The following is a 144,179-nucleotide window of genomic DNA, read 5'->3' on the forward strand; positions in this document are numbered from 1 at the left end:
CGTCTTCTGATTTCCTGGCCACAGTCTGCATCTGCAGTAATCTTTGCGCCTAGAAATACAAAGTCTGTCACGGCCTCCACATTTTCTCCCTTTATTTTCCAGTTGTCAATCATTCTTGTTGCCATAATCTTGGTTTTTTTGACGTTTAGCTGCAACCCAGCTTTTGCGCTTTCTTCTTTCGCCTTGATTAGAAGGCTCCTCAGCTCCTCCTTGCTTTCGGCCATCAGAGTGGTGTCATCTGCATATCTGAGGTTGTTAATGTTTCTTCCAGAAAATATATATATGGACTCCAGCAAACGATCACCGCCTTGTCGTGGTGTGACAGACCAGTTAGATATGATCTCACTAACATTCCTAGCGAATATACAGTGGAAGCGAAGAACAAATTTGAAGGACAAGATTTAGTAAACAGTCCCAGAAGAACTATGGATGGAGGCGGCAACAAAGTACGTCCCAAAAAAAAAGAAAACCAAGAAGGCAAAATGGTTGTCTGCTGAGACACTGGAAGTAGCCCAAGAAAGGAGGAAAGCAAAAGGAAACAGTGATAATAAGGGGAGATATGCCCAGTTAAATGCGCAATTCCAGAGGTTAGCCAGAAGAGATAAGGAACTATTTTTAAATAAGCAATGCATGGAAGTGGAAGAAGACAACAGAATAGGAAGGACAAGAGTCCTCTTCCAGAAAATTAGAAACATTGGAGGTAAATTTCAGGCAAAAATTGGTATGATAAGAAACAAAGATGGCAGGGACCTAACAGAAGCTGAAGAGATCAAGAGAAGGTGGCGAGACTATACAGAAGATCTGTATAGGAAGGATAACAATATCGAGGATAGCTTTGACGGTGTGGTGAATGAATTAGAATCAGACATCCTGAGGAGTGAGGTGGAATGGGCCTTAAGAAGCATTGCTAACAACAAGGCAGCAGGAGACGACGGGATCCCAGCCGAACTGTTTAAAATCTTAAAAGATGATGCTGTCAAGGTGATGCATGCCATATGGCAGCAAATATGGAAAACACAAGAATGGCCAACAGACTGGAAAAAATCAACTTATATCCCCATACCAAAAAAGGGAAATGCGAAAGACTACTCAAACTTCCGTACAGTGGCCCTTATTTCTCATGCCAGTAAGGTAATGCTCAAGATCCTTCAAGGAAGAATCCAGCAATACATGGAGCGAGAGTTGCCAGATGTTCAAGCTGGGTTTAGAAAAGGCAGAGGAACGAGAGACCAGATTGCCAATATCCTCAGGATAATGGAGAAAGGCAGGGAGTTTCAGAAACGCAGCTATTTATGTTTTATTGACTATCCTAAAGCATTTGACTGTGTGGATCATAATAAATTGTGGCAAGTTCTTCGTGGTATGGGCATACCAAATCACCTTGTCTCTCTCCTGAGGAATCTGTATAAGGACCAAGTAGCAACAGTCAGAACTGACCATGGAACAACAGACTGGTTCAAGATTGGGAAAGGTGTACGGCAGGGTTGTATACTCTCCCCCAACTATTCAACTTGTATGCAGAACACATCTTGCGGTGCGTGGGGCTTGAGGAATGCAAGGTTGGGGTGAAAATTGCTGGAAGAAACAACCTTAGATATGCAGATGATACCGCTTTGATGGCTGAAAGTGAGCAGGAGCTGAGGAGCCTTCTAATCAAGGTGAAAGAAGAAAGTGCAAAAGCTGGGTTGCAGTTAAACAAAAAAAACAAATCCAAGATTATGGCAACAAGAATGATTGACAACTGGGAAATAGAGGGAGGCAGTGACAGACTTTGTATTTCTAGGCATAAAGATTACTGCAGACACAGACTGCAGCCAGGCGATCAGGAGACGCTTAGTTCTTGGGAGGAGAGCAATGTCCAATCTCGATAAAATAGTGAAGCAGAGTTATCATTAGTATATGGCTAGATAAATAGTTACCAGACTGGCAATAGCTAAATGGATTGTAAGTATACTGTTTAATTTTTATTTTAATGTTCATGGTTTTAATTGTTATTTTTGCTGTTGTAGTTTATGACGGCATTGAATTGTTGCCAATTGTAAGCCACCCTGATTCCCCCAAGGGGAGAAGGGCGGGGTAAAAATGTTTGAAATAAGACATCACACTGGCAACGAAGATCCGCATAGTTAAAGCAATGGTATTCCCCATAGTCACCTACGGATGTGAGAGCTGGATCATAAGGAAGACTGAGCAAAGGAAGATAGCTGCTTTTGAATTGTGGTGTTGGAGGAAAATTCTGAGAGTGCCTTGGACCACAAGAAGATCCAACCAGTCCATCCTCCAGGAAATAAAGCCCGGCTGCTCATTGGAGGGATACTAGAGACAAAATTGAAGTACTTTGGCCACATCATGAGGAGACAAAAAAGCCTAGAGAAGACAATTATGCTGGGGAAAGTGGAAGGAAAAAGGAAGAGGGGCCGACCAAGGGCAAGATGGATGGATGGCATCCTTGAAGTGACTGGCTTGAATCTGAAGGAGCTAGGGGAGGTGATGGCCGACAGGGAGCTCTGGCGTGGGTTGGTCCATGAGGTCACGAAGAGTCGGAAAGAACTGAATGAACAACAACATATGTGTGTGTGTGTGTGTCAGAAGTAAAATGAGAATACAGTTGTGCATCAAAGCCAGTCTATACGTCAGGAAATAAAGCCTGTCTGCTCACTGGAGGGAAGGATATTAGAGGCAAATATGAAGTACTTCTTCACAGATGCGTTTGGTGGGACTGAGAGACAGGGCCTTCTCAGTGGTGGCCCCTTGGTTGTGGAACGCCTTTCCCAGGGATATTACATCAGCCTTCTCCCTCTTAACATTTCACAAATGGTTAAAACATGGCTTTTTGAGCAAGCATTTCCAAATGCAATGTAACAGGCAGAGATAGATTCATGGAACAACTGGACAATGTGATTGAATAATGATTTCAGTAAGGAGATGCCAAGGATATATGTTTTTATTGACTATATGAATTTATATTTTATATGCTAATGTTTTAAAGTGTTTTCATGTTGTTGGGGGCATCGGATTGTGCCAGATGTAAACCACCTTGAGTCGCCTTTGGGCTGAGAAAGGCGGTATATAAATATGGTAAATAAATAAATAAATACTTTGGCCACATCATGAGAAAACAGGAAAGCTTAGAAAAGACAATGCTGCTTGGCAAAATGGAAGGAAAAAGGAAGGGGGACCGACCAAGGGCAAGATGGATGGATGGTATGCTTGAAGTATCCAGTGAGGCTTGACTCTGAAGGAGCTGGGGGTGGTGACGGCTGACAGGGAGCTCTGGCATGGGCTAGTCCATGAGGTCACAAAGAGTCGGAAGCTACTGAATGAATAAACAACGTGTCAAAAGACCACAAACAAAGTTGAAAACTTGGCATTATGGAAAATTTCCTTTGACAAGAAGCTGGCCACTTGGAGTGCCTCTGGTGTTGCTGTGAGAAGGTCCTCCATTGTGCATGTGGCAGGCCTCAGGCTGCATTGTAGTAAGTGGTTTGTGGTTTGCCCTTCTCCACGCTCGCATGTTGTGGACTCCAACTTTGTGACTCCAATTCTTAAGGTTGGCTCTGCATCTTGTGGGCCAGAGCGCAGTCTCTTCAGCATCTTCCAAGTTGCCCAGTCTTCTGTGTGCCCAGAAGTATCAGCCACCAATTGAGGTTCTAGGTTTTAGCCTGCCACTTTTGGACTCTTGCTTGCTGAGGTGTTCCTGCGAGTACCTCTACAGCCCTAAGGAAGCTATTTCTTGATTTAAGTCATTGGCATGCTGGCTGATATCAGAACAGAGGATGGGCCGGAGATGTCAATGCTTTGGTCCTTTTTGTTTGGAATTTCAATGCCCATAATTCCTGCTGGCAGTAAGGAATTATGGGAGTTGAAGTCCAAAACACCTGGAGGGCCAACGTTTGCCCAGGTCTGCGCTAGAGACAGAGGCATGAAACTTATGGCCCTCAAGGTGATTGAGTCTCTGTTTCTCAGAAGCCCCGGTCAGCTTGTCAAATGGCCAGGAATTCTGGGAGCTGTAGTCCAAAATACCATTGAGCTAGAACAAGCAGCAGGAGATCTGTGGCAAGTTTGCAGGAAGTTAACTCATGTTCAGTCTCACTTTCTAGGTTGAGGATAACATTATGTAATCTTCGTTATATTGTAAAGCTTTCTCCCATGCGATGGCAGGAGCTCAGCTTCTGCCACCTGAGTAATAATTCTGAAGTCTGAGCAACACACTGATCAGAGCTTCGGTTCGTAATTCTCCAGATCCATCTCTATGACATGACTTCAACCTGCAGGCTCTTTACTTCAAACAGATTGAAAGTTACATAAGCATTGCTTTCCCTTCCCTTCCAGTGAAATGTTGCTTTCAGTTTGCCTCAAAATTTCATGAAGCCAGAAATGCAACCAAAAAGCTCTATGATGTGTTAGCCATATAAAATGCTCAGGGAACAATTTGTTACAAAGAGCTTGATCCATTCTGGACGCCGTCCAGGTTAGAGTACATAGGACTGTAAGAAGACATGGAGTTTTACGTTTCAGATTAGTTGGCACAGGCTGAACAATTTACTCTGATTGCCATCATGAAGGAACAAGTAGCATCTCTTGTTGCATTTAAATTATTGGGGTGCTTTACGTGGAAGAAGCAAAATATAAAGAAAGATTGTCGAAGGCTTTCATGGCTGGAATCACTAGGTTCTTGTGGGTTTTTTCGGGCTATAGGGCCATGTTCTAGAGGCATTTGCAGGCTAAACGTCAGGAGAAATGCCTCTAGAACATGGCCCTATAGCCCGAAAAAACCCACAAGAACCTTATAAAGAAAGATTTAGAGATGTTAGTTTTCAAGAATGGCATATATAGCCTTTTGGAAAACACAATTTGGAGATCATAACCTTTTAGAAAAGCACGACCTTTCAGAGAAGAGCCTTTAGAGTAGAATCCTATCTTGTGATATACAACCAGATATAATGGTTTAGGTTGTTAGACTGAATAACCTGTTATCTCTGATCTGTTAGGAAAACAGAAATTTGCTAGTGTGGTGCATACTTACCTACTTACTTACTTAGGCGATCCCTCGAAGTCCGAGGATGATGGTCCTCCAAGTTCAGTGTCCTGGGGGTGGGTTCGTAGGTGGCTGTGGAGCCCTATTCTTGACCTGCATCTTCTCCCACAGGGAGGGCATTGGTTTCCAGGTGGGAGACGGTCTCAGTCGGGGTTGCCTTGACACGCCTTCCTCCTGGCACGTTTCTCTCTTTCACCCTCCATTCATGCCTCTTCAAATTCTGCAGCACTGCTGGTCATAGTTGACCTCCAGCTGGAGAGCGCAAGGGCCAGGGCTTCCCAGTTCTCAGTGTCTATGCCAGAGTTTTTAAGGTTGGCTTTGAACTCATCTTTAAATCTCTTTTCCTGTCCACCAACATTCCATTTTCCGTTCTTGAGTTTGGAGTAGAGCAACTGCTTTGGGAGATGGTGGTTGGGCATCTGGACAACGTGACCGGTCCAGCCAAGTTGATGGCGGAGGACCATTGCTTCGATGCTGGTGGTCTTTGCTTCTTCCAGCACGCTGACGTTTGTCTGCCTGTCTTTCCAAGAGATTTGCAGGATTTTCCGGAGGCAGCGCTGATGGAATCGTTCCAGGAGTTGCATGTGACGTCTGTAGACAGTCCACGTTTCGCAGGCATATAGCAGGGTTGGGAGGACAATAGCTTTATAGACAAGGACCTTGTTATCCCTACGGATGTCCCGGTCCTCAAACACTCTCTGCTTCATTCGGAAAAATGCTGCACTCGCAGAGCTCAGGCGGTGTTGTATTTCGGTGTCAATGTTGACTTTGGTGGAGAGGTGGCTGCCAAGGTGGAGAGGTGGCTGCCAACAATGTGAACCCTGAGTCCCCTTCGGGGTTGAGAAGGGTGGTATACAAATATTGCAAATAAATAAATAAATATTTAGAAGAGCTTTAGAAGTGATATATATATATATATATATATATATATATATATATATATACACACACACACACACACACACACACATACATACACTCTCCCATAAAACAACTTGTTTTACATCATGCACTCAAGAGACAACAATGAAGTAGATTTTGATAAAAAAATAACGTATTTAGTTTACTCACAACCTTCATGTGTTCAGCATACACAGGTACAAAACTTAGTAGTCACGTTTCAGATATGTTTGAGATGGTTCCCTGTGCCAGCGGGCCAGGGCATATCTTTTATAACCAAACTGCTATCAACAGGTCACATAGTTAAAAGGAGAGAGAGAAAGAGCATGTGGTTTGCAGCTCCTTTTATATCTTCTCAGAAGCCATAGAGTAAAGGAAGCTGCACATCAGAACAGCATACAAGAAACAGTAAGCAACAGGATCATAGATTAACATTAGTAGAAAAGGATTGAAGAAGGGGGTCATTTCCAACAATTAGTGTTTGAGCATCCCTTATCTGAAATGCTTGGGATCAGAAATGCTTGGGATCAGAAGTGTTACAAACATCTGACTTACAAATGACTCCTAGTTAAGAACGGGGATGAAACAAGTGAGATGAATCTATCCCTCAGAAGGGAAACTCATTCCTGAAAGAGTTATCTTGGGAGAAAGGTGTCTCCATTGAAGCTTTTGCTCCAATCTTTGTTTTTTTTTAAAAAAGCCAAATTTTCAAAATTCAGTTTTCACGGGGATACAAAGTGAGGTGAAATCTTCTGAACCGGGGCACAGACAGCAAAACAAATACAACAGGGATGTTAAGCCTTCCCTATGCTATTATTTCCAAATCAAAGCCCCATGGAAATGACAGTCACAATGGTAACCCCTCCATTATTATTATTATTATTATTATTATTATTATTATTATTATTATTATTAACTTTATTTGTACCCCGCTAGCATCTCCCGAAGGACTCGATGCGGCTTACACGGGCCGAAGCCTCAAAACACAATACAATAGAAAACATAACATAGCAATAAACAAAGCAAATCAAAACAATTAAGCAAAATAACCACAATGACAATACATCAATACACTATTAAAACTGGTTCGGCCGGCGCATGGGGTACAGGGTTAAAAGTGCTGAGATGGTAGGAGAAACGTAGGATTAAAAGTGCGGTGTGCAGCAACATTGGGAAAATAGCTTAGAAAGAAGAAGAAATGGTTGGAATTATACTTAAAATTGTATCTCTTCTGACGAACATACAAATTCAAAGTAAGAACAAACGTACAGAACCTATGTTGTTCATAACTTGGGGACTGCCTGTACTTACAAAGTACTTACAAACTTGGAAATGGGACCTAAGTCTAAACAAAAATGCATTTGTTTCATATACACCTTATATACATCATCTGAAGGTAATTCTGCACACAGTATTTTGCATCTAATAATGTTTATGTACATGGAATCATAACAAGGGTGTCATGATCTTAACTGCCTTTGTGGACAATTTTGGATTTTAGAGAATTTCATATTTTGGAATCCAGGTAAGGGGTGCTCAGTTTATGTCACAGAAGCAACATGTTGCTTGTAAAATTAGAAGTACACCCCACTAAGTTTAATGGAACTTATTTTCAACTGGGGATGTCTGAGGAATCTGATCTTGGTGAAAATACATTTTGATTTTGCACGTTACTGAATGTTACAATGAATTTTTGGCTCTAAAAAAAATCACAGAATCTTAAGAATTGGAACAGAGCACATGGGCCATCTAGTCCAACCCCCTGCTGTGCAGGAAAAGTACAATCAAAGTACCCCTGAGAAATCTCAGTACCTGCCATGCTGTGTTTCATGGAGGAGATCTTGTCATTTGGCATGTGCTTTGATCTTTAACTATTAAAGACCGCTTCATTGTGCATTGTGTTCCTGGACCAGATCATGAGGAAAGTGCATTGTAGTTATTTGTCATGCTGCATTCTCCACACAAGCAGAATTAGTATTGAATCAGCACATTTTATAGAAGCTGAGTCACACTGCTGGAAAAAAACAATATGAAATACAATCCACAGTTTCAACCATCCATGGCTTGAACATATTTTTTAAAATCCCAAAAGCAAACCTTGATTTTGCTATTTTATATAAGGGACACCATTTTGCCATGGCACTGTATATCATGGTACTTGGGTATTCACAGATTTTGGTATGCAAACCTGAACAGATAACAAGAACCTGCTGTACCAGACTGCAGCCCAAACTGTTTTGATCAAAACTGTAATGTGTCCTCCCACTGCAATTTCTGTTTCAGTGAATGGAAGAAATTCAGCATACCCATTTTCATGCTGGCTAACAGTGCCAGGAGTCATGCAGGGAAAAACAAGCAATCAGGCTGATGAAACAAACACATCTAAAGGCTACAAGCTGAAAGAGCTTAAATTAACTCCTGTTGACAGAGATGCATCTTATCTCAAAACAAAGAAGTGTAAGTATAGCTTATGTACTTTTAGGGTTTCAAAGTGCTTCAATTGCAATAATAATACTAATAAAAACAAGTGCGTGATTGTTTGGTGTCCCTAATTCCTACATCTCTTCTTTCATGCTAGGTTTACAAGAATGTATATTTGAACCTTTTAGTCTCCAGAATGAGATTCCCAACTGAAATCTGGTTGCCTGGAGAAATGAAATATAAAAAATATAAACATATAAATATAAAAATGGTGGATCAAACCAAAGTCCTGTCTAGATTGAGTTGCTGGTTCTGGATTATCATAGACCCTGAAGTTTCCAAACCAAATCCTGTGCTTCCAGACAGGTTACATTAAGTGCACTACATTAAATACTAATCACATCTGCTCAAAGCTTGTCATTTAAATGCATGCACATGGCCCTTCATCAAAATCCGAAAGGAGCATGTCCCAGAACAGTCCTGCCTGTCATACAAAAGGAGGAGAGTATTCCCTCTGACTTATTTAGGGAGATGGGAGAAGGAACACTTTATTTATTCTACTTACTTTGACCCAGAGCACAATGGAGGGTGAGCTCTGGCACCACAGTGACTTGGATGAATGGAGGAATCAAATTAAGTAAGTACATAGATGCCTTGGAGAGTATTTGGAAGTGGCAACAACTACTCAATTTTCTTCTTAAGTACTATCATGTCTTCTTTGACTTATGGTGGCCATAAGTAAGATCATACCTGGAATACTGTGTCCAATTCTGGGTGCCGCAATTGAAGGGAGATGTTGACATGCTGGAAAGTGTCCAGGGGAGGGTGACTAAAATGATCAAGTATCTGGAGAACAAGCCCTCTGAGGAGTGGCTTAAAGAGCCTGTTTAGCCTGCTGAAGAGAAGGCTGAGAGGGCCATATATAAATATGTGAGGGGAAGTCATAGAGAGGAGGGAGCAAGCTTGTTTTCTACTGCCTTGGAGACTAGGACACGGAACAGTGACATCAAACAACAAGGAAGGAGATTCCACCTGAACATTAGGAAGAACTTCTTGACTGTGAGAGCTGTCCAGCAGTAGAACTTTGCCCCGGAGTGTGGTGGAGGCTCCTTCTTTAGAGGCTTTTAAACAGAGGCTGGATGGCCATCTTTCAGGGTGCTTTGAATGTGATGTTTCCTGCTTCTTGGCAGGGGATTGGACTGGATGGCCCACGAGGTCTCTTCCAACTCAAGTATTCTATGATTCTATATGGATAAGTAACATCCAAGACACCATGCTATCGGCAATTAATGAATTAAGGTTTGCGAATTGTAGCCGAGCTGGATATTTGTGTAGACTTTTCTTCTTGCCTGGAACTGTAGAACATGGACTCTCATCCCCGACCTGGAGATGACCCATGAAATCTGGAGGCCCAGGGCTGGGCTTATCTAGACTAATACGCAGTTTACACAGTTTGTCAAATCAGTTAGTGATAGAAAAGTAACTTGTAGGATGTGAATATAGTTGTACTATCCCTTTTGTGCTCCCAAATGATACACAGAGTCACATTGCATATTGGAGGTGAAATAGATAGTGATCCTTGAGGTGAGATAGTGATCCTGAATAATATCCATTGATGCTTCCATCTAGCATGAATTTCTCCAATTACCTGTTGGAGACATTGGAAGTCACATTTTGTGGTAGTGAATTTCGCAGTATAACTGTGAGATGGGTGAAAATAAACTTTCTTTGTCCTGACTCTCTCACCGGTTTGTTCAGTGGAAGGCCTCAAGTTCTAGTATTATTAGAAAAGTGGAAAAGCTTTTCTTACCTGCTTTCTTCACACCTTGCAATTCCTTTATTATTTCCCTGCTGAGATTTTAAATTAAACTAAGGAGGGTAGTAGAGATGGCTTCCTCTTCCCTACAACTCCATTTGTCCCTGGTTTTGCAGCTCAACCACAAATACAAGCTCCTTTTACATTTCTGGACCTTGACCTACTTTGCTATTTAAAATTTAAGTACACACAATAAATGTCTAACATTTCCTATCCTCAAAAAGACACAGAGGAGAGGACTTTTCAAGCCAAGAAAAAATAAGTTTGCCTTCTTCAACCTTCATTCTCCATCCCCATTTGTTTTTCCTTCCAAAGACAAATTCTTTGTGTGGAAAGGAGTCCCTCTGCACACATGATTTTGCTTATTCTAGAACTTCACACTCAAAACAAGCTGTGATGAACAGAAGGGGGAGACTGAGTGCAAATGCCACCTGCCCAAACGGCATCATTTTATATTGTATTATTTATACCTAGCCGTTAAAACAAGCTTGGACTCAGCCTAGTTTACAATATGAAAATAATAATGAAAAGAACATACAAAAGGAGCCAATATGTGGTTGGAGCAGTAGAATATGACTCTGGAGACAGGATTTGACTCTGAGTTGTTGTGAGTTTTCCAGGCTGTATGGCCATGTTCCATAAGCATTCTCTCCTGACGTTTCACCTACCTCTGTGGAAGGCATCCTCAGAGGTTGTGGTCTGTTGGAAACTAGGCAAGTGAGGTTTATATATCTGTGGAATGTCCAAGGTAGGAGGAAGAACTCTTGTCTGTTTGAGGCAGGTGTGAAGGTTACAATTAGCCACCTTGATTAGCATTGAATGGCCTTGTAGCTTCAAAGCCTGGTTGTTTTGAATCCCCACTCAGCCATGAAACCCACTAGGCCTTGAGCAAGTCACATTCTTCCAGCCTCAGAGGAAGGCAATGACAAACCTCTTCTGAACTAATTTGCAAAGAGTATCACTTGACAGGGCAACTCAGTCACCATAGGCTGAAAATGATTTGAAGAAGCACAACAATAAAAACATACATAAGCACACAAAAAAATTATGTTTAGATGTCAATACATTAAATGAATGAGTGAATAAATGAATGAAGCTCTTAAATCCTGGAAATTAAGGAGATTTTTGCATGCCTGAGAAATGTGGTAAAATGTGTTTTATTCTTTTCTCCCACAAAGAAAGGCCAAAGGCTGTGCATTCATAATGTGCTCCCAAAGGATGTTTACAGCAGAGACCAGAATACTGGAACAAATATTCTGCTTCCTGGGATCAGCTGTGACTGTGGATTTCATCATATGTGTCTTTGGCAGCGTTGTAGGATGCTTTCACCCCAGTTGATCCACAGAGCCCCCCCCCCCCCAATGGGAGTGCATTGTGTGATGGGCGGCCTGGAGCTCCATGGATCAACTAGGGCGAAAGCATCCTACAACACTGCATCCTACAACATCCTACAACAATATGTATGATGAAGTCCACAGCCACAGCTGCTTTTCAGGAAGCTGAATATTTGTTCCAGTCTTCTGGTCTGTGCTGTCTGTTGGAAACAACAGGGCCAACACAGGGTGAAGTCACCCGGCAACACTTCCCTATGTGTGATGGGGAAGTGTTGCTGCAGGTAAGGCAGGGCAGTGGGATTGCCTTGCTGCTTTGCCACGAAGGCTGGTGAATTGCCCAGTGCGACCTCATCAATATGATGAGATCCAGTGATTTTAAAAAGGAAGATTTGGGTCTATGGGTCCTTAGAAAAGTTGGTGTGGTATAGTGGTTCAGTGTTCAAATAGGATTGTGGGAGGCCAGGATTCAGATCCCCATTTAGCTATGGAAACTCACTGGTTGCATAATCTCAGCCTCAGAGACAGACAAAGACAACCCGTCCCCCCTGCAGAAACCTTACAAAGAAAACCTCATAAATGAGGAATGATTTGAAGGCATACAACAACAACAACAACAACAACAACAACATGCCATTAGGCACTCTCAGGGAATATTCTCTTAGTGTTTAAAGAATAGGTAGGAGGACATACTGGTACATCAAAGAATTAATAATCTGTGGTCTTCTAGATCTTGCCTTGCCTTGCATCTACCTTACCTTGTATTAGGGATTATAAGAGCTGCAATCCAACATAACTGGGAGAAGTTACCCAATTTGGGGTTAAATGACACTTTCCTTGCCAAATGGCAGCATGTTATTTTATTAATCAGGACATTTTAGTAGTCTGGTGCCCTATCAAGCCTTCTACATGCTTGACAATAATCCTGCACAGGGGAGAACTGACATTTAACATTCCAGATGCTTTGCGTCTGTAAATAACTGCCTATTCCTATTTTCCCTTATCTTATTTACATTTCTCTTTCCAGACAAAACATATTTGAGCTGGCAGGATATTACAAGCAGCATCTGAGATAACAAAGTTACATGTAAACCTGGCTTCATATTCTAAAATATCTATGTAGCTCAGAAATAAGAAAGATGAAAGGAAAAACAAGAAGATATGGGGGAAAAACAAGAAGATATGGGGGGAAAAAACGGGTCGCGTGACTCCACTCTCAATACAAAACACACAAAAACAGTGCAGCAACTCATGACTCCCATTATACTGGATATGAGATGTTTTATTTTAGTCAAGGCTCACTATTTTGCTATTCTCCTGAACAGCTGAACATGCTGGATCACATTCCTTACAAACAAAAATGTATTTCCGTATTTTTATTTTAAACAAATATTGCAAATATACAGTAGCTTACAAAACAGCATTTTCAAAACAGAAAACAGTATTTTCCATACAGACAACCTAATCTCAGGTCATACTTTCTCCTCTTAAATTCTACTAAAGGTTACCATTTAGTCCAAAATGTCTCAAAAGAATGTTATCTGCCCAGGAAACATTTTAGTTAAACAAATTTAGTAAATTTAACACATTCCTGTCACTTTTGATGCTTTATTTGAATTACCCTTTTAAGAAAAGAGTGATAGGATCAAGTTATATTGCAAGTTGTTTATGTCTTGCAATCAGCATTTTGCTGCTCTTATTTGGGATAAAATTATGTTCTTTGCAGAGGATAGAAAATTAGCTTTTTGACTACAGCTTTTAGGCTGGCTTGAGATTCTAGGAGTTCTAGTCCAAATGCAAGTTATGTGCCCTTGCATTACGGACATTCACAATTGGACAGGAATACAGAATAGTCAATTTTGCAGTGAGATTAAAGCTACAATCCCAGTAAGTGTGCTTAATACAGATTAAGTTCCATATTTAACTCGGTGGCATTTAGTTTAAATAAGCATGGTTAAAACCGATTTGCATAAAGTGATTTTCTTGGAGAAAGTGCCTTACAGTCAAGCTTTTATTACCACCCATCTCAGTGCAGCATTTGATATCTGGCAGGAATTTCTTCAGTCTCCTGTGCTAATACCTTTTCTAGTAAACAAGAAGCAGAATTGGTATTTTTTATCGTATCAGCAGCCAGCTGTCTTCCTTTCTGATAAGATTTTTAGGCCCCGAGAGGAAATTAGTTCTTTTCCCCTTCTTTTCATCAGATGGCATCCAGCAGTCTCATTTTAAGCTAGTGGCCATAGATAACTGGATGAGGGTTAAAGAGCTTGCAAGCTAATCAGTACCATGTTATAGGAGATATTTGTGTAATTCTTTTTCATTCAAATCAGTAGTGCTTCCTCCAGTTACAGTGTACATGAATCTAGATAGCATGCGCTCAGGGACAGGGGAATCATTGAAACCAGAACAGCAAAAATATAAGATATAGTGATGGCACTACATCTCCTACAGTCAGGTAGTTTCAGAAGTTAGGTATTTTGTATGGTTCAGACTCACACTTCTGTCAGGTAACAGATGGCAATTCAAAATGTCTTGTATCAACAGCAAACCTTTAATAACTAGCATTCTCTTGTAACTAAAGTAGCTACCATCAGCTTTACAAGGGGGTGTTTGAAATGATGACTAGTGCTGAATTTGGAAACCTGCCTCCTGACCAGCAAGGGCTGCCAAAATCACACAAGACCTATTTTTAAACAACTGCATCATGCATCTTCTAGTTCCAATTCAAAGTGTTGCTTTTGACCTTTAATGCTCAGAGACATATATACTGTAAGGGTTGATGAATTTTCCTAGCCTAGAGCAATCTAGGATATGCCAGGCAAGTACTGCATCAGATCTTCAATTATAGTTTATAGTTTCCTAAACAAACTTAACAGCATCTTGGTATTTTGTCAGTAGTAGTTAAACACTTCAAGATGTGAAATTCACTCGTCACCTTCAGAATTAAAGTATGACCCCCGTATGCACAGAACCAATATATGTGGTTTAACTTATCCATGATATTGCTTATGGCATTCTGTACCAACTACACCCTCTTCTCTGTATCTCCATGGTTCATCCTAATGAAAATAATAAGAGTTCACTATTATCCTCCATTTCACATGTCCATCTTGAGTCCGGAAGTGTGTACCACATGGATGTGGGGTAATTCTGTATTTTATTGCAAACAGCTTTACTTGGTTGCATTTTTTAATTTTCCAGTTATAAACCAGTTATAAACCAAAGGACAAGAAAAAGGGATGAGAGAACAAACTGAACACATATAATACATTAAGAACTGTTTACACATAGCCTTCCTCATTAATGTGATAATAGTATTTGTCTGACAAGTGCTATTGTTCCAAAAGCTAAGCCCAGAACTCATGGAGTTCTGTATTTCATTATCTTGATGACTCATACAGTGGCAGCTCAAGAACTCTGTCAGGGGAGAATGCATTTCCTCCATTAGTCATACATAAAATATGTTTGAAGCCCAGCCTAGTGAATATATCAGGGATGTGACCATTTTATACTGAACATGGAGAAAAAGAAGCATCTGTTGTATTTTTTAAAAAACCCAACCAGTTTTCCTGCTGCTGGAAATATAATATACTGGTGGCTATTTGTAGAAAGTACTTCTTCCTGGGGAGAAAAATCACAGTACTGCTGAAATAGCCTAAAGGCAAAAGATTTAGGAGCCCATCTCTGCAGTTGCTGGAAGGCACAAATCAACCTGAAACAATTTTATTTTAAATCCCATATTCTGGTTATATCTTTATTTAAGCAAATTCTAAAATCAAAAGACGGTGTTCAAGCTCTGAGTTCTCCAAGGCTATCTATTATGTGAAGTGCACAGGAAAGAGAATAGAGAGGAAAAAATTGCCCGATGATGAGGGGTTCCTGGGTAGTACGTGAAACTATCACAGCATCAAGCAGAGCTTAAATTGCATATCTGCAGCCTCCCTGCACGTATCATCTTATGCCACAAGAAAACACAGTATGATTTCAACATCATTTTTTTTCTATGCTCCCTTTTTGCTTTGTTTACCACCTAGCCTAATGATGAGTTTTGAAGAATTTGAAAGCCTGCACAGTTTTTATTATGAACACAGGTTCTCTAAGAAAAGTCTTACTATAATGTAGACTTCAGATTTTTCTGGTCGCAAACATTACTGCTTTGCTTTTTGTATAGTTTTGTTTTGTTTCAAGCTTGTAGGAAGTCCACCTAGTTCCCCCGTTTCCTAGTCCAACATTCAAACTACTATACTACTTTGGTTGTTATGCTTGTTCCCAGAATCTAATATCTGGGTGTAAGTTGGCTCACAAAGTTGGTACACAAAGTCATGATTCAGGGCAGAGTCTGCATCACTGGACATTTGCCAGGGCTGGCATCTCAAGAGAATGACTTCTGGGCAGTGGTTCTCAACCTGTGGGTCTCTGGGTGTTTTGGCATACAACTCCCAGAAATCCCAGCCAGTTTACTAGCTGTTAGGATTTCTGAGAGTTGAAGGGCAAAACATCTGGGGACCCACAGATTGAGAACCACTGCTCCGGAGCCTTCTGACCTTCTTGCTTTGCTTTTTTGATTCTGCTGCCTTTCACTTGCTTTCTTTGAGAATGTAAGTACCAACAAGTGAAGGCTCCTGGTTGCCTTCTGGGCCCAATTTAAGGTGCTGGTCTTAACCCAGGCAGGAGCAAACCTGGGTCCTCCAAGACTTCAGCTCCCACCATTCCTAACAGCCTCAGGCCCTTTCCTTTTCCCCCTTAGCCCAAGTTTGCTCATGCCTGTCTTAACCTGTAAAGCCCTACACTGTTTCGGTCCAGGATATTTGAGACAATGTGTCCTACCATACAAGCCGGGTAGATTATTAAGATCCAGTAATGAAACACTCCTCTCCACTCAGCTCAGGGACAGCCTTCACTTATAATTGGTTAGAGATGGCACATTCTTGGGTGTGGCACCAAAACTTTGGAACGCTTTGCTAGAAGCAATAAGAGCAGCTCCCACCCTTTTGGCCTTTAGGAAAAACTTGAAATCTTTTCTAATTGGAATAGCTTTTAACTACAGTGAGAGAAGCCTAGGACCTTCACTCTATAATTATATTTTACTTTTGTGGGCATTTTAGAGTGCTTTTGATCATTTTTGATAATTTTATGTTTGACAAGGACTGACTTGGCATTATTTTAATGGGTTATTTATGCTGTTATGTTTTATCTATTGCTGTAAACTGCCTTGAGTCCTCGGAGAAAGATGATATAAGAATGCCCAAATAAATAAATAAAAGAAGTAAGGAAAGGAAGCAGCATCCTCTGCTTGACTTGCACTTCCCCTCTGGGTTGGTATATGAAGAAGACAAGCAAGTAAGTAGTGTTGGTCAATAGTCCATTTGTGATGAATTCACCATATGAATGTAGTACAAGGATGGGCCCACTAACATTTTCAGCAATTAGGCTCGTTTGTACAGCTAGTGCTTGTTACTGACCCTTGACTTATGTGATGGAGGCTTGTTTATCTCTCAGGCCATATCTGCTTTGTTTAATTAGATCAGCACATTTTTACAGCTGTCGGCATTTTTACTCCTCTGGAAGGCTAACCCCACTTTACTATTTTACCTAACAAATCAGCAGAATTGTCAGCTAGAGTGCCCAAATTCCAGAATCCTTTTGTTGATTAAACATGAAGCCAAGCAGGAAAACAAATGACCTGGTTGTTTATTGTGTATAAGCAACTGCAGGTAGGCTGCCATGTATATCCAAGCTATATTTCCCCCCACTTCAAAGCCATTTTTAAAGTCGTTTGGTTCAATCCATCTGGTACAAGGCCATTTAGCTCCTACAATCAGATGTGTTGATAGGGGCTACACCATACATATTAGATTTTTAAGAGAGTTGCCAAAACCCGAAGTATTATGGAAAGGGTGAGCCAAGGGCAAAGCTTTCACAACCCTATGAAATTACATCTATCTGCAAAACTCTCTACATCTTCAATTATCCTTACTGTCAATCTAGAAAACTCATTAGATGTAACAACTTGCTATCTGCACCCTAACTTTCCCCTAATACCCCCCCCAGCCCTCTATATATGCATCCCCCACATTGTTCCAGATCTACAATCCCTCACATTTTAAAACGAAATGCAAAAATGCTGAGCATAAAAAACACACACAACAGCAGATGCAAATAAATATGCATATAGTATTTCCCAGTAACACCTTGCTGCGTCTTTGTATCCCTCTAAGGCATGTGATTAATCAGACATTACACATACAAAAGTATAAATCCAAATATCCAAAATATTTTTTTTGTAAAATACAATATGAAAGAAAAATACTGTACACTGATATTTACAAAGTACTGCAAATGAATTTGTCTTTTGTGAAAACTTTTCATGACACAATTGGTTCCCAGCAAGAATTTTTCTTCATATTTGTCTATATAAGAAATCGTTCATCTACCAAAGTTTTGGATGCCAAATTCTTCTGTCCAACTGAATTACGAATGAACCTAAAAATCTAAACACAGAAAAAGAAAATGTTATGCCGTCAACTGTCTGTGCAGCAGGTAAATAACAGGCTGTTATGCTAAAGTGAGACATTCTTCAAACTGATTTTTCTTAGTCTTGGCAACCTAAATCAACCAGTGAATATGGAGGGTTGTTTGCAATCCTAACACTAACTCCGAAAGTAAGCTTATTTCAAGAGAGAAGTCTGTTCATATCCACAACAGAATAACATTTCTTATGAAAAAGGCAGCATTTCCCACTAATATCAGTATAGTTTCTGCTGTCTTCTCTAAACATACCTATTACTGGAAGATGACAGTAATGACAGTCCAGTTAATATTCCAACAGAAATGTGTAGGAATCAGGGGATAAAAGTGCGTGCAAGCTTATATTGTTAAATTACTCTGGAAATATGGAACACAGATTTCAAAAGCAAGAAGCCATTGGAAAGACCGCAACGTCCCAATGTTGAAAAGAACAAGTGGAATTGTGACCTGAGTACAGTGTCATCATAAGAATAGAAACAGAAGCCACCAGCAGCCCCTGATGTGCCTTGGCAGAAAACACACTGGTTCCCTTGAGGCTGCATGTTGGGGCTATGCATGGGCTTTCCAAAGTTGAGTTGGGTACAATGCCAATGTCAATAGTATTATTGTCCTATGACTGGGCTGTGTAATCTTATGAACTGTTGTCTCCAATAGCTTAGGGTCTGCCCTATTTATATGGTCATGATCCTCCATTCAGTTAGTTAGTGGAAACTCATATTGCCTTTATGTTTGCAAGCCCATGGGACTATATTTTTGAGTGGAGATAAAGTCTGCTAACTTGTCTGTCAAAACCTTTTAACAATCTAGCATATACACTAACAGTAATAAGTATGCAAAGACATAGCTGTGTTAGTCTAGACTATCAGTATGCAAAACGATCTTGCAGCTCCTTAGAGACTAACTACGTATCATTTCAGAAAAATCAAAGAAGTTTGTTACCAAAGACAGATGGCCAGACATTTCAAATTTCTATTTCAAGAAGGATGAAGCAGCATTATGACAGGATTCAGGAAAATTTAAGAAGACTCTGTGTATTGGTAAACTACTTGCTATTCTATATATCTAATTTATTGTTTTTATTTGCTGGCCTTTTTTGCGCATCCCGGGACTCAAGGAGAATTACCAGCACTTTTTAGAAGTTATTTGTTTAAAGATCTAGCTGACTGAGATTTTCTTTTTGCAGATATTTTTCTTGTTGGTGTCTTAGATAGACATTCAATACATTGCAACAGTTAGGGTATCAGTAAGTTCTGTAGTGCCTTAATTCCATGTAACATATAAGGCTCTGGAAGAACAGAGATTGTATGGAGTATCATTTTATGTTCAGTTCTTTCAAGTATCGGCTTTACAGAAATCCAATATCCAAAAACTTAATAAAGTTATAAGATGTAGAATGTGGTGTGTGTGTGTATGTGTCGAGGGGGGGGGTATCACGACCCCCAATACTTTTTTCTTTCTTTCCACCATATCTTTCTAAAGTAATACCTATTAATTTATTTTTGGGATCTAACAATTTTAAGAAATTACAATGATGAGGTAGTTTTCTACTGATACTAATAAATCTTGTGGATAAATGACAATACATATGGAGTCCTAATATACAGGGAGAAAAAAAGTATTTTCCAGTGCCATTCCACTAGGACATTTACCTCTTGTTGTAAATATGTAAGAACAGCTGCCAAAACAAAACTTTGAGTAGCCATATCCACAACGGTGAAAAACAGCAAATCAAAGATGAGAAGCACAGATTCATTGCCATAATAAAGAACATCACTGAAAGAATGTCCTTCATCTGCAAGAAATAAAGGCACCTGTATAAAAATGAGAAACTACCAGAAAATGAATAAAAATGTTTTAAAAAGTGTATTGTGTCACAAATATAGTCATCATAGAAAATAAATGAAATTGTTTAAAAATGCTTCAGTACAGCATAAACTTTTAGTTGCCTGGTGTTCAGAGAAGGAGAAATTAACCAATGAGACAAACCACCAGAATCATCCTCCTTTCTCCACTGATGCATCACAAGCTGGGAAAGGGTACCACAAATGGAGGAGGAAATCAACAATCAAAAGCACTAGCAGATTTCCTGCTATTTAGCCCACATTGTATTAAACAACTTGGAGAGCCAACAAGGTGTAGTGGTTCAAGTTCTGTGCTCTAGAGGCCAGGGTTCAAATCTTCTCTCAGCCATGGTAACCCACTGGGCGACCTTGGACAAGTCACACACTCTCTGGTATACAGAAAGGTAAAGGCAACCTCCTCTGAACAAATCATGTTAAGGAAACCCTGTGACAGGCTCATCTTAGGATCACCATAAGCTGGAAATGATCTGAAGACACACAACCACATAACTGATCAACTGTGTCAACTAAAAAATTCCCTGCAAGTGAATGGGCATCTTTCCTCTCCCTCTCTACATTTATAGTGACTGTGGAGAAGCTAGCAACCAACACAGAATTGAAGCAAACTGGTGAACAAGGCATCGATTATTTAATTCAATCACTGCCTATCCACTGGCATGGGTAAACTTTGGCCTTCTAGGTGTTTTGGACTTCAACTTCCACAATTCCTAACAGCCAGTAGACTGCTAGGAATTGTGGAAGTCCAAAATGTATTTATTTATGTATTTCCCACATTTGGGCCCTGCCCTTCTCACCTCAAAAGGGACTCTGGCGGCCTTACAACAGACAGTGATTCGATGGCAACACATATAAGTCCAAAAATAAACAAATACAATTAAAAACCAAACAATGAAAACATCAGTTATTGAAGCAACAGTTAAAATCATGCAAATTCAAATCATACTCCAAGGCTTGTCCATTTGTCAATCACATTAAATCGTTATCATTATTGCACTGTTTCAATTACTGGTTGAATGCTTGGTCCCATGGCCACGTCTTAACTTGTTTCCTGATGATCAGGAGAGAGGGGGCTGACCTAATTTCCTTGGGGAGGGAGTTCCTCAGATGAGGGGGCATCACTGAGAAGGCCCTGTCTCTCAGCCCCATCAGTTGCGCCTGTGAGGGGAATGGGACCGAGAACAAGGCCTCTCCGGATGAACCTCCAGATCACAGAGGATCAAAACACCTGGAGGGCCAAAGTTGTCCATGCCTGGGAAAGAAGCTAATTTGGTATTATTTTCCAAAGAGGCCAACAGCCTGTATTTCCAGGTTGGCTATGAAGATAGGGTTTCCCTCTTTTAGCAGGCTGTTGACATCTTCTTTTAGCTTAGTGAAGTTTTAATAAAAAGCTGCATCAAGACTAATGACTTCATGACATGATGCTAAAGTGTGATGATATGCTTAGTAAGCTTATTTGATTAATTCTTCCAAAAGGAGTTCATCTAGTTACACAAACTTTAAGATGAAATAGAGCAAACGCTGTGAGAAAACATAACTTCTTTCTTTTGACCTGAAGAAGCATTTGCCACTGTTGAGAGAAGACTAAGAAGGAATAGCAGTTGCTCAAAATAATGAAATCACAATAAGTTACATTTAATGGAGCCATTAATCAGGTATATATATATACAAGTTGTTTTGCTTATGCAGGTCGATACTGAATCTGTCCTATTTGAGGCACACCTTAACTTTCTCTTACTGTGTGATTTATTAGCCACAGAGATATTTCATTCCTTCCCGGTATGTGCATTTTGTATTCTTGAAGCTCAGTCTCTCAAGGAAGAGAATGAAGCTCAAATAGGGAGAAGCTATTAGAAAATCACTTGTCTGTAACAATAAAAATAAAAATGATGGTTGATAGTACCATTGTAAAAGATGCTTTTATCCATTGGTTCCATAAACTCCATTCCAAGGAGTCGCTCTAGCAACAATTTGTCCTTTACAATGTAATCCATTTCTTTATGAACCTATACAACGGAAAAACACAACAATAACCCATAAGAAAACTAGAAAAAAATTATAACAAAAAAATACAACAACCCATTGATTCCGGCCATGAAAGCCTTCGACAATACATTGAACAAAAAAATACTCGAAAACCAAAAAGGACAAACACTATTTATTTTGGAACCTGTTATCTTTTCTTTTCACTTCAGAATGGAAGCCCAAATAACAGAGATCAAAGTCTTGCTGAAACAAAAACTTTTTCAAAAGGCAATCTAAAACTAACAATAGGGAGATGGATTTAACAGGGCAGGTAGTTCCAGATCGTGGGCACCAGAATGGAGAACACTATGCACAAATTACATAAAGAAAGCATTTTGGAAAGGGAATTGCTTTGGTGTTGACCGCAATGCAGTGAATCCAATCCTGCAAAGAAATACAATGCAGACGAGTAAGAGGTCTACAGTCTTACGTAAAAGAAATCACAGCTTTTCATAACAACACCCTCCCCGCACCCCGGTTATTCAATTTTTGTATTAAATGTCAGTTGTTATACATACGTGATCAATAAATGAGCCCAGGAATTTATTCATTGTATGGTAAGCCTTAGTGCTTTGCTCAAATGTAGTTGCAGAAGAATTCAATAACCTAACAGGACCATGTTTCTGAGAAGGAAGAAGGGACAAAAAATAATTTAAACCAGAATATTTGGATTTACTTTTGGCATAAAAGTAATACAAAAATGGTTTGGAAATATCTGGTATACCCACTCACAGATATGTATGACTTACAATGGAATATGTTATTTGCTTTATTATTTATTTACAATACCATCAGGCCTTCCTTCATCTTCCATTTCTGATTGGGAAAATGAAGCTAGCTCCAGGCTGAACTGTGTGGCTCATGATCTGAGTCTCAATCTATACAGCTCCATTAGGCCAGGCAACCAGAGATTGAGAACAACAACCTCCATGAACCCTTTACATCTATTGAATTGGACATGGCTCTCAATAAATGTAAAAATGGCAAAGCAGCTGGCCTGGATGATCTACAGATGGAACAAATCAAGAACTTTGGTCCCAAAGCAAGGCGCTGGCTGCTGGAGCTGATGAACAACTGCACGGCATCCTGTCAGATCCCCAAAATCTGGAGGAAAGCAAGAGTCATCTCCATCTTGAAGCCAGGCAAAGACCGTAATGACCCAAAAAGCTACAGACCAATCTCCCTGTTGTGCCACCTCTACAAAGTTCTGGAGAGACTTATTTTGCATAGAATTATGGAAAAAATAGACCCATGTCTGATTCCACAGCAAGCTGGCTTCAGGAAAGGCAAAAGCTGTACATCGCAAGTGCTGAACCTGACTCAGCACATAGAAGATGGCTTTGAAAGGCAGCAGATCACAGGAGCTGTCTTCATAGACCTGTCAGCAGCCTATGATACTGTGAACCACTGCCTCCTCCTGAGAAAAATGTATAATACCACAAAGGACTACCACCTCACCCGCCTCATAGGAAACCTGCTACAAAACAGGAGCTTTTTTGTTGAGTTCCAGGGCCAGAGAAGCAGATGGCGGAAACAGAAGAATGGCCTGCCTCAGGGGAGCGTGCTTGCTCCATCCATGTTCAGCATCTACACAAATGACCAGCCACTGCCAGAAGGGACAGAGAGCTTCATCTATGCTGATGATCGTGCCATTACTGCTCAAGCAGGGAGCTTTGAGACTGTAGAACAGAAGCTCTCCGAAGCTCTAGGTGCTCTTACTGCCTACTATAGGGAAAACCAGCTGATCCCTAACCCATCTAAAACACAGACATGTGCCTTTCATCTCAAGAACAGAGAAGCATCCCGAGCTCTGAAGATCACCTGGGAAGGAATCCCACTGGAGCATTGCAGCGCACCCAAATACCTGGGAGTCACTCTGGACCGTGCTCTTACCTACAAGAAACACTGCCTGAACATCAAGCAAAAAGTGGGTGCTAGAAACAGTATCATACGAAAGCTGACTGGCACAACCTGGGGATCACAATCAGATACAGTGAAGACATCTGCCCTTGCGCTGTGCTACTCTGCTGCTGAGTATGCATGCCCAGTGTGGAACACATCTCACCATACTAAAACAGTGGATGTGGCTCTTAATGAGACATGCCGCATTATCACGGGGTGTCTGCGCCCTACACCACTGGAGAAATTACACTGCTTAGCCGGTATTGCACCACCTGACATCCGCCGGGAAGTAGCAGCCAATAGTGAAAGGACCAAGGCAGAGACATCTCCAGCTCATCCCCTGTTTGGGTATCAGCCAGCACGCCAACGACTTAAATCTAGACATAGTTTTCTAAGATCTACAGAGATACTCGCTGGAACACCTCAGCAAGCGAGAGACCAAAAGTGGCAGGCTCAAACCCAGCACCTCAACCAATGGCTGATACCAAATGAGAGACTCCCTCCTGGGCACACAGAAGACTGGGCGACTTGGAAGGCATTGAACAGACTGCGCTCTGGCACCACGAGATGCAGAGCCAACCTTCAGAAATGGGGCTACAAAGTAGAATCCTCGACATGTGAGTGTGGAGAAGAGCAAACCACTGACCACCTGCTGCAATGCAACCTGAGCCCTGCCACATGCACAATGGAGGACCTTCTTGCAGCAACACCGGAAGCACTCCAAGTGGCCAGATACTGGTCAAAGGACATTTAACCAGCTACCAAACTCACAAGTTGTGTATTTTTCTGTTTGTTTGCTTTGTTCTGTTAGAAATGTAATATAATGGACTGGTTGCTCTGACACGACAAATAAATAAATAGGACATGGGTGAAGCTGCCTCCCAACTGAGCTATGTAGGACCAAATGACATTTTCTAGATGTCATAACTAAATTTTAGTTTTTAGATATTATGCATCAGTGAAACATGTACTTAAAATATCCAAATGACACTCCATACATGTCTCTGTTGTTCAAGAGGCTCAAGGTTAACACAGAATTAAGACACCATACTGCTGTGGTGTACTGTAATTATATTCTTGGGGGGGGGGGGGGGGGAATGGGACATATGAAGGATCCAGGCACACAACGAACAAGAATAATGTCTGCAAAAACCGTATCTCTTGTCAACTAGTTCTTTAAACAAATAGTAACTCATAAAATTGTTTGTAATCCCCCTTGCGTCCCATGACATGTTAGAAAACAGGATATAAACATAGTATTTTAGATATATACGACAGCAAATAGTTTCGCAATATACATACCCTTGTCAATGTTTCATGAATCCTGTCATAATGTTGCCTCATCCTGTTTGAAATGGAAATCTGGAATGTTTGGCCATCTGTATTGGGTAGCAAACCTCTTTGACTACATAGATTTTCCTGAAAAAGTGATACGAAGTAGAAATGCTAGGTCAAAACAAACAAAAAGATAAACCCAATAATGTATATTCTATGTCACTTTAAATACAGCTATAATTATGCAAGCACTCTTTTTTTCTTATTATTACTGTGGGAAATAAAAAAACCTGAAACAAAATATTATGTACTGTTATGCAAATAATAATGTATTACTTTTATATAAATTAGAATTGTTATGGAAGGTAATGTTTGGATTATAATAGATAGATAGCAAAGGTGAAAAACATCTAGTTGAAGCAAATTTTATATGTGAAATTAGGCTTCCAGAGCTGTTTATATTTACTTTAGAGAAGAAGAAAAAATGTGAGGTGGCATGTTATCAATTTTAAATGCTTGAAAACCTGGCATGTACGACACTGAGCAAGCTTGTTTTCTGTAGCTCCAGGGACTACAGTCTCTATGCTGTTGGAGATGATTGAAAATAATTATGCTACTGGACAACAGGAAACAGCAAGAGGGACATTCAACAGCCTCAAAAAAATAACCTGGAATCACTGAAGGTGGACTCTGTAAAACAAGGAGAAGTGAGGTTCAGAGTAGTTCATTAATGTGAGGTTTCTTAAATTGTGAGTCACAAAACTCATTTTCACTGAAAGCCACAACCGTCTTACAGTTGCTTTCAAAGGGCCAGTTGTAAGACTGTAAAATGTAACTATGAGGCTCTGGCATTGAATACCTCCCAGGTCACAAAAACTGACATGGTAGGCCACCTTCAATACATGTACTCTAACTGAATGTGGGGGTTGTGAAAAATTTGTGTAGCTTGCCAACTAGTGGCTGTTTTAGACATTAGTATACATCAGTCCAAGAGAAAAAGGAGAGCCAACAGAGAATATTCCACCACTTGAGGCCGCAAACCAAGCATGCCAGCATGGCATGAAAAATGTTGATTATGCTCTATATCCTACAATATCAAATATCCAATCAAGGTTTAATTTGTTATGTAAAATAAACATCTATCTTATTAGTATGCAAATTTGCCTTCATCTCTACCAAAAATTGTTTCAAAATACCATATTTACTCGAATATAATGCTCACCTTTTTTGGCTAAATGGCCTTGCCAAAATTGGGGTGCGCATTAGATTTGTGTCATACAATAATCTAAATGCTGAGCCTAAGCAAAAGGGGAAAGTGCTTCAGGAGCCCCTATTTTGAGAGACTTAATCTCTAATTAAATGACCGGGACTCAGTGCTAAGCAATCCTGGGATTTGTAGTTTGGTGAGGCACCAGCATTCTTTGGCAGAGATGGCTCAAGACCTTGTAAAACTACAGCCCCCATGACTCCATAGCAGTGAACCAAGGAAATTAAAGTGGATGCATTCTACAGCATAGATGCACCCCAAGGTTTTCTTTCCCATCACTGGAAGCTTTGGTGTTCCAACACAATTGTTTATAACAAATGCATTCTAAGCAAGCAGCAGCAGCAATACACACCTTTTTTGGCCCAATTACAAAGAGCCCACATTTTGCTGCTGTGCATTGCATTTGGCAGCAATTTCGTTTTGTTTCAGGGTTTTGAAAATTGAGGTGCGCATTAGATATCATGGTGCATTAGACTCAAGTAAATGCAGGCAATGTTTGATTTGTATACCTATTTTTAATACCTGTATACCTGGGGTTATATAAAAAATTCTCAGACAAAGAAGAAAGTAGAAAATGTTTAAGAAGTCCTGTTGTAATGGATGTACTAGGCCTTAAGGAACAATGAGACTACAGATAGTGGCAACCAAGCGACTTCTAGTAAAAAAAACATATTGGGTTGTTGTAGGTTTTTCAGGTTGTGTGGCAATGTTCTAAAACATGGCCATACAGAATGAAAAACCTACAACAACCCATGAAAGCCTTAGTCAAAAATCATATTTTTCCTCATGCTCACAGCATTAAATTTAAAGTTGGATTTCAGAATTCAATACAGAATGTTTGATGATGTAAAAGGATTATAGTATTAACTTTTTCAGTAGAAAATATAAACAATTTTACCCTGTATATTTTTAGCACTCTTTCTATTTTTTTAGTAGCAACCTAAGTAACAATTAAGTACATAACAAGCATTGTTGCTCTCATAAACGAACTCCTAATGCGGTTTAAATAAAACGAGTCTGTGGGTCCTCCTTTTGTAATTCTTCTACATACTGCTTCTCTCTTCAGGTTCAGATTCATCTCTTCCATGTTGGTATCTGAATGGCCATGCACTGAACGCCCATGAATATAATACCCAAAGCATCTGTGTGACAACAGAAAGACTGAAATCTGTAATGGGAGGAGAGAGAATGAAGTAGCTTAGCAAATCCAGATCCAAATAATGCTTTACAATTTTTCAATTCAAGAAAAAATTGAGGCACCTTTGCACAAGAAAGCACCATTCTGGGCTACTAATATATTTTCCAAACCTACTATTTAGTAATCAATCATTCCCACCATGCTGCAGCTAGAAAGCAATGATATACATCACAACTGGCAAAAATCTTAATTCTTGAGGAATCTGTGAAATAGGTGTATGGGATCAAGAGGGCATCTTTGTGAGTTTGAACCACACTAGAGCTGATAGAATGAAGGAAGGGGGCTGGACAGGGAGAAGCGGGGGTGTTCTGTCCCCGCACTAACTAATAATCTGGAAGTTTCTGTGGTACAGGGAACAGATTGGAAACTATACTGGTAATTCAAAAAACGTTTTATTAACAGACAAAACTTATTTTTCTTTTCCTTCTGGGTATTACTATAAAGTTTCTGTGGGGTATGTACACAGTTCTGGCTCTTAGCTCTTTTCTCTTTCTTAATGACTGTTGCTTGTAGTTGTCTGTTAAACTCTTAGATGTCACTGATGTTTTAACTTGGCTTGACATCACTTTATGATATAGCTCTGTTGTGACTTACTGCTTTACTATACTATATAGCTCTGATGTGATGTGTTATTTAGCTCTGAAGTGACTTATGGTTTTACTATATAGCTCCAACGTGACATGTTATATAGCTCCTATGTGACATACTATTTTGTGCTTCTTCCATTCCTTCTCTCTTTACCTTCTGGTACTACACTAATGGAACTGTCACCTCATGACTTTGACTTTGGATTTGTGTAATTTTAAATGGATGTTTTTAGAATAGATGTTTTAACTAATTCTTTAATTTGTAATCATGTGTTTGGCATCTAATGGTTGCCAGTTGTGAACTGCTCTGAGTCCTCCCTGCCCCTGGGGGTGAGAAGAACAGGATATAAATGTCTGACATAAATAAATAAATGACACCAGAAGGGACAGGGCTGAGGCTCCACCCCTCAGAAGATCCTTAAAGGGGCAGGGCAAGGGAGGATCTAAATGCAAAGAGGAAGAAACTATCTAAACAGACCCTCTTCAGAACTGTACATACAATGCTATACCCACCTAATTAAAAGGGCATGAACAGGGGTAATTAGTGAGGGTTTCTCTGGGGGCACGACAGGAAGAAAACTTTTTAAACAGAAGTATAATATGAAATACTTACGTTGCTCATACAGCACAAGTCAACATACTGCCTTATTTTATCTTCTACGAATCTTTCATAAAATACAGAAAAGTAAATTATCTGTAACAAATCAGATTTATCAATGAGTGGATGAAAGTTGTTTCTACTTTCCCCATCCTGTTCCAAAGGTAGGGAAAGTGCAGTGAAGATTAGCAAAGTTTAGAGATATTAGAGCAAATTTTAAATATGGCTAGAAGAATATTGCCTAGATGTATCTGTCTGTTTAAATACTCAGATTTCTGGGTTTTGATATGAATTGGATGAGATCAAAATCATGGCTAATAATTGGATAGCTATTTATTTCCTATTTTCTTTTATAAGAAAGTAAAAGGCCAAATTTGTTTGCATCATTTCCAAGAAATGATGCAAACAAATAATAATTTTTTTATTAATATTCCACCCTATCTCCCCAAACCACAACTGAATAGCTTGTGTTTTTAATAAGGCATCTATCTGATGATCACTAATCAATAAAATAATTGGTTAATAAGTATAATTTAAGGGGACAAGTAACTATGCAGTGCTGATGAAAAATTGTACCTGTATTATGGCAATGACTAGCCAAAGTGAGGCAGACACACCATATCTAAGAATACGGCTGGAGGGAGCGATGTAACTCTCAGGGCTTCTAGTGAGATCAGAAGAAGAATCCATTATGGCCAGATTTGAAAATCCAACCACCTGAAAGAATAATTTTAGAAAACTTCTAGATTGTTGCACTTTTTATCTGCCCCAATTCTCTAAATTGAAAGGGTTATCCCCTCTGTTTGTTTAATGCATACATCAGAGTTCAAAATACCAGGTACTATTTTGTACATCTTAAATTTTATTCAAATGATTTCATTAACATTACAATTGCTTTATTCACCTCTTCAATGCCAGATGAATCAGTTTTATGTAAGACTTAGCAAAAATTAACATCAACATAGCAGAATTTTAGTCCTGAAATTTAACTATGTATCAACTGTGATGAGCAATCACTGACTGAGTTCTGTTTAATGGAGTAAGTTATTAAACAGAATGGTATGATTAACTTTGAACTTCATAAACATTACTTGGCACCAAGACATAAAGCTACAAAGTACTTTTGTCACAATCTAACCCAAAATTAATGTAGCAATATCTTTGAAATTTACAAAGAAGTAGGTTTACTACTTAACTGTGTTGCTTATTCACAACAAATATGTGAAGTAATTAATCTTCACTTGCTTGCACTGTTTGATTATGGTACAGCATCAAATAATCATTTTATTCACTTTTATTCTGCTGAAACATATACAGACTAATCTTTAGTTGATATCACACCTTTAAAAAAAAGAATGAAGCCTAAAAAAGGTAAAGGTTGCCCCCTGACATTAAGTCCAGTCATGTCTGACTCTGGGGTGTGGTGTTCATCTCCATTTCTAAGCCGAAGAGCCAGCGTTGTCCATAGACACCTCCAAGGTCATGTGGCCGGCATGACTGCATGGAGCACCGTTACCTTCCCGCCGGAGAGGTACCTATTGATCTACTCACATGTGCATATTTTCAAACTGCTAGGTTGGCAGAAGCTAGGGCCGACAGCAGAAGCTCACACTGCTCCCCAGAATTGAAACTGCGACCTTTCGGTCAACAAGCTCAGCAGCTCAGCGCTTTAACCCACTGCGCCACTGGGGGGTCCAAATGAAGCCTACTTGTCTTATATTATATAATTTCTTCTTAACATGCAACATCTTGGGTGTGTGCAAACATACAATATGAACAAAGATAACTGAATTTAATTACAATAATACAACTATTAATTAAAATAATACATTCACAAAAGCATGCATCACCCAGTGTTGACACCATTACTGTATCATCAGTCAAATAAGATAGGATGTTATGTATATGTTTAGAAACTGCCAGTACCAAATAAGTGATCATAAAATCCAAAAATCACCTCTAAAAAGAAGAGAACTGCAAGTACTTGGAACAGGGGATTTATTTTCCTGATGGTTTGAATTTCATTCCACTCATTTGCTATGAAATATGTCCTCCATATACTGACTGGTGCAGAAATACTTCTTACGCCACCTTCTCCTATAGAGAAGGAAACATTGTTTTTTAAAGGTCTCAAACCTGAGCATCAGCGAAACAAAAACATTATTCATTTTTAGGGAAATGTGATCAAATAAAAGACTTCTTAATTGAATGCAGTTTTCAGGCAATGAAACTGAAGAAAAAAAGTGTTGTGGTCTGGATGTTGGTTTTAGGCAATTATTAACGCAGTGCCTCGGTATCAATAGAATTTAAGAAAGGCTCATGACTGCAAAAGAAGTCACTCTGTTTTATGAGGGAGTTCTCATGGAAAGTCATCATCAATAATAATTATTAGGTGGCTACATCCACTGTATAAATGTCATGAATAAACTCATGTATAAGTCTAGAAATTTTGATCAACCCCTCAAAACTGGGTCAATGTTCTGTTCCTTAACTCCTTTAGCACAGCAGGTTACCCACCAGCCGCAATAAATCTTGCCAATCGAAAGGTTGGGGGTGAGTGCCCAACATTCAGCCTAGCTCACTGCCCACCTAGCAGATCAAAAACAGCTATGAGTAAATAAATAGGCACTGCTTAAATGAGGAAGTATTTAAATGGCACCATAAGGAAATACTAGAAAATGCTGTCAATTCGATCAAAAGAAGAAAGTCTGTGAACAGGACTCTTTGGCATGGAGGATGGAGCGACAGCACCTGTGGCTGAAATCAAGCAAAACCTCCAAGATGCCGAGGATGGGAAAAGCCTATATACCTCTATCTTTACTGTTGTCTGTCCTGCCAGTGTATAATGGCATTTAATGTTTGCCATATATGTGTTCTGTGATCTGCTCTGAGTCCCCTTTGGAGTGAGAAGGGTGGAATAGAAATACTGTAAATAAATAAATAAAAAGACACCATTCCCTTCTCTGAGTAAAGAGGCATAAGGCAAGACTCAAGGCCATCCTGAGAGAACCTTAAAAAAGCACTGACTCCCCGCTACTCTAGCGTTTTGAACTGTGTGGGTGTAAAAATGGACACAATCAGAGGTAACAAACCTCCGGAGGCACCACTGAACCTTTTCCTCTCCTTGAACAATACTTGATTTGTCTACATGTTATATTAAAATCTATAACTCTTGCCCCCAAACCTGCCTTTGACTTACACATGAGGTCAATTTATACATGAGAATATATGGTAATTACTCTACTAATGCATGAAAAGTTTGTTTTAAATACCTTCAACAGCTTTAAGTACTTTTCCTCTAGGACGCTCCCAGTCAATGAAAAATATATCAATTGAAAGTTGGGAAGCAAGCAGATGCAAAAATTGCAGCGTCTGAGGAAATTGTTTTGTAGAAAAAGACAAACTTAAATTAGAACTTGGGAAAGGATGACCATCATTTGAAAACAGGCAATCATAATTCAGAATTAAATATGCATAATCATTTTAACTTCATGTAATCCAGGAGAGTTTGGTGTAAAATGGGGGGGGGGGGAGGACAGAAACAAAACCTTGGCCATTATTTCTAGCTCCTATAACTATTAGCAGAAGCTATGTACATGAAAAACATGAAAAAGGTGACAGTTTATTTATTAAGATAGAACATAATGGCTCTTTTTTCTTTCTTCTCAATATTTATATATCCATGCCATAAATAATAATCATAAATAATCATCACAGGATTTGAGAACACACAGATAAATAATAATAATAATAATAAAAATAATAATAATAATACTTTACTTATAGACCACCTTCTCTTCCTGAGGGACCTCGGGGAAGTTTATATACAAAAAGGTAAACATTCAATGCCTTAATAAAATACAAAACACATCAAAATAATACAAAATGATACAAAATAATCAATAAACCATTTAAAAACAACTCTAAAGAAAAAAGTGGGTATGTCTGAACATTGCATTGCTGGATACTAGAAAGGACACTTATCATTGAGGCTTTCTTTCTTTGGAAAACAGAAAAAGGACAATTTGCATAACTAGTACTAATCTTTTAAAATCCATGCACAGATAAATTGTTCCTATTTTACATTAAAAGCAAGCATAGCTGTGATTCTAAAAGGTAACTTACTTACCTTCAGAGTAAATGCACATCCAAGATAAGAAACAAAATGGTCTTCTTGACTTGGCAGAGGTAGAAGTACAGAGACAAACTGTTGTGCCTGTGGAATGAAAGGCCTCTCTTAAAACAGACTGTCGATAAATACTTTTCATTGTGTCACATCAACTTTTCTGTCTGACTATGGAAATAGCAAAAATTACCAAAGTTTGGAGAAAATTCAGATTTGAAGCATTTTAACTAGCTTTTTTTAAACTAATGTGAGTACATTTAGAATCAGAGGAGGAAGTGAATAGGGGAAAATGGAAAAAACACACAGACTATTTTACTAAATGTAACTTGCCTCTATAGTCTGATGGGAATGGCCAAAAGGAAAAAATAAAACATGAAAACATTTAGATGTCATATAATCATTCATAACTCTCTATCTTGCAAAAAAGAGAGAGAAAAACAGAGAAACTTACTTTGAAGAATACAAGCCAATAAATTCCTGTTCCCACTGTGATAGTGAAGAAAACATTTGCAAGGTCTCCAGCGTAGAACAGCAAGAACTTCAGAACTGTCTACAACACCAGATTATAAATTTATTATACACAACAGGGGACAAACTGTTCCAACAGAGATAGATAGAAATGTCGCTTTCACTCAAGGCTACTCTGACACAAAAAGCTTGGATATTTAATAGCTTCACATTTCAAAAAAGGTGTGTGTGTTTTCTTTAGTGGGGAATTTTAGGTATGGGTAATATCAGAGTATAGGGTATTTAGTATCAAGGAATCTGTATTATATCACAATTAAAATTTGAAGTAATTCATACCTGCAAGTCAATCATGGGGCTCCCTATACGCCTCTTCCAGCCCGCAGTCCTGAGAAGAGACCACAGAACTGCCAAGCCACCCAGAACACCTAATGCTATCTAAAGTAAAAAAAGATTTCAAAAATTAACATCCTATACCTGTCTAATTGGAAGTAAGTCCTATCGAGTTCAATAGTAACTTCTAACTAATAGAGACTCAGCAGAAAAATTCTACAACATCTACAATCTAATGTGGAAAGAGAACTTACATCAGTTTGTATGCGAGCCTCTGACTGGTTCATTTCATAGTTGACTGAGAAAGAAACCTGGACAGAAAAAATATATTTTATTTTAACGAATAAAATTAATCTTACCCGACTGCTACACTTCATGCTAGACTTAATTATGGTACACAGAACACAATTATGTGAAATTAAATGTAAATTACAGGATGTTTTAAAAGTTTCAGTGCAAGAATCAGATGGGATAAGAACACGAAGAGCAGGATGAAAATAGTAACAAAAATCTTTGCCAATGTCACCCTTCAAAGCTGCCATGAACTTACTAAGGGGAAGATTTCTCAGAAAGACCACAATCCCACAGACTGCAAGAGTAAAATTGTCAAATTAAATATTATGTCAATTTTTTTAGTAATAGTTGTTAACTTGTGCACGATACTGTTTGAAAGCCTTAACTAACAACTAAAAGAAGGAAGGGATTGACACTGAGTAAACTCTATTCCGGAAGGTATGCTCTGGTTTTTAAAATTCTGCATCACTTCTCTTTTATCCTTTCAAAAAGTGCTTAACTGAGAACTGCCAGAGCTCAAGGCATCTGGAAGCCATATGCTTTGACAAATAGGTTGTGACAAGTTTCTGGCAATCTGGAAATCATAGGCTTTGATAAGTTCCTGCATTAAAATAATTGCTAAAAAACAAGAAAATGCATCAATACACAGCACCAGAAACCCATTTCTACTCCCATTTAGCAACCCAGGCACCAGGAGTAGATTTTAATACATGTATGACAACTGGGCAGCTGATTTTTGCACCATTTATTACATGACACTTCTCAGAAAGATAACTTGAGTCTCATCTCAATAAAGTGATGCTACTTCAGCCAGTTTTGTTAAGTCAGATTTCATATCCTTAAGAAACACTCTCTCTTTATTTCAAATATTATTTTTGGAATTCATACTTCTTAACTATAGAACCAGTTACTACTTCTCTATAACAGGCAAAGAAAGATACATTTCAGAAAGCTCTATTAAAGTTATGGAACATTTTAACACACAACCCCTTCCAATTTCTAAAACAAATTTGCAGGCTATATAGTTATATAAGCAGGATAGCCAAAGGCTTGTACACATTATGCAAAAATATGACAAATGTTCTTTTCCATTACAGTAGAGTCTCGCTTAATCAATATAAATGGGCTGGCAGAATGTTGGATAAGCAAAAATGTTAAATAATAAGGAGGGATTAAGGAAAAGCCTATTAAACGCCAAATTATGTTATGATTTTACAAATTAAGAACCAAAACATCATATTTTACAACAAATCAACAGCAAAAGCAGTTCAATACATGGTAACGATATATAGTAATTACTGTATTTACAAATTTAGTGCCAAAACATCGCAATGTATTGAAACAGCTGTGGATCCGGGCGGGAGGCAGACTGTGTTGGATATCACAGAACGTTGGATGAGCAAAGGTTGGATACGTGAGACTCTACTGTAATTTAAATCTGTATAAATATTGGCTACATTATTTTTGTCATTTCAATCTTTGGCATTTTGTATTGTTTATGCCATTTCTGAATGACTTTTCAATAAAACTCAGGAAACTCAAATGAATGCAGTGATTACATAAGAACTCACCATCACATTCTCTGTATTGGGATTTTGGACCAAAACATCATTGTAGACAATTGTTATCAGAGGGGGATAGATGGCTCCTCTTTGAGTGTTAGGCACAAGACGAATACTACAGAAAGATATAGGGCAAAATGTCACCTTAAAAGGAGATTCTAAAAAAATCCAAATCCTGGTTCAATAAAAATAGTTTTTAAAAATGGATATAATGTACTGTTATACACTGAAGGAGAAACAGAAACGCACTTTTAGTCTTCTTTTTAATAAAAGTAAGTTTGACTTCCTACAAAGTATCACATAGATACAGGGGGAACTTCATCTGAATCCGTCTTTCAGTCTCAGAAAGGCAAAGTGAACATTTAATTTTAAAAGTAGCCAACCAAAACTGCTAGAAATTACATTCTGAAAAAAATTACAGGTACTAATGGTGTTTTTAGTTACATATACATTTTTCTTTAAATCAATGACCATATAAATCAGAGGTGAAGTAGTCCCTTCTCTAACTTTCATGTCAGCTCACCTTATAGTTATTTCACTAGCAATTCGGATTATTCTTGGTTGGTTTCCCAGTTCATTCTCTCGACCACTTAAAGTATCCACCAAAAATATCCGACGTGTCAAAAGCCAGCTGTTCATATTACTGCCTTTGAAAAATAAGTTATAAAATTACACTGTTTAAAGAGAAGATTGAGTATGGAAAGGGAATGGAAAAATGAAGAAGCATACATTATATTATCATGAATAATATAATGAGTCTTATTAAATAAAACAGAATATATTTTCAGAAAAAAAACCATTTTTCTTTTGTTGGATACATTCTAAATACAATTAAACAATTAAAATTGATATAATAATTAGGGTTGTGCTTGCAGTTCAAAGAGAGCCTGAATTCAGTACCAGATGGTCTGATTTGATCCAATATATAATTCATCCAAACAGGATTGTGTTGGGCCAAATGAGTTTAGGAGTGTGTTGTGCTGGCCTGAAGTCCTCCGTCACCTTCTAGTTTACTAAGCAATAAGAGTAATTGCACATGGCAGTTAAAAAATTAAGGAAGTGTTTTATTCCACCTTCCAGTGTAGGATGCCTTATGGTGTGCTCTGATGATGTGTACTTCAAGAAGCTGTCGTTCTTAAATACGCATATAATGCACAGATATGTTTAACACTGATGGCTCAATGATGGGGAGGCCCATGAGCTGGGCATTTCCATCAGTGTCTGGGAATCACACTGTTGTAGGTAAAACAAGAAGAGATGGACAAACTGGTAGAGGATAAGTTGACAAGCTGGACTTTATGACATTCATCTGAAGAATGGACATTATGAAGAACTTCAAGAGAATGTGGTGAGCTCCTCTAGTACAGGAAGCAAAGGATGGTGAACATATGGCGATGGTAATGAGGACCACAGAAAATCATAAACAACACGCTTACTTTTCCATACCAACATCAGCAGCTGTCCCCACTTCAGGAGTATTTCAGGAAGAATTCCTTTCAGTATTTGGACTAAAGCTAACAGGAAAACAATTGGGGCTCCTTCTACACTGCCATATAAAATCCAGATAATCTGATTTAAACTGGATTACATGGCAGGGTAGACTCATATAATCCAGTTCAGATCCATATAATCCTGGATGTGGATTATCTGATTTGATAATCTAGTTTATATGGCAGTGTAGAAGGGGCCTGGGATAAGAGGCACCAACTCCCTGTAGGATACTTCTGCAAAAGTTATCCACTGCCTTCTCCCACTTTGGGATTATGGAACACGAGACACCCAACCTCCCTTGGAAAAGATTTAGGCCCCTTCCACACTGCCCTATATCCCCGGAACTCATCCCAGAATATCTGCTTAAAACTGGATCATATGAGTCTCCACTGCCAGATAATCTGGGATTAGATCCTGGGATAGAGGGGCAGTGTGAAAGGGCCTAAGAAATAATTAGAATTATCATCAGTCTTGCAGTTTTCACATATTCTAAAGGTAAAAAGGACTGTTTAAAACACTTGGATCTATTATAAGAAATGGAAGAGCTCTGTACAAGTTCAGACATAGAACAAAACTATGCTTAATTAAAAACTTACATCCAGTCTCCTTGGAGGGAAGAGCACACGTGAGGAATCTGAGGCCCCTTTTACACTGCCATATAATCCAGATTATCAAAACTGATAATATACATTATCTGTTTTGAACTGGATTACATATCTACATTGCCATATAATCCAGTTCAAAACAGATAATCTGGGTTTTATATGACAGTGTAGAAGGGGATTGAATTATCACTCTTCTCATTCTCTTCTGTTGGGAAATCTATTTTTTCTACTTCCTCGTACATGCAGATGAAATTTGGATGAGGGGTAGATGAAGATTAATGATAATAGATCATGAATATAGTTGCAGAGTGAAGTAATAGAATATTGAAAAGCCATTGGCTAATATCTATTACAATTAACAGAGTATGTAAATGATGATAAATTAGAATAGTTGATCAATTCAATATTCTTACCTTTGTTTATGAACGCTTCATTATATTGAAGATTTAAGTTTAATACTGGCACTGCCCACAGGTATTGTTGTTTATCTTCTTCATTATGATATTCAAGGAACACATCATAAAACACTGGGTTAGAATAATCCTTTAAAATCTTGGAAACTGAAATTTTACACTGAGCAAAAAAAAAAGTGATGACATTAAAATGGAAGAGTGAAATATATTCTAACACAATGCCTGGAAAACCAAAACATTCCTTCTCTTACATGATTAATAATTTATCACTAGTGACAGAAGACAACAAATACATATCTCTAGCAATAAAAGGTTCAATGTCAGAAAAAATACTTATAACTTAAACGGTGCTGCTGAGTAGAACATCAGGCTTGGAAAATATTTTTTCTCTTGAGAAACCATAAGTCTTTCTGATTCAGACTGATCACAGATCTATTCTAGCATTCTGCTTTTCTACAGAGGCCAACCACATTTTTCTTGGATAGCCACAAGCAAGATATGAGAGCAATAGCTCCATTCTGATTTTTGTTTCGTTTTGCTTTGTTTCAGCAACAGTTCATTCAGTTTCATGCAACCTCTGGACAAGAATTTATAAAAGTTAATTTTATGAACTACAAGTGTCAATCTCACATTGTCTGGCCATGGTGAATAAGCAGTAGATGCTGATAGCCAATGGATCGAATTCCTCTCAAAAGTCAACAGTGCATACACACTGCACAACTGAAACACTTTTATTTTACTCTAAACTGCCATGACTCCACCCCAAAGAATCCCAGGAATTGTTTAGAATTCTGTAGTGCTTTCTCAATGCTGTGAACACTTTTCATAAGCCTCAATTATGTTCTCCCTTACTTATATTTTTTCATATTAGAAAAAATTTAAATATTGTAGTTTTCAGAAAACAGATTCCCTTCATCCTGCAATCACCCCAACCGTCTCTTTTCTATATCTCTTCTGTGCTATATTTTTATTTGAGATGTGACAAGCACAATTGTGCAATGTGACTACTTCACATATTTTTGTAGATGGATTTTCATCTTTTCCCTAACACTCCTCAGTGTGGAACTGAACTTTTTCATACCTGCTGCATACTTTAAAATTTTTATTGAGTTATACACTGTTATCTCTTTCTCTTTCAAAGAGGCAGAAGATTCTTATATTTACAGTTAATATTTTTATTTTATCATGGTTTAATACATTTGTTTTACATTGTTTGTTTTACAGCAGATACATATTATTCACTACAATCTACCAAACTTTTGGCATCTAGTGTTATTTTTCTGCTTATACATATTATCTATCCCTTACCGCTGTGCTCCCCTCCCTCCTCCCAAGCCACAGCTTTTACATATCATCTGTCCAAAATTTCAATTCTTCTTGTGGAGGTAACTTTCCTTCTTTATTTTTTTACTCCTTTTTCAATAAATTTTCTCCATACATCATCAAAATCACTTTGTTTCCATATACCTCTTTTGACTTTTAATATACATGTCAGCTTATCATTTATTGCCAATTTCCATACTTCCTTGTACCACTCCTCTATTTGTATATTTATTTCTTTTTTCCCAATACCTTGCTATAAGCAGTCTGCTATTGTTAATAAATTTGTTATCGCATCTTTATCCTCTTTTTTCAATTGTTTATTATTATATAATGATAATAAAGCTATACTAGGACTTCTTTTTATTTTAATATTCATTATACCTTCTATTTCTCTAAATACTTTCCCCCCAAAAATTATTTACATATTTACATTGCCACCACATATGTATATGTTCCTGATTCTTGACATCCTCTCCAGCAATTTTTTTAATAGTTTTTATTTATATTTGCTATTCTTACTGGTGTTAGGTACTATTTCCATATTAACTTATAATAATTTTCTTTAACCTGTATTGATAAATTTTTTAGATGTCTTTATCTCCATAATTGTTGCTACTCTGTTTCATTTATTTTTATCCCTAAATCTTCTTCCCAGATCTCATTGAGGATGTTATTTTTTGTTTTTCCTTTCTTTATTTCAATTATTATCTTATATATTTTACTAGTTATTCCCTTCAAATTTTCATGCTCCTCTACAACCCTTCCATTTTGTATTATTTGTTCAAATTGGTTAGGCTTACTTCCATTTTTATTATTTTCCCCCCAATTTTTAAACCATTGTTCTAATTGTATACAATGGAACCATGTCAATTTTATTTCTCTAAATTCTTCCATGATCGTTTCCTTCTTCATTCCAACCTTTATCCAATCCCCTATTTTGTCTAATTTTTTTCCCTTAACTTTTTATCCATTACTTTTTAAAGATTTTTTGGAAATTTCTTTTCCATTACAATTGGGGTTATTACTGAACCATCCGTTATTAACATTCTCCTATATTTGTTCCATAGTTCTAATATATTGCTCAACATTGGGTTTCTATAATTTTCCTAGTTTCTTTTCTCGTAAACTATTTGAAAAATATATTCCAAATTTCTTCCTCCACTTTTGTCGGCTATTTAATGCTGCTGCTCAGATGCATTTTATAACTAACTGTAACTTGCTGTGATACATAAATCAATAATGATTTTCTGTGTGCACATGTAGCACTTCATTCTTGCCCAAACTTGAAAAGTAATCTTACACAGATGTATAAAAATGATAGTTTAGTAGAATTTAAAAAGCTATCAATGCAAGTTTTAAAAACAATTTCAAAGCGCGCTTACCTTTTGCTGGTAAGTAGTTCCAAAGGTGTAAGCAGCTCTTAGTCTGGTTAATGTATCTGGACAAAGCTGTATTCAAAAACAAAACATAAACTTCAAAATAATAAAAAAAGAATGCTGCAACTTATTTTCCCCCTAAATTAACAAGCAAAAATGCAATAAATGAGACTCAATGCATTTTTCTGGAGTTGTTTCTATCAACTAAACCAGAGAGGTTTGTATTCTGCCTTCCTCTTGCAGCCTGTTTGTGAGGTAGAGATAGAGCAGGAAAAGCTGTGCTGCACCATTATGGTTTCATCTGATTGATGTGGAGTTCTGTTCAATCTTTTGAGACCAGCTAATCTGTCCTATACCATAATTACTTGCATTAAATGAAACAATTTTTCAAACATTTCAGAAAGATGCCTCCAGAGCAGACAGTTCTGAATATAACAAGTGACAGGACAATATATAATCTCAGTCACCTGAATCCCTTCTCCTAATCTCGTGTGCAAATTATGAGGAAACTTGTGGAGAATAAATTGTCCATCATCTAGTGGCTCCCAAAAATGCATTTTCTGGTTGGGATTTCCAGATGAAATTGTGGCAGTGTGACATAATCCATTTGTCCACAGGAAAAACCTGGGTTGCTGTGAGTTTTCCGGGCTGTATGACCATGTTCCAGAAGCATTCTCTCCTGGCGTCTCGTCCACATCTATGGCTGACATCCACAGAGGTTGGCCAATTGCAATATTCACACCTACTTCAAACAGACAAGAGTTCTTTCTCCCACCCTGGACATTTCATAGATATATAAACCCCGCTTACCTAGTTTCCAACAGTCCCCTCAACCTCTGAGGCTGCCATAGATGTGGGCAAAACGTCAATGCTTCTGGAACATGGCCATACAGCCTGGAAAATTCACAGCAACCCAGTGATTCTGGCCATGAAAGCCTTTCGCAACACAACTTGTCCCCTGTTACAATACAGCGGCCAGTCACTGACTGTATAACTGAAGATTGCTGTTGTTTAGAAATGATATTAAAGAGACACTGAAAGCAGTATTTCTAAAATGAGAACTGATGGTGTTCTGACTCTGTAGACTGCTGACATAACTCCACAAATTTACTTCAGTCTTTATATTCATACAGTGCAGAAATTAAACATAAGCTTATCTTACCTGGAAAATGCCATCTTCTAAATGTTGCCACTGAAGAAAATTTCCTTCTGCATCATATGAAGCTGCAATAAAATCCAATTTTATGTTCTGGGAACAGAAGAATAAAATAATTTTTAAAATTGGGATTTTTTACTGCATAAATGCAACATTAGGAACAAGAGTGTTATTAATATGATACCTCTTTCTCTTGAGTTTTATAAATAATCACACAAAAAAATAGTTCAGATGATGAAATGTTAATTTGATTTACCATTAAGTTCTTATTTCAAAGTGTGGTGGGACATGAGACATATAATTTTAAGAGAACATTTAAATAAAATAAATTAAAAGAAAATGCTACATAATAAACCAGGACTCAACTAGGGCTGAATTTACGTGACCATATAATGCACTTAGGACAGTGCCCGAGTCACACTGAGGTCCTAAGTCACACTGAGGCCCTAAGTGCATTATAGGACAGTGTAAATCCAGCCACAATCAGGAAAATGTAAGATAGAATTGCTTCAACAAAACAGAGGAAAAGACATACAAATTTCTAGGTTCTGAAAAAAACAAGTCCTCTCACAGATTACATTATACCAGTGAAAAACATCTGCAAATACTATACAGAGCTTCCTGTGTATTTGTAGAAATGTAATAATGGAGTGCTGAAAGACAATTGTAATTTCTGTGACCAGACTGAAAAGTAAGATGGCTGAGAAGACTGATAAAGAGATGCAAATTAGGGTCCAAACTATACTGTGCTGGTATAACATCAAACCAGTTTGTCCATGCCTTTCACACCATTAAAGTGGATATTTTGGTCACTTCTCAATTACCTGGAGAACACCTGACATGTAAATGTACCATAAACTTGCATATGTTACTACTTTTATGATACACATTCAAATGTAAGGTTACATTGTAATAACGGATATCCCTATAAGAAAAGCAATGTATTAAAATGTTACAGTGAATTCCCGTGCGAGTCTACCGAAATAAAACTTGCACTAAAAGCAACCCTGAAAACGTACATTGTTTGTTCCTTTAAAAGTGAAACTAGTTGGAAATGGAGTGGTTTCAAGGACCTGTGATGCCGATCCTGGCTGGTCACCATAGTATAGCCATGGAAGATTCTGCCTCCTGCAAAAAGTTATACAACAGTTATGGCAACTTAAGTCTTGTGATATTCTGTCTATTTTTTTACATGAGTAAAAAAAGTTAATAGGAGAGGCCACATACCAAAATGATACTGAATGAACAGTACCGAGTCCAATGGTATTCATATAGACATACTGAAACAGGCCACATGCATCAGTGCTACCAGAGTTCAAAATATTCATGTTCATCACACACATATTTCCAAGTGCTTGGCAAGAAGTCAGGTTGGAGTACAACTGCAAAGAGATATAACAAATACAATTAATGACAGATTGTGGTGATGTTTCAACATGAGGTAACTGTGCAATGTTCTTGAAATGTTTAGTTTCGATTTAGGACCTCAGTGTAACTCAGGCCCTGTATAAAATCCAGATTATCTCATATCCAAGGAGGTTAAATTCCATTACATATAAGAACAAATAGGAATTTCTTCCAATGGAGTATATGTAGGATTGTGGTTTATACTATATAATTTCCCAAAACCTGTTATATGATTGCAGCTGAGGGAAAGGTGAAAAGCACTCCCCCAAGAGACACTTAGCAGTGCCACTCCATTAACCTTCAGCAAAGAAAGTGAAGAGAGGCTATTTTTTTCTCCTTGAGCTCATGTATGGCATTCTGGAAGCTTTTTTAACTTGCAAGCAAAGTAAAATTATTTTAGAAATTGATTTCTTAAAAGTTAATGCATAATGATTGAATTTTAACATCCTCCATTAACTCTTAATCCAAAACATACCAAGCAAGCAGCTGCTGCTGCTTGCAGATTTTTCGAAAACCAGGCAGATACCAAGGTAATGCCCTACAAATTAAAAAAAATAATCAAGGTGTTGCAGCTGACTTAATGCAACGAACATACATCAACACAAAAATAAGCACTGCTTTGTTCAGTGGGACTCAGTCCCAAGTGTGTGTGGCGGGCTTTCTCAACCATTTTTCCCCTGCAGGAACCCTTGAAATAAGTTTCAAGTCTCTGAAAACTCCTGTATAAAAATGATTATAACTCAAAAATATTAATCTTTTATAACAACAATAATAAAACTTTATTTGTACCTCACCAGCATCTCCCTAAAGGGACTTGGGGTGGCTCACAAAAGCACACTATAGTGCTGTGACAAAGCAGCATACATTTACATAAACAACATACGTTTGTATAAAAATAACACACATTTACAAAAAAACAGCATATTAATAAGACCCTACCAATTTAAAATCCAACAATCATAATCTCTCATGGAACATCTTGAGACCACTCAAGGGTCCCCATCATTTCAGGGAATTATAGTTGAGAAATCCTGGTGCATGGGATTGCATCCTGAGTATTGCTTTTTTATGGAGTGTGTTTGCAATGCAATTTATATTAAAGAGAAAACTGTTTTGCTATAAATCCGATACAATTCCATTCTGTGAAGTCACTCCCTAACACCTTTTCTTCTTCAAGTCAGAAATAAGATACAGAGGCTGGATCTACACTACTCTATGTCCCAGGATCTGATCCTAGATTATCTGAATATCCCAGACTATCTGGCAGTGCAGATATAGGCCCCTCCTACACTGCCAAATAATACAGATTATCAAAACAGATAATCCACATCTGCTTTGAACTGGATTATATGAGTGTACACTGCCATATAATCCAGTTCAAAGCAGATAATCTGAATGTATATTGTCATGCAAAAGTAGCTTTATATAATCCAGTTCAAGGCAGATAATCTGGGATATAAAGCAGTGTAAATCCAGCCGAAGAACTTACATAAACAGTGGAACCTTGACTTAAGAGCATCTCAATTTAAAAGTGTTTCATGAGCCCATGTTTTGTTTCGACCTATGAGCAGTATTTAAAGTTAAGAGATAGCACCAGAGGGTGTGGGAGAGTATGAGGCTTTAGGGTCTCCGTGCCTCGTGCTCTTGTCCCCTTTGGGAGACTGCTGTCTGCTTTCATCTTGTCCACTTTGGGCTCTTATGCACAGCCATATAACCCAGAATATCAAAGCAGATAATTCACAATATCTGCTTTGAACTGGATTATCTGAGTCCAGGCACGATTGGGGGGGGGGGGATGAGAGACAGGGCCTTCTCGGTGATTGCTCCCCAGCTATGGAACTCCCTTCCTGGTGAGATCAGGTCAGCCCCCTCTCTCCTGTCCTTTAGAAGGATGGTAAAAACTTGGCTGTAGGACCAAACTTGCAGGACAGGGCAATAAAGCAGCAATAGGAGAGATTACCAGGATAATTAAATTTGATGTGGATGACTAGGACAGTTTAAAACGGTATATTTTAATATTTTGATAAATGTTTTTAATGTTTATGTATGTATATAAGAATTTGTGTCCTGGCACTGAATGTTTGCCGTATATATGCTGTGCTCCGCCCTGAGTCCCCTTCGGTGTGAAAAGGGCAGAATACAAATGTTTTAAATAACTAAATAAAGAAAGAAAATCCAGTTCAATGTGGATTTTATACAGCTGTGTGGAAGGGGCCTTTGAGGAATTTTGGGTTTGTTGATTTTGTGTATTTATTATTCCTGGTATGCTTGGCTTCATGAAGAGAGAGAAGGAGAGAGAACAAGGGAGGGAGGGAAGCTGGAAGATATACAGTATGCCTCTGTGCTTTGAACATCCCTGCCACAACTCTGTCCTTTTACCATTTAAAAGTTGATCTTTATTTTTTTATTGTTCCATGCGAATGTGAATTTATACATTTTTTGTTATCTATAAAACATATTTTCTTATTTTAAAAAATGTAACAAAAATGGGAGTGGGGTGGTTGGGTTTAGGGGCCGAAGTGGATTAATACCATTTCAATGGGCTAATTAGCTTTATTTATTTATTTGCCATATTTATACCCCACCTTTCTCTACCCCAGCAGGGGGACTCAAGGCAGCTTACAAGTGGCACATACAGTGCCTCAAAACAACCAAATTCACCTTAAAATAGTTTAAAATTACAACATATTTTAAATGGTTAAAATACATTCAAAGTTAAAAACACGCCATCTAGAGTTCAAGGTCTAAGGCCATTCCAAGGTCAAATTTGAGATAAGACTGTTTTGACTTAAGAGCTTGGTTACAGAACAAATTAAACTCTTAAGTCAAGGTATCACTATAAATCGTTTTACAGTGTTTAAGGAGGAAGACCAGGATCCCATACCAGTAAACTATGAAATCCATTGTTCCATGAAAGCTACATTCAGGATGCAATCCCATGCATTAGTTTACATTTGTAACTTTTGTGTGCTGTCAATACTTAGCTATGTTTGTTTTAACTACTATAAGCCACTATGCAGAGCCAATGTGGCATAGCAGCTTGAGTGTTGAACTTGGAGACCACGGTTTGAATGCATGCTTGCCTGCCTGCCTGCCTACTCAAGGAAGCTCATAGGGTGAGTTCAGGCAAGTCACACACTCTCAGTCCACAAGGAAGGCCTTGGAAAAAGGCTTGTCAAGAAATCTCCTTGATAGGTTCATCTTAGGATTGCCCTAACCTGGAAACAACTTGAATGCACACAACAACAAGCCATCTTGAGTGCCAAACGAAAAATATGTGGGATATAAATGCACATAATAATGGTAATAATTCTCTCCATATTAGTCTTGCTTCTAGTACCAACATTTCTGATAAAATCAAGAATACATTTACTTTGTTAACTGAGGTAGTTATATGTTCTATTACATATTCTTAATGATAGATTGTTAATGATATAGCTATACAGTTGCTGTACTTTTCATGTACATGTTTGGACTCATTTTACTTTTTTTGTGAACTACCTTGAGCATTTGAGCAGAAAAACAGTATACAAATAAAAAGACTATAACTTACTAGCTTTCCAAACCATACAGTTGGAGTTTCTTTTGAAGGGAAATTTCCAGGGCTCCTGAAACATAAACCTCCTGTCTGAAAAAAAAAAATCAAATTTCAAATTAGGAACATGTTTTCTTAAGGACAAAAGTTGAATCAAGAGTATTCTCACTAGTTGAAATTACGCAGTTCTCCAGATGCTGTTGGACTGTAACTCCCAATAGCTCTAGCTATCCTAGCCAATTGTCCTACATAATGGTGACAAATTATTTATTTATTTATTTATTTATTTATTTACGGCATTTATATGTCACCCTTCTCACCCCGAAGGGGACTCAGAGCGGCTTACAAGTCATAAGTACATACAACATACTACATAACTAGCATAGTACTATAACATCATTCATAACACTAGTACTACATAATATTACATTATTGCTAGGGGAGGGGCGCTGATGCCACAGGGGACACGATGGCAATGTCCTCCCGGCTCCCCTTCTTTCTTCTGGCCCCAGAGTGGCCATTGGTGTTGGGGGAGGGGCGCTGATGCCACAGGGGACAAGATGGCAATGTCCTCCCGGCTCCCCTTCTTTCTTCTGGCCCCAGAGTGGCCGTTGGTGTTGGGGGAGGGGCGCTGATGCCACAGGGGACAAGATGGCAATGTCCTCCCGGCTCCCCTTCTTTCTTCTGGCCCCAGAGTGGCCGTTGGGAAAATTAAGTCCAACAAAACCTTGAGGCTGTATGATTCCCATCCCTACAGTAAAGCCTGCAGCTCATTAAGATTTTTCTCTTAATTCTTTCTTGTGCTGGAGATGTATTGCACTACTTCTTTTCTGGAAATTGTTTGAAGTATATGGGTAGGGAGGGAGAGAAAATCATTTCTGTTTCTTATTTCTGTGTGGACTACACAGGTATGTCCCATTAACTGAATGATATATTCAGATCAAACCCACAACATTGAATTCATAATTATGCAAAGAAATGTCAATTTGAATACTTCATCATAGTGTGAAAAAGTCTCAGGTAATATCAGAGATATTCTAGAAGGACTCATGGTATTCAAAGTGAGAACATATCAGATGAAGATTGAAAAACTGAACCTTCTAGTATGTTAAACACATTGTAATATATCTCCTATACATGTTTTTGTTGCACTTACTAAAATATTTGGATTCTGACAGGTACATGACTTGCTTACACTGACAAATGTTGGTTCACATCTTATACACCTAGAAAACATAAAAGGAAATGCAAGACATGTCAAGAAACTACTGCAGAAAGGTATCAGGGAGAGTTTCATTTAATACTGACACCATGTTTTCTGTATTGTAACATAACCAACTATAATAGTTGCTGTAAGAACATAGAAGCCGAATATTTTAAAAACTACTATTATCTCTTCGTGCTGTGTTGTGGTTAACTAACAATGCAAGGTCAGCAATAGCAACCAGATCTAAAACTAGAGCTACTGACCATAAATGCTGTTGTATAACATACAACTGACTATAAGAAACCTCACAACTACTAAACATGTTAAGAATCAACTACTAAACATGTTAAGACAACTGAGCCATACTAGAGAGGGCAACAGGAGCAATGGGTTAAACCTTTGTGCCGGCAGGATTGAAGACAGGTTAGAGGTTCGAATCCAGGGAGAGTGCGGATGAACTCCCTCTGTCAGCTCCAGCTCCCTATGCGGGGACATGAGAGAAGCCTCCCACCGAGATAGTAAAACATCCTGGCAACATCCTTGTAGATGCCCAATTCTCTCACACCAGAAGTGACTTGCAGTTTCTCAAGTCACTCCTGACATGAAAAAAAAAGGGGGGGGGACAACAATTTTTGGCCTAGACCTCCGGATTATAGAATGAGGGGGAAGCAAGACACTTGATTATTCTAAGGCCCCTCCTACACTGCCATAGAAAATCTAGATTATCTGCTTTGAACTGGATTATATGGCAGTGTATTGATAATTGATCATCTGGATTATAGCACAATGTATAAGGGGCCTAAGTGTCTAGGGTCCCTTCCACACAGATGTATAAAATCCACATTGAACTGGATATGTTAGTGTGGACTCAGATAATCTAGTTCAAAGCAGACATTGTCGATTACCTGCCTTGACATTCTGGATAGCATAGGGAAGGGTTGTTGTTGTTGTTATTATTATTATTATTATGCTTTATTTATATTCCACTTTTTCTCTCCATATGGAGACTCAAAGCACCTCACAATTAAAAGCAACCCTGTGGGGTTTGTTTTGCAGTCTGTGCCACTGTTAAGAATATTTCACTTTCTGTCCCTGTTATAATTGCATTTTGGAAAATTTGGCTAGTTGTGGAAACAATGATTGATTACAAAAGTTTCAGTTAAGACCCCAACCCCCTTTCCCATAATAACTCTTTCAAGAGTGATTTTCCCTTCTTCCATCTCTATTGAACTTTTGATTTTTTTAAAAAAAATTTTTTATTTACATACAATAACAACTTACAGAATAGACAAAACACAAAACAGTGAACATTTTACAAACACATAACCCCACCACCAAGGCCTGAACATGTATAATTTCCTTCACCATGTATTCATAAAGCAACCCTTAATCAAATGTCATCTCCAAAATTCCTGACCAACCAAATTCTGTTGTTTTCCATTTTCACTCTCTAAGACATATTTAATAAAGACTGACCAGTATGCCTCAAAATCTGACCTGTTAATTTCCCCCCTGAATACCCTCATTTCCATTGTTAGTTTGTCATTTAAAGCTACATTCCAAACTTCCCTGTACCATGCGTCCAGTGTTAGATTAGTTATTATTTTCCAGTTCTTTGCTATTATAATTCTTCCCACTGTGAGCAAAATAGTCACCAATTCTTTCTTTCTTGTTTCTACATTCAGCACGAAGCTATTGAACTTTTGATGATACCTGAGGTGTTACTGGTATTGTAGAATTAATGCAGTTGATAAAATTTTAACTGTCATGGCATTTCCCCCAAAATTACCCCAGAAAGTGAAATTAAGATCAAACCCTGATCTTGCTTCCCTGAAGATGTAGCAAAACAGCTATAAAAACCCAGAAACCCTCAAATGCCTTTAAAATTATGTCAAATATTCAGAAGTGGCATCCAGAAGTGATTTCTAATGCCACCTTCTGTGGGGGTTTTTTTGTCTTAAAAGCATTGGGTGTGGCCTGTTGTAGGATGGAGGACACAAATTACCTTGCACTTTGACTCTCAGTTGCCCATTCCTGGACTATTGGGTCAGGAATGGCATTGTATGATCTTCATTATCTCCACTGCCAGCACAATAAATTATGATATACTAAGTAAGAATGTTTCTTTAACATGCCCTGCAACCTTTTCAACACAGGGGTACCCTGAAAAATATAAAACTGTTGCCGTAGTCCTACATGGTTTGGGTCCAGTTTACTTATAGAATTGCCTTCTCCTGTACAATCGGCCCTGAACACTTAGGTCTTCTGGGGGGCAGCTACTCCAACCAGACAGAACCCGACTGGTGACCGTCACCTAGAAGACCTTTTCATTGGCTGCCCCAAGACTGTGGAACGATTTGCTGGAAGAGGTCCGACAGCTAAATGAGCTGTTGGAATTTTAGATGCAACTGAATACCCATCTCTTCCAAGAGGACTACCTGGTCAACTGAATTTTAATCTGCATTTTATCAGTGGATTTTAACTTGGATTTTAACTGTGTATCTTTTTGTATCTTTTAATAGTGTTTTATCCCTTGTTTTAATGATGTTGTATTCCGCCCTGAGCTGCAGGGAGAGGCGGGTAATAGATTCATTATTATTATTATTAGTAGTAGTAGTAGTTGTAGTATTATTATAACATTTGCAAAACTTTATTATTCTTATATTGTTTCATATATTTGAGTGAGAATGAATATGAAATACTAAATATTTTTCCATTTCCAGTGTTCCCCAGTAATCCTCCAAATGCCTTTACCTGTTGTTTAATGCATTTGGAGCAGCAAATGACTGTTCTGTTCCATCACACTGAACGCACAATGCTGTTTTCAACAAGGTACCATTTGTGTCTCGTTCCACTGTTAAAAATGTGAGGGGGAAAGCAGCAACAGGATCACATCATATTAGTATCACATCATATTTGTGCAGTAATTGATATAAATAAACACAGACATTTAGAAAAACAGATCTAAAGAATCCAATTTTGGTGCCCCCCCCCCCCCAGCTATCTTTCATACCAGTTACCAGTAGATACTGAAAACACATTCTACTCTATGCCTTCTGGTGGACACCAGATTTCCTTGATGTGGCTAAATGATTTCAGAGGTCAGAGAAAGACTATAACCCAAAACTTTGAAAAGTAATTCCAGGCAGATTATATCATACTAAATTGGACAATCTTAGTGATTAGACAACATAAACCAATGTAATGGTTATGTTTGAATACAACAATAAGAGACAGCACTGGAGATGTAGCAATGTGCATGCCGAACATTTGATTAATTACTGTAGCAGCAAGTAAAGATCTGTCCATTGTTTGTTTATAACAACCTAGCACTCTGGCTTTTTTCTCCTTTGAAAAGCCAGAATACCAGGCTTCGACAAAAATAAAAATAAACGAACAATGAATGAACAAGCTTGTTATGACCAAATGTGCCCATTCTGCTTAGGCATTCATTTTGGTCTCTGTTAGTTTTCTGTTACTGACAACAACTTTTCATTCTACCTGATGAAAGTCAGGTAACTATGGATATTACGCTCCCCAAAATCTGCATGGTACATATTTGCTATTTTTTGTACACAGATCAAAGGTATAAGATTGCATTGAATTTTTCATCCCATGTGTGGAGAGACTTCTGTATATAAAAGCCTCTTGCTAATAAGAGGCCCTTTTGCTCACAAAATTGACAACTGAAAACAAATCTCGGAACTAAGAACTTCTCTGTTGAAAAAAAAACAGACTTTATCAAAACGAATTACTTCACCAAACTCTTACCTAAAATCTCATTGATGGGGCATTTACATTTCCCTTCTGCAGTCAATTCATAAGGGCAAGCAATGCAGTCCCATCCATCTTGAGTAACTCCACTCTGGAAAAAAGATCAAAACATTTTAAAATTCACTATAATAACTAGGAAAAGCAACATTTTTCTATTTGTAACTGAAGCTGTCTGCATTATTAGATGTCAAACACTCACTGTGTCTTCTGGACATTTTTCACAGGTAATAGAGCCACCATTATTCGAAATAATCTTGAATCCTGGTTGACAAGCACAAGATGTATCTGAAAAACATTGAATAGCTAATTGTACCAACAGCTACAAATTAAAAGCATGTTTAACAATAAATCTAACATTTCTTCTTTTTATTAGATTTTACAGTTGCTTTAAAAAAAAACCTCAAAATTTCCCATAATTCCTGTCATTTAAATAGTTAGTGATGAATTCTGACTGGAAAAGCTTGAGTTCAACTTCAGTCTCGTCTGTGAAGTTACTGGGTGACAATCTCTTTGTCTTAGTCTAAAACATCTCAAAGGATAACTGTCAAGGTGAAATATGCATGTATGAATGACTAACCATGTCCAAAGAAGAGGACAAAAATGGAGACTGTGCAACCCTGCAACTTCAATGATTATCGTGAACAATGAGGAAGATGCAGTCCAGAAATGTCTGGAATGGCACATGATTCCCATCTATGCCTTAGGAAAATAAACAGTTATCTATGATCCTGCAGGGAATAATACTTAAGTCTCTATCAACACTGACCATTTAATGCAGTTTTAAATCAGTATTGAGGAAAGTGGTTTAGCTGTATAGGTGATTACACAGGAAGTCCTATACCCAATTTGATGCATGGATGGTGTCGACTTTTCAATTCTGGCTTTGATGGCATTGGTTCAAATGGCTTGTTCTTTGGGCTGCCAGAATCAGGCCCTCCATCTCCTTTTTCAGAGTTCCATTTGTGAGCCACAGCCATGTTTTTTCTTTGTCAATTTGGCTCTCAATTTCTTCTTGAGTCTTCTTTTGCCACTTTTCTCTTCTGCTCTGGATTGTGTTTTTATGGTATTCCTCTCTTTGTCTTTTGCACTTTAAGCAGTTTACTACTATTGACTTCCCTCAATCAGACATGTAGCGGGGGGGGGGGGGGCTTCAGCCCCCCCCCCCCCCCCCGGAATTCTCATGGTGGTTCGCGAAAAGGACTTTCTGGTGCATTACTTAAACTGTTATGTTTATTCATATTATGATCTGATCACCATACTCAATATATCCCATATGCATGGGGCTATTGGGGTAACAATACAAAAGGTTTGCTAGGGTAGACCCTCTTTCACTCAGACTTAGCCCCCCCCCCGAAACAAACTCACCCCCCCCCCCCCGGAATCGAAATCCTGGCTACGGCCCTGCCCTCAATGTTGTTTCTTGACTGCCTTTCACATAATCTGCCAGTGCGTGTTTCTCTTCTTCTACCGTTTGTTTCACTTGCAGAAGCCCTCATTATTTCTTCTCGTTATTATTATAATATTATTATTATGTGGAGCCCCTGGTGGCGCAGTGCAGACGACCAATTCTCTCACACCAGAAGAGACTAGCAGTTTCTCAAGTCGCTCCTGACACGACAAAATAATAATAACAATAAATTATTATTATTATTATTATGGGACGTGAGCATTTAAGGATTTTGGTATCCGAGGCTAGATCAACACTGCTATAACATCCAGTTCAATGCAGATAATCTGGATCCAGAAACTGGATTATATAGCAGTGTGGATGGGGCCTGAGGGACGTCCCTGGACCCAAAGCCCAGCAGAAATCAAGGCCCTTCTTTATACACTTATTTAAATTTGTTTCCGATGAAGGCAACGTCTTAGGGGCGAATATGAAAGAGAAATGTAACGTTTTACAAAATGCAAAAAATAGCATAAAAGAATGAATGCAGTCAGCTTGGAAAAGGAACTTGTCAAATGACAATTCACCTCGCATTCCTTGAGTAGCAGCCCTCAAAAGTAACTTTTCCAGATTTGGTTATATTGCGATTGAACAGTATAGTCCAGGCATGGGTAAACTTGGGCCCTCCGGGTGTTTTGGACTTCAACTCCCACAATTCCTAACAGCCTACCGGCTGTTAGGAATTGTGGGAGTTGAAGTCCAAAACACCCGGAGGGCCCAAGTTTGCCCATGCCTGGTATAGTGAAGCTATACTGAGAAGTTAATACAGTTTGACACCGCTTTAATTGCGGTTACGCAATGCTATGGGCTCATGAAAGTTATAGTTTTGCCTCACCAAACTACAGCTCCCAAGATTCCACAGCCCTGAGCCATGGGAGTTAAAAGTGATGTCAAACCGCATTCCTTCCACAGTGCAGATGCCCCGCACCGCCCTTGTGGCCTCACCGCGGTGGCCTTTGGTCTGGGAAGGCCCGCACTGCCCGCAGGAGAGGCTGGCGATGTCGAAGTACTGCGTGGCCGCGCAGCTTTGAGGCTGCTGCCAAGGGAGAAAGAAGGCCTGCCCGCCCGCGAGGCCCGTGTTTAGCGCGAGCAGGAGCAGCGCCATTCCCAGCCAGCGCCTCGGCGTCGCCATGGTGACTGAAGCCTCCCTCAGCCACGCCCACACGCTCAGAGCCGCCCCGCTAAGGGCTGAGCCCTAACTTGGGACTTCAACTCCCAGAAGGCTTAGCCGGCTTGGCCAATGACCGGCGACTCTGGGAGTTGAAGTCCGAAAAAAGAAAATTCCTAGAGGCGGCCTCTGAGACTTATGCCTACGGGAAGCCACGAGGATTAAAAAGAACGTAATTTCTCCCCTGCCAAATGGACACAGGGAGAAATGTTCTATAAATCACTAGCTGTTCCCTGCCACGCGTTGCTGTGGCCCTGTCTGGTGATCTGGAAAATAAAGTAATGAGAAAGTGTTGGTTTCTAATATATGTAATTTATTTATGCTTGTAGGTAAACAGTATTTCTTCTTGTTTCTTTGTCATTGTTGATGTGGTTTGCCTATTCTGGAACATGCAACATATCATTGTCCTTCTTTAGGAGTCCCTTTCAAACCTATGATACTGTATCTCTCTCTGTGTGTGATTAATATATATCTATATAAGATCGTCCGGGGAGGCCCTGCTCTCGGTCCGCCTGCGTCACAAGCACGGTTGGCGGGGGCGAGGGACAGGGCCTTCTCGGTGGTGGCCCCTCGGCTATGGAATGCCCTACCTGTAGACATCAGACAGGCCCCTTCGCTGCTGGCGTTTCGGAAGAAGGTTAAGACTTGGCTCTACGAGCAAGCCTTTGCCTAAACAGTGCAACTGAACACAGGAAGACGGTAAAATTGAACATAGGAATGGCACAAGGATTATGAAAATGGATTTTGCTTTGTTATCGAGGCGTCATGAATTGACAATAATTGTTGATTTTGTTGTTGAGTATGATGTGTTTTTAACTGTTTATTGTTGTGATAACCTGCATTGTGTAAACCGCATTGAGTTGCCTAATTAGGCTGAAAAATGCGGTATAGAAATAAAGCAAATAAATAAATATATATATATATCTATGGCTGGATGGCTCTTTGTCAGGAGGGCTCTGATTACGTTTTCTTGCCCTGGTGAAGGGAGTTGGACTGGATCGCCTTAAGACAGCATTTCTGTTGGTCATGGGTGTTCTCTGTGGGAAGTTTGGCCCAATTCTCTCGTTGGTGTGCTTCAGAATGCTCTTTGATTGTAGGTGAACTATAAATCCCAGTAACTACAACCTCCAAATGTCAGGGTCTATTTCACCCAAACTCCATCTGTATTCATATTCGTGCCAAGTTTGGTTCAGATCCATCATTGTTTGAGTCCACAGTGCTCTCTGGATGTAGGTGAACTACAACTCCCAAACTCAAGGTCAATGCCCATCAAAGCCTTCCAGTATTTTCTGTTGGTCATGGGAGTTCTGTGTGCCATGTTTGGTTCAATTTCATTTTTGGTGGAGTTTAGAATGCTCTTTGATTGTAGGTGAACTATAAATCCCAGCAACTACAACTCCGAAATGACAAAATCATAATTTTTGAGTGATGGTCACTCCTTGTGTTGTGAGACGTTTTGTTGCCAAATTTGGTGGGATTTCACTCATTGGTTCTTTTGTTTTTAAGGTACTCATTATGCACAGAGCATTTATATATATATAGATTGGCATAGGGTGGGCAAATATAAAATATGAGGGACGTGGTAGTCTGCAGCAGTGGAATAGTAGCATGTAAATAAATTACTCTGTGTTCCTGGGTTGTAAACGTCATTTTCTATCATTTTAAAAAAGTTAATTAAACTGCAAACACTTTCCCCCCAGGCAGGAAGCAGCTAGGCCTTGAAGCTGCAAGGTCATTCAATGCTATTCCGCCTGTGGAATGCGCTTCCAATTGAAATAAGATCGGCTACTTCTCTCCTCGCTTTCAGGAAGAAATTGAAGTTGTGGTTTTGTGACCAGGCCATTCTATCATTTAAAAAAAGTTAATTAAACTGCAAACACTTTTCCCCCAGGCAGGAAGCAGCTAGGCCTTGAAGCTGCAAGGTCATTCAATGCTATTCTGCCTGGCTTTCAGGAAGAAATTGAAGTCGTGATTTTGGGACCAGGCCTTTGGACAACAGACACAATTCATCACTTTGATTGGAAAATGACTGGAAAGATAATACAGCTGATGATAAAGGTGCACAGGAGAAAAGGAAGAGGGAAGGAACAAAGAAAATGTATAGTTCTCTATATAAAAACAGCTCAAAAGGAAACGCCTGGCTGAGCCGTGACCGGAGACGACCAAAGAGGTAGAAATTAATGTGGACAGCAATAAGGATTTAAAAAAAGAGATGCCTTGCCAACATCCACCAGCCTGCTTCTAAAACATAAATGCCTACCTATCCGAACGCATCTCTTCCTATGAACCCTCCAGGAAGTTAAGATCATCTGAGGAGGCCTTGCACTCGATCCCGTCTGCTTCGCAAGCACGTTTGGCGGGGACAAGAGACAGGGCCTTCTCTGTGGTGGCCCCTTGGCTGTGGAACTCCCTGCCTAGGGATATTAGATCAGCCCCCTCCCTCCTGACCTTTCGTAAGAGAGTGAAAACCTGGCTCTTCGAGCAGGCATTCGGAACCCCGGAATAGTCAAGCTTGAGATGGAGAATGACCCAGGAATGGCCAAGACGATGAAACAGATGAGGATTGGAATGACAGGATATAGCTCTTTTTACATTGTTATTGCACTGTCTTTTTTGTCTAAATGCACTTAATTGTTTTTGCTTTTGTATTGTATTGATGGCATTGAATTGTGCCGATATGTAGACCGCCCTGAGTCGCCTGCGGGCTGATATGGGTGGGATATAAGTGATGTAAATAAATAAATAAATAAATAAATAAACTTGTATTGTCGAAGGCTTTCATGGCCAGAATCACTGGGTGGTTGTAGGTTTTTTCGGGCTATATGACCATGTTCTAGAGGCATTTCTCCTGACGTTTTGCCTGCATCTATGGCAACCATCCTCAGAGGTAGTGAGGTCTGTTGGAACTAGGAAAAAAGGATTTATATATCTGATGGAGTGGAGCTCCCGGTGGCGCAGTGGGTTAAAGCACTGAGCTTGTTGATCGAAAGGTCGCAGGTTCAATTCCGGGGAGCGGTGTGAGCTTCTGCTGTCAGCCCTAGTTTCTGCTAACCTAGCAGTTTGAAAACATGTAAATGTGAGTAGATCAATAGGTACCGCTCCGGCGGGAAGGTAATGGCGCTCCATGCAGTCATGCCGGCCACATGACCTTGGAGGTGTCTACGGACAACGCTGGCTCTTCAGCTTAGACATGGAGATGAGCACCACACCCCAGAGTCAGACATGACTGGACTTGATGTCAGGGGACTACCTTTACCTTTACCTATATCTGTTGGAACTAGGAAACTAGGAAAAATCAAGGTGGTCAGTTGAAACATTCACACCTAGCTCCAGCAGACAAGAGTCCTTTGTCTCACCCTGGTCATTCCACAGATATATAAACCCATTTTTCCTACTTCCAACAGACCTCACTACCTCTGAGGATGCTTGCCATAGATGCAGGCGAAACGCCTCTAGAACATGGCCATATAGCCCGAAAAAACCTACAACAACGCATAAATGGAACTACGGCCATCTTCCCGCCATGCGAGACCATTTCCTTTCTTCACGCACGCGCCCTTGCCACCCTACCGGAAGAAGGAGAAAAACGAAAGAGGTTGATTGGTGGCAGCTTCGACTTCCGGTCGAGTTCGCCTCTCGGCGCTTCCTGGAGGAGCCGCAGCTGCCTCACTGCGCATGCGCGGTCTCGGGGAAGCAACGGCCATTTTTTTTCTCTTGCTGAGGAGACGGCCGGCGCGGCTTTCTTTGAAAAGAAAAGGCGTCGCCGGAGCTCCGTTGGTGGTGGTGTTGGTGGCGGAGGAGGAGGTTATGTAAGAGGCACGTTGTGGTTTCCTTCGCCTTATCCCTCAGGGGAAAGAAACGGAGCCGAGGCGCCCGTTGCGAGGGGCTCGCTCGCTCCCTCGACCCGTCGCGGCCTGGTTAGTAAAAAGGCGGTTCCGCGCGCGGAGGGTGGGCGGCTCCGGTGAAAAGGGACCGCAAAGGATTTAGGGCTCTTCGTGGAACGTGACTCCAGGGTATGACGCCGCAGCTAAAAAGGCCAGCGCGGCTGTAGGCCTCGTCAATAGGAGCCTTGACGAAGGCAAGCCTCAGGCCTGTTCCGTTCTGCGTTGGCCAGGCCTCACCAGTTCTTGGCGCCACAAGTCAAGAAGGATATTGACCACAGGGAGCCCCCGGTGGCGCAGTGGGTTAAAGCACTGAGCTGCTGAGCTTGTTGATCGAAAGGTCGCAGGTTCGATTCCGGGGAGCGGCGTGAGCTTCCGCTGTCAGCCCTAGCTTCTGCCAACCTAGCAGTTCGAAAACATGCAAATGTGAGTAGATCAATAGGTACCGCTCCGGCGGGAAGGTAATGGCGCTCCATGCAGTCATGCCGGCCACATGACCTTGGAGGTGTCTACGGACAACGCTGGCTCTTCGGCTTAGAAATGGAGATGAGCACCACACCCCAGAGTCAGACATGACTGGACTTAATGTCAGGGGACTACCTTTACCATTTATTGACCTCCTTGGAATATGGTGTCTAGATCCAGGGAAGTCATGCTACCTCTCTATTCTACCTTGGTCAGACCACACCTGGAATCACACTTGTGTCCAGGTCAGGGGAGATGTTGGCATGCTGGAATATGTTCAGAGGAGGGCGACTTAAATGATCAAGGGTCTGGAGAACAAGCCCTATGAGGAGTGGCTTAAAGAGCTGGGCATGTTTAGCCCGAAGAAGAGAAGGCTGAGAGGAGACATGATGGCCATGTAGAAATATATGAGGGGTAGTCATAGAGAGGAGGGAGTAAGCTGATTTTCTGCTGCCCTGGAGACTAGGACACGAAACAGTGGCTTCAAACTACAGGAAAGGAGATTCCACCTGAACATGAGGAAGAACTTCCTGACTGAACGCTATTCAGCACTGGAACTCTGCCCCTAGGCTCCCTCTTTGGAGGCTTTTAAGCAGAGGCTGGATCTGTCTGGGGTACTTTGAATGTGATTTTCCTGCTTCTTGGCAGGGGGTTGAGACTGGATGGCCCACGAGGTCTCTTCCAACTCAATGATTCTATTATTCTACGTCCAGCTGGGAGCTGTCCCGAGAAAGGTGAGCAAAGGGATCCAAGGTCCTGTGAGGAATGGCTTAAAGAGCTGGGCCTGGAGAAAAGAAGTCTTGAGAAGGAGACATTAGAGCCACCTTTAAACATTTCGAAGGAATATCTGCTCTGGAGACTAGGGTGTGGTACAGTGGTTTCCCCTCGTGGTCAGCTGTGATTTGCACCTATGGTATATTCCTGCGCTCGCGCAGGCAGCAACAGAAAAGTCTCAAAACCAAATTTACAGTTATCTGGAGACTAGAGCATGGTACAGTGGATTCAAATGGTAGAAATGGGTATCCTCCTAAACATTAGGCAGAACTTCCTGATGGTAAGAGCACCTCAAGAGTGGAATACGGTGCCTCAGAGCATGGAGGAGTATTCTTCCCTGGTGGTTTTTATGTGGAGGATGGACAGAGATGCTTTGCTGGCATGTTCCTGCAGGGCAGAAGGGGGTTGGACTGGATGGTATTTGGGGTCTCTTCCAACATGATGTTTCTGTGGCCTCAGAAGTCCCTCCCAAGTTGTGGGTCCATCCTCCCTTGCCACGTTTCATTGGGTACGATGGTGACATCTGAGCTACTTTGAGGGCCCTTTGGGCCGGTTTTGTCTTCAGGTTGGAGGGGAAGGTTAGCTGATAGTCGTTTATTTTTGCACCAAGGCATTCCTGTCGAGCTATGGAATCTCCTCGCAGAAGTCGGTATATTCTTCAACAGTTGGGCATAAAATTAATTTCCCTCAGGCCTCCAAATAACAGAACATTATATGTTCTCCTGTGTGTGCTCGGTTCGCCATATGGGAATCTCTCGGAGTGTGCTGGATCAATCTGAAATGGTTTTCTTAGGAGCATGCTGCTGGATTTGACTGGAATATACAGAAACTGCAATGGTAAAACAACACAGGATTCTCCTTTTATTTAACCAAATGATTCTTGTATCTTGGAGGCTGCCTTGCCACTTTCCTAACCAATGTTTCCTTGGAAAAGAAATGGGCAGGCATGGTTGCTCAAGAAACCATGTTTTTTCCAATCTGAGCATAATCTGTAACTGTTGTTTTCTTGACTGGGTTGTGGAAGCCACTATGCCTGAATATCCCAGAATTCCGCCGTGCTCTTTGTTCCAGGTGAAAAATAGGATTCTCTTTGCAACAAACCACAGTTTGAAAAGATTAGAGGAGGTCTTGCTTTAGTAATGAACAAAGTTCAACGATAGGACTGCATTCACCCGTAATAACAGGAATCTTAACATTTGCATATAGGCAGGCATAAAAGGCTGGAAGTTTTCATTAGCCAGGAATATCTGTTCTGTGAATGTTTTACTTCGGACTTTCAAATAACACACATCATTTGGATCAAGCACACAAATAACTATTTGTTTCAGCTCCCTTCCCAACCCCTTGTCAGAGGCCCCATCTATACTGACCATTTAATATAGGTTCAAACTGGTATTGAAAAAAGTGATTGTGCTGTGCAGATGATTCCATAGGAAATGCTGGGACCAGTTTGAGGCCTGAATGCTTTGCACACTTTTATAGATCTTTGTTGTTTGGCTGCAGTTTGAAGCTAGCTCTGAACCACATTAAATGGTCAGTGTAGATGGGGCCAGAGTTTCAAGAGCTGTTACAGATGGTAACCCTGTTTGTTTACTCACAAGCAAGCACTGCTGAGTTCAATGATACAAGTATGTAGGTATAGGATCCCGGCCTTAACATATTTGATTTTTTTAATACTTTAGACTTCCTTACTTGCTTTTAAATAGGCAATCTGTTTTTGGTCTTCAGGGGTATTGAAAACTAACCTTGCATGCATGTTGTAACTAATTTTGTTGCACTTGTTGTCATAAGCTTGTATAGTGTCACAGTTGAGAAACTATAACAATGCTGTATTGAGTTTTTGAACCGTGGATTGTTAAGATCAATGGAAATGTTGCCATTGATTTCTCCATGATATAGCTTGGGCTTCTGGAAAGCAAATGGATTAAAACACTTCAAACTTGGGAAGATTAAAAAAAAAACCCAGTCCAGACTGATTTTATACAATGGCTTCAAGTGGGTATAATAGGTTTGTTCAAAGTATTATCCAAAAACGGAATATTTGAAGTCATAAGGCTAATAGTCTTCAGCTTTCTTGATCTTGTTTATCACTCACCACATGACTTGGGTTCTTGTATTAATTGTCTTTTAATAGGGCATTGATACTGAAATATTTTCTTGTAAACAGAGGACAGATGATTTAGATAATATTTAGTGAACTCAGTGGGACTTCCTTCCAGATAAACTTGCGTATGATTTGATCGCCATTTTCCATTACAGTCTTATGTATTTCTCGAAGCTTGTGAAAATACTGACACCATGAGGGGCACACATATATTTTATCAACGTTGTTAATACATTGTGGCATGCCCATGTTTTAAACTATGAAAATGTTTTAAGATTCTGCTGGATTCATGGTGTGATGACAATTTGAGAGGAAATTTGAGCGCATGTTATCAGTATAATTTTATAGGACTTCTGGTTTAGGGATTTTTCTTGCAACATAACCATCTTGGCAAGGCACATAACAATCTTTGCAAGGTGTTGATGAAAAATAAGCCACTGTCTTCAGAAGGACACAAATGAAAGAGGACTGGAAAAAATTTGTATTTTTTTAATGAGGCTTCATCTTTCAAGTGGTTCTTCGGTGCTTCAACAATGCTTGGATCTCTTGAAGAATAACCTAGAATTCTCATTACTTTTTGAAGTCATTCCAACACGAGAGTATAATGTCTTCCAAATCAAGATACAACTGGGATTCATTACCACTCATTTTTTGCATATATCTCTGGATTGAGAATGGATTTGCGCATAAAACAACTCATTTTTATTTCTCACTGGTTTCGTGCGACCGACTGGTTGAGGATATTCCACAATAATGACAATAAGATGTAAAGCTACTTTGTAGCAATTAATTATGTTTCATTTTCTTTCCACAGTTAAGTTGATTTCACAGAATTTATCAGACCTTTCAAGAAGAAACAGGTAAGCTTCTAGAAGCTTAACGCTTCTGTTGTCTCAGGTCAAGGTTTTTTCTTCCAAACTTGTAGCAGGAAAAGGAAGAGATATGGTTGGATCCTAATCACAGGAAAAAATTGAGGGGGAAAGGATAGATAAACTTCATCATGAGGAAGGCTGATTTACTGGTAGTGTGTGATGTGGTTTCATTTTTGTTTGGAAGTGCTGAGGCATCTTTTCCGGTTACGTTTTCTATGCTTTTGATACCAGACAGCAAAAATACGGAATAGGGGTTATTTAATCTCTGATGGATTATAGCGTAGTGTGAAAGCTTTCGTATAGTTAGTCATAGTTAGAGCGACTGAAATTATTGCTTTAATGATTGGGATTACTGGTAGAACAGTCCAGTGCTGTAGACTGAGATGTTAATTGTTAGCACGTGTAGAGAAGTAATAGGCCTCTCGTGGTTCCATACGAAGGAGTTTTCCATTTTGAATACTTTAATCAAGTATACTGTCAAATAGTATAGCTTGAAATACAGCACTTTCCCAGTGTAATTAAGGCTTGTTGTCATGTATATCTTTTTGTCCACAGGTCATTTTTTCTGTGGGTTGAACTCAGAATGGCTGTAGTCATCCGTTTACAGGGGCTTCCTGTTGTTGCGGGTCCTGCAGATATTCGCCGTTTCTTATCAGGATTGAATATTCCTGATGGAGGTGTACATATCACTGGAGGAGAAAAGGGAGAAGCTTTTGTTATATTTGAAACAGATGAAGATGCACGGCAAGCAATGAATTGTTCAGGGGGATATGTTAAAAATTCACGTATTGAGCTTTTTCTCAGCAGCAAAACAGAAATGCAGTACATGATAGAACTCAATAAGAAAAGATTTGATCGCAGTAGAAGAGAAACAATTGAATCTAGATGGACACCTTCTAATAACTCTGGTGTTTCTTCGAATATGGCTGCAGCCATAAGTAAAGGAATTGGCAGATCTGGCTATGATTCTAAAGATCCATTTGAGGACAGGCTTCATTCAAATGGCTCTCGTAATAGCAATACAAATCTTTCAAAATTAAGTCATAATCATCCTAGGAGTAAATTAAGTCAGATAACTTACTCATCAAAGAAATCTAATTCTGATAATTTGTACTTATTCATACGTGGTATGCCTTACACTGCAATGGAAGATGACGTACTTACTTTCTTTGCTGGTTTACAAGTGGATGGTGTGATCATGTTCAAAACCAATGGGTCAAACAATGGAGATGGTCTGGTGAAATTTGCTACACCAACTGATGCCACAAGAGGGTTGCAACGTGATAGACAGTATATGGGCAACAGATTTATAGAAATACATCGCTCTAATGAAGGGACATGGATTAAGGGCCTTGAAAAAGAAGGATTACAAATGCATCAGGCTTTCAGTGATGAACAGTTTCCTCGTGATTTGAATAAAGAAAGAGACCCAGACTACCAGTCCTCAAGAAGGCATACCCGTTCAAAGTCTCCTCTGCGGCGGGTTGTGGCACATACCCTTTCAAGATCTCCAAGGAGAATGATGACACATGCCCATTCAAGATCTCCTCCAAAGAGGATTGTGGCACATACCTTGAGGTCTCCCCCAAGAAGTGTTACAACACACAGCCATTCAAGGTCTCCACCAAGGAGGGTTATGTCACGCACCCATTCAAGGTCTCCACCAAGGAGGATTACAGCACGCTCCCGTTCACCTATATCTGGTTCAACCCAGTCTTATTCACCTCATAACAGGGAACATTATATACATGTCAAAAATTTGCCATTTCTTATTGAGAAGAGAGAATTGAGAGAATTCTTTGAAGACATAGATATACTTAGCAATCAAATTACATTCCTTAAGATACCTGGTAATAAAACATACAAAGATGCAGTTGTGATGTTCAACTCAATGAGAGCCTATTCTTCTGCACTAGGTTATCACAAGCACCTTCTTCGTGGACAAGAAATTTTACTTTTCCCCATTTCCAAAGAAGCAGTGATGGAGCTTGCGGGATTTTCTGAAACTAAAAAATCCCCAGAAAGACATTACCTTGCAAATGAGAAATGTGACTGGGATAGATATTCTGATCCAAAAACATGTGTATATGTAAGAAACTTTCCATATGATGTGACAAATGGTGAAGTCCAGAAGTTTTTTGCAGGATTTTATATTGATGAACATGACGTTCATTTGCTTTATGATGACAAAGGAAATGGACTGGGAGAAGCATTGGTCAAGTTCAGAACTGAAGGTGATGCTTTGAGAGCTGAAAGCTTAAATCGCTGTCGGTATTGGGGAGCAGAGGTACTTGTGAGATGTATATCTGAGAAGCAAATGCAAGAATTTGGTATTAATGTTTCACCAGTATCAGATGAAAAGGTGCAGGATCATATTCGTCCATATGAAAGAGGTCAACATGCTTACACAACTGTCTCGCGTGGATCATCTATAAAGCATCCATCTGATTATAGACATTCATCTAGTGATTTTATCACCATATCTGATAAATCTAGAGATTCTGCTCCATTTACAGATTTTGGTGAAGATGTTCATGGAAATTTTCCAGGTGGACGCTTTTTGTCAGATTCTAATTTCAGTGGTAGTTCTAATCACTTCACTCTGATTAAATTAAAGAATATACCATTTAGAGCAGCACCAAATGAAATTCTGGATTTTTTTCATGGGTATAAGATTATTCCAGAATCTCTTTCTATCCAACACAACCAATATGGATTGCCTTCTGGTGAAGCTGTTATCGCCTTAGTAAATTATAATGAAGCCATGGCAGCTGTTAATGAATTAAATGATAGGCCAATTGGCGAACGCAAAATTAGGTTAACCTTGGTATAGATGAAAAGATGGCCAGAGTGAATGAATTTGAAGACATGCTAGATAAGTGAGTGGATAATATTGAATGGAGGAGGTGGAAGATAATGGAAGAGAGTAGAGAAATGTGGTCATAGATGGTATGCATATATTAATTGTATAAATCCACTCACAAAGCAAAATATAATATCAATTAAAATATACATAAGAAAGATGAAGAGATGGCCATGAAGCAGCTTTAAGATATCTGCATTGTTAATGTTGAGAAATGACATTTTCACATAGAAAAAAGTTTACTATTTGACTGTTTAAAACATTATTGGCCGTTATTGGTTGGGTTATTTGTAGACAATTTTGGATCACCTTGGTAGTTCATGAAAACATGACTTTGAAAGTATTTTGTTTTTATCCTATAATTGCATGCATATGTCTAACTTGTCTTTATTATTTTAGTATAGCTGCACTTGGAGCTAAAAAAATGTTTTCCTGTGTATGTTAACAAGAAGATCCACAGTTTTTCTTGAATTTTTGACCATTTTTTATGTTCAGTGGTATTTTGAGTACCCTTTTAATGCCTGTTCAACATTTCTTTTAAAATAAAAATGTATTAATTGAAAATTGTCTTTATTTTTATTTGGTACAATCTGGAATCTTAAGAACCAGGGCTGCATTTTGATAGGGAATATATCCCATATTCGCCTGTGTAGCACTTGCAGAATATGCTCTAACAGAGGAAAAACATTGTAAGATAACATAGGATATACATTTTTTTTGCACTGTGTAGTTCTTCTGTGCAATTCGTAGCGGATGACCTGAAACAGGTTTCCAGAATTTTGTTGCTTTGAGAAGAAAATTGAGTAGTTTTAAAAATCACCATAGAATAAATAGTTTAGTTATAGGAAGGGTTTATGGAGAAATGAGCACAGGGGAAAATGTTTTACTACTACAAAATACACAAAGAACCTGGAGTCTGTGTAAAGGGAATTCAAATTTTCTTTCTATAGATTCAATAGCACAGTAGCTTTGTATTGATAAGCCTAAGTGATTTTTAAGAAAGCTTATCAAACCCTTCTTAGACTATCCTTTCCTATCCAGCCTGTCTGTTCCAAGATATTACTTCAAAATGTGTGTACCTTTTTACCTTGAAAGATGAAAAAAATGCCTATATGTGGTGTAGCTTTTGAAAGGACTTTGTTTTCTCAGTATATTTAGTTTCAGTATTGTTACGAGATGACTGGATATGCAGGCTATTTTATCCATGCATATTTCTATGCATTTATTGGTGGATATTCCAGAAGTTGTGGAAGTAATAAGTTATTAAATTTGTGATTCTTAAATTACCTATTGTTTGTATTGTTTGTCTTGACTGCCACAATATAAAAATACAGTGAAATGTGAAGACAAAAATAGCACTCCAGTGAAGTTTTATTTTCATTTGGTTCAGCAGCAGTATTCCACACATATGTATCCCTGTCACTTCAGTTACTCTTTTAGGTATGGAGTTATGGATGTAATTTTAAAACTACGAAGCTCTGGGATAGCTGAACCTCTAGGACAGTGATTCTAAGCCTATGGGTCCCCAGGTGTTTTGGTGTACAACTCTCAAAAATCCCAGCCAGTTTACCAACTATTAGAATTTCTGGGAGTTGAAGGCCAAACATCTGGGGACCCACAGGTTGAGAACCACTGCTCTAGGATTTCGCTGCCTTACCCTTGTAAACCGTTTGAAAATCAGGCATGTGAAAAAAAACCCACTCCCCCTTGATCTGTTGTACCTTGCTCTTAAATGATGTCTCTTGTGAAGTGGGATGTTATCTGTAAATGTTTATGTGAAAAAGAAATGGTTACTCTTAAGTCGCCACAAATATTTTTATGGCATTTGTTGCAGAAGGCTAACAGGACTATCATCTGCTTGCTCAAAACTGTTCTTTAAAACAGTTGCTCTTATAATATTATTTCATTGATAACAATCTATTTTATGTGTATAATGGGTTTAAAGAACCTCAAAACCTTAAAGGCTTATCTTAAAAAAACACTATGAAACTTATACTATTGAAGGTGCGCGCGCACACACACAATGGCTTTGAAATACTTTTCATCTTGATTTTTGTTTACCTTTCCTTATTCCTGCACTCTGAGGAAGTGGTGTATATGTGGGCATAGCCATCACTACATGCAGCTAAGGATAACATATTACCACCCTGAATTGTAGTGTTATAAAAGCTCATAATTGTATTCTAAATTAAATATTCTTAGTACCATATACATTATTTAAATGGGTTTCCTATATAGCTAGAGGAGCATTGAAACTTTAGTATCCAGCGTTTTTAAGATCCCTGATGGTGCAGTGGGCTAAAGCACTGACCTGCTGAACTTGCTGACCAAAAGGTCACAGGTTTGAATCTGGGGAGCGGCGTGAGTTCCTGCTGTCAGCCCCAGCTACTGCCAACCTAGCAGTTTGAAAATATGCAAATGTGAGTAGATCAATAGGTATTGCTCCAGCTGGAAGGTAACGGCACTCCATACAGTCATGCCGGCCACATGACCTTGGAGGTGTCTACAGACAATGCCGGTTCTTCGGCTTAGCAATGGAGATGAGCACCAACCCCCAGAGTTGGACACTACTGGACTTAATGTCAGGGGAAAACCTTTACCTTTAATTAAGAAATATGTATGGTCTTGCTTTGGATTGTTTTTTAGGCTCAAAACAATCTATGCGTAATGTCAAAGTGTATTATCAAGAGAACATAAAATATTCTATTTGCCAAAATCCCCAGTACAAAGCTCAATTCAGTGGTACACAGAAATCAAAAGGAGCAACCGCTCTCAAACATAACAGTTCTGGGTTTGGATAGGGATTCCACTGAGTATAGGCTTCAGGGATATATTCAATGCAAAAAGTCATATAAACCAAGTAAGTATAGAGTCATGAGGCTATATGTAAGCTGAAGACAATAATGGAGATGAAGCGTCACTCTCAAAACAATCTTCATGGAAAAGATCCAGCTCAAGTCCAGTGAAAAATGGAGCACTGCTTCTCAGAATAAGTCTTCAAAGAAAAGTCCCAATGGCATTCTTTAACAGGGGTGCCCGGGTATTTTTGTACCCTGTTTCGGGGAAAGAGATCCCCTTCTTCAGGAGTTGAAGTAATCAGCAACTCTAGACTCTTATATCATGCCAGATAGTATTTACAACAAATGACTCTGCTAGTAGTACATTCACACTGCGAGACTACTACTAGCAGAGTACTAGAGTTGCTGATTACTTCAACTCCTGAAGAAGGGGATCTCTTTCCCCGAAACAGGGTACAAAAATACCCGGGCACCCCTGTTAAAGAATGCCATTGGGACTTTTCTTTGAAGACTTATTTTGAGAAGCAGTGCTCCATTTTTCACTGGACTTGAGCTGGATCTTTTCCATGAAGATTGTTTTGAGAGTGACGCTTCATCTCCATTATTGTCTTCAGCTTACATATAGCCTCATGACTCTATACTTACTTGGTTTATATGACTTTTTGCATTGAATATATCCCTGAAGCCTATACTCAGTGGAATCCCTATCCAAACCCAGAACTGTTATGTTTGAGAGCGGTTGCTCCTTTTGATTTCTGTGTACCACTGAATTGAGCTTTGTACTGGGGATTTTGGTAAATAGAATATTTTATGTTCTCTTGATAATACACTTTGACATTACGCATAGATTGTTTTGTGTTTGTACTGATATCTTACAAGTACTCTGGGATATTGTGTAGTTGTTTTTTAGGCTGCCACATTACATTTTGCTGTAACTACAAAGGACATGGATACATAAAATAAATGAGGGGTGAGTTAAGTAGTTAGTTAAGGTAATAGACGGGTATTGCATAGTTTGCTTATCCTGAGCTTTGTTTTCCGTTTAATTTGAATAATCAGTATAGTCCAATCAAAAGTGACTTTAACTTAATATTCAGAATTCTCCTGAGTTTAAGCAATGCGAGGGAGATTGGATAGCATATTCATCCAGCATCCTGCAGTCCATTATTTTGTATTGCAAATCATGTCTGATACAGATCTGCATGTTTTAATAAGCAGAATGATGATGATGCAATAAGGTTAAGCTAAACTATTCCTTATTGGCCATGTATGCTACAGAATGAAGGTGGTTTTCTCTTGGCTAGAGGAGAATACACACAACCTGGGTTTCTTCCACCACTTTCCAGTAACAGGTGGAAAGAACAATGTCTGAAACAGGCTTTGTTGACTCCTCCTTTTCAACCACCTTAAGAGACCAATTCTTCCTTCTGCCTGGCTTGCCTCATGTGTTGTTGACGTCCGATTAGATCTATAATCTTGCTTTCTTTTCCTCTCATTTCATAGATAGGATTATTTACAAACCCTCTTGCTGGGACCTACTCATTGGAGATCCCAGTCCTACAATGAAGATTCTGATAAGGTTGTCTTCTGCTCATAGTTGCAAAAGAAAGGCAGAATCTTGTATTCATTCCTCTGAAGATTCAGATTGTGATTCCAGTATTCATTTCTTACTCCTAGGAGGACCCACATGAGTTAAGAATGTGAAGAAGGGAGGAATGGTTGGAATCATGGTTCCACTCAAGATAAAACTACTGTATATTTCATTCTGAGGATTTCGTTCCCATTGTCAAAACAGTGTTGGGGTTTTCCTCATCTAAGGCTGACCTTAATGTCCACTACTAGAAGACTGAGCTGAATGAGAGGAGTTCTTTAGTCCTAAGTCAACAAGTCTTCTGCGAGAGAGATCTTTTTCATCAGTCTTTCTACAACTAGTAAAGTCAGAATTGACTTCCCCTCTGGAGGCTCAGAAGTTTTATTCATCACATAAACTTGCTATCGAGGAGTTTAAGGTACCGTTGTGAATTCATTTGGCACCTCCTTGGTTTCAGGGCCTTGGCCCAAAAGGTTTTTTTCAAGGAGGCTGAAGAAAAGCAAACAGAACTTTTTTTGAAGAAGGCACTTTAGGCAGTAGCTTTGGCAATCACTGCTTCATCAGCTAATTCACTATTTATACATGCCATGCTGTATAAATAGTGGACATACTGCAGGGGGAAGACTTGTATTACAAACTCTTAGATTTTTTTCAAGATTTACAGGACTCTTCAGTTTGTGGCAGGTGTTACCCAAGACTTCCTTGCCTTTGCAGCAAAATCTGTGGTGTTATAAGATGGCTAGATGCTCTACCTGACTTAAGCATTGGGACGTGGATGCACATTCTAGGAATAAATTGAGAACAATACATTTAAAAGCATTATTCTAGAAACTAGGGACAAGAAGCAGGAAATAACCATTATGACTAAAAAAGGGAATAGGAACATTTAATCTAAGAGGTCCTTTTAGTCATTTTCCTTTCATCACAAGGTTTTAACAGTTCAAGGGATCTTTGTTTCTTCAGGCCAGTCTGGCCACAGGCTGAATGTGGCCCCGCAAGGTCATTTACCAGGCCCCCGCCCCAAACTTTAGACTTAGGCTTGTCCTAAGTCTGAAACAATTTGAAAAAAAAATCACAACAATCCTACGAGGGTTGAATGAAAAATAATGCCTCAACCTTCGTACCTTAACAGATGGCGGTACTGGTATGCGGCATGTATTGGCTTGTTCAGTAGACTCTCCTCTACAATTCCATTTTGGCGGGAAGCCTTAGCATTGAACAATTGTGTTGTTAAAGTGCGAAGTATGGAACCCTGCACAGATAGTCAGTCAATGTGACTTAAGCAACATGCAGTTATTGAATTCTTCACAGTGGAAGGTGTCACCCCAAAGGAGGTTCATCAGAGAATGCAAGCTGTTTATGGTGATTGTGTTGATGCGAGTACTATGTGTCATTGGGTGAGTAAGTTTAAAGATGTTGAGGTGGGAAAATCTGACTTGTGCGACAAACAGAATTGGACGTCCTGTGACAGCAACCACTAAGTTTCACAAGCAAAATGTTGACAGATTGATTCAGGACGATTCTTATTGAAATATTGGTAAGTTTATGTTGGTTAAAATTGTTCATTTTAAGTATTGTTAATATTGTAATTTGCATAGGCATTTGTTTGTTTCCCCCCAAATCTATAGTCTGCCCCCCCCCAGCAGTCAGCGACTGTGAATTGGCCCTCTGCTCAAAACGTTTGATGACCCCTGCCCTGAAGAATGGAGGCAGAAGTTCTGATGTTAAGGTACCTCCAGTGGAAGGCATGATTCTCTTTAACAACCAGAGAGATGGATCTTGTAATATGCCACAGTTTGGTAATGGAAATGCTGACCTGGATATTGGTACTACAAAGACAATACTTGCTTATTTTGCTGGACTTTGTGGAAGCATATCTGTACATTCCTATTACCAAGACAGGATTCCTTAGGGTGGCTATCATTTTCAGTTGTACATCCTGCCCTGCCTTTTGCTTTGGCCTCAGCTCTGAGGGTATTTGCCAAACGATTTATGGTCTTAGTGGCACACTTAAGTTTGCAGGGCATACATCTGTACTCATACCTGGATGATGTGCTTGTGAAAGACATGTCTTTTCAGGGAACTTAGCAGGATATAAATGTGAGAAGGAATTGGTTTCCGTCTCATTATTTTTCGATAAACAGTAAGAAAAGCCAGGTGTTTGTATGGCAATCATCCCCCCAGGGGCTCTGATATGGCTAAGAGCATGATTTACATCTCAGAAGAAATGAAACGATCTGGATTCAGAGGTACAAAGTGTTTTCTAAGCTGAGTGTTTTCATGGCCTTAGATTTCTTAGCCTCATGCTTCAGATTGTACCTTGCCCCAAATTCCACCCAAGTCCCCCCCCCCCCCCAGTGGTATTTGCAGTCACATCAATCAATGACCCCAATATATAGCTATACATTATTGCTCCTTTCATATCAGGTCACACAGTACCATTGTATTCCCACTTGTCTAATCTTCAGAAGGGCTCTCCATTTGGTGAGCCCCCCAAAATCACAGTAAGTATAAATGCCAGTCTTCTGGATTGAGGACCTCATTGACCGGGAAGATTCAGGGACTTGGAGGTAACTGCATGAATTGGAGCTGAGAGTGGCCCATCTAGATCTCCACTTTGCTGCCTTGTTCAAGGGGAAACATCTACTGATTCCCACAGACAGCACAACCACACATTTCAACTTTAAAAATATAGATCAAGTCTCATTCTACAGGAAGATTTCTCCTGTTCCAATAATCTGAGAGAACAGTCCTATCCTTTTCAGTGCAAAGTGTCCAGGGAATCATCAATTTCTAGGTTGAATTTTTCTGGAGACTCATGACTGTGGAAACATGGTATTTTCCCAACATGATAGGTTCATATTCTGTGCAGTGTTGCTGACAAATCGCAAGCGCCACCAGACTGCCCTGTCCAGGCACAAAGGATGCTCGATAGTGCCAGTGGCACAGGTTCTTGTGTTTGACTTCCCCCTTTCTCTTATTCAAGGTGGTTAGGAAGAAGTCTCAAGTCAATCTCACTGTGCCTTACTGACTTGGGAAACTGGTTTTCAGACCTCATGTACCTACCCTGGCAGCCCAATGGCACTGTCCTGAACACCAGGATTTGTTAATGCAGGAACCCCTTCAACATCCAAATATGCCTAGCCACCTGGAGATTTAACAGAAATCAGAAAAAACTGGTGATGTGAATTCTATGATCAACATGGATTTTTTTTTGCCAGAGGCAGGCAACTGAAAAATTTTAAGGTTATATAGAAACTATTTATAAATAGTATAAATCAGATTTCCTTCCAAGTCCACTATATTTTCTGTTTTGCATCTCTTGGCTTTCTAGACAAAGGTCTGGATTTAGGTCGGAGGCCTAATACATTAAAGTGACAGGCTGTGGTTTTTATCTGCAGCTTTGCCTAATGTCCATGGGATCCCATTTTCTTCTCCCCCTATGTTTAGCGGTTCTTTAGGAGGGCAACTAACATACCTCTTCCACTTAGTTACTGTTTTCCATCACCAACACACAGAATGCCATGTTTAATACTTACTAGCTTGGGGACCCGGCGCTGCCCGGGTTATTAGAGAAAGGAATTGTATATCAAGTTTGGTCTTTATCAGTTATTTATATGGCTCGCAGTGGTCTCAGGAAGTTAGTGAAGGTACTGTCAGTCCCATCATCTGTGGTCCATCCTCCTCCAAACTGCAACAGGATGTAGAGTGGGTCATGGGGCTCTCTGTGTAAATTGTGGTCCTGATCCATCATTGTTGGCAGTTAGGAAGGGAGTGCAGGTATTGTAAGTCCCATCGTCCATGGTGCATTCTCCTCCAAACTGCACCAGGATGTAGAAAGCATCATGGAGACTTAGTGTGCCAAGTTTGGTCTTTATCGGTAATTGGATGAGGGTTGCAGTGGTCTCAAGAATTGAGCAAAGGTACTGCAAGTCCCATAATCCATGGTCCATCCCCAGCCAAACCACACCAGAATGTAAAGTGGGTCATGAGAATTCTATGTGCCAAGTTTGGTCCTGATCAGTCATTGGGTGAGGTTAACTGCGGTCTCAGAATGTGAGTGATGGTACTGCAAGTCCCATCATCCATGGTTCATCCTCCTCCAAACTGCAGTAGGATGTAGAGTGGGTCATGGGGGCTCTGTGTGCCAAATCTGGTCTGTATTGGTAATGTTCTGACGCAGCCCCCTCTGGCCTTTTCCTTTCCTCTCTTTGTCATCTCGGAATCTTGGAATTGAGGCTGGCCAATCAGAGACCATATGCAAATTTCCTTCTCTCATGTCTCCGTTTCTGTCATGAACCCTTTTCTCCACCAGGGGCTCCTCTTGAAGCTGGCCAATCAGAGACCATATGCAAATAGCACCACAGCGGCAGCCAATCAGAACGCTGGCACATACTCCTCCCGTCGCACCGCCACACTTTTGTCCGCCGCATACAAACTTTGACTTTTATTATATGTATAGATAGATAGATAGATAGATAGATAGATAGATAGATAGATAGATAGATAGTGAAGGTGCATTCTGGGCTGTTGAAAAGTTGATTATGTGGAATCCTACTCTTGGAATTCACCTTCACAAGTACCCAATATGGTATTTGAATCAGTTGTTAAACTGACTTCCATAATCAAACTGCAAGCTACAAATGAAGATGTAGAAATGATATACTGGCCTAAAATTTTAAAGGAAACTAGAAAATTGTTCCATTGTGTATGTACATTTTTTTAAAAAACAAAAAAGAATACTAATACTCTGAAAAACATACATCTCTCCACATGCTGGATTTAAACTTCCAGTATTTCTCACAATTGGCTAAGTTAGTTAGGGCTGTGGTCCAATATCCTATGTAAGGCCACACAATTCCCCTCCCTACTTCTATCATAAACTCAAACTTGCTTACTCACCTTATGCGGATTTATTAAAGAATCATTAATACAACTTGCATTTAATGTCCAAGGCAATAATTCCTTTAAACGTCAAGGCATCAAGAAATTGCAAGGTGGCCAAGTAACAAATGTATTTCTTAAAGTAGACAGTTCTTTTAATTGAAATATATTTGGCAGACTGATTTCTATCTAAATAACAAGTATCAATACAATAAAAAGCAGGGAAAACATTCCGGTGACAAATACTATCTTTCCTCCTTGGTGCTTTCTAGTTCCTCATCTTCATCCTCGTCCTCATCCTCATAATCTTCGTCTTCCTCGTCTTCATCCTTTTTCAACCGATTTCTTGAAATCTGCTACCAGAGCATGTAACAATTCAAGAGTATTTCGATAATTAGGTTAAAGAGAAAATAGAATTAAGCTTCATGAAAGCAGTTATGTACTTTACATTCTGAAAACCTAGTACTTTACATTGAAAACATGATTTTTGAAGAAAGGAAAAAATATGGTCTATTGGAGGAAAGTAATCATGGAAAGGGGCTGGAGAACCTGTGGACAGCATGAAGTATATGTCTGAATTTCACATGGCCTCCTACACCATTCTTAAAGAAAGAACATTCTCTGCCCTGATAGAGAAAGCAAAAATACTTTGAAAGCAGAGATCTAAATAGATCTTATCTTTCTCAGTAGATAGGGAAAAAGAAAACCCTTTCCCATCTTCGATACAATGGCACATACACACAACACTTTTATTTCTGTGTTTCTCTCATTGTGTTGTACACACTCGGCAATGACTGATTTGGTGTTTCACTTCACAAGAAACTTAAAGTTCATTTTTTGTATCAATACTAATAACTCAGGATCCATGAAGATAGCTGTCTTGGTTATGGAAGCATGGAAACACATTCATCCTGATGTTAAGGCAGCTAGATATGCACAGCAACTTTTGAGAAGTTCTGGAGAAACAGTCATGCTATATATCTTTTGAGCATTCCTGTGTTTACAGTTCATTTTAAGAAACAAGAGCCAGCTTATACTCTTGAGGAAATTCAAAGAATGCAACATAGGAAAGTATTCAAACTTTCTATCCTACCTGAACAATTCCAGTGCAATGTTTGGATGAACTAGTTCTCTCAAGAGGAGACTTTGAATTGGCACGTACAATGTCCAAACGTGATTGATGGTCTGGTGGATATAGTGAACTCCGAAACACCTGTTTAAACAAGTTTTCATTCAGAATATACATTAAACTAATGTTTATAAAATATGTGTTACAAGGACCATTTCTGTATCACTTTTCTGCCCATATCCTTATATTTAAAGCAGTTTTTAAAATCTAAAATAATATATTACTTCTGAAATGTCCTTCGAAGGACATCCTAATTTATAATGCTACAGGGTGTATTCAATAGGAAAATGAACAGCTTATGTTAGCAGGATAGATTTGGGTGGATTGAACAACCTCCCAGAACAAATTTAGATTGGAAAAATAAAGGTTAGGAGGAACCTGTTTGTTATATATATTTATGCAGAGGTCTGCTGGGGCAACACTGCATGTAATATTTAGTTTATTTCAAAATATTCTTATTTTAAGCAATCTGATAAGTCACTAAAAGACTACAACTACATACACTGCTGGCATTCTCAAACATGTTTACTGAACAATAGACCCAATTGTGTGAAAACCACAGGAGCTACAGAAAAAAGTTTTGAATTCAATATTGCATGAAACCGTGCAGAAATATACCTGTCTGGCTTACGGTCATGATGTTTCTACAGTGCAACCTTGCATGCAATGCAGCTGGTCTCTTACCTGTAAGTCTTCATTCTCATCAATATTTTGTATACTCTGGAAGGCAGCAGTGTAAATTTCTAAGGCTTTTCCATGGAAGAGCATTTCAATTGTTATAAATTCTGAAAATATGTTCTGAAAATAAGATAAAAAGTTACATGTTAGTTGCCATTTTTCTCTAGTTACTGATATAGTTTAATGGCAATCTGTACATGAATTATCATGATGTAGATTGGTTACATTGAAGAAGGTTTACATATGGTTTATATATAGTAGCACCTGCACAGTTAGAGCACAAGGTCTTCTTGTAGGAAGTCATTTCTCTTTCATCTGAAACCAACCCTTATTCCTTCATTGAGCCAGATTTGTGAACTTCCATCCAAGATGGCAACCCCCACTGTAATCTCTGCCCCCATGCTAGAAGTATTCCCCATTATGAATGTACAACTATGGACTAGTATTCATCTGATAGGGAATATCCAGCCTTCCAGATTTTAATGAACTACCCAATAAATCAAGGCATGCCACTGGAGGTCAACACCTGAAGGGCCAATTTCCCAAGCCCTGGTCTACCCAAAGCTATTCTTGGTGAGCGGTTACTGCTCAGTTTGTCCAGGTACTTAGAATTTGGTAGAATTAGTAGGATATGCATGACCTGAAAACATTAAAATTGGATTACAAGTCTATTACTGTAATTAAACAGTGCATGGCTTGCTGCCATTGTCAAAAGCCAGACTGCCAACAGGCCATGTTGAGTGGAGATGATGTGAGCTTGTGAAGTGACCCATCTGGAAAGCATCAGTTTAGGGAAGGCTGTGTTAGCCCCTTCCATTCAGCATCAAACTAACATCTCATTTTATCTATAAAATGGAAAAACCAGGAAAAACATTTATCTGATGGTCTTAAAAGGAGCTTGCCTTCAATGAACACTGTTTCACCACCACCACCACCCATTTTACAGAATTGCATGCTATCTGTGAAATCCACTAATGTTCTCTTAGGTTCTCATGACAAATGCTCTGTGCAATAACCTTCTATATGTGAGTAGGTTGGTCCATGCATCTTAATAGATTTGACTGCAAATTGTTCTGACAACCCAATCAATATGTATTTCAGATAATCTAGGGCTATTGCTTTATAGCTGAACTAAATACAAACCTTTATGTCTTTTATTTTTTGTTTTTCAAAGTTGTCAATGGTTTCTTCCAAATGTCTAGTTGTTCGAGTGGCATCTAGTGAAGCTCTCTGTAATTCACTTTCAGCCTTAAAATGTAAATAAATAATAAATTATTTCTTAAATACATGGTAGCTTTTAACTTTTATTTAGAATGTATTAGGTTGTACTCAAATGGAAATTACAACAATTTTCATTTACCAAAATAAAGTAATTATCTACTGAAATATGTTTCTTAAGATTTGAGAAACATAGCAGACCTTATGAAACGTATGCTAAGTTACTAATACCCTAATGAAGTTTTGTTATTGTTTCAAGTTAATTGTGAATGTGCAGCAGAAAGCTGGTAGGATGCTATAGGGAAAACATTATGAGAAGTTTTCTGGAAATGGGTTTACACATTTTTTTCTAGGATTTTTTTGTGTGTGTTTGCGTGTGTCAGAAGCAACTTGAGAAACTGCAAGTCACTTCTGGTGTGAGAGAATTAGCCATCTGCACGGACGTTGCCCAGGGGATGCCCAAATGTTTTGATGTTTTACCATCCTTGTGGGAGACTTCTCTCATGTCCCCGCATGGGGAGCTGGAGCTGACAGAGTGAGCTCATCCACACTCTCCCCAGATTTGAACCTCTGACCTGTTGGTCTTCAGTCCTGTTGGCACAAGGGTTTAACCCATTGCGCCACCGGCAGCTTCTTTTCTAGGATAATATTTCAGAAATGTAATCAGGTTTTATGTGTATGGTTTTAAACATTAACTGAAAGAAGAACAATTAAACATTAACTGAAAGAAGAACCATTCATTCAGAAATTCTCAAGTACAGAAGATTTTCAAGTACAGAATAATCTATAATAAATAATATAAATAATAAACTTTTTTTTATCCCACCACCATCTCCCTAAAGGACTTGGGGCAGCTTACAAAGGCACTCCAAGGTGAAGCATACAACATAAAATGGTACATAAATATAAAACAGTAACACAGGAAATTACAACAGTAACCACTACTAACACACATAAAATAAAACTGCTCAATTTTAAAACACAGATCACATGTAGATTTATTTATTTATGTATTTATTTGACTTGTATACCGCCACTCCCAATTTGGCTTGGAGCGGTTTACAGCAGTAGATTAAAACAATACAACCAACTTTAAAATACAATACAGATAAAACTAGCTGTCAGCAATAGATTCATCTTTCTGCATTAAGTGATCTTAAAGTTGAGAATAGAATAGTGCAGAGAAGGCTCCTGCACAAATCACAAAGATAACTAATAATAGATAGTTTAAATACAGAAGAAGTAAGTTTAGAAAGGTGAGTTGGTTTCAAGATCAAGCATGCTGCAGAAAAAAAAAACACTCCAAAGGTAGCACAGAAGATAAAAACACAAAGACGCTGACAGAATTATAACATGTTGCAGAGGAAACAGAAAGGAAAATGATGGAAGAAATATCATTAGGTAAATGCAAAAACTTAGGACTTTAAAGGTTTATGATTACATTATAAACTAGTATTGAAAACAGCTATTTACTACAAATGGCTGGTGTGGTTATAGTATACTAAGGGTAGTTTTTGATGAGGAATTTTAAACACTAAGAGGAAGTGTGAACAGCGAAGGACAGTAGCGTATGGAAAACATCATTGCATGCATGGAAGAAACAATAAGCTTCATTGTTGCTTGACATTACACTACTTTCTTATATTCCAGAGAGGAAGTGAAAGGCTATTTCATTTCATTTGTCAAAAGATTTTTTTTTAAAAAAACATGATAGTTCATGAAGAATCCAATAATGCAAAAAACATTTTATCTAGTGAAACAAGAAAGAGTAGAACTGAAAATAATACCAGACTTTTCACTTCCTACGTTTTATTGTTTCGCTGGATCAAAAGTTTTTAGCAGTAATGAATTTTTAATGAACAGCAACCAATAACATCTCTCTGCACGACAGCAACCAATTATAATAAAGATACAGCTGGTGTACGATCCACTCACCCAGAAGAGTACAAATAAATAAATAAAGTAAAAGTATCCGTGCTAAACTTTTGTGTTTTCTCTAATAGAAGACCTACCTGAGACTGTATTTAGCAGTGACGGAAAGAGTACCAAATTAAGGAAAATGTTTTTTGAGATATTTAAAGTACACAAAGTCATATATACTGGGTTTTATAAGACATTCATAGAAATAATTGCTTGTTTTACTTTTTAAAGAAAAAAAATCAGCTTTCAATAAAATAGTAGGAAGAAAAGATTCTAGCCTTTTTTTTCAAGAGCCTCACTGTTTGATAATTCCTTCTAAACAACCACAGAATATTTGGAGAGATGACAAGTGGCTGTGAAGGGATTTCCTGCATGCACACACACACACACTGTTTTAAAAGTAAACAGTCTACTTGTTACTTAGTTGTGTGCAAAAGATACAATAATGTGCCGATCTGATGGATTTCGCTGGCGTGTCCTTTCAAGCTGAGACAACTGTTTTGCTTCTCGATTCCTTGCCGTTAACGTTGCTTTGAGATCCTCCTGCAATTATATTCATAAGATAGAATCTGGGTTGCAACAGAGTGTTTCAGACAATATTATTACTATTGTTCTTATTTCTACCTTGTTTTTATTTCAAGACTGAGATCCGAATCCGTTCACAACTTTTAAAACTATACAATGTATAAAGGTACAGATTAAAAAACTTGAGAGTTCTTGATAACTAATGTACTAGTCTAATCAACACAGTATTTATTATTTATTTGAAACATTTATATTCCGCCCTTCTCACCCCAAAGGGGACTCAGGGCGGAGCACAACATATATGCGGCAAGTATTCAATGCCGGAACATAAAATAACTATAAATATACACGAACATTAAAATCAGTTATATCTACTTTAAAATCAGTTGTTTAAAACCATCTCAAAACACCATGTCAGCTCCGATCTGCGAAGTGGGTTTCCTATTATTGCCTTACTGCACTGTCCCAAAAGGCTTGGCTGTTTAAATTTATCTAATAAAAAGGCATGCACTTAGAGTATTAATAAATTAGATTATATATTGCACCCAAACATTACAGCTTCCAAATTAAATATACCTACATTAAAAAAACCCAGCTACTCACAAGCACCACATAAAAGCAATAGCTCTTTCCTATTGATGTTCTTCAGCAACTAGTAATTAGAAATGTATTCACTGACCTATTTTTACTTATATGTCAGATTCCCTTTAATGGCAATAAATAAATAAATGAAAACATATGTCACTCACATAGGCCATTTATCTTACTACAGTGCAAGCTAGCAATCCTGGAAGTCTCTATTTAATCACAATTTTGTGCAAGTAAGGAAACAACAGTAATCACAAGAAAATTATGATTTTAAGTTAATTTAATATTTCAGTGTGATATAATGTTGGTAATGTTAGTTTCATAGCTTGGAAACCAGGAAATTCATTAATTAAAAGTTTCTGGATTAATTTGTTTGTACTTCAAATGGTCTCTGTTTCCCATTTGTTTTTTTATTAAGATAAGATAGAATAACTAAATGTAGCCATTGTATAAAAGGAGGCCTGGCTTTTTTGAATTCTATGCCATTTAGCTTCAGTGGATAAGACCAGGTTCATGTCTGGAAAATGTAATCAAATGCTCTTTTTGCAGATACAAGATCTGATTTATTTGATGTTTTTATACTTAAAACAATGCTTAGATGCTTCGAGATCTATCTTCTCAGAAAGGAAATACTTTGAAATATATAAAGAAAAAGAAAATCCATCACCTACTCTTTTAAGTTTTATGATTGTCCCATAACATTTCAGAGGCTCAACTACTTTAGCTTCAAGTCTTTCTACCTGTAAGAAGAAGTAATGAACAATAATTTTAACAAATCACCTTGGCTATGAAACTTCAATATCAGGGAAATGGACAAAACAATTAATGGTTGGAGAATACCTCAAGTTCTGAATAAGGAAACCAAACTGGCTCTCAGTACGACACATATTTAAACTGTGCATTTCCTTACTTAATATTGATGATTAATGTTTAAGTGATAGATTAAATTGCAAAACAACTGAGGTGTCAGGACAAATGCCTTTTTATAATGCTGAGGAAATATATGTTAATTTATAATATTAAGATGATGATGATAGTAATAATAGTAATAATAATAATAATAATAATAATAATAATAATTGATTTATTACCCGCCTCTCCAGGTGGCTCGAGGCAGGGTATAACAAAGTCAAAAACACATAAACATAAAATATATATAATTAATTACACAGATAAAAACACAATCATATATATAAAATTTGTACCAAACACAGATACAGAATTCACATAAAGTAGCAATAGAATGCATGTAATATATAAAGGTAACAATTAGAAACAAAGATGGCAGGGACCTAACAGAAACTGAAGAGATCAAGAGAAGGTGGCGAGACTATACAGAAGATCTGTATAGGAAGGATAATAATATTGAGGATAGCTTTGACGGTGTGGTGAATGAATTAGAACCAGACATCCTGAGGAGTGAGGTTGAATGGGCCTTAAGAAGCATTGCTAACAACAAGGCAGCAGGAGACGACGGGATCCCAGCTGAACTGTTTAAAATCTTAAAAGATGATGCTGTCAAGGTGATGCATGCCATTTGCCAGCAAATATGGAAAACACAAGAATGGCCATCAGACTGGAAAAAATCAACTTATATCCCCATACCAAAAAAGGGAAATGCGAAAGACTGCTCCAACTTCGGTACAGTGGCCCTTATTTCTCATGCCAATAAGGTAATGCTCAAGATCCTGCAAGGAAGACTCCAGCAATACATGGAGCGAGAGTTGCCAGATGTTCAAGCTGGGTTTAGAAAAGGCAGAGGAACGAGAGACCAGATTGCCAATATCCGCTGGATAATGGAGAAAGGCAGGGAGTTTCAGAAAAACATCTATTTCTGCTTCATTGACTATTCAAAAGCTTTTGACTCTGTGGATCATAATAAATTGTGGCAAGTTCTTGGTGGGATGGGCATCCCAAGCCACCTTGTCTCTCTCCTGAGGAATCTGTACAAGGACCAAGTAGCAACAGTAAGAACTGACCACGGAACAACAGACTGGTTCAAGATTGGGAAAGGCGTATGGCAAGGCTGCATCCTCTCACCCAACCTTTTTAACTTGTATGCAGAACACATAATGCGATGTGCGGGACTTGATGAATGCAAAGCTGGGGTAAAAATTGCTGGAAGAAACATTAACAACCTCAGATATGCAGATGACACCACTCTGATGGCCGAAAGCGAGGAGGAGCTGAGGAGCCTTCTAATCAAGGTGAAAGAAGAAAGCGCAAAAGTTGGGTTGCAGCTAAACATAAAAAAAACCAAGATTATGGCAACAAGAATGATTGACAACTGGAAAATAGAGGGAGAAAATGTGGAGGCCGTGACAGACTTTGTATTTCTAGGTGCAAAGATTACTGCAGATGCAGACTGTGGCCAGGAAATCAGAAGACGCTTACTTCTTGGGAGGAGAGCAATGTCCAGTCTCGATAAAATAGTAAAGAGTAGAGACATCAGACTGGCAACAAAGATCCGCCTAGTCAAAGCCATGGTATTCCCTGTGGTAACCTACGGATGAGAGAGCTGGACCTTAGGGAAGGCTGAGCGAAGGAAGATTGATGCTTTTGAGCTGTGGTGTTGGAGGAAAGTGCTGAGAGTGCCTTGGACTGTGAGAAGATCCAACCAGTCCATCCTCCAGGAAATAAAGCCCGACTGCTCACTGGAGGGAAGGATACTAGAGACAAAGCTGAAGTACTTTGGCCACATCATGAGGAGACAGGAAAGCCTAGAGAAGACAATTATGGTGGGGAAAGTGGAAGGCAAAAGGAAGAGGGGCCGACCAAGGGCAAGATGGATGGATGGCATCCTTGAAGTGACTGGACTGACCTTGAAGGAGCTGGGGGTGGTGACAGCGACAGGGAGCTCTGGCGTGGGCTGGTCCATGAGGTCACAAAGAGTCGGAGACAACTGAACGAATGAACAACAACAACACATAGAAGGAGAACTATGTTCAATAGTTTCTCATTTCTTTTTCCATTAATCCATCAAAATCAAATGAACGGGAATTTAAGATACAACATACTATTAGCTTCATCAACTGGGCCAGATAATGTTTCATGATAAAAGTTTGATTTGTGTAGATGCAGCAAAATTGAAAAATACCTTGTCATTAGTAGAAGAAAAAGCAATTGTTATATCTTAAAGAGTTTGCTCTGGTTGATTTATTAACAGATATTGTTGTTTCCTAGTGTTGGATTCAGAACAACACAGAAATCAACGTTAAAAGCTCGTCAACTTGCTCATTGCTTCACACTCATCCATTTCTTTTTGCAAATATTGGAATGTTGTAACAGGGACTTTATTATTGATTCCATCTGTTCAGTCTAAACTGCTTAAAGGAATGCACACAAAAAATAGTCAATAACTTGAGATACTAATATTACACAACAAAGTGTGCAAATTAAATTATATACCTCTGCCTGGCGATAATCCTGAAGTTTGGAAAACTCATTTGCAAAATTTTTCAGCCCAAGCTTTAAATTTGGGGTCTCTGTAGCTGCGTATGCATGTATCTCGTTTACTAGAAGATCTGCTTTGTCTCGTAGTCTGGCGGTTTTTCGTACATAGCCTGCAAATATTTGACACAGTTCTCCAAAATGTTTTTCCACATTTGTTACAGCTTCTCGTGCTTGTTTTGTCTGATTGTCCCTAGACAAAAAAAGTTAAAACAGAAAGGTCAGAGAATCATAGAATCAAAGAGTTGGAAGAGACCTCATGGGCCATCCAGTCCAACCCCCTGCCAAGAAGCAGGAATATTGCATTCAAACCACCCCTGACAGATGGCCATCCAGCCTCTGTTTAAAAGCTTCCAAAGAAGGAGAGAACATGATATCAGGCTACAAAGTTGAGAATACCTGCAGTTTAATCTTTGCTTGTTTAAAGTGAAGTTAAAAACAGACATTTAGATATAAAATGTACCATATTAATAATGGATATAGCTGAATAAGTATTTTATAATAATAATAATAATAATAATAATAATAATAATAATAATAATAATAATCTGTTTCTAGACTGCCCTCTCCCTGGAAGGACTCAGGGCAATATACACATAAAAAGGCAAACATCTGATACAAATAATACAAAATATATATCATACATATAATAATACAAAATGATGGAGCATATAACCTAATAAACATTGAAAAAAGACAAATGCCATTTATTTTTGAAATGTATTAGGAGTCAGTGGAGTTGTCGGACTGAGATGTTATCTCTACGCAGATGATGTCCAGATATGTCACTCCTTCTCGCCTGTCACCAAGGAGGCTGTCCAGACCTTGAATCGGAGTCTAGCTGCTGTGTCGGACTGGATGAGAGCTAACAAATTGAAATTGAATCCAGACAAGTCAGAGATCCTACTGGTCAGTCATAAGGCCGAACAGGGTATAGGGTTACAGCCTGTGCTGGATGGGGTTGCACTCCCCCTGATGACGCAGGTTTGCAGCTTGGGTGTGATCCTGGACTCATCGCTGAGCCTGGAACCCCAGGTCTCAGCGGTGGCTGGGAGAGCTTTTGCGCAATTAAAACTTGTGCACCAGTTGCGCCCGTACCTTGGGAAGTCTGATCTGGCTCTTGTTACATCCCGAATAGACTACTGCAACGCTCTCTACGTGGGGTTGCCCTTGACGACTGTTCGGAAACTTCAACTAGTCCAGCGAGCAGCAGCGAGACTGCTCACCGGAGCGACATACAGGGAGCATACCACCCCCCTGCTGTGCCAGCTCCACTGGCTGCCGGTTCAGTTCTGAGTACAATTCAAGGTGCTGGTTTTGACCTGCAAAACCCTGTACGGTTCCGGTCCAGTGTATCTGTCCGAACGTATCTACGTCCCACCCCGGAGTCTGAGATCATCTGGGGAGGCCCTCTTCTCGACCCCACCACTGTCACAAGTGAGACTGGTGGGGACGAGGAGCAGGGCTATCTCAGTGGTGGCCCCTCACCTGTGGAACTCACTTCCAGGGGAAATCAGGGCATCATCATCCCTCCTCTCCTTCAGGAGGAGGGTGAAGACGTGGTTATGGGACCAGGCCTTTGGGCAGTCTGGCAATTAAATAAAACAATCAGGCGAGTAAGACCAACAGGATTGACGAAGTGGAACGGAAAACTAGAACTATGAGTTAGCGAACGCTGACCATGTAGGAGGAAGAATTGGGTTTGTATTGGTTTTATTGATTTTATGGTTATAATGCATGAACTGTTGTTAACTGTGAATTGATGTAATTATGTGTATGATTGTTTTGTGATGCAGGCATCAAATTGTGCCTTTGCTTTTGTAAGCCGCCCTGAGTCCCCTTCGGGGTGAGAAGGGCGAGGTAAAAGAACCCCAAATAAATAAATAAATAAATTTGACATGGCTACGGAATCCTGGGAGTTGTAGTTTTACATGATGTTTGCCCTTCTCAGCCAAACCTCAACTTCCTTGAGCCCATAGCACTGAGCGCCCTGGCGGGGGCGTCAAACGACATTGTTATTATTACAGGGCAGAGAGGAACCCGAATAGAATCATAGAATCAAAGAGTTGGCCCTCATGGGCCATCCAGTCCAACCCCATTCTGCCAAGAAGCAGGAATATTGCATTCAAATCACCCCTGACAAATGGCCATCCAGCCTCTGTTTAAAAGCTTCCAAAGAAGGAGCCTCCACCACACTCCGGGGCAGAGAGTTCCACTGGTGAACGGCTCTCACAGTCAGGAAGTTCTTCCTAATGTTCAGATGGAATACGATGGAGGAAAGCCTCCACGGCGCATGCGCAGGCAAGAGGCGGCTCCCTCACAGGCCTGAAGGCCGACAGTCAGATCTCTTTGGCCTCTCGGATGAAGGCCCGACCAAAGGGGTTAAACTGTCGCCCCGCATCCCTTCCACCCGGAGAGGCTCGCGCTTCCCTCTCCTTCTAGCTCTTCCCTTTCCACGGAGCGCTTACCGGGCATCCAGCCCTCGGCCCAGCATCAACATGGCGGCGGCAACGGCAAGAGCAACAGCAGCAGCAGCGAAGGAAGGCAGCGCGAGGGGGAACGCCGCTCGCCAAAAGAGCGATGCGCGCGCTGGCTGGGCTTCCAGCCCGTTCCCATGGAAACCGAGCGGCGCCGCCTCCGCGAGGCCAGGCCTACTCCCCTCCCAAGCCTCCCTCCCTCTGCTGATGGGCCCTTCCACACAGCCCTACATCCCACAACATCAAGGCAGAAAACCCCACAATATCTGCTTTGAGCTGGGTTATCTGAGTCCACACTCAGATAATGTGGGATTTTCTGCCTTGATATTCTGGGATTTAGGGCTGTGTGGAAGGGCCTTAGAGAAAAATAGGGCTCCCTCTTAGATTGTCCTTTTTGATTTCCCCTTTACTGCTATCTCTATATCTATCTATCTATAGCCTTCTCTAGCCAAAGCCTTCTCTGCCTCATCTCAACACAAAATATACTAAAAATAATAATCTCAAGAGTGTCTATGGACCCTTCCACACAGCCCTAAATCCCAGAATATCAAGGCAGAAAACCCCACAATATCTGCTTTGAACTGGATTATCTGAGTCCATAGGGCTGTGTGCAAGGGCTTTAGAGCAAAAGAGGGCTCCCTTTTACATTGTCCTTTTTAATTCCCCCATTTACTGCTCTCTCTCTCTGTCTCTCTATCTTATCTATCTATCTATCTATCTATCTGTAGCCTTCTCCAGCCAAAGCCTTCTCTGCCTCATCTCAACACAAAATATATTAAAAACAATCATCTCAAGAGTGTCTATGGACCCTATAACCCACAACATCAAGGCAGAAAACCCCACAATATCTGCTTTGAGCTGGGTTATCTGAGTCTCTCTTAGATTGTCCTTTTCGATTTACCCTTTACTGCTCTCTCTCTCTCTGTCAGGGGTGGCCATCTGTCAGGGGTGATTTGAATGCAACATTCCTGCTTCTTGGCAGGGGTTTGGACTGGATGGCCCATGAGGTCTCTTCCAACTCTTTGATTCTATGATTCTATGTGGCCCAGTCTGGTGATCTGGAAAATAAAGTAAGGAGAAAGTGTTGGTTTCTAATATATGTAATTTCTTTATGCTTGTGGGTGAACAGTGTTTCTTGTTGTTTCTTTGTCGTGTTGATGTGGAGAGTGTCTGGTTTGCCCACCCTGGAACATGCAACATATCATGCCCTTCTTTAAGGGTCCCTTTCAAATCTATGATACTGTATATGTGTGTATGTGTTAATCATATCTATCTACCTACCTAGTATCTATCTCTATCTATCTATGACTGGATGGCTCTTTGTCAGGAGGACTTTGATTAGGTTTTCTTGCCCTGGTGAAGGGAGTTGGACTGGATGGCCTTAAGTATTTTCTGTTGGTCATGGCACTTATTTAATAAAGGGTGTAATTAACAACTTGGTGTCCTTAAGCTGAAGTCACTTTATATTACATACATAGAATATTTGATGTTTAGATGTGTAGATCTCCAAATAAACATAGAGATTACATGTTAATATGTCATATCTGTTCTTATGCTTGTCCTTATTCATCCATCCATCCATCCATCCATTCATTCATTTCATATTCTTGTCCACTGCCCTTCTCACCTTCTCACAGCAAACACCATTTGGTGCCATCATAATGATAAAAACAATCAACAAATTCATTAAAACAAAACATTAAATAAATAGTTATTAAAACACACCAATTAAAATCTGGGTCCGGATCAATTCATTGTCACTTCGAAATTGCTTATGTCTTCTTCATACAAGCCACTATTCAATGATCAAGTGCAAGGTCCCACAGCCAAGTATTGAGTTTCCTTCTAAAGGACAGGAGGGAGGTGGCCAATCTGATGTCTTTGCGGTGGGAATTCCACAGATGGGGGGCCACTGTTGAGAAGGCCGTGTCTCTCATCTCCAATCGCTTTTGTGATGGCAGTGGGATCGAGAGCAGGGCCTCTACAGATGATCTTAAACTTCTTGATGATTCGTAGCAGGAAATATGTTCGGACATGTAGTCTGGGCCAGAACTGTTTACAACTTTAAAGATTAAAACCAGCACTTTGAATTGTGCTTGGCAGCAGATTGGCAGCCTGTGGAGCTGGCATAACAGAGGAGTTGTATGTTCCCTATACACCGCTCCGGTGAACAACCTGGCTGCTGACCGTTGGCCTAATTGAAGCTTCGGGGCAGTCTTCAAGGGCAGCCCCACGTAGAGCACGTTGCAGTAGTCTAATTGGTATGTAGGAAGAGGGTGGACCACCATGGCCAAGTCAGACTTCCCAAGGTATGAGTGCAGCTGGCACACAAATTTTAATTGTAAAAGCTCCCCTGGCCACCGCTGAGCCCTGGGGTTCCAGGTTCAACGATGAATCTAGGATCTACAAGCTTAACAATTTTATCTATTTTATCCTATCTATAATTTTATCTTATGTGCAGGCTTCACAATTTTCTCACCTGCGAGTATAAACTTCCACTATTTTGAGTGAAACAATAATTCTACTATTAAATCCACAATAACAACTCCTTTCAGACACTCGACAATAGCTGATTTTTCTTCAAAGTTTATTTGAATTAATTATCTCTGCTGAGGGGGATGTAAATCTATATCTATATATATATATAATAAAGAAGAGTGTTTGTATCGGACAGAGGAATTGTGGAGGGCGGAGGGCGGAGGGCGGACGGTGTATGTGCCAGCGTTCTGATTGGCCAGCCAGAAAGTTCCAACATTCCGATTGGCTGGGCAGCGGTGCTATTTGCATATGGTCTCTGATTGGCCAGCTTCAAGAGGAGCCCCTGGTGGAGAAAAGAGTTCATGACAGAAACGGAATCATGAGAAGGAAATTTGCATATGGTCTCTGATTGGCCAGCCTCAATTCCAACATTCCGAGATGAGAAAGAGAGGAAAGGAAAGGCCGGGGGCTGGGTCAGAACACTACCAATACAGACCGAAATAGGCACACAGAGCCCCCATCACCCACTCTACATCCTACTGCAGTTTGGAGGACTATGAACCATGGATGATGGGACTTGCAGTACCACCACTCACATTCTGAGACCGCTGTTAACCTCATCCAATGACTGATCAGGACCAAATTTCACACAGAGACCTCTCATGACCCACTTTACGTCCTGGTGTGGTTTGGCCGAGATGGCCCGTGGATTATGGGACTTGCAGTACCACTGCTCAATTCTTCAGACCACTGCAACCCTCATCCAATTACCGATAAATACCAAACTTGGCACACTGAGTCTCCATGACGCACTCTACATCCAGGTGCAGTTTGAGGGAGGATGCACCATGGATGATGGAACTTGCATTACCTGCACTCCCTTCCTAAGACCATTACAACTGCCAACGATGATGGATCAGGACCACAATTTACACAGAGAGCCTGCATAACTCACTCTACATCCTGGTGCGGTTTGGAAGAATTTGACAATGGATGATGGGACTTGCAGTCACTTCACTCACTTCCTGAGACCACTGAGACCCTCGCCAATGACTCATCAAGACTAAACTTGGCACATGGAGCTTCAATGACCCACTCTACATCCTGGAGCAGTTTGGAGGATGACAGACCATGGATGATGGGACTTCAAGTACCTCCACTATCCAAGACTACTGCAAAACTCATCTAATGACCAATCAAGACCAAAGTTGGCACACAGAGCCCCCATGACCCACTCTACATCCTGCTGCAGTTTTGGAGAAGGGTGGACCATGGATGATGGAACTTCCAGTACCTTCACTCACATTCTGAGACCTCTGCAAACCTCATCCAATGACGGATCAACACCAAACTTGGCACATAGACCTCTCATGACCCACTTTACGTCCTGGTGTTATTTGGAAAACTTTGGAGATGGATGATGGGACTTGCAGTACCGTTGCTCACCTCCTGAGACCACTGAGACCCTCGCCAATGACTAATCAAGACTAAACTTGCCACATGGAGCTCCAATGACCCACTCTACATCCTGGTGCAGTTTGGAGGAGGACAGACCATGGATGATGGGACTTCAAGTACCTCCACTCCCTTCCAAAATTGCTGCAACCCCCTTCTAATGACCAATCAAGACCACACTTGGCACACAGAGCCCCCATGATCCACTCTACATCCTGCTGCAATTTGAAAGGGGATGGACTTTGGATGATGGGACTTGCAATACCTTCACTCACTTACTGACACCACTGCCACCCTCATCTAATGACTGATAAAGTCCAAACTTGGCACACAAAGCCCCCATGACCCACTCTATATCCTGCTGCTGTTTGTAGGAGGATGGCCCATGGATGATGGGACTTCAAGTACCTTCACTCACTTCCTGAAAATAATGCTGCCATTATCCAAAGACCAATAAAGACCAAACTTGGCATACAGAACCGCCATTACCCACTTTCTCTAATAACCCGGGCAACGCCGGGTCCCCAAGCTAGTCTTTAATAAACTTTAATTTGGTACAATTGGTACATTTTAAAGTGTTTCTTCCTTACACTTTGTTATTATTTAAATTTATTTTATAATTATTTTATTAGTCATCAAGTGAGCAAAGGCACCCCCTGTGTATATAGAGAGAATAAGCAGAGAACTGAGAAAGAATCATGATTTCACTTTTTCCTAAATTCAAATGGGAATAGGACCCAAGAGTTCTCAGTTCACAGTCCCTAGGACAGATGGCATATGGCTTGCTCACGAAATCTTGAAATATTACTTTTAATTTACTGACCTTAATCGTTTTTCCTTTTCAAAAAACACACATTAGTGCAAAAGTATAGACTTAATTTTATTCTTAATTATCAGAGTACATCATTTTAGTACCTAAACTCTATACAGATGGAAAATGTTAGCTTTTAGTCAGCGACAATTATAAAATTATGAATTAATTGAAGGCAACAAATCAGAACTCACATAAAGTAGCATATGAGAGGAAAGGCCAGTTTGGGCGAGAGTATTCTTTGCAGGTATTTTGTTATGCTACCAGATACCATAATGAAAGTCTGATGTCTTGATTAATGAATGCTATTATATTATATACTTTGAACAGAGAAGCTTTAGATACATGTGCTTAACAAGGCAGCATTCACAGTTAAGAATTCCATAAGTAAGTGTGGGTTTAAAATGACAGAGAATTCACTATTGGTACTGCATTTGAGGAAGTGGGTATATATTCATGAAAGTTTATATGAAAATAAAAACTAGTTAGGGTTCATCTACACTGCAGAATTAATACAGTTTGACACCACTTAACTGCTATGTGCTATGGCTAAATGCTATGGAATCTTGGGAGTTGCAGTTTTATAAGCTGTTGATTTTCCCTGCCTAAGTTCACCAAACTACAACACTTAGGACTATATACCAATGAACCTTGGCAGTTAAAGTGGTGCTGAATTGCATTATTTTCTCCAGTGTAGATGCACTCTTGCTCTTAGAAGTGCTGCCACATTGGCTTCTTCCTTCTTTATCCATTTGTATTTGGGAACAGTATTGCAGCCTACAACTTTTGGAGCAGGGACCTTGTGAAAGTGGAAAAATTGTTAATAACACAACACTTTTAATACAAGTCTTCCTTGGTCTTCCTCTGGCAAGCCATTGGGACTTCCCACCATGATCTAAATCAGTGGTTCCCAACCTTTTTTTGACCAGGGACCACTCTGACCACTCTCCAACATTAGTACCCAAAAGATTATGAATCAGGTTTTGGTCAACTTTAGATTCAGTTTGACTATTTGCGGTGCTAATTCAGAAAATTGCATTGGATGGACCACTTCAGCTCTAGTTTCTGATACAGAACATAAGCTATTGAGTAGTCACTATCTGCTTACTCACAGAAAACCATATTTAATAAGCCTTGGCAGTATAAGAGGTTTCGGAAAACCAGTCGCTCTTGTTGCAACAGTGTAGTAACGGTGAGGCCGCAGACCATATTTTAGTTATTGCGGACTACTGGTTGTGAACCACTGGTCTAAATGCAGCACTCTGTCAGAGTTCATAGATTTTGCTGGAGGGGGGAGATGAATCTTGGGCTTGACATCACTTTGAACTGGGTTATCTGAGTCCACACTGCCATATAATCCAGTTCAATGTGGATTTTATATAGCTGTGTAGAAGGGGCCTTAGTTACTTATTTTTCTAGGGTGAAAACCACTGGCAAGGGAATTGTGAGAACCAAAAATCCCTCTGCAAAAGCCTCCAGAATGCTTATAAAAAGTAACATTTATAAGTAACATTACACAAATAAAGTCATTTTGTTCCTTCTCATATTGCTTCTGAAATGTAGCATTGGTCTACCCTTGTGACAAAGATTAGAGCAAGATAACTTGTTACAAGGAATGTTAGTACTTGTAACAAGATACTAGCAACTTCCTAATTCTCAAATGACATTTAAATTTTCGGCTCACATTCTAAATTACTTCAGTACAAGAAATCTGGAGAATCAAGGAACAAATCATGTCAGGGAGGATGGAAAATTCCTTTTTTGGGAAGGGGCAGTGCTTTCAATTTGTTCCCCCACCTGCCTTTATCAAAAGCAGATATCAACAGCAGATCTGTTTTATTTATGCGTCTGCATGCATCCTTATCCTACAAACTATTCTGTTCACGGTAAGGACAGCTGTAGTTTGGTGAGAGCTATTGCTGTCTAGGTTTTTTTTTTTTTTTGGTATATGTTTTATTCAGTGGAACTTTGATCTATCATGCATCTCTCTAGCCTGGATCCAACTTTCTCCGCTGCCAAAAATGCTATTCTGCCTGCTCTTCCATTTAAAGCACCAATGATATATTTAGAAGCCTTGTCAAGGATACACATGTGTTTGTAATTTGAGGGTCAGTTAAACTACCCTTTCTGTGTTTGGAAATCATTATGTTATATTTCCAGCAAAAAATGCATTTGGATTCATTCTGGAAGGAGTTTCTTTAAAAAAGCAATCTGGATCCAATTATGTAATTGGTGGTTGCACAATTTCAGAGTTAGGACCATGATATAATCCATTACATTTTTTTTTCTTGCAGAAGCATTTGCACAAACTGGGTAAACAAGTAGATCTACAAGAGCTAGTTCACTGGTGGCACATCCTTTGTGCAGTTACTTTGCACAATTGCATGTACACGTCTGTGGGAATTTTCACTGCTAGCATTAAATTGACATACGGTAGATTCTCAGGCCTCATCTACACTGACATATAATCCAGTTTCTGACTCCAGATTATCTGCTTTGAATTGGGTTATAAGGCATTGTAGATTCCTATAATTCAGTTCAAAGAAAATACTCTTTGATTGGTCAGATCGGGCATTATTTCCTTTATTCGGGGAAGGCACACTGGAACAGCCATGGTACATTCTGGATAGATGTAGTTTCTGGTTGCTTGAGAATAATCTTATTTATTTATTATTTATTTACTGCATTTATATCCTGTCCTTCCACCCTGAAGGGTACTCAGGACAGCTCACAGAATAGGCACAATTTGATGCCATATATACATAAGATTATACAACATATGATATACATTAAAACCAATAATTACAACATATCAATCTTAAAACAATTAATTAAGATTCCTCAATTCAAAGACATATTCCTAGAGTCATTCCAGTCACCAGTTGCATTGTTTCATAAACACTTATTTATTTATTTATTTATTTATTTATTTACAACATTTATATGCCGCTCTCCTTACCCCAAAGGGGACTCAGAGCGGCTTACAAGATATATATACATACAATATATTATTAGCACAGTGCAATATCAGTATTATATATTACTATATTGTACTATGCCATTATATTGTAATATTATTAGTAATATTATATGTAATATAAAACATATAATTATAATATCATATTATTATTATTAGTATATTGTATTACATTATTGCACTGAGAATGATTATTCAAAGGCTTGGTCCCACAGCAATGTCTTCACTTTCTTTCTGAAGCACAGGAGAGTGGGGGCTGATCTAATTTCACTGGGGAGAGAGTTCCATAGCCAAGGGACCACCACTGAGAAGGCCTTGTCTCTTGTCCCCACCAGTCAAGCCTGCAAAGGGGGTGGGATCGAGAGCAGGCCCTCCCTGGACGATCTTAATCTCTGAGATGGGTCATAGAAGGAGAGATGGTTCATAGATGGTTCATTAGCTTAAATAATACTATACTCCATACTAATTCAGGGGAATAAAGTTTTACTGTATTAAAAAATAGCTTTTTGAATGCAGTATGATGACCATCCTGGTTGTTTGAGAGTTCCATTTGCTTGAGTTCTGATTAACTGAGAGTCAACTGTATATGTATAAATATATGTCTGTAAGAGGTATGTAAAATTTCTAGTTTTTTATATTGGTATCCATTCTTTACTAACAAGTTCACCTTAATTATATGTCAGGACCAACTGTTTTGTATAAAGACTGGAATCCTGCATTGGGAGCTATTCATCTGACATGCACCTATGTTTCCTGGTGCTCCTTGCACAAACTGTCTTTTGTGCTGTTGGAAAGTAGAGGAATCAATAGAAATGCTTCCAGCTATTTTCCTCTAGAGATGGACATGCTGCAACAGGCATCTGCATGATGACCTGAGGATCCCTTGGAGAGCTTTACAGATGACATTCTCACAGCACATTGTGCCACAGGGAAATATGTGCATATGCCTCTACTGATCTGGTGACATACAAATGGCCACCTTATTGTGTGTTGCATTGCATAAAGAATGGATGGGGGAGATTTTGGCTGTCATGCAATTAGTAAATAATTACAACAAAAGAGTGGGTTATGATAGCACAAATTGGGTGTGGATCCTTGTGGTGGTATATCTTCAAGTCATTCCTGACATGATGACCCTAAGATGAACATAGCACAGCGTTTTCTTGCAGATTGATTCACAGGGGGGTAGCTTTTGCCTCCTTTGAGGCTGGAAGGGTGTGTCACTCAGTGGGTTTCCATGACTGAGCAGAGATTTCAACTCTGGTATCTCAGAGTTGTAGTCCAACATTCAAACTGATGCACCGTTGCTAGATAGGTCTTCAAATTGAACATCATTCTTGAATGCATTCATTTTGAAAAAAATCTACCATTGTGTATGGGACATGTAAATAGCAAGGGAATAAAGCTCCACCTTTTTGTGATCACAAACAGATACTGTATATACATTTTGGCTGGGATCTTGCATCACTGTAATGTGTAACTCTATGATGACAAAGTTATGTAGCTGATACGATAGGTAATGCTTCAAGTTAATTGTGATAATGCACAGCAGGGCACTTTACAAGACATCTTGTTGTGCAGCAAGGGCTCCAAGTGAGCAACATATCCCAACAAGCAACATGTCCCATTTTGCAGTGGAATGCATTGTGCGCACCAGGTCTATTGTGCAATGTTTACACTGCTAGTGCCATGAAGTCATCCCAGATGTATAGCTACATCTCTAGTGCACCCCACCGAGAATATAATCTTTATGCCACATTGAAATTCACCTTTACCTGACCATAATTCAGTTTATGATGATGTAAAATGCCTAACAGGATGACAGCTTTCATAATAAAAATGCAGAATTATAGTATGAAGGGATACATTGGTTACACTGCATTAACCTTGGCTGCTTCTGCTGTGATATTGGAATCTTTTTTTAAATTTACTTAAGAGGGTGTGAAGGGGCTGAAGTGTTTGCTTGCATTGCATTAATTTTCTCTATACATTAAATTTCACAGTGGTTGACACTGGGTGGTGCTGTTGCCTAAGGTCCCTCAATGCCTGTCCCTCAGCTGAGCAAATATCTAGCATTGTTGTTAGTTCAGAATTTCAGAGGAGGGGGTCTTGGAAACAACAGGAGAGCTTGTCTTGGCTTCTGATCAGAGCAAAGTCGGAGGAACAGTTGCACGCCAGTGTCGCTGTCAGCCTGAATTTCCTGAAAGAAGAATGCCTGGATACTTTGTCATTTTCTTCTTTGTTCCTTCTTCCTAAACTTGTTCATCTCTTTAGGCAGCATCTGTTGCACTTGTTGTATCTTCTCCACACCACAGCTATCATCATCCATTTTACTAGCTGCAAGACCTAGAAGAGGTGCTCCTGGCTCAAAAGTTGATAATATATAAGCTGGCAGTTTGTTTCTTGGATGTAGTACTTGTAATAGTTGGTATTTTTTAAAAAAAACATCATACCACTTCTATTTTTATTAGTCAATAATAATAATAACAACAGTAATAATAATAATAACAACAATAATGTTTATTTATACCATGCTTTACCTCTCCCGAAGGAGACTCAAAGCAGCTTACAATTAAAAGTATGACCACATAATTTAAAATATGCAACTACGCAAACATTAAGACAGAATTAAACATAAGAGTATTAAAAATTCACAGTTAAAATCTATTAAAACATATTCAAAGCTAAGCTGAAATAACCTTGTGAATATTTATCCTGAGTTAATGATATTAACAAATAGCAGAGCCTGGACAAATGGCTTTTTTGGGGAGGGGGGGATCTAAACTTTTAGGCTCAAAAATAACCCTCAGTTAGGGTAATTCCACCAAAATATGGCAGAGTATTGGAATAAACTCCATAACCAGCAGAAACCTATATGTGGTGAGAAGGGGTAGTATCCTAATCTATAGGATAGTTTAGGATTGCAATGTCAAGGTTCAAAAAGATTTATTAAAGTAAAAAAAAAACCCATGTGCTTGATAGAAAAGTCTTGGAGCTAACTAGTTTACTAAACCTCATCTTCTAAAGAAGGTAAAAGGTAAAAAGTCTATGCCGCTACATTTTGTCTACAGAAAGGCAAAATGCGTCCTCACTGGGAAGAAAGAAAAGCAGAACAAGCATGGTGGAGACCACATGGCCTTCCCAGGGCAATTTTTTAAACTTAAAAAGGAAGTTCACTCACAGAATTCCATCACTACATCATCCAATGGGGAGGAGACAGTGGCTAGCAGTAAATACAAAGATAAAGCCCTTTTGAAATCACACATAGGAATGTGGGGAAAAGGAATCCCTGAGCTTGGTCCTGCCTCTAGGTTAGCTACTCATTGAGGACTGGAAACTTGATGACACAGAGACTTCTGCAGTCCAGGGATGAAACTCAACAATTTTTTTAAAAAAACTCTCAGAACTTTACACAACAAGTTCTGTGGGTGGATTTTGAGAGTTGTAGTCTCCACTTTATAAATGTATATAAATATGTCTATGTATATATGTGTACACACACACACACACACACACGAATATAGTATTCTGTTGGTCCACTTTTTCGCGGGTTGCTCAGTGCTGACCAGAAAAATTAGACAATATCTTCTGGTTCTAATCATCTTGTTTTTCCAATGCTTTATTTCTTTCATACAAGTTCTACTTGCAGCATTTTCCCTTTTGCCATCACCACCTACACCGAAAACAACAGGATTCCAGCTATAATGCATAGTTCTTATATATCTTGACATCTAGAAGGATAGCTGAAACAAACAACAAGGCAAAGCAGGTTTCCCCGCAGGGAAAAATAATTGGTAAACACATTCAGGATTCACTATACTGTAAGCTCAAATCTTATTACTGTGGAGAACTGTGCAGCATGCCATAATCTACTGGACATACTAGGGTTTTTTGTGTGATTTTTTTAGTGTCTTGAGTCATGCATACACAACTATATTCCTATGCAAGTTTTCTATCCCTTTGTTCCTTTTCCTTATGTCCTGTACTTTCTCTACATTTGTTATTTTGCTCAGAGTGATCATGGCACAAAAGAAGACCTGAGATCCTACTGGATCCATCTATTGTTTATCAACCCTGTCCCATTACAGTCTAAAATCAGCTGCTATAGATAGTTTTCCAAGCCATGCCTCACTACTTCTTTTGTGGCTTTTCAACTCCTAATCTGGAAAATTTTAATCCCTACCTTACATCTACCTAGAATACTGTCATTACAAATAGCCCTAGTGCTACAGGATTAAGGCATTAGCCAACCATTCTTCTCTGTAGAATACTAGTGGTAAAATAACATCTGTAAGTTTCAACTTTGATTGTTGCTGTCAAACTAATTTTCTGCATAGCAGGAAATGTACATTGAATAGCAGCTTGTTATACCCTTGTCACACTTCTGTCAATAAAATGCAGTTTTTCTTGATTCATTGGACAGATATATGTACATGTGTGTGAATTAGGACACACATGCATATTGAAATACGGCAGTGCAAAATGAATGCAAGTTTGATGTGTTGTTGAAGGCTTTCATGGCCAGAATCACTGGGTTGCTGTGAGTTTTCCGGGTGGTATGGCCATGTTCCAGAAGCATTCTCTCCTGACGTTGCACTCACATCTATGGCAGGCATCCTCAAGTTTAATTTAAACATTATCTTTTTCTAAAATCCTACCTTGGATTCTCCTTGGAGTAGCACATATTCCATTTCTCTTCCAGAACCATTGATACTATTAATTTTATTTAAAATATTTCTATCCTGTCCTTCTTGACCTCCACGGAGGAACTCAGAATGGCTTCTAACAGCAAAGATTCAATGCCATACAATATAATCACATAGTAAAATGACATACATAATAAATAGTTATAAAATGCACATATATATAAACAGTTCACCAAGTTAAAACATCATCAAGCTCAATCCAAAATTGCGGTCTAATAAAATCTTTGTCTTTACCAATACAATCCCTCTAATCTACGAACACCTGATGCCATAGCCAGGATTTCAGTTGTTTCCTGGAGGTCAGGAGGGAGGGGGCAGCCCTAACCTCTCTGGGGAGAGAGTTCCGCAGCCATGTTGTCCTTACAAAAAAATGAATGTAAATATTCAAATCTGGGAAATGAAGTTGTAGTCTTGAAACCAGTTATACAGACACAAATATTGTAGATGTTGAAATTAGTGGATATTGTGTGCATACATCAATATGTGCAGGACAAGCATTTTTATTTCAATTGCGAATGCAATTCGTGATAGCAGCAACTCATTGCCAGATCAAAGGACTTAATGGACATAAGTGTGCTTAATTTTGTGTTTGATTGTGACCAGCTTGTTAAGAATATACTGTTGGAGCAATATATATTCATTCATCTGCTTCTAGAGGGCAGTAAAAGACTGCATTTCAACCAGAAAGATCCTCCGTTTTAATAAAACTACCCTCCTGGAGGGAAACCGGGCCACCCAGCCATCATAATATTGTGCATCTAGAGAAGAAGGATGGTGCAATTTTCTTCAAAGAGAAGACCCCCCCCCCAGTTTCTCTCTCTTACTGTTAATTCAATACCCCCCCCCCCCCAAAGAAACACCAAGGGCCTTAAGACAGAAAAAATAGGCTCATTTTATTAATCTCATTGTTTCTTAAATTGAGTGAAATGGACTATGGATACAAATCTCATCCTTCTGATTACCATATGAAGGTTCAATTAAATTGATAAGAAAAAAACATATGGCATGCATTCATTAGAAATCAGAATACATGCATAAAAGTGTCCTTTCATTCCCTCTCATTACATGCAGTAGATACAAATAATTTCTATTACATGTTATGATTAAATACTACTATAACTAAAGTAAAAAATGTTGGAAATAGCAACCTTCCAAGCCTCCACTAATTTTTTGTAAATATGTATAATTATTAGCCTATATTGTATGTACCTTTTGGTTTGCCAGTTTGACTGTACCTCTGGTGTGGGAGGGACTTCAGACACAGGACTCCATTTTTGTTTTATAGTTTGCATCAGACCTCCGTGGATGCATGTTGCTGTTTGGACTTTAGTAGAGAAGCTCGTACTTATGGACTTCAGTGAATACAGCTATATGCTTAAAGACATTGGACTATGGACTAGTATGCTGAATATATACAAGAAGTTTGTTAGTAAACAAGATATGTTATTCTTTAAAGAAGACTACTTTGTTTTTAACTAAGAGGTTTTAAGGGAGAGTAGATGGGCAACTGCAACATCAGCTTCAAAGAAACAACCATCTTTTGCTAACCAAATATATTTTTATAGTGGCATGTCTTTATCCTTGGCAGTTTAAAGGCATGGTTCTTCAGTTTAATAGCTGAGTTTTGTTGTTCATTCGTTCAGTCGTCTCTGACTCTTCGGACCAGCCCACGCCAGAGCTCCCTGTCGGCCGTCACCACCCCCAGCTCCTTCAAGGTCAGTCCAGTCACTTCAAGGATGCCATCCATCCATCTTGCCCTTGGTCGGCCCCTCTTCCTTTTGCCTTCCACTTTCCCCAGCATAATTGTCTTCTCTAGGCTTTGCTGTCTCCTCATGATGTGGCCAAAGTACTTCAACTTTGTCTCTAGTATCCTTCCCTCCAATGAGCAGTCGGGCTTTATTTCCTGGAGGATGGACTGGTTGGATCTTCTCGTAGTCCAAGGCACTCTCAGAACGTTCCTCCAGCACAACAGCTCAAAAGCATATATCTTCCCTCGCTCAGCCTTCCCTAAGGTCCAGCTCTCACATCCGTAGGTTACTACTGAGTTACCTGTGTGCATTTATGCTTGTGAATATCACTTGTTCAAGGAGTTAACTTTTAACACTTCTTGACTAGTGGTTTTCAAAAGGTGGTCTCCACATGTTCATGGAGATTCACATTTGCCAAATGGACATGACATCATTTTTACCTTTTTCAATAAGGCTATGGTGCACATAATTCCAATAGCTTATGGAATCTATATAAATAAAAATGTAATGTTCGTTTGTGGGATTAACAGAACTCAAAAACCAGTGGGCAAATTGACACCAAACTTGGACAGCATACATCTAACAACCCAATGTATGTCCTTCACTCAAAAAAAATGATTTTGTCATTTGGGAGTTATAGTTACTGGGATTTATAGTTCATCTACAATCAAAGAGCATTCTGAACCCCACCAAGGATGGAATTGAACCAAATTTGGCACACAGTTCTCCCATGACCAACAGAAAATACTGGGGGGGGGGGGGGGGTTGGTAGGCAGTGTCCTTTGGTTTTGAAGTTGTAGTTTACCTACATTCAGAGAGCACTGTGGACTAAAAATTATGGATCTGGACCAAACTTGGCATGAATATTCCATATGCACAAATATGAACACAGATGAAGTTTGGGGAAAATAGACCTTGACATTTGGCATTTGTAGTTACTGAGATTTATAGTTCACCTCCAATCAAAGAGCATTCTGAATCCCACAAATGACACAATTGGGGCAAATTTCCCACACAGAATCCCCATGACCAACAGAAAATACTTAAGGCCATCCAGTCCAACTCCTTTCACCAGGGCAAGAAAATATAATCAGAGCCCTCCTGACAAAGAGCCATCCAGCCATAGATATAGATAGATATGATTTATTTATTTTATTTATTTGCTTCACTTTTATACCGCATTTTTCAGCCTTGACAGGCGACTCAATGCGGTTTACAGTGCAATTAAAATGCAGCAATACAACAACCGGGACGACAACGTCGCTCCACAACAATTAACATCAGACAAGACAAATCAACAAACAACATATATAACGCCTCCGTTAAAGTCAGATCCATTCTCAAAGTCAAAGTCTGTGATTCACACATACACAGATATAGTATCATAGATTTGAAAGGGACCCCTAAAGAAGGACCATGATATGTTGCATAGTCCAGAGTGGGCAAACCAGACACTCTCCACATCAACACTGACAAAGAAACAACAAGAAATACTGTTTACCCACAAGCATAAAGAAATTACACATATTAGAAACCAACACTTTCTCATTACTTTATTTTCCAGATCACCAGACTGGGCCACAGCAAGGTGTGGCAGGGGACAGCTAGTTTCCAATAAAAATGCTTCCCTCTTATTGTCTGTACTGAGCTCCTCCCAAAAAAGTAATCTGGATTTCAGAAAGAGAAAAGTTTTTAAACAGGTCACAAATGACCAGCAGTTAAGAGGAAAGCATAAATTCCTACTTTTGTTTACTTATGCCCTGCTAACGCCTAGAATGACGTACAGTACAGGTGATAAAACAAAGAGAGTGTAGTGCAGTGGTTTGAGTGTTGTGCTAAGGACTCATAGGAGCATCATTTCCCACTCAGCTATAGAAACTCACCTTGGGCAAGTTACATTCCCTCAGCCCTAAAGGAAGGCAATGGCAAACCTTCCTGGAATGAATATTGGCAAGAAAACCCAATGATCGTAGGGTCACCATAAGTCACAGCCAACTTGAAAGCATATAGCAAGAGAATGGCAGAACTTTCCCTTAGGCTTACAATTGAAATTTAATCTGTCTTGAGCCTCCCCAGTTCAACTTCAATAGATGCCTTAGGTTTCTAGCAGTGTCTGTGAAAGAGAGAGAGAGCAAGAAAAAAAAAAGCTGCTTCTCATTTACTCTTTTGTTATTCACGCCTGCCCCCCCCCAAATAGTGTTATCATTCTCCTTGTCATTTTTTCTTTACCTTTCTTAGCTCTATGGTGAATTTCTTAAGATACAGTAACCAGAGGATCTATCATACCACACTATAGAATTAATGCAGTCTGACACCACTTTAACTGCAATGTATCAATGCTGTGAAATCATGGGAGATATAGATTTATCAGATCTTTAGCTTTCTTTGTCAAATAGTGTTGGTGCTCATCAAATTACAACTTCTGTGATTCCATAGCATTAAGCTGTGGCAGTTAAATTGGCATACTTACTTAGGCGATCCCTCATTGTCTGAGTATGATGGCCTTCCAAGTGTAGTGTCTTGGCAGTGGGTCCTGTAGGTGGCTGTGGAGCCCTATTCTTGATCTGCATGTTCTCCCGCAGTGAGGACATTGGTTTCCATGTGGAAAGCAGTCCTGGTCAGGGTTGGCTTGATGTACTTTCCTCTTGACATGTTTTCCCCCTTTGACCTCCATTCTTGTCCCTTCACATTCCACAGCACTGCTGGTCACAGCTGACCTCCAGATAGAGCACTCAAGGGCCAGGGCTTTCCAGTTCTTGGTGTCTAAGCCACAGTTTTTAAGGTTAGCTTTAAGCCTATCTTTAAATCTCTTTTCCTGACCACCAAAGTTCCATTTTTCATTCTTGAGTTGGGAGTATAGTAACGGCTTTGGGAGATGGTGATTGGACATTTGGACAATGTGGCCAGTCCAGCAGAGTTGATGGCGTAGGAGCATTGCTTCAATGCTGGTGGCCTTCGCTTCTTCCAGCACATTGACATTTGTCCACCTGTCTTCCCAAGAGATTTGCAGAATTTTTTGGCAGCAACACTGATGGAATCATTCCAGAGTTGTGTTCGATAACTGCAGACAGTCCACGTTTCTCAGGCATATAGCAGGGTTGGGAGGACAATAGCTTTATAAACAAGCACCTTGGTATTTCAGTGTCAATGTTGACTTTTGTGGTGCTGCCAAGGTAGCAGAAACAGTCAACATTTTCTAATGTTACATCATTTTTTGTTATATAGTATGCTTTTATTTTTTATCTTATTATTTATTATTTATTTATTATTTAATAATGTTACATCATTAAGCTGTATTTCTGGCATTGCAGAGGGATTGGCTGGTGACTGCTGGAAGAGCACTTTGGTGGTGTCAAACTACATGCATTCTACAGTAGACACATCCTAAATTGTGAACTACATAAAGAACAACACAAGACATTGAAGTGTTAAAGGCAGTCAATTAATTTTCTCCTTTCTATCTGTTGTTGTTGTTATTGTTGCTGCTGTTGCTGTGGGCCTTCAAGTAAATATTCAATCTAAGGCAACTTTATGAGAAGGTTTTCCTGGCAAGATTTGTTCAGAGGAGGTTTGCCATTGCTTTTCTCTTAATGTTTAACCCTAACATACCGATTTCTGCCAGTATATACATAGTAAATGTGTATCTGAAGACAAAACCATCCCTGGATAGATATGCTGGGGTTAACTCCCTGTCACATCCATTACATAGTCCCATTCAAAGTCTGTAAAATTAGCTCACATCATGTCAGTCATTATGGATGGGTAACAATTTCATTTTCACTTTTGATTAAAAATTATGAAAATTATCAAAATTTTGTATGTGGGAGAAAATAGATAAGATTTCCCATCTTTTAAAGGGATGGGTGAGAATTCCATTTCATTTTAATTCATAGATCAGAATTCGCCAAACTTTAGACATCACTGAAAGTGAAATGGACAGATTTGCTCATTTGTAAAATATTCAACTGTGGCTTAGTTTGGATAATTTGCAAATTGTTGTCTCATAACTGTATGTATTCATCGGGTTACCTAATTTCAATGACTACAAAAGCATTGTTCCTATACATAATATTCCAGGGTGGTGTGCATTTCCTTTTGCCTCCAATTTTGAGCAATGAAGAGTCATTTCATTCTAGAGTTGCAGAGGGATGAAGATCCAAACCTTTGACAGTATAATTCTCAGTGGGAAAAATAGCCTCTAAATACATAGAAATACATACCTACTGAGAAATATGTATTAAGAGACAAATCACATTATAATGCACACTTTAGGGGAAACATTGAAATAATTTCATTGAATGCATGTTAAAGCAAATGAAAATGCAAATGACATTTTTCATTTGGACTCTAAAAATTCAGATGAAGATAGAAGTGGGGTGTACAAATTTAGGAAAGTATACCTAAAGACGTTGTATTCACATAGACTAATCTGTTCTTCCATGTTTGCCTTCTTTAATTTTACTTCAGTGAAATAGTTACCATAACCTTTTAAATACTAAATGGAACTTGTTATGAAAGCAAACTTCAGATGGTGGCTGCTAACCTCTATAATCCCATGAACAGTTTTTACAGAAACTCAAACACAATGTGTTTTGTTGCAATTTGGAAAAGAAAATGAAATTCTGCGCTAGTAGTCCATGTGCTAACATTTCATTGCTGTCTGGGGATGATCTGCATGATAGAACTTGCTGCGGTGAAGCTTAGCTTCAGCTAACAAAGAAAAGGGATGATATCTATGCAAAGCCAGGAAAACAAAAAGACTTGGAACAGCAAGCTTACAGAGCATACCATTTTGGTGCTGATAAGTTAAAGGAGTCTGAAAGTGAATTAAATTGTCTCTTCCTAAATCTGAGTTTGGTTGTTATAACCTGCTAGAGAAAGCGTCTTCGTTCTCCCAGATTTGTACATTTCTCCACAAAGTATCAGCAGTGGGAATGAAGTAACAGCTTCACTGCATCTAAATATTCTTGTGAGCTATGCTGCCCTGCTTAATGGCTTATTGGCTATGAACAGTGAATGCTAATTCATAGGCAATCAAGGTTAGCTTGTCATGTACACTTAAATGCCAGAGAGCTTATCATAGTCTTCTGCAGAGTGTATGACAAGAAAAGGTACTTTAAAAAACTTTCCTAATTTCATCTGAGAAAAAGTAAATCGTTTGAGAATTTGTACCTAGGGTTTGGTGGAATTTGTTGCTCCAGTAAATGTTTGCTTGCTTCCCATGAACTCAACAAGAAGCCACTAGTGGCACAATGGGTTAAACACTTGTGCCGGTACGATTGCTGACTGAAAGGCCGGCAGTTCAAATCTGGGAGATGGGGTGAGCTCCCATCTGTCAGCTCCAGCTTCTCATGCAGGTACATGACAGAAGCCTCCCACAGGATGGTAAAACATTCGGGTGTCCCCTGGGCAATGTCCTTGCAGATGGCCAATTCTCTCACACCAGAAGTGACTTACAGTTTCTCAAGTCGCTCCTGACATGACAGAAAAAACTCTTCATGTGTATTTATGTAGAGCTGATAATATCAGAATATTTTCTTGCCAGAGAATAAATGAGAAATTTACAAAGAATACACAACTCCAGAAAGTTTCTTTTTTTGATACAATTCTTGGAATCCAACCCAGTGAGCAGCATCCTTTACCATGCTGGTTCAAGGATTCTGGGATTTATCTCAAACTTTTTCCAAGCTTGGTACAAATTTAGTCATGAAGGTGATTGGAGAGACACAGGTGAGTCACAGCTTCATCTATCTCACAGGCTCATTGTGCAGATCAAATAACGATATAACATAATAATATTTATTTTTCACACATCTCTTCCTGTGGATTTAAATGAAAAAAGCAACATATTCAAAATCAACATACGCTGTCAGTTAAATCAGTTAAAGTAAGTGGGTAAGAACAGAAACATGTATACAATGAGTGGAGGAATTGTGGATAAAAATGCAAGAAATAAAGAATGTAACAATAAAACTAAGTAAGGTGATCTTTATTACATCACTTGTCACAGACAAATAATGTGCTGTGGATCTCATGGAACTTAAAAAAAACCCCATCTAGATGGGATATTTGGGAACTGTTGACTCCTTGCAAACTTGTCAGCTAACATACTTCTCTCAGCTCAAATAAAGTAAATGGAAAACCTCTTCTGAATAAATCCTGCCAAGAAAAAACTGTGGTAGGTTACACCTCAGGCTAATAGGTTGGAAACAACATAAAGGCACACAACTACAACAACAACAATAACAACACAAGTTAATTTCCAAGGGAATTATTTTGGACCTCAATAATGATCATTTACATTTCAGACAACGGGAAGAGATCATTTAAAGTGTTTAGCAATATAATTTATCCTACTACCAAGATTTTTTTTTATATCAAAGCTGACCTGTGAAATTATAATCTCACATTCAAAATTCTTTGCTAAAATTGGGCATAAATTATCAAAAGTAATGGGTGTTGCTGCTCCTTGTTGAATAATGCAGAGTTCAATTCTGAGTGAGTCCCAGGAAACATGGAGCAGCAGGTCACTTGCTCAGTGGCCATTTGTGCTGTTTCCCCCCACATTTTACATGCTAAATGAATGGGAAGGCTTACTGGGGCATTCAGGTGAGACCTCCCATTTCCCACCTTGTCTTGACACTGTTAAATTATCCTTCTATGTATTTTCCTCCCCATTCTCCCCACAAAGGTCTCTTCCCTGGCATAAGGGATGCGTAGACAGACACACACATGGACAGATCCAGGAAAGAACATTCTTGTTTTTTAAATAATGCAACATTGTTTGGATTGGAGTCCCTCTGAAACCAAGCAATTTCTGTATCAGTCTAGTGGCATTAACCCATCTTTAAGCTACAGTGTAACAATACTGTAGTCCCAACAAAATATTATAAAGTCCAGATCTTGGCAGCTTGTCAGGCAATTAATCTTTATTCTCCTTTTAATGTATATAAAATATTATGACAAATATTTTCCTAGTAAGGTTGTCAACGGCTGCTCACTGGAGGGAAGGATACTAGAGACAAAGTTGAAGTACTTTGGCCACATCACGAGGAGACAGCAAAGCCTAGAGAAGACAATTATGCTGGGGAAAGTGGAAGGTAAAAGGAAGAGGGGCCGACCAAGGGCAAGATGGATGGATGGCATCCTTGAAGTGACCGGACTGACCTTGAAAGAGCTGGGGGTGGTGACGGCCGACAGGGAGCTCTGGCGTGGGCTGGTCCATGAGGTCACGAAGAATCGGAGATGACTGAACGAATGAACAACAACAACAAGGTTGTCAATGGACACCTCAATGCAGTAAGGATTGCAAATCTAGTTGCAAAATGCCCCATCTCTCAGTTCAACACCACACGTGTCCACGGGCAGAAAACAAACAGTCCATAGATGCAGGTGAAACGTTAGGAGATAATGCTTCTAGAACATGGCCATACAACCCAAAAAACCTACAACAACGCAGTCCAATAAGACTTTGTGGTGGATATAGTGTAGTGACCAGGACACATATGGGATGGATGAAAGCTGATTCACAATGCTCATCTCCTCTGCTCATCATCACTTGGGTGAAAACCAGATTTTTGTGGTATCTTTAATACTTTGATGACAGTTTACATGTATTACAAATCATTTTGACAAATGATTTAATTGGCAAATTATGATGCTAATGGATGGTAGGAAGGTTTAGAGGGAACTTTAATGCATGAAGTATAAACCATGATTAATAAGTTCACTGTGGCCATTAGTAAACAATCGCTAAGTGATGACAGAGAAAGAAATCTCAGCATCAATGAGGTTTTCGTAAACATGCATAACATCTTCTTGTCCCTATTCAACCCAGCTTTTAAACACTACAATATGACCCCCTTATCTATGGAGAATATGTTCCTGGTTGGGATATGGTTACCTGAAACTGTGGATATAACTGAATACCATTATATTAATGGTATACTATAGAGTTGTGCCTGAGGATCTAGAAATACTCAGAGAATATTTATTTGTGTCAAAAGCATTGCATAAAATAGTTTATATAAAACGGATAGAATAGTTTATTTAGAACTGATAAAATAAAGGGATCACAAGCTGCTAGATAGTTTTAGACCAAAACTGGACAACTGTAGCTTTGAACAATTCTTCCTCTGTGAATGAGGCAGGACATTGTGGGCAAGCATACAGATGCTGAGTTGTTTCTTCTGCTCCACAGTTGCACAAGATGGTGGATTCTTCTAGGTAGTGCAATTTCATCAGGTTGTCTTTTGATCTGCCAACTCCACTTCTGAGTCTGTTCAGGGACTTCCAAGTTACCCATTCTTGGTTTGCCCCTTGTGGTGGGGGTGGGGATCCAGTTGGAATTGCCTGATTTTGCTGCACAGGGATATTCTTGCTGCTGCTGGAGGAACATTTAGAGGAGTAGTGGTCTCATGAATTTAAGTCTTCTGGGAGGAGGCTGATAACAATATAGTGGGTGGCTTTCACAGTGTTCAACCTTATTTCTCTCACAATTGGCAGCAACTTCCCATCACACAACCGGGGGGGGGGGGGCAATGCCAACTAGCTTATAGAGTCCATCAACCAGTGTAGGTTTAAGACATCCTATTATTATTCTACATGTTTTGTTCACTGCTATATTCACCTGCTTCGCGTGGGCAGATTTATGCCAGATGGGGCAGGCATGCTCAGCAGTTGAGCAAGTCAAGGCCAGGGCTGATGTTCTTATTAATTTTGTAGCTGCACCCCATGCAGCATGTTTCTGCAGGATGTTATTGCATGCAGCTGCTTTGTGCTTGGTGTTCACACTGTTGTTGTTTGTTGTTTATTCGTTTAGTCACTTCTGACTCTTCATGACCTCATGGACCAGCCCATGCCAGAGCTCCCTGTCGGCCATCACCACCCCCAGCTCCTTCTGAGTTGGGGGTGTTCACACAGTGTTTCCTAAATGTTAGCATTTGGTTTAAGGTGATGCTGAGATATTTAGGGTGAGAAGAGTGTTCAGGCTCCTTACCTTCCCAGGTAACCTTCAGTTTCCTGTTGGCTTCACAATTACGTAGATGGAAAGTACATACTTGTGTCTTGGCAGGGTTAGGCTTCAGGTGATTATCTCTGTAGTAGCTGGAGAGATCTTTCAGGGTATTAGTAAGTTGGTTTTCAACTGTTTCAAATTCTTTTGCTTGTGTTGTTAGGCCAAGGTTATCAGCGTATATAAAGTTCTTTGTGAGTGATGGCTGTGGCCGATCGTTAGTAATCATGTTAAACAAGGTTGGTGCCAGAACACTGCTTTGAGGTAGACATTTCTTTTGCCTCCTCCATCTAACCCTCAAGGAATTTTCTATTTCCTCCAATGCACCTTTATGGTAACTTCAAGGGAAGAATACCATATAATCCACTGGAGAATCTTGCACTCACAAAGTACTTTATATACGCTGATAACTTCCCCTCCTCAAATGTTGGAAATGAAACAGTGGGTAGGTTCATGTTTTCTTTGATTTCTGCTACTTTCCCTGAACTTTTTTTTGGTTTTATAACCTTTTGTAAGTGTCCATTGGGTTGTCATTTTCAGTCTGAGATAATTCCTTAGATTCTCTATTGTTTAGTATAAAAATGTTAAAGGGGAAATTGAGGGCAGAGGGCATTGACAAAAATTCCTTAATAGTTATTATAGACCCTATTCTTGGCTATACCATTGTAAGAAGTCACATGCTGTCACCTAAGCAAACTATCTCCTTGTGTGAAATAATCCACACACAATGCTAAGCAACCTGCTGATATTTTTGAGGAGCCAATTCTAATTTTGAATGTGATGACATTTCTGCTGGTCTTTCAAATGAGTAAACTGATGTAACAGAGAAAATGTTATTTTCTTAAAGGTAGCCAATTCATAGCAGGAATGATTGCATAGCAGGGATGCAAAATGCATTAAGCCTTTAAAATGAGGGTTTTTTTTTAACAGTCAAGGGGAGACTCAGTTGATTGCAAGTCGTAAATGAATTGATGGCATGAGAAGAAGCTGTGGTGGAAGGTGATAATGATCACTTGACCAACTTTTCTAATCATCCTACTGGGAAAGATATTGCTCTAATGCTACCCAGCTGGGAGCAGAAATGCATAGGCTATAGCATGGTCTCGGTTTGCAAAATCCTGAAATGGCAGAACAGTGGTGACAGCATGTAATTCATAAAGCCAGATCTTGGGAAGTTACTTTTAATATGCAATTAGTTCTAGATATAGTTGCAAAGCAATAAATTCAGCACATTAGATCAGTGCATGAAAGTCTGGACACAATCCCAGAATGGATTCACTGCCCAAACAGGGAACCACTACTATTTCCATGATAGTAAGCTTTGGGGAAGTCAGAAAAAAGTGGTGGGATGATAGTTATAGCTGAAGTAGGCTACATATAGAACACATGCGCCAATTTATGTGTCCCTCCAGATGCTGGACTACCTTTCCTGTATTCTTCATCATTAGACATCATGCCTAAAGTTGATGGGAGTTATGATAGCCTACAGTTTGTTCTGTTCAGTCAGGATAGTGAAATTTGAATTCAGATGCAAGGCTTGTGGATATAATGATGTCTGACTTCAAAATGTCCTTTAATCCAAACTCAGAGCTACAAGTGCTGATGGTTGCAATTTCCATTATCTCCAGAGTATGCATGGCAGATAATCAAAATGGGATGGGAGTTGTCATTCAGTAACATCTGGGGACCTGAATTGGGTAAAAACAAAAGAGCATCAACCTCTATGTAAAAAAAACTACAGCTGGTCCTCCGTATCCATGGAGTCTCCATCCATGGCTGCAATAGCCTGTTGAGGGCAACCATAATGCTGATGTGTTCCTTGATGAAAATGAGTTTGACACCTCTAAGTTTAGGCACAAGATGTGAGACAGTGGGATAGTTAATGCTGAGGAAAACAGTGAGAAAATTGGGCATTGCCTTATTAGTACACAGAAGTATATTTATTTTCATCTGAGAAATATTGCCAGTGCAGTTTTAATGAGGACTCTTTTCTTGCTTTGAATTGTATCCTTGTGATTTTTCTATCACTGTGCAGGGATTCATATGTTCGAATTGAAAACAATTTTCTTAGATTCTCACTCTGGGAATACTGCAATTGTTGGAGGATGCTATGATTTGTCATCCAAAAAGCAAAAAAAAAAAAAAAAAAGAGCTTTCATTGAATCTATGTCTAACATTTGGGGGGCGGGGGGTCTAGACCTAGAGCTGAACTTTATCAAGTCAATTTGCACAAGAAACAAACAACTCAGGTGACAAGAAATTTTTCAGCTAGTATGCCCTGAAATAAAGTGTGCCAAGTCACATATTCACCTCTATCCTTTTACTTTCCAGATTTGTGCTCCCTAGCCAACGGTATTTTGGCCTGCATAAATAGGTGTATAGTGTCTAGATCCAGGGAAGTCATGCTACCACTGGAATTGATCAGACAGACCTGGAATACTGCACCCAGTTCTGAGCACCACAATTGAAGGGAGATATTGACAAGCTGGAATGTGTTCAGAGGAGAGTGACCAAAATGATCAAGGGTTTGGAGAACAAGCCCTATGAGGAGTGGCTTAAAAAGCTGGTCATGTTTATCCTGCTGAAGAGAAGGCCGAGAGGCGACATGATGAGAGCCATATATCAAGATGTAAGGGGAAGTCATAGGAAGGAGGGAGCAGGCTTGTTTTCTGCTGCCCTGGAGACTAGGACGCGGAACAATGCATTCAAACTACAGAAAAGGAGATTCCTCCTGAACATTAGGAAGAACTTCCTGACTGTGAGAGCTGTTCAGCAGTGGAACCCTCTGCCCCGGATTGTGGTGGAGGCTCCTTCTTTGGAGGCTTTTCAGCAGAGCCTGGATGGCCATCTGTCAGGGGTGCTTTGAATCTGATTTTCTTGCTTCTTGGCAGGGAGTTGGACTGAATGGCGCATGAGATCTCTCCCAACTCTAGGATTCTATAGCTTTAAATTGAATAAAACATTGGAGTAATAATAGCAAATTGCAGTTGACTTATTGCATTATCCTGTTGAAAGCATCAAACAGGAGATGCCTCCCCTGTGTTCATTCTGTTTTTGTTACAAAGTGAAACTTTTGAGATGAATATGAATTTTGTCTTATCAAACCACAATTATTCAAATCTCAACAACAAATCTATCCTTACAATCTCTTTTGTATTGGGGCTGAATTCCCTGTAGTACAATGGATTGCTTATCGTGTTTCTTTTATATATAGATAGATATATTCTCAAAATAATATGGGCACAGTTGCCAGCCTCCTGTCAATTAATTGGTGGAACTAAGATCTGCATGCAGATGGTAAGCCTATTAATAAATGATGTTTTGGGAAATACATATTGATTCAAAGAGGAAAAAATACATATACATGGTGCTGTGTAGTTTTTGATAAGGTAGGATTTTCACCCTTCACTGACTTCTCTTTACTTGCAAATTAAACTTAATATATGTATGTTGCAGTAACACAAAAATAATAGTGTTGCATTAAGAGAAAATTGTTTAGTTTCTAAGTAATAAAACACAGTAGAAATATTCTTAGCAAGGAAGTTAAGAAAGAGGAATATCAAGTATCTTTTAATTTTTGTTCTATATTATACAACCATGGCTCCCAACCTTTTCTTGACCAGGGACCACTCTCCAACATTAGTTTCAAAATGGTTACTTTAGATTCAGTTTGGCTAATTCAGAAAATTACCAGCTATAGTTTCTGATTCAAAACAAATACAACCCAGTAGTCGCCATATGTGTACCCACAGAAAATCACTTTTATTTGTATAAATATTTCTATCCTATCCTGTATCACAAGTTCTCAGGAAGCACTAAAGTAAAATCAACATCAATAAGAGTTAAAAAATAAATAAGCATTGAAAATAATTTAGACTAAAACATTAAACCGGTTTTAAGATAAAACCAGCTTAAGAAGGTGAAAACGATTTAGAACCTGGTGGATATATATTTTGGAGTGACTCAGTCATATTTGTATTTGGCATGTAAAAAAAGCCAATGTTCAATGTACTGTGGAATCACTGGGTTGCTGTGAGAAGCCATTGAAATACACAAGCATGTGGACAATTTCAACAAAAAGGAGGAGACCATGAACATTAACAAAATCTGGCTACCAGTATTTAAAAAACTTCTAAAATCAGAACAGTAAATGAAGAGGAACATTCAACAAGCATGGGAATTCCAGACAAGAATCAATCAGAACCAGCTAACACATCCCAACAAAGGATCCTCCAGGCAGCAATCAGCCGGGCTTTGAAGCTACAAGGCCAATTGGCCAACATTCACATTTGCCTCAAGTAGACAAAAGTTTTTTTCTCCAACCCTGGACATTCCACAGATATATAAACCTCACTTGCCTAGTTTCCAACAGATCTCATAACCCCTGAGGATGCCTGCCATAGATGTGGGTGAAACATCAGGAGAGAATGCTTCTGGAACATGGCCATACATCCTGGAAAACTCACAGCAACCTAAAGCCAATGTTGGCTCTCACTAGATCTTCAGAAGAAGGTAATTCCACAGCTGATAATATTCTCTATCAGGTTCTCCTATAGTACATTTGCTACATTAGTGGGACAGACAGGAGGATCTTTCTAGAAGAACATAGGCAATGAGTTGGCATATCACAGTTATCCTTTCTACTCACCTTATCAAACCCTTTCCCAAAATGTTCCCAAACCAGCAGAAAATATAGAAAGCGCGGTCTGACTTTAGCTTCAAGGCTCTTCTGAGTCACATTTTTTGGCTGAAAATAATACAGTCTAGTATCTCTATGTGTGAAAACTGGCCCTGCAAAAGTTGCTCCCCCTAATGCACACCCTGAAAGCAAAGACCTATGGCAAATGGATATTAACATTTTTACTTCTACAGTACATTGTTGTACTATACAGTTTGGTAGTGTTTGGCATGCTCGAGCTCCTTTTATAGGCCACACTTTTCAAATAAACAGAATGATGACCCTCAAGTAGTGAGATCATTTGTTGAAATGTGCTCAGCAGTGAATGGATCTTTGCAAGTAAAGCAGATTTATTGTTTTCCATAAGCTTGGACAGTGTGATCTTTCAGTTCTTGTGGGTTTTTTCGGGCTATATGGCCATGTTCTAGAGGCATTTCGACGTTTCGCCTGCATCTATGGCAAGCATCCTCAGAGGACCTCTGAGGATGCTTGCCATAGATGCAGGCGAAACGTCGAAATGCCTCTAGAACATGGCCATATAGCCCGAAAAAACCCACAAGAACTGAGTGATTCCGGCCATGAAAGCCTTCGACAATACAGTGTGATCTTTTCCCCTCAAGTATAAGTTTCTGGCAGAATTTGAAAAAATACATGTTTGTATTACCCTCAGACTGTGGGAAAGTTTCAGGCAAATGGTCTGAAAAGTTCTCACTCTGGCAGTGCTTAAGAAAGTTAATATTTTGGACAACAACCTTGAATTCCAGAGCCAGCATGGCCACTAGCCTTCCTGACTGAGGGATTCTATGACTTTCCAAATTGAGAGATGTCAAACTCTATATGCATGTAAACACTGCATTTATTGGTCATTGTTCTGCATTTTGTAGATCATCCAAGTTCCCTACTATGAAATAAGAATTTTTAAACTTGCAAACAGGAGAAGGGGCAGGGATGATCAATTGCTCTATGCTTTGGTGGTGTCATGGTGACCTTAAATGTATATGAACTTTGAAGAATTTTTTTTTGTCAAGGAGAAAGGTCATGTTGATGTCGGAAATCTTAGGGTTCACTTTTCCTGATGTGTTAGCTCCAATTTGCTCCAATAGAAACATGCAGAGATCAAGGGCAGGACCAGAGATCATTTATTGCTTCATTGGCCAAGACAGGATGTCAGGGGAAATTTCCCAAATATGACATAAATCATAGTTACAAGCATGGACATTTTATAAACATTTGACAGACATTGGAAATAATAGATATTTTCTGTGATTGGTGTAAATAACAACCCATTATCTTATTGGTTCGAAAGTATATTCACTTACAGTTTGTGGAAGAACCTAATAAACTTCTTACTGGAAAACTTCTTGAGTCCATCTTCTGTACCTGCACCCCCCCCCCCCCCCCCCCACAGGGTGCACATTAATTCAGGATTATCTTGGATAGTACTGACTAGCAAAGGGAAAGATTCCCGTGGTGGGACAATGGGTGGTAGTTCCAAACTGATGCATTTAAGGTTCCAAGGGAGAGGTATATTGTATGGAGAGATGGTTTTGTGGTGTGCCCACAAATATTTTGTCAAAGGCTCTAGCTGTGGCCTTTTCAGAATTCATTATTCTTAGGAAACAAATGTGAAGTTGTCAGTGGGGTCAGTTGCGGGTCGTTCTCCTGACTTTCTTTGCCAGGAAGGGTAATTCTAGGTTGTTTTGAGACCTCGGTAACTTTTTGCGGTTCCTGTTTCTGACAATAATGTAATCTTGTTCAAGTATTAATATTCATGCTTTCTTGAACACAGGAGGAGATGAGTGTCTATTCTCATTCCCTCTTCATTGTTGCTTTTCTCATGTGGAAAATAACATGTCTGAAGAGTTTCTGCTTCTCTAGGAACTTTCCACACAAACAAGAAGCCTCCAGAGAGAGCATCCATGTGAACAAGGACTTCACTTCTGAAGTTTTGCATATCTCATGAGGAAAAAGACGATGGAGGGGATGTCCCTAGGTTTTCTTTTGTTTGTGTACTCAGGAAAGCATGAGAAGTAGGGGCTTTATTATTTTCCCATCTCTGTCAGCTTTCTAGGATATTTGTCTAGGATTTCTGTCATTTTCTGGAATATGAGGAATCTGATGTAGAAGAATTGGATTGTTAAAGGTTTCTTGCACCAGATTACTCCCAAATCTGAGCAGCTGAAGAGCTCCCTTTTCAACCAGACAGATGCCAAAGAGACACTCCCCTCCCTTTAGAATTTGGAAAAGAGAGAAGGAAAAATCAATGGGGAATGGTCTGTTAGACAGAAGATGTTGACTGATCAGTCACCTGGTGCAGGGAACCTTTGTTGTCCACAACCATTAACCTCTTTGGCCAGCTGTGTTCTGTGTTTCCTAGAATTCTTGATTTCTGGACTGGCAAAGTTTAGTGACTCCTTGTCTCATCCTATTTTGGCTATTGATATCTGGGTTTTTGATTTGGTACAGCAACATCTGGATTGGCTGAGAACCTGCCTCTGTACCTCCTTCATCTTCTTAGATTACCTGTGTAAAATCTGGAATGGATTGACCTCCATTTAGACCAGTGATTCTCAACCTGTGGGTCCCCAGGTGTTTTGGCCTATAGCTCCCAGAAATCCCAGCCAGTTTACCAGCTGTTAGGATTTCTGGGAGTTGAAGGCCAAAACATCTGGGGACCCACTGCTTTAGACACTTTCCTTAGGATAATCTGTTTAGATATTTGCTGCCCATAGCCACAGGACAGTATTTGCCATGCTTATAGTAAAGCTGAGAAAACCTTCCACCAGGTTGTTCTCTAAAGAAGAAAGAATGTGCATCTGTTTGAGTGACATAGTAGAGATTTCTGAGAATTAGCAGTGGAACTTGGATTGATTAAAATTTAGTTTTTATAGGTAAGAGATACATTTATTGTTCAAGCTTTACTCCTTAAAGAAACACATGCACACAGATTCCACTATCAGATACTTGCAAAGAGATGCTTTCAACATATTGCCAATTTGTGCATTGTTGTTCAGACTGAACCAACACTAATGAAGAAAGTATGAATAAACTATGGTCTGTACGGAGCTCCTGGTGGTGCAGTGGGTTAAAGTGCTGAGCTGTTGAACTTGCTGATTGAAAGGTCACAGGTTCAAATCTGGGGAGCAGGGTGAGCTCCTACAGTTAGCCCCAGCTTCTGCCAACCTAGCAGTTCGAAAACATGCAAATGTGAGTAGATCAATAGGTACCGCTCTGGCAGGAAGGTAACGGTGCTCCATACAGTCATGCTGGCACATGAACTTGGAGGTGTCTAGGGACAATGCTGGCTCTTCGTCTTAGAAATGGAGATCAACACAACCCCCCAGAATCTGACACGACTGGACTTAATGTCAGGGAAAAACCTTTACTTTTACCTTTTATGGTCTGTACATACCAACTATCGAGGATGTGATCAACCACCAGTTTGTATACAGAGACTGCTTAGCTTAAATCTCTGTATACAAATTATACATTAGCTTGCAGTGCTGAATGGCAATGTTGCATAATAGAACCTAGACACCAAATGTGCAAATGAATTTACTATCAAGTGTCCATTGCAGAATAGTACCACATTCACAACTCTGCTTCTATAATATTGAATTGAATATGGATATTTTGGAACAGAAAAATGTCTAACCACTTCTAGGAAACATACAAACATGCAAGACATGAACAGGATTCTGGCTTAAAAGTTGCCATTGGTATTAAATTTAATCTAATTGGTGATGGTTTGGTACATTGCACTGTCCTTGGGGGCCACTGCTTGGAAGAATATCTAGCAAAGGAAAGGTGGAAACAATGCAAAATCAATCAAGTAATATTTGCTTGCACTTCCGAACGAAAAACATGGGTTAGAATGTCATATATTGTATAATGTTGTGTAAATGTATCTTTAGGCTGTGTGTATAACATGTACATGAAACATACATTAATATTGTGTCTAGACTTGGGTCCCATCTTCAAGATATCTCATTATACACATATATGCAAATACAGGTATTCCAAAATCACAGATACTTTTGGTACAAGCATTTCAAATAAAGGACACTCAACACCTGTACTCAGGTGATATAATATATCTTGATTTCATATGCTTTTGTTGAGAAGCAGATTTGTGTTTCATGCAGGCTCAATCAGTATCTTGTAGTCTTGGTTTTCCATTTCTGTGATCCAACTCACAATACTATGGTGAGAATAAAAAGCTCTGGGTAAAAAAAAATTCATTGATTTCACTGGGAAAACTCATGTATGTTGGAATATTTGCAATGCATTGTATATATAATAATCCCTTTTGTGTGTGCATTTATGAACTGAATTATGATGTCTGTTTTTTTAGCCAAATGGTCAAAATATTTTTAAATGGGACTCAAATTGGAGAGACCACTTAATAAATAACTAGTTAATGACAACACATTTTTGACATTTTTCCCAAAATAGCATAAAAAACATGTTCTGTGCTACATTAATTCATGTTGATGACAACAGTGTAAAAATACTCATTTTAATTATCTTTTCCTCCAGTGAATCTAAAACTATCGCACTTTAGCCACACGCATTTTCTTCTACTGATTAAACAAACATCCACTATAAAACATAAGCAGGCATGCTTTCTATTAGTATATTCCAACAGGGAGCTCCCACTGTTAGGCCCAGCGTCTGCCAACCTAGCAGTTCGAAAACATACAAATGCGAGTAGATCAACAGCGAGTAGATCCACCTTGGCGGGAATGTCATGGCACTCCATGCAGTCATGTTGGCCACATGGCCTTGGACGTGTCTATGGAAAACGCCGGCTCTTCAGCTTAGAGATAGAGTTGAGCACCAACCCCCAGAGTCGGACACGACTAGACTTAATATCAGGGGAAACATTTACCTTTACTTGCAAATATCCATGAGCAAGGTAAGGTTTACTGTTTGGCTACCAAACCTTAGATGTCTTAGGTAGAGTGAACTGGGTACGCCATTTTCCTTTTTTACCAGCATGCTGCCCATCCTATAAAAGAACGTTTTGGCAAAAGGCATCAACTTCTTGCTATTTTAATCCCCAGGAATTGATTAAAGGAAACTGCTTTATTGAAAGCATTTTATTTGACAGATATTCAAGTTTGGTTTGAAAAAAAGGCCAAACCTCGGTGCTTCTGCAAATCATCCAACCATCCCAGTTTGGCAGGCCCAGTCCTGATTAATAATCTGTCCCACTTTTCTGCAATTTCCAAAAAGCTCCTCCTCCTTCCACTTTTTCTCTTTAGCCTCATCTTAATTCACTTACTACAAACCAAGTACAGAGTAAGTATTTTGTACTCGATGAACTCAGCAGGGAGGAGTGGCAAAATTTAAACTTTCCCAAAAGACACAGACAAGAACAAACTAGAGTTCCAGAAGCTTGTCCTCTAAAATAGCCAGATAAAAATGGTGACACATGTTCACCAAACAACAATGGAATTCGGCAAAAGTCATGAGAATCATAGAATCATACATTCATAGAGTTGGAAGACACCACATGGGCCATCTAGTCCAATCCCCTGCCATGCAGGAAAAGCACAGAGATACAGAACCCAAACAGGGAGAGGCTGGAGTAGTTTGCACCAATAGAAGCCACGGAGAAAGGGGGAAAGTGGGAAGAGAAAAGGAAAACTGGGATGTTTGAAAAGCAGCTAGTAAAGTGGGAGAACAGAGAATTCATTGGGAATGTCTGTGCACTATTTAGACAATTGGTAGGTATTAAGGGATGCAGGCACATCTTTCCAAAAGAGCCATGTCAACTTTAAAATAGGACACTTGATCAATGCATCTTTGAAGATGTTTTCTGTTGGATGGATGATTGACTCCAAATCTGTCGAAAAGATAATGAAAAATCTGGAACGAGAGCAGATTTAGTTGCTCCAGGCCTCTCACAGGTTAAGAGCCCAGTGCTGAGAGCAGAAGGCATTCCTTGCTTTCTTTTCTTCCTCCTTCCTGAATCTCCTGATGCTTCTGTTATCAGCACAGGATTAAACCATTAGTGTCACAGGATTAATAGGACTAAAACTGAATTGACACGTGGACTTTTCTGCTGGCCTCAATTGCATGTTTTATGTATTTATACATGCCACCACTCAGGAAATGACTCACACATGCACAAGAAGAACCCCTTTTTTAAAACTAGTCTAGGGTGTCAACCACTTTAATTCATTTTCAAAATCCAGATGATATCATTCAACACTTAGCAGAAGGAGAATAAATGCACACATCATTTTCCCATCGGCAAGATAACATTATTTATCTCTGTTTTAATTAGCACAATTGTTTCCAGGTTTCTTCCTATGTATATAAATTAGTGTGTACCCATTTTATGTATATAATTTTTTTTGTTCTACCTCTTTTGCTGATAACCTTTATCGCATTTTTCAGCCCTTAGCAGGCGACTCAACCGCATTGAGTCGCCTGCTAAGGGCTGAAAACCGCATTGAGTCGCCTGCTAAGGGCTGAAAAATGCGGTATAAAAATGAAGTAAATAAATAAATAAATAAACTTCAACTACCATGACTCAATAATATGTAATACTGGGATTTGTAGTTTGATGAAGCACCACCACGATTGGACTTAAAAGGCTAAAGATATTGCAAAACAACTCCAATGATTCTATATCAGTGTTTCTCAATTTGGGAGTTGGGACCCCTGGGGGGTGTCATGAGGGGATGTCAGAGGGGTTGTCAAGGACCATGAGAAAACACAATACTTTCTGTTGGTCATGAGGGTTCTGTGTGGGAAGTTTGGCCCAATTCCATTGTTGGTGGAGTCCAGAATGCTCTTTGATTGTAGGTGAACTACATATTACAGCCATTTCCCCCCAATCTTCCACCAGTGTTCACATTTGGGCATATTGGATATTCGTGCCAAGTTTGGTCCAGATCCATCATTGTTTGAGTCCACAGTGCTCGCTGGAAGTAGGTGAACTGGAACTCTAAAACTCAAGGTCAATGCCCACCACACCCTTCTAGTATTTTCTGTTGGTCATGGGAGTTCTGTGTACCAAGTTTGGTTCAATGCCATTGTTGGTGGAATTCAGACTGCTCTTTGATTGCAGGTGAACTATAAAACCCAGCAACTACAACTCCCAAATGACAATATAAACCTCTCCCTCAACCCCACCAGTATTCAAAGTTGGGAGTATGGGGTATTTGTGCCAAATTTGGTCCAGTGAATGAAAATACATCCGGCATATCAGATATTTACATTACGATTAATAACAGTAGCAAAATTACAGTTATGAAGTAGCAACAAAAATTATTTTATGGCTGGGGGTCACCACAACATGAAGAACTGTATTAAGGGGTCGCGGCATTAGGAAGGTTGAGAACCACTGGTATAGGACTTTATAGGCCAAGAACAGCACTTTGAATTGGGCTCGATAGCAGATTGACAGCCAGATCATCCTTATTTATCTGGAATTTTATAATTGGAATTGCAGAATATATATATAAATTCAGATAATGATACATGGTTTACCTTGCCTTTTATGTTGTCACTTTCTGGAGTTTTAGATGATGGTCTATTTTTTTATTGTGTCAGAAGCGACTTGAGAAACTGCAAGTTATTTCTGGTGTGAGAGAATTGGCCATATGCAGAGATGTTGCCCAGGGGATGCCCGGATGTGTTACCATCCTATGGGAGGCTTTTCTCATGTCCCCACATGAGAAGCTGGAGCTGACAGATGGGAGCTCACCCTGTCTCATGGATTTGAAGCGCTAACCTTCAGGTCAGCAGTTCAGGAAGCACAAGGATTTAACCCATTGAGCTACCATGGCTCAATTGGTCTATTTACCAAACAGTAGGTAACCCACTCCCATTGAAACTCATAATCTAATGTGTTTAAAATATTTAAAAAAAATCATTTTTCTCTTGTGAAGTGGCAGATCCTGTACAATAACAATATGACATTTTAAAATGAGTTAAATTTTTCTTATTTTTTAAAAAGTTCTCCGAATCTCTATTTTGAGTTTCCTATGGAATAACTCTTCTTAATTTTGAATCCTTCTAATATGAGCAATATAATGTAAATGTCTGAGTTACTGGAATAAGTAGATCAAAGACAGGGTAAAAATTATGATTAGTATACTCTAAAATTACTTTGAGCCTGTCACATATCAGCTGGCAAAGAAAATGCTCCAAATATAGGATTGTGAGGAATAACTTCAATTTTGAGAAGGCTTATTTAAAAGGGCCATCTTTATTAGAGATCCCATACCCCCACATGGGTGGAAAGTACTTCAGTTCTGAAGAAGAGCAGTACAAATCCTTTGTAGGGGGAAAAAAAACCCTTCCCCATTTTAATACGATATTAAAAAACATAGCATAAAGTTCTTTGATCTATTATTAGAAAGTATTTCTGCATCAAAGGGCTAATTCTACAGTAAAACTGCAATACTATATATACTTACCTAGAAATAAGCCCCACTCAAAACAATGGGATTTACTTCGGAGTAGGCATGGGTAAGAGTGTGCCTTATTCTGTCAAGGTTTAATTCCATTGCTTTTGGAAAAGGCTCTTCTTTAGATGTCCGAAGACGATTGGCTACCTTTTCTTGATAACTACTCAATAGGTGCATTGGTCATTACATTTGCTGAGTCTTGAATTTCTGCCAGAACTGAGTTTTATAATTCTTTAATGTCTACGTTACAGCTGGATAATGTTAGGTTTACACATGCCCAGAGTCCAATGCATTTATCTATTCCAAAATTGATTCACATTTTTTGTCATTACTCTTATTGGGCTGTGTTAAATAATAAACAGCCAGGTGCCAGCAATCTGAACAATGATGCCCCTGCTAAATCTTCTGCGGAGGAAGGTGCAGCTGCCAGACATATTTCCAAGAAGACGCAATAATTTATTCTGCTTAAATTGCTGCTCTACAGGTCTAATTAGATGCATAAAGGAAAGGAAGCTGTAATCCTCTGTACCTTTGAATCTGGCCTTGTAGGTATAGGTTTACAGCAGAATGTTTTGAACTGGGTGGAAGTGTTTGAATGCTGGGCACCACTGTGAATAGTTTTATCTGTACATGTTATTAAAATAATTATTTCTATTTGGATTTCCACACTAAATGCCCCTTCATTGGTGTTTTAACCTTAAGAGAGGTTGCTTCCTGCTATCAGCCTATAAAGATAAATGTAAAAGTTTCCCCTGACATTAAGTCTAGTTGTGTCCGACTCTGGAAGGGTGGTGCTCATCTCCATTTCTAAGTGGAAGAGCTGCCGTTGTCTGTAGACGCCTCCAAATTCATGTGGCCAGCATGACTTCAAGGAGTGCCCTTACCTTCCAGAAGAAGCAGGACCTATTGATCTACTCATATAATAATAATAATAATAATAATAATAATAATAATAATAATAAGTATGGATCATCGATGTCGCAATCCTAGGTGACAGCAGGATTGCAGAGAAACAACTGGAAAAACTGACACAATATGAAGATTTAAAGATCGAACTGCAAAGACTCTGGCACAAACCAGTCAAGGTGGTCCCAGTGGTGATCGGCACACTGGGTGCAGTGCCTAAAGACCTTGGCCTGCACTTAAACACAATCGGCACTGACAAAATTACCATCTGCCAATTGCAGAAGGCCACCTTACTACACGCATTATTTGCTGATACATCATACAGTCCTAGACACTTGGGAAGTGTCCAATGTGTGATCCAATTCAACAACCAGCAGAGTGTCTGCTGTGGACTCATCTTGCGTTTCTGATAATAATAATAATAATAATAATAATAATAATAACAACTTTATTTTGTATACCCTGCCACCATCTCCCCTAGGGACTGGGGTTGGTTTACAGAGGGACAAGCCCAAAAATTGCAGCTAAAACAGAGACCTAATTAAAATCAATTACAGATAAAACAAAAATATAACTAAAATCAATAAATAAAATAACAAAGCAACACAGTCATAAAAACTTCATAAAACAATACGGCTGGAATGAAGGCAAACATAGCCAAGTGCAGGCTCAATGAGTGTAAAATTCCTAAAGGAGCCCATAGAAAGTCCCGAAATCAAAAGAAATGAGGAAAGGCTGGATATACTATACATATTTGCATGTTTTCGAACTGCTAGGTTATCAGAAGCTGAAGCTAACAGCAGGAGCTCATCCTGTTCCACAGATTCAAACAGCCAACCTTTTGGTCAGCAAGTTCAGCAGCTCAGCAGTTTAATCTGCTGCACCACCAGGGAGCCATATAGGCTATAGGCCTATTTGGACAGTTAATTTGCATCCAACACTCTTTGTGCCCTTCAGACACCTCAGGAAAGCTAAGGACTTTACTGCATGAACCTGCTATTGCACTGCTCCTGTTACATCACTGATACATGGTTGAGCAGCTTGGACTTTATTAGTGCAATTGTTCTGATTCAGCAATTTGTGGTCCTGTGATCATATTTCCACATAACATCATAGCCCTGTCTTCCCACACTTCCACTCTTTGTGTTTTTGCCGCTACTGAGTTTTTTGTATAGTCATTGATTTCAGCAAATATTCTGGCCTTTTTAGCTACAATATTGTGGTCTAGTCTGGTAGGAAGGAGTCGATGGGGGTGACACCATGACGTAACACACTTAGGTTGCCATTACGAGGGGTGAGAGGGAGGCAATAGCAGCAGATATCACCAACAGGATTTTGATCAGATGTCATCAATAGGATTCTGGCTATTGTTCTGCAAAACAGAAAGCTTGAGGATGAAGTATCCTTACAAAGTAGTGAGAAATAACAACTACCAAAAGTGTCCTCCCTGTGTTCCCTGCTGAAGGCAAGCACATTATCCTGGATGTGTGAAAATGACACGAAGTGCTTGACTTAAAGAAGCACTTCAGCATTTGTGATTTCCCCATCTTAAATAGCACCTCACAGAGTAATTACTGTGGCTTCTGTTAATTATTCATGATGCAGGTTGTAATTTCATATGCATGATCTAATTCTCTCTTTCTCATATCCACATTGTGGTATGAATTGGAATCTAAAGAGTTCATGGAAATAACTAGATAAGAGCTGAGCTGGTTGAAATGGTATTGATATTTAAAAACCAAATTGTGTATGCTGTGTGCTCTAACCCTCTAAATACACATATGTTAAAATCATTGTTGTGAGTCACTTGCACTCAATTTAGGAAAGCTCTGGCATTCAAAATGGCTGTTGCTCCTTGATGTGGAGTAATTAGTAATTCCCTCTCTTCAATGCAAGTAAGATGCTCTTCTGCAGGGCAGAAATCTTAAAGGAAGTTTGGAACAGGCACCAAACTACAAGTCTAATAATTATTGGCAGGACAGATGAATAGTATGGGGATATTCCTGGATGTCTCAAGAAAGTCAGCTATCTTGCTCAGGGACCAGCTAAAGCAGTGGTTCCCAACCTGTGGTCTGTGGACCATAAGTGGGCCCAAGAACTAAAATATGGTCCATGACCTCAGTGGTACTACACCACTGCAATGAGAGCGACTGGTCTCACAAAACCCCCTTATAGTGCCAAAGCAATGGGGATGTTGGGAGGGGAGAAGCTAACTACCCACGAAAGGCGCAACAACAAGCCTCCTGACTACTGCTTCTCCTCCTTCTCCTTCTCCCTCCCCCTGAGCGGAGCCATTCCATGTGGTGTCTGAATGTGGGGGCACCTTGGTGTCTTCATTTTTACGCCTGTTCCTGGGGTTATTTGGGGTGCTGATTCAGAAAATTGCTTTGGATAGATCACATCAGATCTAGATTATGAAATAAGATTTTCTGCAGGCATGCAGATGGTGACTACTGGTTAGCATATCTTCTGCATCAGAAACTAGAACTGATGTGGTCTATCTAATGCAGAAACTAGAGCTGATGTGGTCTATCTAATGCAGTTTTCTGAAGCACCCCAAATAACCAAACCATTTAAGGCTACGTTCCATACCTCCCCATACCATGCTTCCAGTGTGAGATTAGTTACTATTTTCCAATCCTTTGTGATTATAAGTTTCGCCACTGTGAGTAAAATAATCACCAATTCTTTCTTTTCCATTTCTAAATTCAACTTTGTGGCATCCATTAGTAATGCTAACCTAGCATCCAGAGTGATGTTTAGTCCTATAATGTTACCTATTTCCATAAATATATTGTTCCAAACACTCTTCAACTGGGGGCATTCCCACCATAAATGAAAATATGTCCCTTTGTGCATGCCACATCTCCAGCAGAGGTTACTTTGCTGCCTAGCCATCTGTAGTTTAACCGTTGTGGTATATTATCTCCACATGACTTTGTACACATTTTATTTTAATCTTATCAACAGATTCTCAACCATTCTCCACTTTAGAACCCTTTTCCAATTGGGATCCATCAGAGGCCCTAGGTCTCCTTCCTATATTTTTCTAACAGCTTCAGCCCTATTTCTTCGCCTATTAATCCATTGCATATTTTCCCAATTAATATTTTCCTCGATATTTCTTGCTTTTTAAGTTTACTTAGCCATTCTTCATATTTATTCAACTCTCTACATCTGGGATTTTTACCTAACCAAACCGAATCTCAAGTTGACTGATTGGTAACCCTTTTGGTACTAATGTTGGAGTGTGGTCCCTGGTCAAAGTGGTCCCTGGTCAAGTGGTTCCTCATAAAAAAAATGGTTGGGAAGCACTGAGCTAAAGCTTGGTGCCAATCTTGATTCTATGTACTGCATTGTCCCTGCTTTGTAATTTTAATACAAAACAGTACAGAAATGTTAATAGGGTTATACAATTACATTGCAAATTGCAGAGAAAGAAAATGATGGGTCACACCAAAAAAGAAGGAGGGTTAGATTTTAAAAATGACTTCCCAGATCTAAATACTCATCTATGAAGGTTTCCAATTGTCAGTCCTTATTAAAATCACCTTGCTTTTCTCTTTTTCTGGACAAATGCAAAACAGTGTTTTTGGCTTTGCACTTGTTGGCAGAAAAGTAGTTCTAGACTTATTTCTCCCGTGCCTTTGCAAGCAATTTAGGCTTGAATTTCACATTACCACTGTTCACCATACTTTCCTTTATCCTGTGCTATCAATCAGATCAAGCCAATTGGTAAATGGAATATAGTGGATTCTTGGTATCTGCTATGATTTTGGTATCCAGAACCCCTATGGATATCATCAGTGGGTGCTCTCCCATTATATGCAATGGTCTAGTAAAACCATTGTCTAGTCCTTGATAAAATGACAAAATCAGTGCTTGTTTTTGGATTTTAAAAAACCCCATTTTCAGGGCATGAATGGTTGAATATATGAATACAGAATCTGTGAATCCAAAGGACTGACATTACTAGTGAGCCATTGATAAACACTCGCAAAAAAACCTGAGCTATACAAAACTGCTGAAATAGTTCTTTTGAGCAAAATAGTCTATCTGTAATTTTAGTGCAATTTCATATGAATGTTCCTTTGAAATGTTAGATTACGTCCAACATACATTGGGAGTAAAAGGTCACTTGCTTGTAGTCGTGAGTGTATCTCTCTATAAATGTACAAAACCTCCAGAGTTTCAAGTTAAGTGGGCTTAAGAGACTTCTCTATTACAAATTAATGCTCTCTGTCATACTTGTAGCCTAGAGAGATTGGTCTTTGCCAGAAAAACCCCAGAGTGGAATGGAAGAAACATTAACTGTGACTGGAAATGGATGGGGAGAGGAATGCCCTACCTTCAGATATTTTTAGCTGGAAGTAAAGATGAAGACAGTTGAAGCCAAAGAATAGCATAGCTCAAGGTCTAACATGCTTCAGGCAGGAGTCTTCAGACCAATTGCAATCTAGAGTCTCTTGCACTTGAATCTCAGAAAAGTCCTTTGACCCTTTCAAGAAGGGATGTAAAATAATCATGACCAGCACTCAATAGGACCAAAAGCAGATGAAGGGGGCAGGAGGTGCATATATGAACCCTTGTTTTCTCATAGGCACAGTTGATTGAGAATCAGGCTGTCTCTCTTGGCTTTCTTCTGTCTGAAACTGGCTTTGGAAAAGTAAAAGGCAGAGATAAAAGATGACAGAGAAAGCGTTAGCAATATGTAAAATCTCAGACTAGTTCTAAACAATATGGAGAGAGACACAAGGGATAATCCTGAGGCAGTCACAAACCACAGACTTCACAAAGCATTGAGTCTGCTTACATATGATATAAAACCAACAAAGAATCTTTGCGGACTGCAATTTATATGATACGTGCATCTGAAGAAGTGGGCTGCAGTTGTCTGTGAAAACTTATGGTCCCAAAGGTGGCACACAACACTTGGTTGTCATTACTGCTACAGAACAATGTGGTTTCATCTTTGGATATATGTCAATGAATATCTTTGCCTGATTTTGAGAATTCCAGTTCAGCTTAATTGCAGTGTTGTTGTTATTATTATTATTATTTTAAAAAGAGAGCTTAAAATGACTGGGAACATACTGAGTTTCTGCTGAATGTATGGCAATAGTTGTTCATTCGTTCAGTCGTTTCTGACTCTTCGAGACCTCATGGACCAGCCCACGCCAGAGCTCCCTGTTGGCCGTCACCACCCCCAGCTCCTTCAAGGTCAATCCAGTCACTTCAAGGATGCCATCCATCCATCTTGCCCTTGCTCGGCCCCTCTTCCTTTTTCCTTCTATTTTTCCCAGCATAATGGTCTTCTCTAAGCTTTCCTTTCTTCTCATGATGTGGCCAAAGTACTTCATCTTTGCCTCTACTATCCTTCCCTCCAATGAGCAGTTAGGCTTTATTTCCTGAAGTATGGACTGGTTGGATCTTCTGGCGGTCCAAGGCACTCTCAGAACTTTCCTCCAGCACCACAGTTCAAAAGCAACTCTTTTCCTTCGCTCAGCCTTCCCTATGGTCTAGCTCTCACATCCATAGGTGACTATGGGGAATACCATTGCTTTAACTATGTGGATCTTCGTTGCCAGTGTGATGTCTCTACTCTTCACTATTTTATCAAGATTGGACATTGCTCTCCTCCCAAGAAGTAAGCGTCTCCTGATTTCCTGGCTGCAGTCTGTGTCTGCAGTAATCTTTGCACCTAGAAATACAGTCTGTCACTGCCTCCACATTTTCTCCCTCTATTTCCAAGTTGTCAATCATTTTTGTTGTCATAATCTTGGTTTTTTTTTATGTTTAGCTGCAACCCAGCTTTTGCGCTTTCTTCTTTCACCTCGATTAGAAGGCTCTTCAGCTCCTCCTCGCTTTTGGCCATCAAAGTGGTGTCATTTGCATATCTAAGGTTGTTAATGTTTCTTCCAACAATTTGTACCCCATCCTTGCATTTGTCAAGCCCCGCACATTGCATGATGTGTTCTGCATACAAGTTACGCCTTTCCCAAACTTGAACCAGTCTGTTGTTCGATGGTCAGTTCTTACTGTTGCTACTTGGTCCTTATACAGATTCCTCAGGAAAGAGGAATGGCGATAGACCTGTCCTTATTTATGGTTGGAAGCAGTCTTTTCTACTGCAGCTTTTTCTCCTCACTCATCCTGTTGAGTCCGGGAATATAATGCAGAAGAAGAAACATAGAAAGGCTTCTGGTTCCAGATGATGGTTTTCCCAACCTTATTCTGAGCAGTTAATAACTGAGGTAGGAATATTTGAGGGTTGTAAGCCAGGTCACTGTCATGTGTCCAAGTTGTTTTTCACTTATTGTGAATCTGCCATGGGGTTTGCTTGGCAAGATTTGTATAAAGGGGTTTGCCTTAGCCTTCCTGAGGTTGAAAGACTATGGCTTGGTCAAGATCAGTCAGTGAATTTCCACAGCTAAGAAGGGATTTGAACATTAGACTCCAGAGTTGTAGTCCAATGCTCAGACCACTCTCTCATACTCTCAGTTCTCTTAGTGATTCCTAAGAACTTAAGAGATTTATTAAAAGCCTTTGAAGAGTAGGTGGCTCTCTCCAGAGTTTTCATTGAGACATTAATGTGACACTATTACATTACTGATTTGTGTGTCTTCTTCCCTGTTCTTTTTAGATCATCACTGAAAGTCACTAGAGATTGAATATTTATTATCCAAATAGCATGGGAACAGAAGTGTTCTGTATTTTGGATAACTTTTTATTTTATTTATTTATTTATTCATTTATTACACTTGTACCCTACCCTTCTCACCCCCGAGGGGGGCTCAGGACAGCCTCACAGCAAGCACCATTCGATGCCATCACAATCATAAAAACATTCAACAAATTCATTAAAACAAATCATTAAATAAACAGTTGTTAAAAACACACCACTTTGGAATTCTTACATATACATAATGAGATAACTTGGAGATGGAATCCAAATCTAAATACAAAGTTCAGGTAGGTTTCACATATACCTGATACACATAACCTGAAGGTAATTTTATACACAATATTTTAAATAATTTTGTGAATGAAACCACACTTGTGTCTATTGAGCCATCAGAAAGCAAAATGGTTACTATTTAAGATTTTGAAATTCTATATAATGGACACTCATCTTGTATAACTAAGTAAATGTGTCTGTCATTAAAAATAAGAATGGATATGGCCAGATTGACATGGTCAAGCTCCCTCCTCTAGGATGGCGGTTCTTCTCCCCATCTTCATGCAGTTCTCGTACCCTCCATAAACAATATCCAACAATAGTTATGGACAAAGGATATCAAAGAATGATCTGGAAGAAGAACACTGCCCATCTAGTTTGGGGCTGTGATTAGGAGAAAAATTAAATTAACATAATCCTGATCCTTCTGGCTTCCTACTTCAGAGATATGTATCAGCATGTGACCTTTTTGTGACCTCTGGTTCACGTGCTTCACCTCCAAAAGCCCAATGAAGCGATAACTTTAGCTGGTCAATAATCTGGGGTTTAACTGGCCCAAGGGAGACTAACATTAGTGTCCTGTGGGTGACATCTAAATTAGATGGCAGTCAGGTATGTATACACTGGTGCGGTCATTAGAGCGGGCAGATGTGCACAGCTAATGGCTTGCAGTGAAGATTGCTATAGGGGGAATTCCTTGAGAAGGAGGGTAATGGGAGGAGGATGGGGCCGGGAGAAGGAAAGCCAAGCTCCAGCAAGTATTGTAGAAAAGATGCATTATTTAAGTGCAACAAAGCCCATGGTCAAGTGCTAATGATAGTGATATTTAAAACAAACTGACCAATCAGGACCAAAGGCGTTATTTTATATGTGGTTTTCATCTTTCTGTATTTGCCCCTCAGATTGTAAGGTCATTTATAAACATGCAGGGTGGTTGCTCTCCTTCTTCCAGAGACTCAAATACCAAGGATTTTTAAACCACCAAAGTAATGGGGATTATACTGCAGGGTGCTGTTCCAAGTTATGCTTGCACTTTACATATGTAAGCAGAAATGCCCACCATCTCATTAGATTGCTGAAGACTCACTACAATCACAAAGAAAACTAAATGCACTGGTGACCTGTATGCCAGTATCTATGCAAATCTGTAGCAGGAGCTGAGATTTATATATGCTTTACATACCCCCGAGGAAATACCTATTTTATAGCATGGATGCAGCAGATGTAGTTTGCTCTGTGAAATGTGAGTGGAATTAATCAGGGGGAGGTTTGTGGAGGAAAGTGTTCTCTGTATTCAAAACAAGCAAACGCATGCGCTACCCCTTAAACCTGCTGGCACATTGGAATGGATAGAAATGCCATCTCTGAACTAATTAGGCGCTTTATTGTACGCTCCCGCTATACATTTGCATGCCTGCATTAGCAGGATCTTATTTCCTTCCAGCTGTACAGAAAAGACCAAAATAAATCTTACTTTTTGATTGTTGAAATTGACAGCATGACAAAAGTTTCCAGTGGGAGGTGGCAGAGCCTCTTTAAAAAAAATTGATAACAGAGGTCCAGTAACTTTTCTCCAAACAATATTATTTTATGGCTATTGAAGTTAGAGAGAAAGAAAGCCTCTGTGTGTGTGTGTGCATTTGTGTGTGTGTGTTGTATTGTGTGTGTGTGTGTAAGAGAGCGCAAGATGGCTTTGGGAAAAATCCATCCCTAATAGAGTGTGTTAGAGCAATCAACAGTCTGCTATTGCGAAGATACATCTGTGCGTTTTTGCAATTGGAATGTGATTATTATGCTTCTGACTCTGAACTCGTGGACTTCTGTTTAACTATTTTATTGTCATGCTATCAAAAGCCCACCAAACCTGGCACAGTAAATGCCTGAGCAATCCTAAACAATCTAAAATTAGATGTATATTCAGAAGGTATTTTGAATAGCTCCTGTAGCACAGGCATGGGCAATTATCTGCGGAGCCATGAATAAAACATTTTTAAGGGCATAAACAGAGTAGAGGCAACAGTAAAAAAGAATAGGCCATGTGCAATAATGGATCAAGAAGGAAATGCATGCTTTAATTTACACAGCCCACAAGGTTACAGCACTTTCAATGAAGCAGAATCACTCACAAAGAAACACATAAACACAAACACATACTTTCAGTGCATCACAAAGATTTTAATGTATTTTATGTATCCTGTCAATTAGTACATATTAAGCTACCTGAAGGGATCCAAAAGCAGATGGCCAACAACTGATGCTGAGAATAAGTCCAAAGATTATAGACTTTATGGAACCAAATACACTACTACTTTATTGCACTACATTGCGTTATTGTTGGTAGTGGATTCATACTGCATTGAGCTGCCTTGAAATTGCTCCTGTATTCATTAGTGCAAGTCTGCCGATTGGCCAATTCCCGGTCCCACAATCATACTTTTGCACATCCTTATAACCCCCCTTCTCTCTCTTCCTTGATTTTTTAAGTTTTAGCCCAACTGCACAATTTTAGGGTTTAAAAACAAAACGGCAAATATAAATGTAAAATATAAAATAAAAGGAAAACAGCCAGCTTGGGAATAATAATGGGAGGAGAGAGAGCGGGAGAGGAGGGGAATTTCATCCCCTGATGTTACTTTACTGCTAACTTGACATGCCAGCTCAGAAAGGGAAAGGATTCATCGCACCAAGGTAGGTGATGGGGAAATTGCAAACTATTGCTAGATTTATCCATTAATAAATAGGGACCAAAAATCACGGGGTGATGAGGAAGGTTGACTGCCAATGGGATGCATCACATTGTGCAATAGGGACCATTACCGAATAATAATAATAATAATAATAATAATAATAATAATAAGAGTTACAGAAAATGAACACGACAAACTCCTCTGGGACTTCCAAATTCAGACAGACAAGAGTTCTGGAGCACAATACTGCTGACTTCACAATTGTGTTAAAAAAACAAAGTATGGATTGTTGATGTCGCAATCCCAGGTGATAGCAGGATTGAAGAGAAACAACTGGAAAAGCTGACATATGAGGATTTAAAGATTGAACTGCAAATACTTGGCACAAGCCTGTCAAGGTGGTCCCAGTGGTGATCGGCACACTGGTTGGTTGCAGTTCCTAAAGACTTTGGCCTGCACTTAAACACAATCAGCACTGGCAAAATGACCATCTGCCAGCTGCAGAAGACCATCTTACTGGGATCTACAAGCATTATTCACCGACACATCACCTAGTTCTAGTCACTTGGGAAGTGTCCAACATGTGATCCAGTACAACAGCCAGCAGAGTGATCTTGTCTGCTGTGGACTCATGTTGTTGTCTTTCAAATAATAATAATAATAATAATAATAATAATAATAATTATAACAGCAACACTATATTTATATATCACTCTATCTCCCCTAGAGGACTCAGGATGGTTTCCACATAAGCAAGTACACAAAAAACATACGGAGTAGCAATTTAAAAACATGGACATAAAACTATTAACACAATCCTATACATTAAAACAAACCAATTCCAACATTATTCCACTGTGCAAAATAAGTTAATAATGGCCTGACTTTCCAGGGGGCCTAGACAATTTGAATAGGGCTGGACCGGGGCTCGTGTAGTAGTAATATAGGCTGGGAAATGGATAAAGTGCAAAGAGTGGTACTAACTAATGGCCAGGGTAGGGCCTGGGACTCCTCATTTCTAGGGCCTATTGACAATTATAAAGAAAGGTCTGGACCAGGGGTAGTACTCTGAAATGGAAGAGGAATGGGGGAATGGGTAAGGTGCAAGGCTGGGCCCTAACTGATGACCTAGGGATGATGATGATTCAACTGCCATACCAGTTTGACTGCCTGGTGCAATAAAGTCCTACCACTACAGCATTATAGAGATCCAGCCATACACACTCAACTAGATGGAAGTTAATTTCTGCTCCTGTGGAATATAAGGTGTCTAAATATGATGCAAGTGGCATGTAAGGTGTCTCAGTATGAGAATCATAAGATGTCCTTTACATCTTATGATTGTAAGGGGGTTAATACCTGGCAGAATACAGGGAAAAATCTCAGGACAAATAAGTACAAAACAATTTTTCATGTTTTACACGAATTGATACCATAAATACTGTCCAATAGGTGTCTGTACTCTCATGAAAACACCCATATTTTATTGTTCAAAGTCTTATTCATAACCTGGGTTTTTTGAGCAAAAGAATAGGATAGAAATGTAGTGTTTCTTGTTGCAGGAAGCATGAAGTCATAACCCTAGAGGCCACATAGCTCTAATACATGTTTTTCCTTGGACACATCTCATAAGCAGAGCTTTTAGATTTAGAAAGTTGAACAGCTGGGGTTGGAGTGTGCAGTTGGGAACTAAAGGTAAAAAACTGGCTAGGGATAATTTGTGACCCTCAAGCCAGCCTAGCCAGTGATGAGGGATGAAGGGAGTTTCAACACCATCTGTTGAAACAAACAGTTCGGGTCCAGCCTACTTGAGGGACCGCATCTGCTTTTACGAGCCCACACAAGCACTGAGGTCATCAGGAGAGGCCCTTCTCTCGGTTCCCACCGCCGTCACAAGTGCGTTTGGTGGGAATGAAAGAGAGGGCCTTTTTGGTGATGGCCCCACGGCTCTGGAATTCCCTTCCTAGAGAGGTGAGAGCAACCTCCTCCCTGCTGGCCTTTTGCGCACAAATTAAAATCTTTTTATGGAAACAGGCCTTTCCCGATGATCCATAATAGTTAATAGAATACAGATAACAGATAATGGTCAGAAAATTGCTGATGATGCATATCTCTGTGGTTATTTTCTGACCGAGCAACGTTCTTTATACAGCATAATTAATGCTAATGTTAGAAAGACTGACGGAACTGTGCAATGTTTTAAATGCAGCCAAAGAAAATGGAGTTTTAGGATCTTAGCTTAAATGCTACATGAATACCCCCAGTGGCCTGAGGTGCAGGGAGTTTTTTAATAGTGTATGTTGTAGTTTATTAATTGTTAATTGTTTTATATGGGTTATGAACTGTGCAATCTCTTTGTTTAGTTATGTTGTTGATTTTTGTTGAATTTTATGTCTGTAATTTTGCTGTTTTTAACTCTGTACACACTTTGAATCCCAACTATGGGAGAAAAGCAGGATGAAAATAAACAAATAAACAAACAAATATTCTGGAAATCTGCAAGGTGCCCCCCACTATGCATGTTTATGTCCAAGTGCAGCACTTGGAGATAAATACTCTCCTATTGCTTCATCTCTTCTAGTGATTCTTAACCTGTGGGTCACTCAATTATGGTAAACTACAGTTCTCAGAATTTTTTACACCTGATAATTTTGTCTGCAATCTCTGGGAGCTGAAGAGAGTCTCAAAGTTGGGAGCCCCTGATCTAGACCTGTGGGTAGAAATACTGAGCAGATATGCAAAAGGTTTTGTTGTCACAGGATGAAAGATCTAATTGTTCCCAAGAGTGATTTCTGAATAACAGAATAATATCTTTGATGCCCCTGTACTACGGAATCACTGATAATGCTTATGGGACAGATAAAAATGTGGAAAGTCTCCTAGATATTTGCTTGAGGATAAGCCTTATTCAGTGCAATTAGGTCATGTTGTCTTTCATAATTTGAAATGAGATGTGTTATGCTGCAGTATGACTGCATGTGTAGGAAAGTCAATATGAAAGCATTTAGCATTGGTAATTAAGACCTTCCACATAATACTTATTAGAGCAACCATAACCCTGTTCAGATAAGAAAGAGAACATTTAAACATGTGATGGTAATAGCTGGTGGGGAATCAAAGCTTAAAAGATCTACCCAAGGTCCTAAACTCCATACCCACCAAAAATGTTCAGCACCTTAGGTAGCTCCCTTCAAGTCTAAATTGAAACCTGAAGAAAATGTAATGCCTCCTAGGCTTGTGCAATGCGGACAAAAGGCATGCCATTTCAGGGCCCATTTTTGGCTAACCCCTCATTTTATTTACCAGGAAGTTACTTGAACTGCGAGGAGTATTGCCATTTTCATTTGGCAAGGATTCAGCCCATTGGCTACAGTGGAAAACTTTAAAGGCTCAATCCTTAGTAATTTTAAGGCGTATTTGTATGAAACCTACCTCAGTTTTAGACCCTATTTACAACTGCAGGCCTGTCAAGTTTCAGAACAATTAACCAATCTACTGATTCTTTAGAATTATTTTACGTTTTTACCATAACATTTTTTAAAAACAAGACAAACTGTAAGAGAGGGTTCTGGGAATTGTAATCACCGGTTGTGTCCATTCTCAGCCAATCAGAGCATGGATACAACCAGGCCTTTTATTGTCTGAGAAACAGAGAGAGAGAAAAAACTTCAGAGTCTTTTCAATGCCTGCCCCATGCAAGTGCTGTTGGGAGAAGGAGTCTAGGGAACTTTTCCACTGCCAAGGAGGCAGAAAAGATGCTACAGGATCTTCTCCAGGAGCCCTGTGGCAGACACCTGCTTCAGGTATAATGCAGACTTCACTCCATCCTCTCCAGTAGCTGATACATCTGGCTCTCTTGATCCATTTTGCCCAGCTTTTCGGTTACCTCCTCCCTGTTCTGTTTTCAGGGAATTACACAAAACGGACCACCAAATATTACAAGTCAAACTGATCTGGGCCCAAGCCTACTGCCCCCTTCCCTTCCTCCATATACACAAGTCACCTGTCACCATTGCAACTTATGGGACATTTCTGTTTCTTGATAGAATTTGGGGAATATCACAGAGAGGAATCAATTGCAAGAACCCACCTCCTGCTGAATGTTTTGTTTGCAAAGATGGAAGATCTTTTCATCTGAAGGATTTTTGCTGTCTGATCTCATGAAAAGATGTCTCAACAACGTGGAAAGATGGGCTTGAGCCAAGGTATGGGTGTTCAAAGGGCATGGCTACCATACCTATCTCTCTTCTTCTGTCACAGGTTGTGTAGGCTTTCCCTTCTAAGAAAATTATATTCTTTAAGGCTAGTGGGGAGTGGAGTGTAGAATATTGGACTGAAATGTGAGAGAGCAGGATTCTAAGTCCAATATCACGCCCTGAGTGACTTTGGGTCACTCACCTCTGCACCTATTATTTCTCACAGGGTTATTGCCATGAAAAAATGGAAGCAGGGATTGTGATATATGCTGCTTTGAGCTCACTGGAATCAAGGTGTTTTATAAAAAAAATATGTGGGAATTAATAAATCATTTTCTTTGGTTAGCAAATAATGAAGCTGAAGAATGTTCCGACAAAATCTGAACGTTTAATACTGAATCAAAGCCAATAGTGCTGGTTTTCCTGTTCTCTTTCCCCATGAATTTGAGAATATACCAAAGGAATTAAGCACGTTCCACAGCATAGGACAGATGCTCAACACAATAGCTGGAGAAAAAGGAAACAGGCAAATGTCTGAAGCCTCTTTTATTCTTCTCTCTCCTAGGCCTGTCTTTGTCTGCTAAACAGAAAACGGGATGTACCCGTTGATTTAGATGGATTTTGATCTGACACTAGCTTCGTCTTTATTTCTCATATAATTAATCTCACTGAGAGCTAGGCTAGCTTTGTGCACTTAAACATATTGAGAGCAAACAACCTCTCTGGGTACAATACTACAAATGCTACTTTTGCCCAAGGCGGAAGGAAAAAGAAAATAGCTTTTGCACATAGTATCAATGGAAAATATGATCTGAATTATAATTTATATATTATTGCACTGGAAGAGAATAAGAATAGTCTTGGGTGGATTGACAAAACTAGATCATACCTCTCTTGTTTGGACATATTGTGCTGTGAGTGTACTTGGAAAATGTCAGCTATTAAAGAAAGGAACTGTATATCTGAAAATCTATTAATCTACTTCTTGCAGAAGATGGGCTGACAGTACTTCTGGTAGACTGGATAGGATTCCCCTCCCTCCGCCCCCTATCTAGCTTAAAGCAAGATTCTGCCAAGCATCATCACTCTTTGTTTGGTGTCTTCGCAAGGTAATAAAACCCCAGTAGTACTCCCTTCATAATCTTCATTTCAACATCTAAAATAATAACATTGCTTAGAGACAACTAAGGTGTATTGTTTGTTTTAAACAATCTCAAACTTGTGGTTGTCATTCAGGAATAATTTATATTCTTGTGTTTAAGAGAGTTTAGGACTCAGAGCCTTTTTTCCACCTCCTACTTTGAAGTGGACCAAAGCTCCACCTAATCATGGAATCATATAATTGGTTGGGTCCTTCTATCTAGGCTGTCCAGCTGTATATTGGAAAGTATAGAGCAGTGGTTCTCAACCTTCTTAATGTCACGACCCCTTAATACAGTTCCTCATGTTGTGGTGACCCCTAAGCAAAAAATTATTGTTATTGCTACTTCATATCTGCAACTTTGCTACTGTTATTATGCAAATATCTGATATGCAGGATGTATTTTCATCACTGGACCAAATTTGAATACTGGTGGGGTTGGGGGCATTGATTTTGTCATTTGGGAGTTGTAGTTGCTGGGATTTATAGTTCACCTACAATCAAAGAGTGCGCTTTACTCCACCAACGATGGAATTGAAGCAAACTTGGCACACAGAACTCCCATGGCCAACAGAAAATACTGGAAGGGTTTGGTGGACATTGACCTTGAGCTTTGGAGTTGTAGTTCAACCTACATCCAGAGAGCACTGTGGACTCAAACAATGATGGATCTGGACCAAACTTGGCACAGATACTTAATATGCCCAAATATGAACACTGGTGGAGTTTGGTGAAAATAGTCCTTGACATTTGGGAGTTGTAGTTGCTGAGATTTATAGTTGACCTACAATCAAGAGAATTATGAACCGCACCAATGATAGAATTGAGTGAAACTTCCCACACAGAACCCCCATGACCAACAGAAAATGTTGTGTTGTCTGATGGTCTTTGGCGACCCCTCTAAAAACTCCCAGGTTGAGAACCACTGGTATAGAGTGTCACCAACAAATTGTAATCTAGCTTTTTTGAAAATTTCTAGCAGAAAGTAGTCCATGGTCTTCTTCTTTAAATACCTGATCCATGGTCTAACTGCTTTTGCTACTAGGATGCTTTTTCTCATCTTCAGGTTTAACTTTCAGTTGTGTCCAGGCAGAACCTCTGAGAATTTTCACCAATAATACGTGACCTACAACCACAAAGGTACTATCTTCATTTCATGGATAATAATGATTAGTGAATTTTTCTGGATTTGTTTTAGCTTATGTAAAAACACCTACCTTGGCATGGGCAAGAGAGGGGGCCATGGTGGTGGGGCTGCAGGTGGCACAATGGGTTAAACTGTTGAGCCACTGAACTTGCTGACCTGAAGGTTGGCAGTTTGAATCTGCAAGATGGGGTGAGTGCCCACTGTTAGCCCCAGCTTCTGCCAACCTAGGAGTTAAAAAACATGTAAATGTGGGTAGATCAATAGGTACCACCTCGGCGGGAAGGCAAACAGGCTCTCCAAGCTGTCATGCCAGCCATAGGACCAGAAGGTATCTACAGACAATGCAGGCTCAGCTTGGAAATGGAGATGAACACTTCCCCCAGAGCCAGAAGCTGAGCACCACCTCCAGAAACTGGAGATGAAATGGCAAGTCTGTGAATCTCTGTGAATTTCTGTTAATTGTATCAAGGCATTGAGTATTTGCCAGTGCTTATGTCTGTATATACTGTAATGCACTATGAGTCCCCTTGGGGAGATAGGGAGGAATATAAATTATTATTATTATTATTATTATTATTATTGATTTTCTTCAGCGTCAATCTCTCTTCCCCCCCTCCTCACTTTAAGGAGGAGAGACAGACTGGTATAGCGGAGTAATTTCTTGACCTTTAGTCCACCAGAGTTTTTGGACTTCAGCATCTAGAAGTCCTGACCAGAATGACCAACAGTTAGGAATTCTGGGCATTGAAGTTCAAATCTGAAAGGTCAAACATTGAGTGCCATTGGTGGAATTGGTCTATTGTTAGATTTTGCTCTGAGACATCTGCATGTAGTTCTTTAGCCGCTCAGGTATTTCACTGGATGAAGTGCAGTCATTGCACACTGGGGGAAGGATTTTTCTTTCAGTGGATCTCGCATCACAGAAAGTGACCGAGTTGAGTTTTGGGGATTTCTCTATCCCTAGAACACCTCCCATTCATCAGGGTTCCCAACACGTTCATCAGGGTCCCCAACACATTTGTTCATTCGTTCAGTCGTCTCCGACTCTTTGTGACATTTTTAGGTGGCTGTTGTGGGGAGAAAGATTAGGGAAAGCCTATTACTAGGTCTAACAATTTCATGTATCTCAGTTGGGTGTGGGGATTTATTTTTTTTGATGTCAGGAGTGACTTGAGAAACTGCAAGTTGCTTCTTGTGTGAGAGAATGGGCCATCTGCAAGGACGTTGCCCAGGGAATGTGTGGATGTTTTGATGTTTTACTATCCTTGTGGAAGGCTTCACTCATGTCTCTGCTTGAGGAGCTGGAGCTGACAGAGGGAGCTCATCCATGTTATTCCTGGATTCAAACCTCAGCTCTGTTGGTCTTCAGTCTTGCTGGCACAAGGGTTTAACCCATTGCGCCACCGGGGCTCTGGGTGTGGGGATAAAATATGGGGAAAGCACCCATATTTTGCCTTAGTTCCTTAGAGGAAGTATAAGTCAAAATATGACAAAATTGAAGATTATATATACTTTTCAAAGAGCTAGCTGTTAATCTAATGCAGCATAAGAAACAAAGAGTTTTGTGGTATCTTCAGATAGCTTGATTGACCTTTGCCTCAGTTTTTGTGGTTTGGAATCCATTACATCATAGTTTTGGAAGTTCCTTGGACTGGTATCTAAAGGCAGTATGAGTAAAAAATGTTACCTTTTCCTAGAAATTTGATATCCGTGACCAACTAACTTCTTCTTAAAATATGATAATAATATATGCTTCACTCATTAGCTATTAAATTGTAACTTAAAAAATGTACCAAGGTTGGATAGCAATCTACTGATGAAAAGCATTATGCTCTTTAACAACCTTGCAAACCACTCTGTCCTCCATTTGTGATTTTCAGTAAAACATTATTTGCCTAAATACTATAAAAAAGAGGAATGAGGTAGAATTACACTGTCATTTGAAGTTTCATTACAATGCTATTTTCTTGAGCACCATTGATTGACCCAATGACGGCTTTGTCTAATTTCTGTAGAGTTGTTATTAGAGCAATTTATTAAAATTGCATGCATTGATTGGAGCCACAAATGGTTTCTTGCTAATTATGCAGATGATGTACGAAGCTCATTTCAAATTCTTTTTAAAAGTTCACTTCAGTGAACAAAAAAATGTCAAAACTAGTACATGCTTGTGCTGCCAAAGGCAGAAGTAGACGACCATGTTCAAGGCATGCCTTTGGCCTGTGAGGCATGTGGGTATTGTACCCAAAGATGTTATGACCTGCCCTTCATCTTCCAGTTCACGGATTTTCTGAATCATTTGAACAGAATGTTGATAATAGCTTTAATTCAAGTTGGCTATTTTCATATATTTTGTCCTGGTTAAACAGAGTTTTGTCTCAGGAAAACATACAGAACTATGGAAAGAAATCTGAAGCTATACCTTACATCTTTTGAGTAGGCATTGATTGTGAAATCAGTACTCTCATACACTCACACACACCCGTCCATCTATCTATCACATTTACTTTAAGATTCTTTTTTAAAATCATGTCAAATGCGAATTGAGAATATGCTGCAAGTCGCTTCTGGTGTGAGAGAATCAGCCATCTGCAAGGGTGTTGCCCAGAAGATGCGTGGATGTGTTACCATCCTGTGGGAGGCTTCTGTCATGTCACCGCATGGGAAGCTGGGGCTGACAGACAAGAACTCACCCCATCTTGTGTCTTCAGGTCAGCAGTTCAGCCAGCACAAGGGTTTAACCCATTGCACCATCACAGCTTCACTTTAAGATGCTAAAGATAGTAAAAGCTATTTTAAAACTGATATTGCCTCTTAGTATGACAAAGAATGTCTCTTCTATGAAAACATATGCCATAACAAATGCATGCTTAATTTTAAAACAAAGTAAGCAGTGCTTTTCTCTGGGATAGTTCGCATTTCTGATATGCAAATACATGCAGAATAAAAAGACTAATCACTAGATGATAAACATTCAGAGTATTGCATCATCAACAATTCATTTAAGATTGCAACAGTCTTAGTAAGAATTGTTGGGGTGTGTGAGAGAGAGCAGCGCATCTCACAAGTTTGCAAGCAGAAGGTGAGGAACAGCCAGTCCAACCACACCAGCACAGTCTACCAGATGCACAGGATCAGCAGAAAAATGATGCAGATCAGAACAAGACAAATGGGTTGTTGTATTCGTGGGTTTTTTGGGCTGTATGGCCATATTCTAGAACATGGCCATACAGCCTGAAAAACCTACAACAACCCAGTGATTCTGGCAATGAAAGCCTTCAATAATACAAAGACAAATGGGGTTGTGGATGGGATGAAGGCAGATGAACTTGCCAGAAGCTAAAACATGGGTGGTATGCGTAGAATGAAAACAAGCAAAATAAAATAAAAAACCCAAAGCAAATTTTAGGAGATCTTGTTAGATTTCTCATATAATCTTGTTAGATTTCTCATATAATAGTTGGTTTTTATTGAGCAATTGGAATAGGATTATATCACTTGGAAAAGACAGACACTCAGATCAAAAAGAATAGTAATGAAGGTGTGTTGTCATTTAATGGACAATTTAGAGTTGCTGAATCCTTGGCAGTATAAAAATGGAGAGATAAAGACCACACACAGTTCTTTGAAAGACACATTTGATTTCAACTTAGAAAGATTGTTTTATCAGACTTGATGACTTAGCAGAGATGGATAAACTTTCAATTCCAATTAAAGGAAAATCCTTCGTTTGTGAGGTTGGAAATGTTGGGTTGTTGTGTGTTTTCTGGGCTATATAGCCATGTTCCAGAACCACATTTTCCTAGTTTCCTACAGACCACACAACCTCTGAGGATGCCTGCCATAGATGCAGGTGAAATGTCAGGAGAGAATGCTTCCAGAACGTGGCTGCACAGCCCAGAAAACACATAACAGCCCAATGATTCCGGCCATGAAAGCCTTCAACAATACATTGGAAATTTCAACTGACTTTTTTTGGGGCAAGGGAAGAGAGTGGTTTAATATGGTAACTGAGTTTTATCATTAGTATGACTTAAGTACATAGATTGTGCGTAATTCATTGATAGGATTAAGATAGAATTTAAGGGTTAAATTATAACAGTAGAAAAGATAGTTGGAAATTATACCTCTTTTTATCACTTCCTTTTGTTAACTAGTGACATGGGTGGTAGGATTTATGTCTAACATTTATACATATAGTGCAT

At 39.4% G+C, this 144,179-nt stretch overlaps 3 protein-coding genes across 5 annotated transcripts; 1 reads left to right on the plus strand and 2 right to left on the minus strand.

Moving 5' to 3' along the window:
- Nucleotides 1–17,179: 17,179 nt before the first annotated feature.
- TMEM67 (transmembrane protein 67) lies at nt 17,180–54,406 on the minus strand. The gene is made up of 28 exons (XM_060775602.2): nt 54,205–54,406; nt 52,012–52,097; nt 51,810–51,903; nt 50,793–50,892; nt 47,988–48,057; nt 46,850–46,924; nt 43,772–43,834; nt 43,117–43,271; nt 42,909–43,017; nt 41,896–41,982; nt 40,740–40,805; nt 38,035–38,194; nt 36,049–36,172; nt 35,535–35,640; nt 33,924–33,980; nt 33,676–33,774; nt 33,323–33,421; nt 32,875–32,961; nt 32,018–32,117; nt 30,703–30,842; nt 29,322–29,462; nt 28,761–28,841; nt 27,414–27,530; nt 25,123–25,239; nt 22,437–22,541; nt 21,797–21,899; nt 19,684–19,826; nt 17,180–17,997 (listed from the first exon to the last, which is right to left on the minus strand). Exons 1-28 carry the CDS (start codon nt 54,389–54,391, stop codon nt 17,917–17,919), a joined length of 2,952 nt encoding a protein of 983 aa, XP_060631585.2. The 5' UTR covers nt 54,392–54,406; the 3' UTR covers nt 17,180–17,916.
- A 3,684-nt stretch (nt 54,407–58,090) lies between these two features.
- Nucleotides 58,091–65,950, plus strand: RBM12B (RNA binding motif protein 12B). Of its 3 annotated transcripts, none has more exons than XM_060775600.2 (3): nt 58,091–58,344; nt 62,466–62,511; nt 63,079–65,950. In XM_060775600.2, the coding sequence occupies exon 3, from the start codon at nt 63,107–63,109 to the stop codon at nt 65,354–65,356; it is 2,250 nt and encodes a 749-aa protein (XP_060631583.2). In that variant the 5' UTR covers nt 58,091–58,344; nt 62,466–62,511; nt 63,079–63,106; the 3' UTR covers nt 65,357–65,950. The 3 variants fall into 3 exon arrangements, with proteins under 3 accessions (XP_060631583.2, XP_060631584.2, XP_060631582.2); XM_060775601.2 differs by having other exon boundaries at nt 58,091–58,243; XM_060775599.2 differs by lacking the exon at nt 58,091–58,344 and having other exon boundaries at nt 58,362–62,511.
- Nucleotides 65,951–74,669: 8,719 nt separating this feature from the next.
- CIBAR1 (CBY1 interacting BAR domain containing 1) lies at nt 74,670–86,766 on the minus strand. Its single transcript, XM_067467362.1, has 9 exons — nt 86,636–86,766; nt 84,126–84,360; nt 81,389–81,457; nt 80,046–80,147; nt 79,697–79,702; nt 77,610–77,714; nt 76,473–76,586; nt 75,753–75,872; nt 74,670–75,012 (listed from the first exon to the last, which is right to left on the minus strand). The coding sequence occupies exons 1-9, from the start codon at nt 86,665–86,667 to the stop codon at nt 74,905–74,907; spliced, it is 891 nt and encodes a 296-aa protein (XP_067323463.1). The 5' UTR covers nt 86,668–86,766; the 3' UTR covers nt 74,670–74,904.
- Nucleotides 86,767–144,179: the final 57,413 nt, after the last annotated feature.

Source organism: Anolis sagrei, chromosome 4, assembly GCF_037176765.1.
Source record: "Anolis sagrei isolate rAnoSag1 chromosome 4, rAnoSag1.mat, whole genome shotgun sequence".
Lineage (NCBI taxonomy): Eukaryota > Metazoa > Chordata > Lepidosauria > Squamata > Dactyloidae > Anolis > Anolis sagrei.

What these genes read in the sequence shown, in the direction of transcription:
- RBM12B (XM_060775599.2), top strand. Translation starts at nt 62,444, where the DNA reads ATGTTTCATTTTCTTTCCACAGTTAAGTTGATTTCACAGAATTTATCA. An exon ending in GACCTTTCAAGAAGAAACAG is followed by an intron (nt 62,512 to 63,078) that starts GTAAGCTTCTAG and finishes TTTTGTCCACAG; the next exon opens with GTCATTTTTTCTGTGGGTTG.
- TMEM67 (XM_060775602.2), bottom strand. Translation starts at nt 54,391, where the DNA reads ATGGCGACGCCGAGGCGCTGGCTGGGAATGGCGCTGCTCCTGCTCGCG. An exon ending in GTCAGAATCCAAATATTTTA is followed by an intron (nt 46,925 to 47,987) that starts GTAAGTGCAACA and finishes TTTTTTTTTCAG; the next exon opens with ACAGGAGGTTTATGTTTCAG. An exon ending in ACTTGTGCTGTATGAGCAAC is followed by an intron (nt 27,531 to 28,760) that starts GTAAGTATTTCA and finishes CTCCCATTACAG; the next exon opens with ATTTCAGTCTTTCTGTTGTC.
- CIBAR1 (XM_067467362.1), bottom strand. Translation starts at nt 86,667, where the DNA reads ATGTTGATGCTGGGCCGAGGGCTGGATGCCCG. An exon ending in AGGATTATCGCCAGGCAGAG is followed by an intron (nt 81,458 to 84,125) that starts GTATATAATTTA and finishes TTCTTCTTACAG; the next exon opens with GTAGAAAGACTTGAAGCTAA. An exon ending in CAATCATAAAACTTAAAAGA is followed by an intron (nt 80,148 to 81,388) that starts GTAGGTGATGGA and finishes ATATAATTGCAG; the next exon opens with GAGGATCTCAAAGCAACGTT.